This window comes from Adiantum capillus-veneris, chromosome 1 (genome assembly GCF_014529385.1).
Source record: "Adiantum capillus-veneris isolate H3 chromosome 1, ASM1452938v2, whole genome shotgun sequence".
In the NCBI taxonomy this organism is placed as follows: Eukaryota; Viridiplantae; Streptophyta; class Polypodiopsida; order Polypodiales; family Pteridaceae; genus Adiantum; species Adiantum capillus-veneris.
Genome location: NC_140931.1, coordinates 152632185 through 152776363, shown reverse-complemented (window position 1 = coordinate 152776363; position 144179 = coordinate 152632185). Strand labels below are relative to the sequence as shown.

General features: G+C 41.5%; 2 protein-coding genes and 3 pseudogenes across 6 annotated transcripts; 2 read left to right on the top strand and 3 right to left on the bottom strand.

Moving 5' to 3' along the window:
- Positions 1–57199: 57199 nt before the first annotated feature.
- Positions 57200–66375, bottom strand: LOC147465823 (uncharacterized). The gene is made up of 4 exons (XM_086512516.1): positions 66344–66375; positions 66168–66237; positions 57373–57430; positions 57200–57285 (listed from the first exon to the last, which is right to left on the bottom strand). The coding sequence occupies exons 1-4, from the start codon at positions 66373–66375 to the stop codon at positions 57200–57202; spliced, it is 246 nt and encodes an 81-aa protein (XP_086368642.1).
- Positions 66376–74179: 7804 nt separating this feature from the next.
- LOC147465822 (uncharacterized) lies at positions 74180–90532 on the top strand. 5 transcript variants are annotated; one of them, XM_086522215.1, is made up of 10 exons: positions 74180–74636; positions 74735–74781; positions 74859–74935; positions 76400–76516; positions 77823–77934; positions 78034–78095; positions 87899–88003; positions 88178–88250; positions 88330–89876; positions 89953–90532. In XM_086522215.1, exons 3-10 carry the CDS (start codon positions 74903–74905, stop codon positions 90394–90396), a joined length of 2493 nt encoding a protein of 830 aa, XP_086378341.1. In that variant the 5' UTR covers positions 74180–74636; positions 74735–74781; positions 74859–74902; the 3' UTR covers positions 90397–90532. The 5 variants fall into 5 exon arrangements, with proteins under 5 accessions (XP_086378341.1, XP_086378318.1, XP_086378349.1 ...); XM_086522192.1 differs by having other exon boundaries at positions 74735–74935; XM_086522208.1 differs by having other exon boundaries at positions 74181–74636; positions 74735–74935; positions 88330–89813.
- An 18362-nt stretch (positions 90533–108894) lies between these two features.
- Positions 108895–109685, bottom strand: LOC147465821 (brassinosteroid LRR receptor kinase BRL2-like; annotated as a pseudogene).
- On the bottom strand, positions 109685–121017 carry LOC147465820 (uncharacterized; annotated as a pseudogene).
- A 12578-nt stretch (positions 121018–133595) lies between these two features.
- LOC147465819 (uncharacterized) lies at positions 133596–134405 on the top strand (annotated as a pseudogene).
- The last annotated feature ends 9774 nt before the right edge of the window (positions 134406–144179 follow it).

The following is a 144179-nucleotide window of genomic DNA, read 5'->3' as shown; positions in this document are numbered from 1 at the left end:
TGTCATTACTTGGGTATACAGTTTAAGCAGTGTGATGGTGGTATTGCCTTGTGTCAGAAAAGTTACACAGAGATATTGCTATGTAAGTTTGAACTTGAGGATTGCAAACCTATTGCCACTCCCATGGAAACAAGTTTGAAATTGAGTCTTCATGACGCTAGTGATCCTGCTGATGTCACTCTTTACCAAACTGCTGTTGGATGCCTCATTTATGTATGCAACGCGTATTCAGTTTGCAGTCTCACAGGTCAGCAAATTTATGCATAGCCCAGGGTCTCAGCATTGGTAGGCTGCCAATAGGATGTTTTGCTACCTTAGTGGCACTTTACATCTTGTCTTGTTTTATCCCAAGGAGGGATCATTGCCGCCAGACTTACATGCTTTTTTGGACTCAAATCGGACTGGTTATTTTGACACACGAGTGTCCACAAGTGGTTTTTGTTTCATGCTTGGCAGTTCATGTATATCATGGTTGAGCAAGAATCAGCCTACTGTGGCCACTTTGAGTTGTGAGGCCGAGTAAAGGGCAGTCTTCACAGCTACGATTGAGTGTGTATGGCTTAGACACCTTATGGCTGATTTGGGTGTTGGGCAAGACACTGTCAACACTATCTACACTGACAGTCAGTGTCATAATAATCAATATCTAATTCTCCTACATGATTTTCTCATGCTAAACTGATCATTTAATATGGGGAAGTGCTAGGGGAGAAAAAGTAGAATATTGGTTAAGCTAGCAGACCGGCCACAGTAGGGATCCAAAGGAGGGAAAATAGGGATCCAAAGGGGGGGCCATTTGCAAAAGAGAAATGTGCAACAATGGGCTTAAAAGACCCTAAGTTTCAACCCATTAAGACTTCCAAAATGCTAAGGTTCCAAAATTCAAAGGTTGTGTCCAAAGGTCAAAGCTTAGGAAATATGGATGCTTTGTGTGTGTGTGTGTGTACAAAAGTCTTCACAAGTCCCTACATAGGAGGGGGAGAGGCCAAGAAGTAGGGGATGAGAGAGAAACACCCACACACACTCACAAGCTTCATTTGTACACAAGGGGAAAGAGGGACACATGTCAGCTCCCTAGGCCAGATGCCCACAAGGTGTACTCAAATCCTATTGGATGGCCATGGAGGTGGATCAATGAGAATTAGGCTAGAGTAAATCTAGTTTAATTAATTTAAAAACACTTAATAAAATAACCAATAGGAATTAAGCTCTCTAGAAGACTACAAGGGGACCAATGAGCATTTAACAGCCCAATCGCTTGCCTGATTCCTATTGGCCAGGAGGCAAAGGGGTCCAATGACAATTTAGTTGCATTTTTTAATTACCTAAAGCTCTCACAAAAGGGGAAAGGGAGACACATGTCAGAAGGCTATCACTTATGCTGCTTAATTTCCATTGACTAGGCCTGGGGAGGTCCAATAGGGTTGTAGCATGAGCAATTAGCAAGGGGGGTCGACCAAGAGAGAGAGAGGGCTGATTTTCTCAAGGCATTATTCACTTATGCACTGACACAATCAATGTGTGAAGCAAGAAGACTCTCTCTCTCTCTCTCCTTCTCAAGCTTTAATGGAAAGCTTATCACCTACTCCAAGCCTGTGAGAACGGAGGCCTACACCAACAACTCTTGGCTTTGTGATGCAAATCTAGCCAAGAGCCAAGCTTCAATGCATGCTCATCTCCTCTACCATGCTAATGACTAAGCTAAGCTATGATAAATATGAGTGATTATGTGAGGAGATGTACATCTTTCTCGTAAGACTACTCCTTCTTCCTCTCAACAATCTACTCTCATACCCCGCTAGCTCTCACCATCTTCAAAGGTGTGTGATGTCTTGGGTCTGAGTTCGTGAGGGAATTGATGTTGTGTTTGATAAGTGTTGTGCTTAGTTCTTGAAGTTTCCATCTTCATTGCACTACCTAGTATGGAAGGAACACAAAGAATTGTATTGTAACATGTCTTCTTGATGGAAGAAAACATAATAAAAAGCCTTTTGGAGGGGGGACCGGCTCCATGCAAATCCGATCCTCAACTGTTGTCAATTGCTTAATTTCTTTCTCTTTTGAAGTATTGTTCATGCTATCTAACTAGGTGTTATGCTTTTTGTTGCTCTCTCTACCCAAGCACGCTTGTTATTCTTATTAGGAATCTATTCTAATGAAATGCTCACTATGTTCATGCTATTTTCCACTACACACAAGTTACTAGGCCATTAAATGTTACGTTGGTATCAGAGTACACGATTTCTCTTTTATTGCTCAAGAAGGGAGGTCCTCAAGCTAGCTATAAATGGTTGGTATTATTAATTGCATGTGAGTAAGTAGAATAGGGATTTTTCAGCCTTGCAGTGCACCTGCTTTTGTGCAGTTAACGGGGCATCACCGACAAGAGCTATGGTCTTAATAGTGGAGTCCTACAGGGCGTGCCTACGGCTTAACCACTATTGAGCTATTAGAAGCTTGATAGGAGCCGGTGCTATTTTGGTGTTGAACGACCCTCTCTTCTATTCTTTGCAATTAATGGTATTCGAGCCACGGGTATAGTAGCTTGAGTGCTTTTTCTAAAGGGGTAAAGAGGAGTAGCAACTAGTGCTTGAAGTGCCAAAGTACACCTTAAAAAATTACACCTAAAATTTGTTAGAATGGCTGACAATAGTAAAGAGAGTGAAATTAATGTTGATAACCTTGATTTTTCTAATGAGCAAGCTGCTAATGATGCCCCGATGCTTGTTAACTATCTTGTTTCTAGGCTTCAACAAGCCATGGGCAATCCATCCCTCCAAAGTGAAGTGCAACGGCAGCTTCGTGCTCATGGGATTCTCCAAGCTCCCCACCATGACGAGATAGCACCTAGGAAGCCTCCTTGTGAGACTTCCAAAAGAGGTCTCTCTCCGATTCGGGAAGAAGAAGAGCATCCATATGAAGGGCTCATAAATTTGCTCCTTGATAACGCATCTCCTTCTCAAAGGAGAATTCAAGAGCCTCCACCGAAGGAACAAGAAAGAAGTGATTTCGTGATAGACGACTATCGATGAGCTATCATTGTCCATTTGTCCCCAAAATTCATATACATGATGTACAGGGTATGTAGATGGCTATCAATGCTTCCGCTTCGAAAAAATTGCATCTTTGGCTTGCTAGGGGTTATACCCCCTTTTTTTTTTGTGAAACCCTTAGCTTGTACTCTCTATGCATAGCCTCCTGACAAAGTTTAGCTTGATTATTGAGTACTTTTTGGACATCAGTCTCAAAATGACTGATAGGCATCTCTGGCACCTTCTATTCTTGTCAGTCTTGTTAGTCCCTTTTGTTTGTTAGGCTTCATTAAGACACATACAAGATAGAAAATTTATAGTATAAAGATCTACTTCTTGTATACTCCCTTGTAGTCACATGGAGTGTCTGATAGGCAACTTTACACTTGATGGGTGCTTTTATGCAATTGCATCACCAACTTCCTTTGTCCTTGTAGTCCATCCCGAATTTTTTATGATAATTCTCAATTATTTTTGGCCTCATGTTGTTGTTGAAAACTGATCAAGATTCTTCTTACCTCTAACATTCTAGCCTTGGGTAGATGACCTTCGAGGAATCTCGTGAAGTTTCATCATTTCTTGGTATCTCCTTCTTCCTTGTACAGCTTGACATCTCTTCATAATTTTCTTCATGTGGATTATGGATTTTCCTGCCTCTTTTTTTATGAAAATCTCAAAAATAACAAAATAAAACAAAAAATCAACTCAACCCAAAAAGAAAAATCATTCTAATAGAATTTTAAATGCTATTTACATTGTACACATGTCCTTAGGGACTCATATATGGCTTTTGTCCCCGTACTCTCCTGTAATGCTATTATGAGGGAATATACTCTGAATTTTGTCAAAAAATGTCACAATCAAACACAAAAATTCAATACAACTCACAAAACATTGCCCCTCTAATATTCATATATTACGTCCGCATTTAGAATGCCTCCCCCATCCTATTTGGAGTCCTCCTTGACAGGGTATCTTGAAAGGCTTACTTATTTGTAAGATATTTCTTTGAAATCCAATTTAGCCTTGTGGTTGGTTTTCGTATTTGGCATTGTTCCTCAAAGTGGGTTATCTTCTAACTGTACTGTAACTCTAGGAGGAATTGAAAGAATTCAAGCAATAGTGCAATGACAGTAGGTTTATTGGTTCCCTTTGAGACCCACTTCTTCCTGATTATTGTCTGTTTCATTGATGATGCTCATTTGGGAACCCATACTTGTCCGTGTTTTGTTTGTGTTTGAAGAGACTTCTTTGGGATCCACCTTGTCTTTATGGGAGTCTTCAGCAATCTTTGCTTAAGCTCTTGTACTCTTGTTTGAGGATGAGATTCAGAATTTGGTATTTGATACTTTAACCATTTTGGAATCCAAATGAACTCTTGACCTCTTTGTGCTTGATTCAACTTCTTGGGAACCCAAATCTGAGTTGCAAAAGCTTGTAACTTTTGTAGATGTTCTTGTTGCAGGCTTCAACTATTTTTCTTTTGGTTTTGGATCTTGTGATTTTTCATCAAAGATTTTTGTCTTCTTGATCCATACCTGCTTTGGGCCAAGCTGGGTCTTTGGTATCTAGATTTGTCAAACTTTTTGGTTCTGACTCGTTGTTTTTTTCTTTTGGCCTTCTTTGGTTGTTACTAAAGCTGCTAGTGATGGTGAAGACCTGAGTACCTGATAGGGGATGTCATAAGAATCATCACTATTGCTGCTATCCTTCGCAAGGTTTCATTCTAGCACTTTCCCTTTGTGGTTTGACTGGTTATGAAAATTTACTGTCTGTTTGCTCTTGGATTGTTGTTTTTGGGATGACTTTGGTATCCACTTGATTAGACAGTTGGTAGCTCGTTGACATGGATATGTTCTTCTTGGCTGAGTCTTTTCTTCATATATGGGAGCCACGTATAAGGATGCTTGTTGCAATTGCATTTTCATCGAGGATTTTGGAATCCACTTCTAATGCACTTTATGCTTGTAGCAGTGACACTGGTTCTTGGGTCTTTGATCTGGACAATCATAAAACCTTGCATTAGTTAAAGTTTTGTTCTTATCACTTGTTGAGCCGTCCGGATTTTTGTTGTTGGCATCTCCTTCAATCTCCAAGTGTTCTACAGAGTCGTAGAACTCGTCTTCTTCTTCGTCTTTGTTTTCCTGGATCACATTCATTGCAAAATAAGGAGCAACATGATAGCCATTTTCATCACAAAACTTTGTGGTTGGATCGTCTTGAAGCGCACACATCAAGAGTAGCCAAGATGTGTTCCCATTCAAGTGGCTCTAATTCTTCCTCAGAAAGGGTTCTGGGATGTAATCCATATCTTCAATTTCCCTTACTAGGATGACTTCCTCTCGCTTTAAGCTTCCGCATTGTGAAGCTCCACACATCCAGAGTTCTTTAGGCTTACCCAACCATGCTGCAAGTTCTGATCCTGCTACAGTAGCGAAATCAAACTTCTCCATAGGTGTTCTTGTCACATCCGTATAGCTATGGTCCTTCAAATTTATCCTTGTTGTGGTTTCCATATGTCTCAGGTAGATATAGTCATATCCCCAGTCTTGGACCATTTTTAGTTGTCACATGAATGGTCTTACTAGAATGATATCATAGTTGTTCTTCTTGCCAAAGTCAACAATAGCAAAGGTTTTCTCATATTCAATTCCACAAGAAGTAACAACTACTTTTTCTAGAAGTCCTATGGGCCTTTCCATGTGTCCATCTGAAACTGTTGGTTTTCCCCATGTTTTCCAGACCTCTTTTGTTGCGATAGAAACACCGGGTCCGCTGTCAAGGATTGCCATGGATTTTACACCTTGGAATTCCACAGGAAGAATGATGTTCCCATCTTCTCCCTCATAGTACTCACCTACCTTGTTTAATGGCAATAGCCGAGTGTTTAGCTGTGGCATTTCAAGCTCTTTTATCCCTTCCTCAATTTGAGTCATTGGTTTTTTAATACCAAATTTCTCTACGCATTTTCCTAAAGTAGCCCACATGTTTGGTTATATTCTGAGCAACTCGGCTAACGTTATTGTACAAGTGACTCGTGTAGATAGAATATCTATCAGTCCTTTTGAATCAATGACCTTGTTGGGAGACAATCTCTATGATAAGACTGAAACAACCTCTGACTTGGCCTCATACTCTCCCGTATAGGATGGTAATGTTCTTAGCGAATGGGGTTGACTATCCATAGACTGTACAAACCTTTGTCTCCCCAATATGATTCCACTTCTAGATTCATTTGAGATCCAGCCTCAAATTTCTCTATTGGTGGAAGAGACACTCCTCTTCCATCACGCATTTGGATTACTCATCTTCTTATCTCACTTGTTTCATTGGCCTCTCTGACTTATTTCCACAATTCGTCAAGACCATCTATTTCTTTATAGTTGTCAGGTATAGCTATGTGAAATCCCTCGAAAGAGTTATCCATGGTATTCAATACTATCCTTGGCTCTGATGCGGGGTCCTTGAGCTTTTGTCCGTGCTCATGACTAGAATCTTTGTTTTTGGTTTGGTGGAATTATTGGTGTAGGTGGGACAGGGATCACACCCTCAGATTTTTCAACTTGTGGTTCTAGTAAAGCTTGGGCTGTTCAAATCATTTTCTTACACATTTCAATCCAGTCCTTTTGTAGTTCCGCATATGGATATGTCATCCATCTTTTTTCTTGGGTTTGGTTGTATTTGAGCCATGTTTCATAGGCTTTTAGGAGGGTGTCTAAATCCTCTTGAACTAGCACTTCTTGGTTTCTCATCTGTAGATGGTTCTTCTAGAGGTTGAGACATCTGTGTAAGAGAATTTTAAACCATTTCTTCATGTTGTTTTATCTTCTCTTCAGCTTGGGTAAGCTTCTCAGCCAGGGATTTCTGCTCTCATTCCTTACGTGCTTTCATCCTAGCCTTTCTAGCTTTCCAACTGTTCCATTTGCTCTTCTTTTTTTTACTAGGTGCAGGCTCACCTATCTCTGGACTCGCTTCGGTTTTTGTTTTCTCTGTCTTGTGGTTCTCCTCAGCTTCCTTTTGATCTTGCACTCTTGTAAACTTTTAAATTGGTACAACATTTTCATTTTCTGAGCTACTGGGTAGCTGAAGGATTCTTGAAACATTTGTTGTGATCTTGATGACTTGGTTTGGGTTTTTTGGATAGTCAGGGATCAAGTGAATGACACCACAATCAAGACAATAAGCATTCACTTGGGTGATCTCCGTCTGAGGGCATTGTTTGACCAAGTGGTTGTCATGGCTCTTGTGACAATCTATCTCTAGTTGAGGAGCTTCTTCTTGCAATTCCTCTTGGCTATAAACATGCTTTGAACTTGCTAAGCCTCTATTAGCAATGAACCGCAATGTCCTTTCGTCCATTTCATACCTTCTTTCTTAAGGTTGAAACGCAAGAGCTGGAGGTTGTACCGGTCTCATCACTCCATTTGTTTCTCTCATCTTCTGTCGCTTCGAAGGGCAATACCCACTTTGGTTGTTATAATACATTATAGCTGGTACTAGCACTTGTTTGTTAGATTTTTCTATCATCGACGTGTATCTCATGTCTATAGGCATTCTAGCACCTGGCAGTAGAGGTTGTTGTCCGAAGACAAGCTGTGGCCTTACAACTACGATTGGTCCCGGCGCATTCTCCATAGCATATCTTGGTGGAATAGGTGCTACTAGAATAAGTTGTGCATACCTCTCCTTAGCATATTCCATGCCATTGTAACACTCTTCCTTCGTATGGTTTGTCCATTTCCTCTCAATTTTGCACCGTAGAGTTTCTTGGAGGTCACATTTGACTAGAGGAGCAAGTCTCTGAGCTAATCCTTCTATAAGCTTTAGTTTCTCGCTAGATAACTCTGGCTTTAATGTGGGTTGGATTCCTTGTGAATCACTCCTTTGAGAAGATGTGTCACTGTCACTCTCAGTATCATATCTTCTCAAGGTTCTGCCCTGATTTGGATAGGAGTAAGTTATAGGGGGTGGTGATGGTACATATGGTCCTGTTGTGACCGTATTTCCACCTCTATAAAAGTCATGTTCTATGGTTGCATCTGGGTACAGCCATGGTCCATTAGGCAGATTCACTTTAGGAGGCATGTCTACCATCTCTGTGATCATTTCATCTCTCATTATCGCTCTAGAAGGGAATCCAGGTGGCTCCATTTTTGAAATTCTCATAGGAATTCTCGTGCTTGGTGGAGATATTTGTGGTCCTTCATTGACCAAATATCCACCTCTGTAAAAGTCATGTTCTATGGTTGCATCTGGATACAGCCATGGTGGCAATGTAGTTGGGCTTGTGTCAAAATATGGATATATTGGCATTTCAACACTTCTAACTTGGCTTGCCATACCTCGGGTCATATCTACAAAAGAATTGGTATATTCTCTTTCCATATTGATGATCTTAGCTTTCTTAATGTCAGGCCCACTCAATACTCTCAAGATAGTCCTTAATAAGCACCTTTGGCTCTTTGTCAACTCCCTAAAAGTCAAGTTTGGGTGGTCTTTTGACCTCTAGATACTGGTTCCGGGTACCCTAAGAGTTTGGATCTAGGAAACGTGGGTCCTATTGCCCGCAAGATTTTCTCATGGCTATACCTGACTCAATTTGGAGTTTTCTATCAAAAGTTAGAGAAGTTTTGGTGAACTGCACTTGAAACAGCACTCAAAACAGTTTCAGTACCAAGGATTTTTGCTTGTATCTGGACCAAATGTGATCCAAATTTGTTGAAACTTGGTCACTAGGCTTATTTTATAGTGCTTACACTTCTAGAAGCTCAATGTGAGTTTTCACCTCCAAATTAGGGCTAGAGACATTATACACGTATGATGTCTACTATGGCCAAATCAAGTGATTTTTACTCCAAAGGAGCTTTATCACTTGGGCAACTCTTAGCAACTTTCAAAATTCAATTTGGATATTTTTTGGCAAGTTATGATGAATACAAGCATGAACATATCCATCTTCTAGCCTTTACAAGCTCAAATGAGCTCCAATTGCAATGAAATTTTGGCTAGGGACTTCTTTTATGTTCTAGGTGTTACCATATACATGTGGTACTGATGTGTGTGAACACACTAGGACCGTCGTGGCATTTTTTCCCTCTTTAGGAGGTTTTTTCCCCCGTGCATTATATATACGCCCATCACTCTAGGGCTATCTATCTTTCCATTGCACACTAAGTAACACACTCTCTATTGTGTGCCTAGAGCTTCCTTCGTCTTCTCCTTGCTGTGTACATTTCTCTGCAACCCTAATTCCCAACAATTGGTATCAGAGCAGGTTGCGTCCTCCCGGGCTTAGTCTCCAGCTGCTCCAGCACACGCTGTGAGCGGGAGGAAAACACACACAGCGTCTCTATAATGACCCGACACACACTCTTGGAATGATACACACACACACACACACACACACACACACACACACACACACACACTAGGGGGCACCACTTGGCTTACACAACACACCTGGCCGAGACAGGGAACACACCTCTGGAGTGAGAGGAGAGAGACTATCCACTTGCACACTCCACACAAACACACACACACACACACCCAAAAAACTCAGCTCAAAAGAGGAGAATTTCTAATGTTTAGATACAAATGAGCTTGGGCCAACACCAATGGGGAAAATAGCTCACACAATATGGGTAAAATAAGCCAGATACAATCACAAGCTTGAGCAGAAACTTCGCTCATAGGAGAAACTTACACAGTCAAAACAGCAGAAAAAGAGGGAGGAATTTGGCAAAATGGACAGCGTCATCGCGTCCGGAATGGCCCAAAACCCCAGTCTACAATGTCAAAGTGCTCAAATCCGACCTTGGATGAGCAGTTTACGGCCAAAACAGGCTCCAAAAACTCCAAAAACACACCTGCGGCTGTTCCTCCTCTCTTCTCCACGTTTTTTCTGGTCTTCTCTCTATTTTTTCAGTTCCCACACTTAGATATATTACTTGGGCACCCTTGGCCTTTTAGATGACCTCAAACGGACCCCGAACATGCCACAAACTGACCTCGCAGTGCATAGTTGTCACCTTTTTGCATCATCCGTACACCTGGCACTCAGATTTTTCCAATAATGCATCCCGCCACCACGTGAAGTGGCCCCAAAATATGGTCCTCATGATGACCTTTCTGCATAATTATCACAAGGAAACACCCACGTTGTGTCCGTACTCATCCACGTGCAAGTATTGACCCCATTCGGCCTCCTGACGCCACTAGATGCCATCTGACGCACCTGCTTACCTCATGTGGTCGGCTCGTCGATAGCTTCCTCAAGAAGTTTTACGCACTACCAACTCCTCATTATTGTAGAAAAAACACACTGGTACTGGTAATAGTGAAAATCGATGCACTATGTACATGTTGTCCTAACTGTACACATGTGGGCCCCACATAACCACCTGGCTCTGGAAAATAGGAAATCCTTTATTTGATACACCATGCATGTGTATGTACATATGCGCAATCCCTTGCTCCAAAAAACTTCTGACATAATTTGCCCACCCCCTAGCCTGCTAGAGCATTCATGCTCAGCAGCAGCACTAGTAGATGCTCATTCCACCTGGATCAAAAGGCCAAAGGCATATTGCCTGATTCACAAGAAGCATCATAACACCACACCTACATTTGTCAACAATCAACCAAAATGCACCATAGGCATATTCAACTAACACATCCGCCCTGTCTAGAGTTCCAAAAGCATAAATATTGCATGCCACATTCAACCCAACCGATAGAGACAACTCAAGTGACTCATCACCTGGCATCTTGGCTTCACAAGCCATAGCAACAACCTGCAAATCATGCACCCAAGTAGCTAAAAGCATTGTGTGAAGGTAAAGTTGTTGATATCCAAAGCACAAAAGTATCCCCGCATCACACATATCCCTAGCATAGGCATCCACATAGCTGAGATTGGACTCATATATGCCAAACCCCTTCTCCTCATCATAAGCATACTCATCATCACACATAACTTCATCCACATCATAATCATGGCTATCACCACTATCCATAGCTTCTAGCATGGGTTCATCGGTCTCCAAGAATACAGATCCCTGCTCTAAACCACAATCATGCTCACAAATCGGTTCAATCACTGCACATACATCAAAATATGGCTTCAAAAGAGGCTCCACATTCGACAAATCCACAAAATGGCTCTCAACCTTGCCCTCTTCCTTAATTTCCAAGGAACTAGTATCCAAAGATACGTGCTCATCATCAATAACCTCAACCTCACACTCACACCCAGAATCACAAGGTACACAAGTAGCCAATGCATCCTCTTCAAGACTTTTCAATCCTGTATCCAAAGCATTACTCACATCTTTAGGCTCTTCCATAAACCTGTCAACCTACAAGACCTCTTTATGCTTCACAATAGACCTTGGGAAGAAACGAGAAACATCATAGGATAGGCTACTTTTCACCTGCTTAGGCTTAACTTCATCTTCCATGCCAAATCCATCTTGCACATGCATACCTGTACTGATACCATGTTCCTCAAGACGCTTAAACTTCCATTCCTTGTGCTTTGCAATGCATACCGCATCTTCAAAAGACTCGGGCGTCTTCAACTCAACCTCGAACCGCAACCAAGGTGACAAACCATCAACAAAAAAACTTTTCTTCAATGAACAAGGGGGGGTCTCATCCTTAAGAGCAACACACCAACGAGTCCATAAATTTGTAAAACCTTGTACATATGCATCAACACCTTGACAAGAACCTTGCTTAAGAGCATTGAGCTCATTCCATACTGCATTTGCATCTTCAAAAACCTGGAAACGCTTTAAAAAAGCTTCTATAAACTTGTCAAGACTTAAACCATAAGAAGAAGCCACTGCTTCTTTAGCTTCCAAATCCATGAACCAAACACGGGCCTCATCTTTCAAAAGCAATCCAAATAGCCTCAAAATCTTCTCCTCATCACACATATTGTTGCTTATGCATGCCACCTCGACTTGCTCCAGAAAGTCTTCCGCATCTTCACCACTTCTTCCATGAAATTCCGGATAAGAGAAAGCCATGGCTACCCAAGTTTAATGTTTTGAGAACCCCTTCGAACACACGTGCAAGAACCCAAAACTTTTCACTACCCAATCCCCAGAAACTTCAATGGAGCTCGGATTTAGATAAGGACAAACACATGCACATCAAATGAGTTTTCATAGTTGATCATCGGAATTACAACAGGCAAAGGACATTCCAGGATCTCTCTTAATCTTCTTGGCCCGAACATAAAGACTATGCGCTGCTGGAAAAAAATCTTCCTGGACACATGAACATTTATTTGGATTCTTTGAGTTAAATGAAATGGAGTGAATTGAGGGCCATTTTGATCATCCATTAAAGCCAACCATGCAACTCCCAAGAAAGCACACTTGACTTATCCTCTGATTTTGCCAAAATTTCAGCAGCATAACAACATAAATGGCTTAAAAGACCAAAAGACCAGCCATCATAACTTGGAAAAAATTTGACAGAGTTTCCTCAGAAGTAGAGCAGTAGGAACCCAAAATATAGACTGTATATGTATGCATAAACTGTCAACAATAGGACCCGAGCATCAAATAGGACTCACTAGTATATAGCCTATGGCGAGGTCACCAAAAGGGTGCTCCAGCTACCTGTATCACCGAAAGGATCTCCACATTTGAGAATCCCCCAGCTCAATAAAAACCTCACGCTATCGACCCTCACACGAAGGCTAATGCAAATCGCATATAGTCAAGTCTCAGAAATGACTATCTTCCAGACCAAGTCTCAGAAATGGTTGGGACTGCCAAATAAAACCAAATATGGCTCCACAAAGGCGTACAATGGCAGTTTCCACAAGTAACGTACAATCCAACAGACAATGCGCTCAAACAGGCGCCAAATGATGCATACCCACAACAGCTGCAAGTGACACCACTGCTAGTATATCACTGTACTCGAGCTACCTCTACCTGTGTGAATCACCTGTACCTATCCCTGTAACCTGTAACCTGTAACCTGTAATCGCGAATCTCAAAGCTTGAAGCTCGAAGCAGAAGGTACTCGAAGAAGATCCTCCGTGGGGGCACCAAAACAATGTGAGCGGGATGGAAACACACATAACGCCTCTATAACGACCCGACACACACTCTTGGGAAGATACACACACACACACTATGGGGCACCACTCGGCTTACACAACACACCTGGCCGAGACACGGAACACACCTATGGAGTGAGAGGAGAGAGACTATCCACTTGCACACTCCACACAAAGAGATACACACACACACACACACCCCAAAAAACTCAGCTCAAAAGAGGATAATTTCTGATGTTTAGATACAAATGAGCTTGGGCCAACACCAATGGGGCAAATAGCTCACACAATATGGGTAAAATAAGCCAGATACAATCACAAACTGGAGCAGAAACTTCGCTCATAGGAGAAACTTACACAGTCAAAATAGTAGAAAAAGAGGGAGGAATTTGGCAAAATGGACAGGGCCATCGCGTCCGGAATGGCCCAAAACCCCAGTCTACAATGTCAAAGTGCTCAAATCCGACCTTGGATGAGCAGTTTACGGCCAAAACAGGCTCCAAAAACCCCAAAAACACACCTGCGGCTGTTCCTCCTCTCTTCTTCATGTTTTTTCTAGTCTTCTCTCTATTTTTTCAGTTTCCACACTTAGATATATTACTTGGGCACCCTTGGCCTTTTAGATGACCTCAAACGAACCCCGAACAGGCCAAAAACTGACCTCGCAGTGCATAGTTGTCACCTTTTTGCATCATCCGCACACCTGGCACTCAGCTTTTTCCAATAATGCATCCCGCCACCACGTGAAGTGGCCCCAAAATATGGTCCTCATGATGAACTTTCTGCATAATTATCACAAGGAAACACCCACATTGTGTCCGTACTCATCCACGTGCAAGTATTGACCCCATTCGGCCTCCTGACGCCACTAGATTCCATCTGACGCACCTGCTTACCTCATGTGGTCGGCCCGCCGATAGCTTCCTCAAGAAGTTTTACACGCTACCAACTCCTCATTATTGTAGAAAAAACACACTGGTACTGGTAATAGTGAAAATCGATGCACTATGTACATGTTGTCCTACTTGTACACATGTGGGCCCCACATAACCACCTGGCTCTGGAAAATAGGCAATCCTTTATTTGATGCACCATGCATGTGTATGTACATATGCGCAATTCCTTGCTCCAAAAAACTCCTGACAACGCCTGCTCACTTTCTCCGAGTACAGTGAGGTTTGGCGAGCGTTCGTAGGTCGACAAATATTTCGGGTGAGCTCGTAGAGCACAGTCTACTCAGATTTTTTATTCGGGCTCATTTCGGCCTCTGTTTCCACTACAAGCAGTGCAGCATAGGCTATTTCGTCATTTTGTGCAGAATTTTTGTCCGTACCGTTTTTTGCATAACAGGTGCCTCATAGTCTTCTACGGTTTGTGCTATATAGCATGTGTTGTTCCCGCTCCGTTTCTCCTATTTTTGGGCAGTTTTCACATCAGGTGCAGCATTTACCATGGCTGACAACAACAACACAGATGTGTTCAAGATTTTTGCTGCTGAGTACAGGTTGGATGGGGACAATTACCATATGTGGGCTTATATGATGCAACATGTTCTTGTGTCAAAAGGCATCTAGAATATTGTGTAGGGCATTGATGTACGTCCTGGTTCTGAGGATGTAGGCGATGTTGAGGATATTGCAGGTCTTGCTGCAAGGATTGCTGCTGTTAGAGTTGTTTTGCCTACGACAGAACAAGCTCGTTGGGATGTTAAGGATGTGCAGGCTCATGCATTGATTGCGTTGTCTGTAAAGCGCACCATTGTTCCTCACATCCGTTCAGCAAAATCTACACAACAGGCTTGGGATATTTTGGCTGTTCTTTATGCAAGTCGCAATGAGGCTAAACTTGATTTGCTGCGTAGAGTTGGAGTCAAAGATTATGCATGAGGAAGATGATATGGACACTTTCCTTGCTAGTGTCAAGGATATCAATGAGCAACTCATTTCTACAGGTGAAGTCATTTCAGACAGTTCCCTAGTGCAGACTGTTCTTGATGCCTTACCAGATTCTTACCAGACTTTTGCTAGTACTTGGAGACTTATTACCCAAGGAAATCCTGAAGTTGTCAAGTTTGATGGATTATGCACTTTCCAGAAAAAATAGGACTAGGCAGCGTGTAGTTGAACAGGCTTTTATTGCTTCTCAAAGAAAGGGTGGTAACAGCAATGCAGCCATTTCTTATGGTTCTGCTACGAGTGGAAAAAATTATGTTCCTAATGCTTCTACTGGCAGCACTTTGTCTGGCAATTTGGTGATAAGGGCAAAAAGAATATGCGTTGCCATTATTGTAAAGCTAATGATCACTTGATCAAGTCGTATCCTAAGTTGAAGGCCAAAGAGGCTAAGAAGAAAGAGGGTGGTTCCACTGCAAATGCTGGTTCCACTACAAATGCAACCATTGTTGAGTCTTCTGTGAAAGGAGATTGCGATGCTGATGTTGATGCAGAATGGGCTTTTAGCGCAGAGTGCACTTACAATCCTGCTGTCCATGATGCATGCTTGTCAGTTGCTGCAGATTCACATGTGTCGTATTTCGACAGTGGTGCTACAAAGCACATTACCTCACATCGTGAATTGTTTACCTCTCTCGAGTCTGTCCCTCATGGGAATTCAGTCACTTGTGCCAACAATGCCTCTTATCCGGTTCATGGAGTTGGAAAGATTGTGCTTACTACTGCAAATAGCAGTTCCTTCACACTTGTTGATACACTTTATGTACCTAGGATCAAGAAGAATCTCTTGTCTGTATCCGCACTTGCTAGACTTGTACTTGTAGTCATATCTGTGGATGACAGATGTACAGTTCATGATCTCATTTTGGTGATGAAATCGTTGCATCAGGCCTTTGTGCCGTGGGCTGTATAAGCTCACTTTGTATGACAAGTGTGGATAAAATTTTGCAAATGTTGTTGCAGATTCAAGGGGCTATTTCAAATGCAAAACTTTGGCATGCACGTTTTGGTCATCTAAATTTTGCCAGTTTGCTGCGTTTGCAGAACTCTGATATGGTTGCTTCTTTGCCGCCTCTTGAAGCACCTGTCAAACACATTTGTGAAGGCTGTATTTTGGGTAAGATGCAGCGTTCTAAGTTTCCAAAGGATGGTTTAGTTCGGGCCACATGCAGGTTGCAGCTTGTGCATAGTGATGTTTGTGGGCCCATGCAAACTCTGTCCTTGGGCAATTACCTGTACTTCGTGACTTTCATTGATGATTACTCCAAGCATGCATGGGTATTTCCACTTAAAGCGAAGTCCGAAGTTTTTATGTGCTTCAAACAGTTTCTGGCTATGGCTGAAAATGTCGCGAAATGTACTATGGGCACCCTCCGTTCCGATCGAGGGGGGGAGTATATGTCTCATGAATTCAATGCATTTCTGGCTAGTCGTGGGATAAAACACCAATGTACACTGCCTTATACACCTCAGGAAAATGGTGTTGCTGAGAGGAAAATAGGTCACTGACATAAATGGCACGATGTATGGTCAAAAGTCAAGCTTTATCGCATTCTTTTTTGCTTGAGGCCATCATCTGTGCCACTTATGTACTTAGCAAGTGTCCTACGAAAGCTTTGCAGTCTATTACTCCATATGAAGCATGGCATGATAGAAAGTCTTCTATTGAGCACATGCGTGTTTTTGGTTGTTTGGCATATGCTTTGGTGCCACAAACACAACGCAAAAAATTGGATGATAAGGCTGTCAAATGTATTTTTGTTGGTTATAGTGTTGAAAGCAAAGGTTAGAGGTTGTATCATCCGCAAACAAAACGTATTCTGGTTTCACGGGATGTAGTGTTTGTGGAAGATTCTGTTCAGCCCTTGCTGTCATGTACTAGAGACAGTAATGTAAGCTCACAGGACATTTATGACACTTTGTTGCCTCTTTTCAGTGGTGGAAATACGAATGTAATTTCCAATGAGGCAAATGTACAGCCTATGGGGGTTTCTGAAAATGTTATAGATCAGCCTATTACTGATGCCGATGTACATGATGTACTTGATGAGGAAAGGGCTGAAAATGAGCAGGCTAGAGGTATGCCAAAATGGTTGGTGCACACTTTGCGTGACAGTAAAGTGGATGCACCTTTGTCTAGTCGTACTCGTTCAGGCTCTCAACATGCATCTTATGCATGAGAATGTTATGCTTTGGCTGTGTCTAGCTTACATGATGTTGAGGAGCCTCTGTCTTTTGATGAAGCATAGAATTCAAAAAATTGGCTGGCTACCATGCAATCAGAATATGGTGCACTTATAGAAAATGACACATGGACTTTATGTGATTTGCCTCCTGGCAAAAAGGCCATTGGTACGAAGTGGGTTTACAAATTGAAACGCAAGCCGGATGGTGAGATCGCTCGCCATAAGGCTCGACTTGTTGCAAAGGGTTATGCACAACAAAAAGGCATAGATTATGAAGAGACCTTTTCTCCCACTTGTCGTATGACTATTGTGCGTTTTCTATGTGCATTGGCAGCTCATTTTGGTTGGGATGTACATCAATCAGACATTGTTACTGCTTTCTTGAATGGTGACATATTTGAGGAAGTTTATGTAACGCAGCCTCGCGGTTTTGTCATAAAAGGACAAGAGGACAAAGTGTGCAGATGTAAGAAGGCTTTGTATGGGTTGAAGCAATCTCTTCGTGCTTGGTATGAGAAAGATGACACTCGTTTGGTTAAACAAGGCTTTCATAACAATCCAACAGAAAGCACATTGTATGTAGAGCGTGAGGGTGATGTACTTCTCATTGTGGTTCTTTATGTAGATGATTTGCTGATCACTGGACCAAATGAGAGACATATTGCTGAATTTAAGTCTGATTTGAATGCTATTTTCAAGATGAAAGATTTGGGGATGCTGCATCATTACTTGGGTATACAATTTAAGCAGTGTGATAGTGGTATTGCCTTGTGTCAAAAAAGTTACATAGAGGCATTGCTATGTAAGTTTGGACTTGAGGATTGCAAACCTATTGCCACTCCCATGGAAATAGGTTTGAAGTTGAGTCTACATGATACTGGCGATCCTGTTGATGTCACTCTTTATCAAACTGCTGTTGGCTGCCTCATTTATGTATGCAACACGAGGCCGGATATTCAGTTTGCAGTCTCACAGGTCAGCAGATTTATGCATAGCCCAAGGTCTAAGCATTGGTAGGCTGTCAAGAGGATTTTTTGCTACCTTAGTGGCACTTTACATCTTGGCTTGTTTTATCCCAAGGGGGGATCATTGCCGCCAGACTTACATGCTTTTTTCGGACTCAGATTGGGCTGGTGGTTTTGACATGCGAGTGTCCACAAGTGGTTTTTTTTTCATGCTTGGCAATTCATGTATATCATGGTTGAGCAAGAAGCAACCTACTATGGCCACTTCGAGTTGTGAAGCTAAGTACAGGGCAGTCTTCACAGCAACAGTTGAGTGTGTATGGCTCAGACGCCTTATGGCTGATTTGGGTGTTGGACAGGACACTTCCAACACTATCTACACTGACAGTCAGAGCACATTGGCAGTTGTGAGGAACCCAATTTTTCATGCTCGCACAAAGCACATTGCTGTCATGTACTAGAGACAGTAATGCACGGGATGTGGTGCTTGTGGAAGATTCTGTTCAGCCCTTGCTGTCATGTACTAGAGACAGTAATGTAAGCTCACATGACATTTATGACACTTTGTTGCCTCTTTTCAGTTGTGGAAATACGAATGTAAGTTCCGATGAGGCAAATGTACAGCCTATGGGGGTTTCTGAAAATGTTATAGATCAGCCTATTAATGATGCCGATGTACATGATGTACTTGATGAGGAAAGGGCTGAAAATGAGCAGGCTAGAGGTATGCCAAAATGGCTGGTGCACACTTTGCGTGACAGTAAATTGGATGTACCTTTGTCTAGTCGTACTCGTTCAGGCTCTCAACATGCATCTTATGCATGAGAATGTTATGCTTTGGCTGTGTCTAGCTTACATGATGTTGAGGAGCCTCTGTCTTTTGATGAAGCACAAAATTCAAAAAATTGGATGGCTATCATGCAATCAAAATATGGTGCACTTATAGAAAATGACACATGGACTTTATGTGATTTGCCTCCTGGCAAAAAGGCCATTGGTACGAAGTGGGTTTACATATTGAAACGCAAGCCGGATGGTGAGATCGCTCGCCATAAGGCTCGACTTGTTGCAAAGGGTTATGCACAACAAAAAGACATAGATTATGAAGAGACCTTTTCTCCCACTTGTCGTATGACTATTGTGCGTTTTCTATGTGCATTGGCAGCTCATTTTGGTTGGGATGTACATCAATCAGACATTGTTACTGCTTTCTTGAATGGTGACATATTTGAGGAAGTTTATGTAACGCAGCCTCGCGGTTTTGTCATAAAAGGACAAGAGGACAAAGTGTGCAGATGTAAGAAGGCTTTGTATGGGTTGAAGCAATCTCTTCGTGCTTGGTATGAGAAAGCTGACACTCGTTTGGTTAAACAAGGCTTTCGTAACAATCCAACAGAAAGCACATTGTATGTATAGCGTGAGGGTGATGTACTTCTCATTGTGGTTCTTTATGTAGATGATTTGCTGATCACTGGACCAAATGAGAGACATATTGCTGAATTTAAGTCTGATTTGAATGCTACTTTCAAGATGAAAGATTTGGGGATGCTGCATCATTACTTGGGTATACAATTTAAGCAGTGTGATAGTGGTATTGCCTTGTGTCAAAAAAGTTACATAGAGACATTGCTATGTAAGTTTGGACTTGAGGATTGCAAACCTATTGCCACTCCCATGGAAACAGGTTGTCTACATGATACTGGTGATCCTGTTGATGTCACTCTTTATCAAAATGCTGTTGGCTGCCTCATTTATGTATGCAACACGAGGCCGGATATTCAGTTTGCAGTCTCACAGGTCAGCAGATTTATGCATAGCCCAAGGTCTAAGAATTGGTAGGCTGTCAAGAGGATTTTCTGCTACCTTAGTGGCACTTTACATCTTGGCTTGTTTTATCCCAAGGGGGGATCATTGCCGCCAGACTTACATGCTTTTTTCGGACTCAGATTGGGCTGGTGGTTTTGACATGCGAGTGTCCACAAGTGGTTTTTTTTCATGCTTGGCAATTCATGTATATCATGGTTGAGCAAGAAGCAACGTACTATGGCCACTTCGAGTTGTGAAGCTAAGTACAGGGCAGTCTTCACAGCAACAGTTGAGTGTGTATGGCTCAGACGCTTTATGGCTGATTTGGGTGTTGGACAGGACACTGCCAACACTATCTACACTGACAGTCAGAGCACATTGGCAGTTGTGAGGAACCCAATTTTTCATGCTCGCACAAAGCACATTGAGGTGCATTACCACTATGTTAGGGAGAGGCTCTCAGTAGGAGAGATCAGCTTGGCTTATGTGCCAACACAGGACAACCTTGCAGATCTTTTCACAAAGGCATTGTCTTGTGAGAAGCTTGAAGCTTTCCGCAAAGCTTTGGGCTTACTCCCCTTTGTGGACTGATCATGTCCTTAGGGCATGGCACTTCCCTTTACTCATGTGCTAGCTCTCGTTCACCGCATCACTCCAAGGGGGATTTGTTACCATATACATGTGGTAGTGATGTGTGTGAACACATCACTACCAGGGGGGATTTTTTACCATATACTTGTGGTAGTGATGTGTGTGAACACACTAGGACCGCCGCGGCATTTTTTCCCTCTTTAGGAGGTTTTTTCCCCTGTGCATTATATATACGCCCATCACTCTAGGGCTATCTATCTTTCCATTGCACACTAAGTAACCCACTCTCTATTGTGTGCCTTGAGCTTCCTTCATCTTCTTCAAGCTGTGTGCGTTTCTCTGCAACCCTAATTCCAACACTCTAGGGCTATCTATCTTTCCATTGCACACTAAGTAACCCACTCTCTATTGTGTGCCTTGAGCTTCCTTCGTCTTCTCCAAGCTGTGTGTGTTTCTCTACAACCCTAATTCCAACACTAGGACACTGAGGTATACTCAAATGTCTGTTTTGACTCAGTCTACTGGCTCATAAATTATTAGATTTCTACCCAAGGTACTTCTTGATGCATACAACAAGAATATGTGATCACAACAAATTTTGGATGTCAAAATTGCTTAAAATCAGCACTTTTTGACCTTTACCTTCCTGTATCTGCAAAATTCTCTTTAAATGAAAAAGTATGTGTCCAAATGAGTTGAAATTTTGCAAGCAATCTTAAAACATTATGTCCCAACCCCCTATGTGATCAAAAGTGAAATTTGACTTTCAGATCTGGCCTTGAGACATCATACGCGTATAAAGTTTATGTGCTCAGATTTTGACAAAATTTGGTCTATGAGCTTCTCTTGTGGTGCTTAACACCCTAGTAAGCTCAGATTTCAATTCTGGTCTCTAAAAAAGTGCCCTTTAGACATCATACGCGTATGATGTCTAACTGGTCAAAATGAAGTGAATTTCACTCCAGAGGTTCCTCAATATACTGGCAACTCACAACAAGTTTCAGAATTGAATTTCAACACTTTTTGTGCAAGTTATGGCCAATACAGGCATTCACTTGCCCTGATGCATCTTATGGTCTTTACAAGCCCAAAAATTCTTCAAATTTGATGAAATTTGGCCTATGTGCTTCCTAAATGCTGTAGATCACAAGGGTGCACTCATCTATAACTTTTGACCTCATCATAGGCATATGATGTCTTTTGCTCAGATTTTAGTTCTGTTTCTACCAGAGGTGTCCCTTAGTGTGTAGAACAAGAATATGTGCTCATAGCAAATTTTGGATGTCAAAATTTGCTCAAAATCATCACTTTTTATAAGGAAATCCCCTGAAAGAGTAAAATCCCCCCAGTTTTCAATCTATAAGCCCAAATGACATGAAATTTGGTGTATGTTCTCAACACAACATGTAGAAGATGGGTATAATGTCAAAACTTCATTTTGGCTGTCAGAATCACCCTTTAGACATCATACGTGTATGATGTCTACTGATGAATTTTTGGACAGAATTCAAGCACAGGCATCCCCAAGTCTCTAGCACTGGTTTTCAAGCACTTCTACCAATTTTCATACAAAAATATGCTCAAAATCACAAGTTTTTGTTTCAGACACTCCGTCTTTTGTCTTTTGGGTGTCAAGAGTTGGTCAAAACTCTAGTTTCAATGTGCACTTAGAGTAAAACCCCACTTTTGAACACACTGGTGCATTCAAATTTTTCAATTTTGGTCTCCAGATGCCCCTTGAGACATTATACACGTATAATGTCCAAGTTTACAGAATTATAGCTTTTGTACACAGAACTCTTGCACATGCCCTCTTATATTCTCAGCACCAACCAATCATGCAGAAATATCAACAGAACTCTTTTTATTGCATTCTTTCCTCAGAAGCAGACTTTTCAGAGATCATGAATGCAAATAAGCACTTTAGCAAATAAGTCAGTGATGAATAGCTCTAGATCAAAATCAAATTACTACCTAAAGCTACTCCTATAAATCATATGGGGTTTTGCATCTATGAGTAGAAAAACACTTCAATGCCACACACGGATTAGCAAATGCTTTTATCACCTCACAAATCACTAGACAACCAACAACTACTCTAATCTATAAATCTTAACTAAATCTACCTAGTCGCAGACCCTCAGCAAGACACACGCTTCCTGGCTATCCACTTGATCTTGGAATAACCTCTTCCGGATCCACTTAAGAAAAATGCTTTCTTTAGCCAAAACTAAAGCAAGAAACCATCACACGAGTGTTAGTAGGAATACCTACCTAAGTCCTTGTATCCTTGGCAGCGGTGCCAATGTTGTGGGAGCGTATCACACCACCCATAAAGTGCATGCAACACAACCTAGATCAACTTAATGTCAATCGAGGACATAGATGACACGATAGGCACACGGAGGAAATCTCTTTAGCTTGTCAGGCTGAGACCATCCTACACATACAACACTCTGGAAGGCCAACTAAACCACAACCTAGAATCTCACTGCTCTCAACTACACCACTCAAGCCACATACACACAAACAAAATGAAACTCACTAAACCATACCAGAATCGTATGAAACTTAAGGAACACCATCCCCTCACCAGAATACACCTATCCCAAGCCTCTATAGTCAAAATCCTAGCTCTAGACCCATTTGCGGAAAACGCATGACAGAGCCGAATTTTTAAAGTGTCTAAAACTGAATCTATGAGTACTTATGTGTAGCTTATGGTTCCAAAATTCTAATGACTACTTGCATGTAGAAAATAGACATCGTTTGATATACTTACAGCCGCAAATAGCTCGGAGATGCATGAGCGCGTTCGCTCCGTTCCGCGAGGAATGCTTGGCATTGTCGTGTAGCTCTTTCCAAGGCTAGCACAATGGTGTTGTCGGTTCTACAATGTGATGAACGAGTGGGGAGTAATGCCAAGATGAATCTTACTCTCTCTCTCTCTCTCTCTCTCTCTCTCTCTCTCTCTCTCACACACACACACACACACACACACACACACACACACACACACACACACACAGTCGACGACAGCTTAAAACTTAGATTATGATAAAAGTTGTCTACAAAATAACCTAGGTACCTTATATACTAAGGCTACCATAGGTTAAACCTAATATAGAGTTCAAGGGATCAAATGTCTTGGTATTTACAATCTGGAATTGCCATTGCACCTCGGCTTCTGCAACTAGACTAGCTACTTATTACAAATGATATTTATGACCATAATCCTCAGCATTCCATAACTCTCAAAAAATAAGGCTTTGTTGAGTTATGTCGTGTTGTTGACCGAGCCGTCAACACATGACTTTAGCGTTATTGGATGGCACTCCGCCCATACTAAAATCATGTAAGGGAAACACCCTTTATAAAAGTCTATGTTGTGAGTCAACAATGGAAGATGTTGAGATGCATATGGAGGATGATGTGATAATTGTGGTGGAGGGGTGGACTTAGTATTATACTAATTTGAGTTTTCTCTTTTTTATAAAATCCTTCTCATAGGAGGAGCTTGGAAGGCATATATCTTGAGGAGATTGAAGAGAAATTTGATGATAGATCAATGACCCTACTCTACCAAGTCAATCAGTTGTTAAACTTTTTTGCTAGGGAAATCTTGAATATTCCCTTCCAACTAGAGAGTTTCATTCAAGTAGTAATGATGATATCTCATACCTCAAATGGTGTACATTGAACTTACAATGGAGCATAAGGTTGGGAACTATGTACACTTTTTAGATATATTCAAAATAGGAACCTTAACAAAGAGCACAAGGCCCAAGAAATTAGCATTACTCTTAGATGAATGGAATATGGTTCATAACCCTTGTGAGTATAATGGAAAGTGTGGTTGTAATCTATGATTCAAGACATTACATTCTTTCTATTTTTAAGTTTTATTCCAGTAGAGGAGAGAGATTCCAAGCCCTTGCAAATAACAATAGCTATAAATGACATAGAGATTGAAGAGACACTTAAAGACTTCAATGAAGCAATGGAAAAAATTCAGAGCAAAGATATTTTGTATGTGGCAGAGTTCCTAGGAAGGAGCATCACACAGGTAGAGGAGTCCATTCATATCCCAAAGGAAGACCTTGACTTTTGCTATGCACAACAACCATGCCCACCTACAAGGGAAGATGTTTTGGATGTGGTAGAGTTCAAGGGAAGTAACATCACAAAGGTAGAGGAGACCATTCATATCCCAAAGGAAGACCTTGATCCTTTGCTATGCATAGTAGCCATGCCCACCTACAATACAAACACTAAGGAGCATGTACTGCTCCATAATATACGAACTTTCTTTGATCTAAGAGAGGACTATTGCCTTGCCATTCTTGTAGCATGGGTAGAGCATGATAAAGGCTTTGTGGACTACTAAACACCGTGTCCATTATTAACGCTTGATAAAAAAGCTAATAAATTCATTGATTAGTCTGTTATGAGAAAGCAAGTACTAGATCTAAAGGGAGAGAAAAGGGATCAAGGCCTTTGGATCTAAAGAGGGACCAGAGTTTGGGACATTACATTGGGAATTTGAACAAGAGACCAATGCTTCCTACCATAAGAAGCCCTCTCGATCACCTACTCTCCCCATACTTGTAGTTGTTGGCTCTATCAAAGGTGGTAGGATCACATCCAATATGCCTAGGAGTTGACAAAATCTTACTTCTTGAAAAGAAAGAGACTATTAGATTATTTAGATTTTCTCCAAGATTTATGGGATCCAAAAGTTAAAACTATGGCACTATGGTAGGCTATGTGTTTGCCACTACTAGTGATGTAGCAAAGAAATTGTAGGGTTATAGGAAGCAAAAGTATTTGAATTAAAGGGGAAGGATTCAAAAGAAGGATGTTGGCTCAAACAGTCAAAATTAATATTTAATATTTCCCACTTACTTCCATATCTCTACCTAGTGGCAAGCTATTATCATTATTACTAATTTTGAACATTTTATCAATTTTGCTTATTTCTTATTTACAAAAAACATTCAAAAGAATTAATGTGAATAAAACTCTTCTTTACCTACTATTCTTAGAGTCTAAGTGAAAAGCAGCCACTTCTAATTTTCAATGCATGCATGAAGAGAGAAAAAGAATCCCAGAATCGTGCCTTTGCGCACACCGTACTTTTTCAACAAGAATCAGCTTCTTGACTCTTCAAGAGGAAGATGAGCACTTTGAGAGCATCATGAGCACTTGACCTGTAGTTTTACCCCTATTTTGAATCCAACTAAGCCATTAGAATCTCCATCAAAGAAAAGATATAGAAGATATACGTTTGTCCTCTTTTATGCTGATTTTCTCTCTTAATCATGGTATACACTCTGGATTACATAGTTCATGCTCTCTTATCTTTCACACATTTATCATATTTAATTCATTCTCCATGAGATGATAAAGAGACAAAAGACAAATACTCAATCATATTGATTGAGGGGGATAGTTAGTACCCAGTATGGTGTCTTGTGTTTTGATTCTTGTATATTTTATTCTCTTTGTATGTTGTGATTATTCAATCAATTTTTTTGTTGAATTTATTTTGATTTAATCAATCAAAGTTGTGTTGAAAGAGTTGGGAAGATTTTAGGAGCAAATAGTGGTGTCAGAGCTTTGAAAACACTCAAGACAGTGTGTAGAAGCAAAGACAGTGCTTCTTGTGGGAAAATCAAATAAATTATGGTATGAAGACTCTCAAAAAGATTGCTTTTGGAAGGCTCTCTCTTTGCTAAAGATGCAAGAACAGCTTCCTCATCACAATAATTTCGATCACTGCTACGAGAAACGTATTTCAAAGAGAACGATGCAAGCAATTGAGAATAAAAGCAACGAAAACAATTTATGTATCCCCTTAAGCTCTCAAGGAACAATCACAAAGTGTTGAAAATTAGCCTCAAAGTCAATCAAAGTACCTACAATCATCAATAAAACTAGAAGACGCTCTCTCAACTGCTTCTATCCGTTCTCTTTCATTGTTAAAAGGCTTTACAGATTCACTGGAGGTCTACTAGAATTTTTTTGGCTCACTCAATATACATAGATACATATTATTCATTTTCTTATAATCTGTTCTCTTTTTGCAATTTAACTCTTGAATATATTTTTGATTTATATCTATATTTTAACTTTTCTTTTGCTTGAGTCAACCAACTATGACCACCCAAGATTGTCTTGTTATGGATCAAAATATTGATGTTCTTTTTGAAAAGGAATGCACCACTTGTACTCTCCTTCAATAAAATCTTGAAAAGTTACAAAAGCAAAGTTCCCACAAACGCAATCGTGAAGATGACAACAAAGACAAGCAGCGTATCAAAGTGATCAAGCATACTTTGGATGCTCAAGCCAAGAAAAAACAAAATAAGATCTCTAAAAAGGAATTTGCTTTTATAAAGTATAACGAAAGAAAGGATGCATGTATGCTTCTCTCTTGGTTATCATCCTTGGATGACTACTTTCAAGGAGAAAAGTTTAGCGAACGAGGCAAAACCAAGTGTGCAGCAAACCAAACGATAGAACGTGCTCCTCTTTGGTGGAATGTAACTCACAAATGACTATGAACTTGAAAGAAATTTCAAGGAATGGTAATGAAGTACTTTCTCCTTCTCAATGCAACGAGAAAGCTAGACATGCATGGGATACTCTTCAATCTAGGACATAGGAAATAGTTACACAATATTCATAAGCAAATCATATTTGCTCTTCAAAATGTAGAACAAGTTTCTCGCTCTACTTTCAAACGCAAATATATATTGTTGGCTTGGGAGTATACGTTGTGTGCTGAGGTTAATAATTTTTTCCCTTATACATTGGAAAGAGTATGCCTTTAGCTCATGATGTTGAAGCTACAAAAGGTAAAGATCCAACAACTCCAAAAGGGCGACCAATCAAAAAGAGTTATTCTTCTTTTCCACCACCACAAAATACAAGTCCTACTATGCCTCAACCAAGGGCCAATGGCTCCAATGAACAACAATGGACGCAACATTGCAATCAATTTTGACCACAATCAAGAAATTCCGCTCAAAATGGTTTTGGACAAAGGAAGAAACAAGAATGGTTCAAGTAATGCTTTAAAACCTTTATCTTTTCCTTTCTTGAAGTCACAGAACAAAGCTCCACATAGTCACAATAACAATAATAATGGCAACAAAAACAATGGAAAAATCAATTTGAAGGTTGTTATTTGCTACACTTATCACAAGTGGTACATACAGCTAATAAGTGTCATAAAAGCAATTCAACACTTTTCACACATTTTATTGAGGGAATTGAAGAAGATAATGACCATCAAAAGTGCACAACATGGATATGGATGTCAACATTGCCAAAACTTTTGAAGATAGCAATCAAGAATCTCAAATTAACTCGGACTACCAAGATCATACATGACTCCTACTTCTCAGCTACATGGTCTTTTACGTATGCAAGTTAAGATGGGTGATGATACTTCTAAGTTATTACATAATTATATGAGCACACATGATCTCATTCCTACATGTGTTGCATAAAAGTTGAAATTGTCTATGACTCCCACGAGTTATAAAGTAAAAGCAGCTTTTCAAGGAACCAAAATAAAGTGTGTGTTTATGAAAATGATTTGCAACACCAATTAGCAGACTTCATTGAATCACAAGACTTCTTAGAGCACCATTGCAAAACACAAATTTGATTTTGGGTAAGCCTTGGAGATATCATTTTAATCCAAAGATTGACTATGATAAGCATACACTCATTGTCACACATAATGAGCTAACCAAAAACTAGAACTAAAACCTCTTCTAGTCACATTCAGGCTAAAAGGTTAGCTCAAAAAGATAACAAACAATTTTTTATTCTAATCTATGGAATTGAAACACATGAAGACCAATTGTCTCCTTCTCAAGAATACTTTTTGATGAAATATAAAGAATTTCTTGCTAAAGATTTACCTTCAAAATTACCTCCTTCTAGAATGGAAGACCACACAATAGAGTTGATTCCAAGAAGTGTACCACCTTGTCGAGCACCATATGATCAAAATCAAATTGAGAAGAGAATTCAACATCAAATTGAGGAATTATAAAATTGTGGTTTAATTAAGCGAATTAGATCGCCTTTTGGTGCACTAGTTTTCTTAGTCAAAAAGAAAAATGGTACTTATCGTTTGTACATTGACTATAGAGAACTTAATAAAATCACGGTAGAGAATCGTTTTCCTATTCCTTGTATTGATGACTTACTTGATAAATTAACAGTGCATCTTAGTAAGATGGATCTTAAATTTGGATATCATCAAGTGCATTTGATGGAGTGATGTTCATAAAACTGCATTTCAAACACAATTTGGTCATTATGAATTTCTTATAATGTATTTTGGTTTAACAAATGAACCTGCTACATTTTCACGCAAGATGAATCGTATTTTTTTGAAGCATTAAGAATGTGTTGTGTTTCTCTTTGATGACATTTTGGTTTTTGATAAGAATAAAAAATACCATTATGCACATTTGGATTTGGTTTTCATATTGTTACATGAAAACCAACTTTATTTGAATCCTAAGAAAAGCTTCTTCTTCAAAACTGAGATTGAGTATTGTCTCTGGCAAAGAAATTGATGTGGATCCTTAAAAGACTCAATGCATAAAGGAATGGCTTAGAACTCAACTTATTCATGAGATTTGTTCTTTTCTTGGTTTATGTATTTATTATAGAAAATTTATTCAAAATTTTTCATACTTGGATTTACCACTCACAAACCTTTTGAAAAAGAATACATCTTTCACTTCGAGTGACCAACCTCAAAAATCTTTTGGAACACTCAAATATGCACTCATACATACCCTTATTTTACAACTTTCTGATTTTAAAAGAATCTTCTTTTTTGGTGCAACTGATGCTAGTGAGCATGGTATTGGTGTTGTATTAATGCAAGAAAATAATCTCATTGCATATGAAAGTAGAAAGTTGAAACCTAATGAGCTCAATTATAACACTTGTGACAAAACATTTCTAGTTGTTGTGCATGCTTTGAAATTGTGGAAACATTACTTGATAAGATCTATATTCTTGATTAAAATTGATCAACAAATCATTCATCATTTTCTTTCACAACCAACTATCTCTTATCATTATATTAAGTGGGCATCATTCATTCAAACTTTCATCCACTCATTCAATGTTAACCAGAACATGAAAATAAAGTTGCAGATACACTTAGTCACATTCCATTGATTAATAACCTTTCTGTTGTGTCTGCTAAAACTTTCTCAAAAATGATTGACACTCATGCTCATGGCTCTAACTTTGCTGACATTTATGCTTACTTTGTAACCATACATCTCTTGTTCGTGCGCACAATACTCTTATCATGATATGTAGTTGTCTTTGAAAATCAATTATATGTAACCATTTCATTTCCTCAACTTGTCTACCATGAACCACCTTACATAGGCCACCGTGGGATTGCCACAACTATTTACATAGTAGAATCTCAATTTTATTGGCCCTCCCCTCAAAAAGATGTTGTCATATATATTGAAAAATTTTTGTTTGTCAACAAAACAAGCGTCATCATGGTAAGCAATATTGTTTATTGATGCCTTACTATCCTTGACTCTCCTTGAAAACACATTTCTATGGATTTTATTTTTGGATTGCCACTCACTAGTGCAAAAATATATATCTCGGTCAGATATGATAGATTAAGGCATTCCTTGGAAAACAAAAAATATGCTTAAGAAACAATTGAGCCGCTTGCTTAGCTAAGAGGTTCTTCTTACAGTGTAGAAAGTAGTCCTGCTTGCCTTTACCTATCCTTGACTCTCCTTGGCAACACATTTCCATGGATTTTATTACTGGATTTCCACTCAGTCATGCACAAAGTGATATGATTTAGACCATTGTATATAGATTTACCAAGTAGGCTTACTTTCTTCATTGTAAGAAGAACCTCTCAACTAAGAAAGCAGCTCAATTATTTCTTAAGCTTTTTTTTGTTTTGCATGGAATGCCTAAATCTATCATATTTGATCAAGATAAAAAAAGTTGCAATGATTTCTGGGTGAAACTTTTCACAAATTTAGGCACCCAAATAGACTTCACTTCTACATTTCATCCAAAATCTAATGGACAAACCAAAGCGACCTATAACACCATTCTAGATCTTTGATAAGCATACACTCATGAGAGGCCATTAACTTGGGACACGTAAATTCACTTGCTTCAATTTTTATACAAAAACACTCCTCATTTATCCACAAAAAAATCACCATTTCAAATTGTATATGGGTACTCATTGCCTGCTTCTTTGTCTCGCATTTCTCATACGGTACCACATGTTGATGAAATCGCTCGACAACACACCCAAATCTTGGAGCAAGAAAACCAAGAAATTCACAAAGCACAACACGTATACATGAAACAAACAAATAAAAAGCGACAACCCATGGAATTCAAAGAGGAAAATTTTGTGATGCTTCACATTGAAAAGAAACATCTTAAGAGCATAGAGACCAGTCTTGTTGTCAAGCTAGCACCACGGTATTATAGTCCCTGAGACTCCAACTCCCTGTAAAATCATTAATCGTATTAATGCTGACTCCTTTTGATGAGCTATCCGTGACTCTTGGAAAATTCACAACACAATTCACATGTCTTCTTCATCCTTTCGAAGGTTCTCTACTATCACTCCCTATCATTGTATGATCCATCTTTTTTAGAAGAAGATTCTTAAATCCTTGTACATGAGACCATCATAGACCATCAAGACACTTTGACACGTAGTGGTATGTTGCATCGCAATTATTTGCTTAAGTATAAGAATGATGGCCTTGAAAGCATCAAGTGGGTGCCAGAGAGGTTTTTTTGCTCATCCTAGTATCTTGGAAGCATATCAAACTTCTAGAACCTGAAAATTTTAATTCTTTACATGAGGTTTTCCCTTTGGCTCATGGCTATGGTACTTCATACCTGAGGTTCACCCTTTGACAGTTTACTTAGTGGTAATTTGATGTTGAGGTTTGCCCTTTGATTGTTACTATGTGGTATTTGATACCTGAGGTTTTTCCTTTGGGCAGGTATTCAATGCATCACTTAGAGCAATACTTGATTGAGGTTTTTTCCTTTGAACAATATATTGGGTGACTGCTTCTCATTGTTGTCATGCTCTTTTTGTCTTTATTAAAGGGCCCGCTAAAAAATATCTTTTTCATTTTTGTAGATATTTGGATATGTGAATTGCACTTACCTTTTTAGTTTCCTCTTTCAGGATATTATGATGAGCAGTGGAAAGTTCCCTCTGAGTACTTTACTTGATCCGACATATAGTGTGTGGAGATCTGCCTTGTTTCCACACAAATTTTGAAGATTCCTAATTTTTTCTATTTTTTGCAACTCGGGGTAGTTGCTTCCTTATCGAGGAGAATTGTTATCACTATTACTATTTTTTTACATTTTATCAAATTTGCTCATGTTTTATACTCAAGAAGACATTCAAAAGAAACAATGTAGATAGAACTCTTCTTTACCTACTATTCTTAGAGTTTGAGTGAAGAGCAACCACTTCTAGATTTGGGTGCATGCATGAAGAGAGAAAGAGAATCCCAAATCATGTCTTTGTGTGCACTGCGCTTTTTCAGTAATAGGAATTAGCTTCTTGACTCTTCACGAAGCAAACGAGCACTCCGAGATCATTCTGTTGGCTTGCTATTTTTTTGCATGCTTTGCCCGTTTTGAGACATCTTCTATGGTTTCTCCACATTCTTTATCCACATCACTTTGTATCTCAGGTGCTAACCCATTGTCAAGTGACCCTTTGACTAAAGACACTACTCTCTTGCCTGAAGATGCTACCAAATACAATACAGAGAATTTCACAACAGTTAGCTAACTTAAAAAATAGCACAACAAAAAATTTAGTAACATGCAGGCAGCACATAGCTAATAATTCTCAACATGAAGAACCCAAAAACATTCTAATGTTTCTTACCTATGCTAACAAGACCCACATTTTGACTGGTAGAGCAATCCACAACAATGTTGGAAGAATTTTCTTTTTCCAATGTTGGTATCTGCAATTTCTCAAATGGGCTACAAGAAAATCTATCTGGGGATTCCCCCCAGCATTTAGATCCAATGGTATGATGCAAGAACAATCTTGATTGTACTCCTACTGCACTTGATTTCTTCTAGGGGCTATAAATAGACATGCTTGGCCCACTATCAGGTGATATTGGTAGACATGAAGCTGCAATAGAAAACAAAGTGAACATTTTGCAAATGATGGCTTATGGCACCCAAATACTAAATATGCATATCATAAATGTATCTATCAAATCCAAGCATATGAGTTAGCAGTTAGTGGATGGCTACATGTAGATTTTATTTTATTTAAAATTTTTGTGCGCGTCTGTTGCACGTGTCAATGCAAGGAACTTGCCAATACACTATGTGGGAGCCACAAATGGCTCCAAACATGCAACTAGCCTAAACTAGTAAGCACAAAGATGACGATGGTGTGTCACTCATCGCTTTACGCTTGCTGTCGTGGAGGATTCCTCACCGCGAAGAAGAAGGAGCTGTCGCTTCGTCGTGCTCAACCTCTTCGCCGCCGTCGTGCCGTTGTCGCAATGCTCGATCACTCTCTCTCTCTCTCTCTCTCTCTCTCTCTCTCTCTCTCTCTCTCTCTCATGGATACACACACACACAAGGAGATGATGAAGAAGAAGATGCAGATGGAGCAAGAGCACTCTTCAATTGCACAAATGAGAGAATCCCCAAATTTTAGGTTTAGTTGACTTTTATATGAGCTCGCCCCATTCACACTTGAGTGCCCATGCTTGGCCAACTAATCCCTTGAATGTTCCAGTTAGAGTATGCCTCTCATCGGCGATCACACTTACCCTTTTCCTATTGGACCGACAAGCCCGGCCCATGACTCAAAACAATGTAATGTCCGTGGATGTCGATGCCTATTTGCCAAGGTCAGCACCAAGCGATAGGTGGCGTTGGACAGTCCCCAAGCCTCATATTCGCCTGGTGTTGACTTCACCTCCGCTTGTCATGTCTTCGTCACCAAGGTCAACACCAAGCGATAGGTGGCATTGGGCACTCCCAAAGCCTCCTATCGCCTAGTATGGACTCTATTGCCTCTTATAATGTCTTTAACCCCAAGGTCAACACCAAGCGATAGGTGGCATTGGGCACTCCCAAAGCCTCCTATTCGCCTAGTATTGACTCCTCTGCATGAATTGTAATCACCTCACCAAAAGGGTCTCCATCTTCTGTTACACCAAGGTCAACACCAAGTGATAGGTGGTGTTGGGCAGTCCCCAAGCCTCCTATTCGCCCAGTATTGACTCAATGTCTGACTTTTTCGTCAAAAGGGTCTCCATCCTCTATTACACCCAAGTCAACACCAAGCGATAGGTGGTGTTGGGCAGTCCCCAAGCCTCCTATTTGCCTAGTGTTGACTCGCTGTCTGACTTGTCGGTTAAGATTTCCCCCCTTCCTGATGTAGATTTTGTCCTCGGAATCTATTGAGTTGAATCTCGTTTTCAAGGTGGAAGAGCATTTGAGATGAATCTCCTTAATTTTCTTCAGTCACTGCAAAATCAAACAAAAGTGGCACAGTAAGTGTATCCTTATAATCAATTAAAAAGAATATGCAGTTGTAGGCAGACAAATTGATTGGTAACAAAATTTTAATCCATTTTTCAGCAAAACATTAAATTGTAATATAATCAAAGGCATAAACAGTTGTAAAGGTAAAAAATTAAACAAGTCTGGGGTCGCTAATTTAACGATCAAAAGGCACTAAAGATCGACTATTAATACCATGGGAAAGCTTCTCAATTTTCTTCGGTCAATTAAGTTGTTTAATCGCGAGAGCCAAGTGTTTCATGTCTGAGGTCTGACTAGAGGCTATACCTGGAAGACCTTGTAGTTAAGCTACGATAAAAGGAATTTCTCATGAGATCATCGCCTGACTGATTACCTTTTCTTTGACCCCCCAAAGTCTTTTCACAGTGATTCAATTTTGATGTGTGTGCTTATTTTGTATGCCTTGGGTTTTTTGCTTTTCAAGGAAAAGCACCCACATTGGGAACCTCTAGGGCTCTAGTACCATAGGCGATACATGTGAGTGGATTACCAAATCAAGCTGAGGTTTTAAGATTTTACATTGTGGCACTTTGATTTTTTGTTTGTTCATTTTCAGCATTTTAATATTGTAACTTTGGGGGGTTATATAACACTATTACCCTCCCCAGGCTCATCACACTAGTAAACCCCCTTTATAATACTTAAGCTAAAGGTCAATAGGGACTAAGCCGACTAGAAAGCCCTAGTACATTTCACACAATGTTGCCTAAATGGATTAAGAATCTAAGTAACCATTGAAAATTATGAAAGCATTCTCCATGGTATTAAGAGAAGATCTCTAACGCCTAGCTTGGTCAAACTAGCTTAGCCAGACTGCTTGATTTTTAAACCTAAACAAGTGATTATGACAAAATTATATTGAATCTAATGTTTGATACTAAGCAAATGTGCTGGATATTATGCTATCAATCACAATTAAAGCAGACAAACATGGATGAAAAAAGATAAGGGGCAATGCTAATGGACAAGAACACCTGTTTGTGTTGATGGTCGCGCTTGATTTGAAGTGTGAACGAGAGAAAGATTCCATGAAGGTCCAAATCCTAACAACAACAACACGTTCTTGTACACACTAGGAAAAACAAAGAATACCTCTAGGAGGCACATCAGTGGAAAAAGGTACCAACACTTATTGAACATAATTAAAAAACATAAGGAACCCTAACCTAATTATTTGCACTCCCCCTAGAGAGTCAAGGGAATAGGATATTGTAGAGATTGGGGGGAAACCCTAAGGCTACACCCCTATCCTCATCGTCGAGAAAAACAAAGTCATCATTCGTGAGACCATATGTGCCATCCGTATAATCATGTAAATCTTCTTCATCATCAGTGGCACCAATGTTTACTAAGAAGGTCACTAGACGCCTATAATCATCTTGGTCAAAAGGATAGACTTGTGCAATGGGAGATACACTCTCTACTAAGTATGGATCTCAATCGTGGTCGAGAGACGTATCAGCCATTCTAACTCCTCAAAATTCCTCTCACATCCTAGCGTACCTACCAAATCCCATTCACAGGCAAGCATCGGAAATACCATGTGAAACCTTTGTGAAAAGTAACGAGGGTACCTCTCACCCAAGGCAGGAGTGGATGACTCTAGCGTACTAGCCATATTTGTACACACAAATAGATGATGGTTAGAGTGCAAATATTACAAGGGTCGTGTTCTTGTGCATAATGTGTTTTTATGATTTTGTGTTATGGCTCTTTCTCTTTTACTTTTTTATCTTGTTTTCATGAGTATGAGGCATTATATATACATTCCCTAAGATTGGAGATTGAGAAGTCAGGGAGGAAGGTTGAGAGGGAAGCAAGTGAATGATGGATGTCAGCAAACACTCCCCCCCCTTCCTTGGGTAGATCATACCGTTTGAAATGTACTCGTCACTTTTTGAAACCAATTGTTCCAAGTGTTATGGGTGAAGGCTTTAATGAATAGTTTTTGACCACCCTATGCGTTTCATCTAGTTGCAAGGCCCTGGTAAGGACTCTCCCATGATTTTATTTGCAACATTGTTGTAGGTGGTGAACTTACAACGGGAGGTGCAAACTCTTTCTTGCTTGTATGGATATGTACAGTGGTAGGTGGAGGTTGTGTCGAAGCTTCTATTTCCGTATAGGAACTACACGAAGAGAAAGAAGCTTCATTTGATTTCCCTGTTCCTGAGCTAGGTGGAACAAATCGTTCTTTCTTCGGTACCCAAACTAGCTCTGGAGAAAGTGTGTAGCATTCCGTGATTTTTTCCTTTCCGCGACCTTCAATTTGTTTGGTAGCCACAGGATTGAGCTCACATGGGCCTGGTGACAAGTAAGAGCACAATTTACGTTTTGGCACCCAGATTTGATCATTTCCTTTATAGTAGCCTTGGGATTCCAATAGTTTTTTAGGAATCCAAAGCAACGTTTCTTTATATTTCTTGGGGCTAATGGGACGTCTCTTACCAGGCTCCTGTCTTTTAGCACTGGCTATGGTCGTTAAAGAAGCTTTAGGGACCCACTTGTATGTTTTCGTTGTTATATTGGGGTGGGTCTTGTGTGTCTCAAGCTTTATGTCAACTACGTCAGTTGAAGCTCTAGAGAGTTGGGCTTTGGGGACATATGGTTCAACCTCTTGGACATGCAATGTTTTGGGTTTTATTTCCTTAAGAGGCAATATCTCAGGGACTATGGCTTGAGTGGCAGGGCTAAGAGTTGGTCTCTATGTTGTGACACCCCCTGTCCCCCAATCAATAGTGCATTTGGTCGCTATCATCCACGTGCATCCTAGGTTTATATTACCCTCCATAGTTCCAACAAGCATGACCAAAAAGTCTTGAGCTACAACCCCATTGTCATAACTGACAGAAGTGTGCCAGATTCCAAAAACCGCTGTTTTTTTCTTGTTGACATCCCTGACTTGGATAATACTCCCAGATAGAGGTGGCTTCCCTAACTGACACCACACCCCATATGATAGTAGATTATATTTAGCACCCATGTCCAATAAGGCGTTATATAGCACTTTTCCATAGGTGTTGTTTAGCTCAATAGGGTATCGTAGAGGTGTGTCAGAGTCCAACCAATCCTCGCCGGTTTCCACGTGGAATGCATGTGTAACTCCAAGGTTAGCCTCACATTTTCTTCTTATGCATTGTCGTCGCTCCTTAGCCTCAGCTTAAGCTTGTATCTTCTTCAATTTTGTTTGTGCCTTGGCTGCCTTTTTTGTATGGATGGCAGGTAGCTCCTCTTGGCTTAAAGGATCATAGTGTCTTTTAAATTTGCTACCATTGAGGAATCCAACGGTTTCAACTCCATCAAGAGTCTCCACAGGAATGGTTCCTTGTGGGGTGATCTCATATACTCTATATGGTCCTTTTCCCGCATATTTCAACTTTTTTTCTTTCGTTATGCACTCCATACATAAGGACTTTATCACCAACATTGATATATTTGTTCTTTAGATGACGGTCAAACCATTTCTTCCTCCTATCTTTCTCCACAGTTGCATTTTGCACAACTAATTGCCTCGCTTCATCTAGCCTTTCAAGGATGTATTCTCGCTCAACTAAGGGGTTACCATCCTGACTTTCTTGAGAAGCTACTCGAAGACTAGGAACGACAAACTCCCATGGCATAACCGCTTCTTGGCCATACACCATCTTAAATGGTGTGGAGTTAATGGCAACTTTGTACGCAGTACGATAAGCCCATAGAGCTAATGTAAGCTTTAAATCCCAATCTGTGCGATGAGCTTCCACCGTTTTGGTCAAGATAGAGATTAAGGTCTTGTTGGTGCTCTCAGCTTGGCCATTTTCTTGTGGATAATAAGGTGTGGACTTATGGTGAGCTATCATAAAGTTGGTAGTGAGTTCTTTTATTAATCCATTTATAAAATGAGTACCATTGTCACTCACAATTTCAAAGGGACAACCAAATCTTGTAGTAATGTTCTCAAAGAGAAACTTGGCAGTTAACCTTGCATCGGCCTTACGTGTCGCCCTGGCTTCCGCCCACTTTGTCACATATTCAGTGACAACGATAATATATCGAGATTGAGTGCTACAAGCTGCCGGACTAATTGGACCTACAAAGTCCAAACCCCATTTTTCAAATGGTTGAGTCACTTTAACAGGATGTAAGGGAACCCTATCCTTTTGTTGTGTGATCTTGTAATGTTGGCATTCATCACATCCTTTTGCAAAAAGTGATGCATCCTTGAATAAGGTAGGCCACCAATAGCATGATTGCAACACCTTTCTAGCTGTTAGTTCCTCTAAGAAATGTCCTCCGGCTATAGCCATGTGGGCTTCTTGCAGTATGTATAAATACTCATCCTCACGGGCACAACGTCTAAGAATATCATCCTTCCCTAGCCTGTAGAGAGTTTCTCCAAAAAGAGAGTAAGGTTCACATTCTTTTAACAGTTTTCGAGCTATGTCCTTACGAAGCTCTTTGGGTGGAAAACCATTAACTAAAAAGTTCACAATCCTCTCACTCCATTCAGGTATGGTTTTGACTAGGAATAGAGAAGTATCGGGCAACTCATCATCGACTCTAGTAGGGGCTTCACCATTGGGTATACGAGACAAATGATCTGCCATGACATGTCTTTTACCAGGTCTCACCACAACGATAAAATCAAACTCAAGGAGAATTAACAACCATCTTGTAATTCTTCCCGTGGAACAAGGTTTATTTACTAGATACAACAATGCTTGATGATCAACATAGAAAACAAACTTGTTGGTCAGAAGGTAGTAGCAAAATTTCTTCACTACATAAATCATACCTGAACTTTCTCGCTCTGTAGTGGTGTAGTTTCTCTCGGCATCATTCAATTGACGACTTGCAAAGCTAATGGGGTAGTCTAGTTTATGTTCTCTTGGTTGATCTAGAACACATCCAATAGCAAAGTTGGATGCATCAATATGCACGTGGAAAATTACATTCCAATCGGGTACTCGTAGAATAGGAGCACTAGTCAATGTCTTTTTCAATGACTCATAAGCATGGTCACACTCTACGGTCCATTGGAACTCAATAAGACGCTTGTACAAAGGACGAGCTATCTCGGCAAAGTTTAAAATAAATTGTCGGTAGTAACCAACATGGCCCATGAACCATTGAACTCCTTTATAGTTTGTAGGTGGTGGCAATTCAGCAATGGCTTTAATTTTGATCTCATCTGTGGAAATCCCATTTTTGGACACTATATGCCCTAAAATGACTCCATGTTTAATCCAAAATTGGCATTTGAAAGGGTTTAAGGAGATGCAATACAATCTACACTTCTCAAAAACTTTTCGTAAGCATGATAGATATTCTTTCCAAGAGGAATAAACACAAAGGTCATCTAAGAAAGCTTCACAAAAATCTCTCAAATATTCTCTAAAAGCAGTCTTTATTAATCTTTGAAAGGTAGCAGGGGCATTGGTTAACCTAAAAGCCATAACATGAAATCCAAACACTCCAAATTCGGTTATAAAGGTTGTTTTAGCTTGGTCCTCTAGCGCAATTGTGATTTGATTGTAGCCAGAGTACCCATCTAAAAAGCTATAAGCTTCCTTCCCTACAACTCTTTCAAGCACATGTTCTGAATATGGCAAGGGGTAATGGTCCCTCCTAGTGGCGGCATTGAACTTCTTGAGATTCATGCACACTCTGAGTTTCCCATTCTTTTTTGGCACAATCACTATTGGAGACACCCATTCTGAGTGCTCAATAGGGTTTATGAATCCGCATTTCACAAGCTTTTCAATCCCTTCTTGAACGATTTTTGCATAGTAGGATTCATTGGGTAGGGTCATCGCTGAACTGGTTTAGCCATGCTATTCATGGGGATTGTATGTTGCACCACGGAAGGTGGAACACCTTTCATATCATGATATGTCCAGGAAAATATATCCCTGAATTCCTTGAGAAATTCTTTAAGTACACACTCCTCAGTCTCTGTCAGATTTTGGGCAATGAAAACAGGTTTAGACTCTTCTCCTTGGTCTTCTAACTCTATTTCCTTAACTATCATTGGACCGTCATAGACTCCATACTCCCATCGATAGGTTTTCTTTGAGCCTTTTTATACACAACCTTACGTTCCTCTGTGGTATAGGATTTGAAATGTTCAGGTGCAAGCTATAAGTTTCTGGGGTCCTGTTGTTCTGTGGACTGTGATTTCACTTCTGATTCCTTTTGTTGTTGAGTTAACTCTCGATTTTGTCATCTCCTTACAGTATGGCCCAACTTTGGCTTCTCTATAGCCTCTAGTTGTGCGATGTCAATGGGTTGTGGACTACACCACATAACACTTTGAAGGTATTCACCCCAGCTATCTACCAACTTCCGATGAGCATCACATGCCCCTATATAATTAAGCCATTCTGCGGTAGATTTCTTTTCATTTATTCTAGCATGCACATTTGCTCGATACCGTTGCCTCTTACATCTCTTACTCTTCTTGTCTAATTTTTGATAACAACCGATCTCTAGTGAAGAGTCACTAGATGAATCGCTTCTTGTGTCTTCTGCTCCCTTAGATAGATTGTCATCTAGGGTACCACTGGGCCCTGAAGATTTTGTCCCCACATTTGCGCTAAGATTTAACTCAGATCCTTCATCCTCAGAGTCAATTTCAATTGATGATTTTGACCCCAAATCGTGTGGGCTATAGTCTTGTGAGGCGCTACTGGTTCCAATGCCAGTCAAACCTTCATCTTATAGGTCATCAGAAGCTATATGCATTGCTTCTAGCATATTCAAGGGTACAAGTGGTGGCATTTCATCCCCCTCAGGTGTTACCCAGGTCGTCCTCCTATTTCCCCAAGTGTCTATGGTTGCTGCTAGGTGGGCCCAACCCACATTGTCCGACTCACTCATCCCAGGTAGTACATCCATATAAGGAGAATCTTCCCCAACATCAGTGTCCGCTTTACACGTGTAACAATATTGCAATGGGGCCGAGTGAACTGTGGTGTCAGATCTATGATCACTTATAAACCTGTTTCCAAGAGGATGTGCTCGACTAGTCACAAGATCCACTCGAATGACAGAATCTTGGAACTGCAAGTAGACATTGTTTTTAGACCAGTCATGCACCATTTTTGCTTCCCTCATGAAAGGACGTCCTAAGATCATCTCCGATGCCATAGTGTGCTTGGAGAAATCCATAACAATGAAGGTAATCCTTATTTTATGTTCAAAGACCTTGATCTTGAGATCTTCTAGCATCCCAATAGGTTTAACAATTGACCCATTGGCCATCTTCACTACTATGGTTGTGGTCACAAGGTGAGGTCTTCCCATAGTTTCCCAGCAATTTTTAGTCACAATGCTAACCCCAGCGTCACCATCAAGGATTCCCTTCATAGCTAATCCCTTAGTAGTGATTGGTATGGTTGCATTGGATTCATCACCCTCAAAGTATTGTCCCAACTTGTTAACAGGTATTTCTATAACAAGATTCTCATCTAGGTTGGGTTGTGGATCTAAGTGTTCCTCCTCTATTGGCATCTCCCCAGCTCCATCCATCTGTGCAAATTGTGGTAGCCCAAACTTTAGTTCTCCATTGAGGAAGGCTGGAAGAGCTGAGACTAGCTCGGGGTCTTTATATAGTTTGTACATGATGGTGGTTCTAACTTCTGAAGACATGAAATCCATCAATTTGGCAATGTTTAACAGCACCTTTTGGGCTTCAGCCCCTTGACGTGGGGAAGATCGGATCTCCATTTCTTTGATAGGATCAGGTAGTCCCTCTGTAAACATTCTTTCCATCAAGAAGTGAGTATGCCCACTTTCCCATGACTTTAAGTCACTTACTTCTTGGATGACACTAGATATAGCTAAGGGTCTATTGACTTGGTGAGGCTGCTGTTGCATAGGGAACACGGTGTCTGTAATCTGGATCTACCTAGGTGCTGGTTCTAGATCCCTTTGGGTATCTTCTACCACAAACTCCTTAATTGCCTGACTCTCGATCTCCTCTGTAGGGTTTGGATAAGTTCTTATCTTCTTCTTGGATCTTGGCCATTGTGGCTCATGAAGATCTTCCTTGTTGGTTTCTATCTTAGTGGTCGTTTTGGTCTCCATGGTTTCACCTGAATCAAAATCCTCTTCAGCGTCGTTCATATAAACGGGGTTGTCACTAGTCCCTATGTTGGTCTTTGAATTGGGGTCTGACTTCGTTGATTTTTGCGATCTCTTCCTTCGTGTTTTCTTCTTTTTTTGAGATTGGGCAATTGATGTCGTGTCTCTTCTCTCAAGAATATAATTTTGTTTTTGGAGCATTGATCATGTGAGTACATTTACTGGTACCACAGGTGTACTTTGTGAGGGCTCCTCGGTAACCTCAATCAAGTTTAATGGCGTGATCTTCGGTGCATTTGGATTATTTGGGCATTGGGCAATCAAATGATCTATGCCATATCAATTACACATGAGTATCGGCATTGTAGACGTGCTCGCTTGATTGGTTTGCATTAGTGTGGCATTCTTTTGTAGCCTAATAGGACACTCGGCTACACGATGTAGACCTCCACACTCATAGCATTGAAGAGGTGGTCTCTTAGCAGTGTAATTGATATTTTTGCCTCTTGCCGCAAGAGTAGCTACTTGATAGACAGGTTTGACTTGTCACCAATAGTCCTCCATGTAGTATTGTGGACTTTCTTCAAGCACATCCATCCCATAGGCAATATTAGGGTCTATATCTTCCTTACAGCCTTCCAAACAAGCAATAGATGACTCACAACCCACTTGATTCATAGAAGTGATTCTCGGATGTGGTGGTTGCGGTCCTAGCACTAGAGGTGGTAAGGGTGTTGTTTGAACAACATTTTGGGCCCTAGGGACCATGTGTTGTGTTGTTTGTTCAAGAGGTGGGGCCGGCATCAATGCCGGCACTCGAGGTGTGTTTGTCCATGCTAAGGTTGGTCTGTTGGCCATCGCGTGCTTAAATACTATGCAATCCTTAGCTTGATGACCATACCTCCCACACAGGCATTGCAGTTCCCATTGAATTTTACTCTAAAAGTAGGGCATTCACTAGTACTACGCGGTCCATAGCATACTAAGCACCATTGTTGCTCCCTTCTTGGATACATATGATTGTTTTGCGGAGCATGATTATCTCTAAAACTCTCTTGAATAGCCTTGGTGAGATATTCTAAAGTCATCTCAGATATCTTTGGCTGCTTCGCAATAGGCTTTAGGGTCATTGGATGATGCCCCGATGCTTGCGAGCTAATAGATTTAGGTTCAACAGACACTCTTTCTCCTTGAATCATTAAATTATCCTCCAATTGGATCGCATTGGTGGTGACTGCTTCCCAAGTGGTGATACCTCTAATGACTAGGCCATTGTAGATATCCTCATGTCGTAATCCCCTAATGAATCTATCAAGCAATTGATCATTGTTGAAGCGCTCATTTGGATTAAAACGAGAATTCAAATGCTTCAAGCGACTAATAAAGTCTCTCACCGACTCTCCTTCCTCTTGTTGCCAGGATTTTTGGAGCTGAGAGGCTATACCCCAAAGCACTCCCTCTCATATGTATTCTTTCAAGAACAATTTCCTAAGAGTAGGGTAAATCGTTTTTTCTTCCACCCTTAGGGTCTATACCAATCCCTTGCCTTCCCACTTAAGATTAGGCTTAAAGCATTACTCTTATGCAGGTCATTGTGTTCTCCTAGAGAATCGCATATTTGTTCAAACACTTCGATATGCTTTCTCACATCCCCATCTCCACTAAATTTTTGTGTGAGCTTGGCTATTTGTACTACCTTACTTCTAGGTTCTCTAAGGCATGTTACGCATATTCTCAGTAATAGATCGGCCGATAGCTTAAGAAAATGTTGCCAAGTCACCTAAGTAAGTAGGCACCGCGGGTGGAGGTGCTCCAAAGACTACATGTGGAGTAGGTATTAGCATTGGGCTTGGCGTATAGGAAGCCCTTGAGTTCCACGTTGGGTACGATGTTGTGCCATGTGGTGGCCCAAGGTTCATATGGGTGGCCCTAGGCATAGCAGACGTCGGATGTGACATGCTAATGCTATCCGGTATAGTCCCATGGAAATAAGAGCTTGGGTGTTGTGGTTGTGGAGCATAGGTTTTTGAAACAATGGGAGGGGTAGCGACTACGTGAGTATGAGGACCCATGGGTGTATACGATTGGTACCACTTGTAGGTATTGTTGCAGGCATTGAGCTACCATGTAGCGGTGCTTTACTAACAAATGAGGTCCATGGCGTGTTTCTCGGCATGCCCATAATTGGGGTAGGCATGGTAGCCGTGGTGTCATCAAGGGAAAGATGAGCTAGACTTGGAAAGGTAAAGCTATCACTTGTGGGCTCAGATTGCACTGAGACCCCTAGCGAAACAACATATGGAGGATCTATCGGACTTATCGAGGGAGTCTCCATTTACGATAAGGTCGGATGTTTAGCCTTTCCTGTATCCAAGAATCTTATGAGACCCATTGAAGGCATGTTGATCCCCTTGTTCTGTCTCTCTAACTCAATGACCCTATGGATGACCTCACAAACTCTTTGTTGTTGATCCTCCACACTAGTAGCACCCATTGTGGATTGTAGGACATCTAACCAACCCATGTGATAGGTGTGACCTATTAGGTGTGACCTATGTATAGGTCGGTTAGAGTTTTTCTTTGTAGTTCGTACTCCCAGTTCTCATTTAAGAACGCTCCATCTAGGATTGAGGTGTTAGGGGTGTCCTTTGAGCTAGATGCAATGTTGCTTTCTAGGGGTTGGCCCTTATCGGTGGTTGCTAAGTTAGGAGCACTCGATTGCTCTCCTAGCAAGGATATTGACATAGGGGATTTCATTTTTAACTCTCTTTGTTGCTCCCCTAGCAAGGATATTGACATAGGGGCTTTCGTTTTTAACTCTCTTCATTGCTCCGCCTTGCGTAAGCTCTCGATTTCCTTTTCCCTAGCCGAAATGATATATCGCTCAACCTCTTGCACTTCGGCAAGGCTTCTACCATCGGGTAATATGACCTCAGAGAGGAATAGCTCTGAAGAGTCAGGGGGTGCAGTGAATGGAGTATTCACGTGCAGATTCTCTAAGGGCATAGGGTCTACGTTGGTCATGAATGGTGAATTTACTTCCCCACCCCCCTCATTTACATCATTAGCTCCATGTTCGGAGCGAGTGGCTCTACTAAAGGTTTTCTTCAAGCGGCTAAGCACACTTGGCCCAGACCGTGGGCCCATGGCATGCATGTCTTGGCTTGAGCTATCGTGATTAGGCATTGGGAAACCCTCCATGACATTGTAGTCAGAGGAAGAGTCACAAGCCGCTATGGTTGGGTTTTGGTTTGTACTACCTTGGGTCCCCGTCGAGGGCTCGGAACCTATGGTAGGTGGATAATAAGAACTCACGTAAGTTGAAACGCTCTCTAGTTTCTTGGCCTCTAGCACATGACCAAAGCGCAGATGCATGTGCCTTTGGCACCCTACAAGCGTCGGTGAATAACCTCGAAGGTTAACCGCTTACTTTTTTAGGCGTCCGTTTTTACTCGTATTTTATGTTTTTTAATTTTTTTTTAATGATCAGTTTTTTGATTAAAGTGTGTAATAGCTCAAAACTAGCCTATCACTCAGAGGGTCGCGGTGTGCTTTACAGCACAACGTTCGGTCACTTGAAGTTCCGTTGGTCCTCAAAAAAGTCGATGTTTAGCTACGTGTGAAGCTAAAATACGTAATTTTAAAGGGCGACTAAGACCTGAGCCCGAGTGTGAGCTTGGGCTTGGGTCTGGGAGATATTCCCGATCCCAGTCCTACCTTTAAAATTTTTATTTTATTTTTTTATTTTTTTTGGATAAGGTCGCCACGGCCACACTGTGCGCGTGAGCACACACACACTCTACCTACCTACTTACAACTAATACACCTACTGTCACACGCTAACACACTTCATTATCTCTAACAGATCTACTTACTACTTACTGTACTTTACACAGAACTAACATTATGGATCTACAACCTTAATACTAACACCTTATGACATAGAAAACAAAACACAATACCTTTCAAAACCTCATTAACAAAGAAATACACAGCAACAAAAAAAAATCCTTCTTCTCAACACACACACCTTCCTTCTCTACCTTTTTTACAATTCAAAATGCACCACAAAGAAGCACAGAGTGCCATTCAAGCTTAGTGTATGGCATTTCCCCGGCAACGGCGCCAAAAATGTGAGCGTCTATCGCACGTGTCAATGCAAAGAACTTGCCAATACACTATGTGCGAGCCACAAATGGCTCCAAGCACTCAACTAGCCTAAACTAGTAAGCTCAAAGATGATGATAGTGTGTCACTCACCGCTCTATGCTTGCTGTCGTGGAGGATTCCTCGCCACGAAGAAGAAGGAGCCGCCGCTTCCCCGCGTTCAACCGCTTCGCCGCCGTCGTAATCCTCGATCGCTCTCTCTCTCTCTCTCTCTCTCTCTCTCTCTCTCTCTCTCTCTCTCTCTCTCTCTCTCTCTCTCTCTCTCTCTCTCTCTCTCTCTCTCTCTCACGCATACACACACACAAGGAGATGAAGAAGAACAAGATGGAGATGGAGCAAGAGCACTCTTCAGTTGCTCAAATGAGAGAATCCCTGAATTTTAGGTTTAGTTGACTTTTATATGAGCTCACCCCATTCACACTTGACGCCCATGCTTAGCCAACTAATCCCTTGAGTGTTCCAGTTAGAGTGCGCCTCTCATCGGCGATCACTCTTACCCTTTTCCTATTGGACCGATAAGCCCGGCCCATGACTCAAAACAATTTAATGTCCGTGGATGCCGACGCCTATTTTCCAAGGTCAGCACCAAGCGATAGGTGGCATTGGGCAGTCCCCAAGCCTCATATTCGCCTGGAGTTGACTTCACCTCTGCCTGTCATGTCTCCGTCACCAAGGTCAACACCAAGCGATAGGTGGCATTGGGCACTCCCAAAGCCTCCTATCGCCTAGTATTGACTCTACTGCCTCTTGTAATGTCTTTAACCCCAAGGTCAACACCAAGCGATAGGTGGCATTGGGCACTCCCAAAGCCTCCTATCAAAACACAATTTGTGCATGATCGTACGACACATTCTATACAACAACACAGACAAGGCCCAATCATCCCATACAGCTCAATTTGTTGGAGCTATATATGGCTCACTCTACTGAACTTGGTCTCATCTATATATTTGTATCTTGTCCTCAATATGAATCGGTCTTTGAGAGGGTACATGGTGTGTCTCTTGTCTCATCTCTCTCTCTCTCTCTCTCTCTCTCTCTCTCTCTCTCTCTCTCTCTCTCTCTCTCCATCTCAACATGGTATCAGAGAAGGAACTATCACGCAACGATTCAATTCATGGTGACAAAACAGAGTATGTGTATGCGATTTGCATGTAAGATTTAGAATTGCTACAAATTTTATTTTTGAGGATTGATTCTTGTTAATTGTGGTTTTTTTGTGTTAAGAAGAATATGATTATTGTTTTGTGTGGCGTTTATTGCTAATCAATATAGTGAATCGTTGATTACGTTTTTTTTGTTGATTTGTCTTTTGACACCCTCAACTTCGTCTCGATTGTTGGGGGTCTTCTGCTCAATATTTGGAGAAATGAGAAAAGAGCATTGACAAGTTTTATCCAAAACTTGTTCATCTCCTCGCGCTCTTCGATTTGAGTTCTAGGTTTTCATCAATTGAAGTTTGCAGCAAAAAGCTATGTTGTTTTTACTGCAATCAAGCTTGATGCAAGTTTCATCCTCCTGCGTCTTCGTGAAGTGTCCGCGATCTTTTTTCTAATTTTGGAGTCAACGTTTTTTAGCAAATTTAGCTTTTTGCTATTGTTATTGATTGCTAATAGTTATCTAAAAACTATCAAGTAGCTATCACATAGCTTCCCTCCCCGGGGGGGGGTGTCACCTAACAATTATGTGACTATCACGTGAGTGCAACATAAGAAAAAATTAAGTTTAATTTTTTCTCACATTTTCACATATAGAAGGGTACCATAAAATGAAAATGGAAAAAAAATTATTAATTGATCAATAGAAAAAGAATATAAATGATTTCTCAAAAATTCATAAACAAGGAGTTTTAGAAATAGTCCTTCAATGCACATGATATACATAATTTATACATAGTGAACCCCCCCCCCCCCCCCCACCCCCCCCCCCCCCCGGCCCGAGTCACATAGCTACCATATTTAGGTCCTAGAAGCAAGTTGTTCTAAATAACTAGTCTTGGAAGTTATTTGATGACTAATACCTATTAAAAATGCTATTAGTGAATCAAATTGTTTGTAGATAGCTATATGGTAGCTTTTGAAAAGGTATTACAAGCTATTAGCTCTCTAATAACTGTCATAGTTATGTCTTAAAAGCAAATTGCTATAAATAACTAGTATTTTTAGCAATTTGACAGTCATTAATAGCTAACATCTATTTGAAAATTGACAAGTAGTTATGACATAGTTTACATATTTAAGTACTAGAAGCTAGTAGCTAGTAAAACCTAGTATATGTAGCTATTGTTGTTACCATATACATGTGGTAGTGATGTGTGTGAACACACTAGGACCGCCGGGGCATTTTTTTCCTCTTTAGGAGATTTTTTCCCCCGAGCATTGTATATACTCCCATCACTCTAGGGCTATCTATCTTTCCATTGCACACTAAGTAATACACTCTCAATTGTGTGCCTTGAGCTTCCTTCATCTTCTCCAAGCTATGTGTGTTTCTCTACAATCCTAATTCCAACAATTGGTATCAGAGCAGGTTACGTCCTCCCGGGCTTAGTCGCCAGCTGCTCCAGCACACGCCGGTTCACTTACTCCGATTACAATGAGGTTTGGCGAGTGATGCAGGTCGACAAAGATTTTTTATTCGGACTCATTTCGGCCTCCGTTTCCACTACAGGCAGGTCTACACAGGCAATTTTGTCATTTTGTGCAGAATTTCTGTCAGTGTCGATTTCTGCATAGCAGGTGCCTTATAGTCTTCTATAGTTTGTGCTATATAGCACGTGTTGTTCCCGCTCTGTTTCTCCTATTTTCGGGCAGTTTTCACATCAGGTGCAGCATTTACCATGGCTGACAACAACACAGATGTCTTCAAGATGGTTGCTATTGAGGATAGGTTGGATGGGGACAATTACCCTATGTGGGCTTATATGATGCAACACGTTCTTGTGTCAAAGGGCGTCTGGAATATAGTGCAGGGCATTGATGTACCTGCTTATGAGGATGTAGGCGATGTTGAGTGATGTTGCAAGTCTTGCTGCAAGGATTGATGCTATTAGAGTTGTTTTGCCTACGACAAAACAAGCTCATTGGGATATAAAGGATGCGCAAGCTTATGCATTGATTGTGCTGTCTATGAAGCGCACCATTGTTACTCACATCCGTTTAGCAAAATTTGCAAAACAGCCTTGGGATATTCTAGCAGGTCTTTATGCAAGCCACAATGAGGCTAAAATTTCTTTGCTGCGTAAAGAGCTGGAGTCCAAGATTATGCATGAGGAAGATGATATGGACACTTTTCTTGCTGGTGTCAAGGATATCAATAAGCAACTTATTTCTGCAGGTGAAGTAATTTTAGACAGTCCCCTTGTGTAGACTATTCTTGATGCCTTACCAGATTCTTACCAAACTTTTGCTAGTACTTGGAGACTTATGACCCAAGGACATCTAGAAGTTTCCGAGTATGATGCATTATGCACATTGCTATTGCAAGAGTCACTTTCCAAAAAAAACAGGACTAGGCAGCGTGCAGTTGAACAGGCTTTTATTGCTTCTCAAACAAAGGGTGGTAACAGCAATGCAGCCACTTCTTATGGTTCTGCTGCGAGTGGAAAAACTTCTATTCCTAATGCTTCTGCTGGCAGCAAATCGTCTGCAAATTTTCGTGATAAGGGCAAAAAGAAAATGCGTTGCCATTATTGTAAAGCTAATGATCACTTGATCAAGTCGTGTCCTAAGTTGAAGGCTAAAGAGGCTAAGAAGAAAGAGGGTGGTAACCACTATAAATGCTGGTTCCACTACAAATGTAGCCATTGTTGAGTCTTCAATGAAAGGAGACTGTGTTGCTGATATTGATGCAGAATGGGCTTTTAGCGCAGACTGCACTTACAATCCTGTTGTTCATGATGCATGCTTGTCAGTGGCTGCAGATTCACATGTGTGGTATTTCAACAGTGGTGCTACAAAGAACATTACCTCACATCGTGAATTGTTCACCTCTCTCGAGTCTGTCCCTCATGGGAATTCAGTAACTTGTGCCAACAATGCCTCTTATCCGGTTCAGGGAGTTGGAAATATTGTGCTTACTGCTGCAAATGGCAGTTCTTTCACACTGGTTGATGCACTTTATGTACCTAGGATAAAAAAGAATCTTTTGTCTGTATCTGCACTTGTTAGAATTGAAGTTGTAGTCAAATTTGTGGATGAGAGATGTACAGTTCATGATCTTAGTTTTGGTGATGAAATCGTTGCATCTGGGCTTTTGTGCCGTGGGTTGTATAAGCTCACTTTGTATGACAAGTGTGGACAAAATTTTGCAAATGCTGTTGCAGATTCAAGGGCTATTTCACATGCAAAACTTTGGCATGCACGTTTGGTCCTTTGAATTTTGCCAGTTTGCTGCGTTTGCAGAAATCTGATATGGTTGCTTGAATGGCATGCACGTTTGGTCCTTTGAATTTTGCCAGTTTGCAGAAACATGTTTGTGAAGGCTATATTTTGGGTAAGATGCAGTGTTCTAAATTTCCAAAGGATGTTCAGTTCGGGCCACATGCAGGTTGCAGCTTGTGCATAGTGATGTTTGTGGGCCCATGCAAACTCCGTCCTTGGGAAATTACCTTTACTTCATGACTTTCATTGATGATTTCTCCAGGCATGCATGGGTATTTTCGCTTAAAGCGAAGTCCGAAGTTTTTATGTGTTTCAAACAATTTTTGGCTATGGCTGAAAATGTCTCGAAATGTACTATGGGCACCCTCCATTCCGATCGAGGGGAGGAGTATATGTCTCATGAATTCAATGCATTTCTGGCAAGTCGTGGGATAAAACACCAATGTACATTGCCTTATACACCTCTGCAAAATGGTGTTGCTGAGAGGAAAAATGGGTCACTTAAGTAAATGGCACGATGTATGGTCAAAAGTCAAGCTTTGCCGCATTCTTTTTGGCTTGAAGCCATCATGTGTGCACTTATGTACTAAACAGGTGTCCTACAAAAGCTTTGCAGTCTATTACACCATATGAAGCATGGCATGATAGAAAGCCTTCTATTGAGCACATGCTTGTTTTTGGTTGTTTGGCATATGCTTTGGTGCCACAAACACAACGAAAAAAATTGGATGATAAGGCTGTCAAATGTATTTTTGTTGGTTATAGTGCTGAAAGCAAAGGTTACAAGTTGTATTATCTGCAAACAAAATGAACTCTGGTTTCACAAGATGTAGTGTTTGTGGAAAATTCTCTTCAGCCCTTGATGTCATGTACTAGAGACAGTAATGTAAGCTCACAGAACATTTATGACACTTTGTTGCCTCTTTTCAGTGGTGGAAATACGAATGTAAGTTCCAATGAGGCAAATGTACAGCCTATGGGGGTTTCTGAAAATATTTTAGATCAGCCTATTACTGATGCAAATGTACATGATGTACTTGATGAGGAAAGGGCTGAAAATGAGCAGGCTAGAGGTATGCCAAAATGGCGGGTGCACACTTTGCGTGACAGTAAATTGGATGCACCTTTGTCTAGTGGTACTGGTTCAGGCTCTCGCCATGCATCTTATGCATCAGATTATTATGCTTTGACTGTGACTAGCTTACATGATGTTGAGGAACCGCTGTCTTTTGATGAAGCACAGAATTCAAAAAATTGGATGGCTACCATGCAATCAGAATTTGGTGCACTTATAGAAAATGACACATGGACTTTATGTGATTTGCCTCCTGGAAAAAAGGCCATTGGTACGAAGTGGGTTTACAAATTGAAACGCAAGCCGGATGGTGAGATCGCTCGCCATAAGGCTCGACTTGTTGCAAAGGGTTATGCACAACAAAAAGGCATAGATTATGAAGAGACCTTTTCTCCCACTTGTCGTATGACTATTGTGCGTTTTCTATGTGCATTGGCAGCTCATTTTGGTTGGGATGTACATCAATCAGACATTGTTACTGCTTTCTTGAATGGTGACATATTTGAGGAAGTTTATGTAACGCAGCCTCGCGGTTTTGTCATAAAAGGACAAGAGGACAAAGTGTGCAGATGTAAGAAGGCTTTGTATGGGTTGAAGCAATCTCTTCGTGCTTGGTATGAGAAAGCTGACACTCGTTTGGTTAAACAAGGCTTTCGTAACAGTCCAACAGAAAGCACATTGTATGTAAAGCGTGAGGGTGAAGTACTTCTCATTGTGGTTCTTTATGTAGATGATTTGCTGATCACTGGACCAAATGAGAGACATATTGCTGAATTTAAGGCTGATTTGAATTCTACTTTCAAGATGAAAGATTTGGGGATGCTGCATCATTACTTGGGTATACAATTTAAGCAGTGTGATAGTGGTATTGCCTTGTGTCAAAAAAGTTACATAGAGACATTGCTATGTAAGTTTGGACTTGAGGATTGCAAACCTATTGCCACTCCCATGGAAATAGGTTTGAAGTTGAGTCTACATGATACTGGTGATCCTGTTGATGTCACTCTTTATCAAAATGCTGTTGGCTGCCTCATTTATGTATGCAACACGAGGCCGGATATTCAGTTTGCAGTCTCACAGGTCAGCAGATTTATGCATAGCCCAAGGTCTAAGCATTGGTAGGCTGTCAAGAGGATTTTCTGCTACCTTAGTGGCACTTTACATCTTGGCTTGTTTTATCCCAAGGGGGGATCATTGCCGCCAGACTTACATGCTTTTTTCGGACTCAGATTGGGCTAGTGGTTTTGACATGCGAGTGTCCACAAGTGGTTTTTTTTTCATGCTTGGCAATTCATGTATATCATGGTTGAGCAAGAAGCAACCTACTATGGCCACTTCGAGTTGTGAAGCTAAGTACAGGGCAGTCTTCACAGCAACCTACTATGGCCACTTCGAGTTGTGAAGCTAAGTACAGGGCAGTCTTCACAGCAACAGTTGAGTGTGTATGGCTCAGACGCCTTATGGCTGATTTGGGTGTTGGACAAGACACTGTCAGAGCACATTGGCAGTTGTGAGGAACCCAATTTTTCATGCTCGCACAAAGCACATTGAGGTGCATTACCACTATGTTAGGGAGAGGCTCTCAGTAGGAGAGATCAGCTTGGCTTATGTGCCAACACAGGACAACGTTGCAGATCTTTTCACAAAGGCATTGTCTTGTGAGAAGCTTGAAGCTTTTCACAAAGCTTTGGGCTTACTCCCCTTTGTGGACTGATCATGTCCTCAGGGCATGGCACTTCCCTTTACTCATGTGCCAGCTCTCGTTCACCGCATCACTCTAGGGGGGATTTGTTACCATAGACATGTAGTAGTGATGTGTGTGAACACACTAGGACGGCCGGGGCATTTTTTCCCTCTTTAGGAGGTTTTTTCCCCCGAGCATTGTATATACGCCCATCACTCTAGGGCTATCTATCTTTCCATTGCACACTAAGTAATACACTCTCAATTGTGTGCCTTGAGCTTCCTTCGTCTTCTCCAAGCTATGTGTGTTTCTTTGCAACCCTAATTTCAACAATTGTACAGCTATCAATGTCCAATAGTTGCTTGATAGCTAGCAAAAATCTCATCAAATATTCATATGTTGAGAAGCTAGTAGCTATCAGTCTAGTAATAGCTGGTAATATCTTGTAATATTCATATGTTAAGAAGTTAGTAGCTATCAATAGCTAATAACTATTTAATATGTGGTAATAGCTATCAGATAGCTATTAGGCTCTTATCTAACACGAATAACTATGGTAACATGCAAACATCCACAACCATTTCATCTTGTAAACCCAAGCTGCAAGCTGTACAGGGTTGCACAATGGTAATTTCTTCATGAGATACCATGGTCATAGGAGGTGCTAGTGAGAACACGGGTCCATTACCTTGTTGCAACTGAGAAAGAGCATTGCTAACAAAAGCCTCCTACTCTTTAAGTCACCCCAAAAGCATATTCATCTTTTCTTGCTTCTCCTAGATGTAAAAATAGGCATAAAATTAGTAAATTTCAAAATCAACTTAGATCAAGTATGAAAAGCTCATAAGAGTAGTGATGATAACCTGTAAAGCTAAAACAACATCCTTGTTTACTATTCCAAACTCACTAGCACCAAGAACACTAAGAGCTTGTGCATTTGTAGTGATGACATCTTGCAAGTCCATCTGCCTCTCCTTCCACAGACACATTTTTCCACCAGCCTCAAGTGTATGCAATTCTTGGCGTCCATCTCGTAACTGGTGCAAAAAAGTTTCAGTCATTGAATAAACCTTCATATCCACTTGTGCTTGCTGCATGTCCTTGAAAATACTTTCTATTTCACTCTCGATATCCCTAATTCTAGCTTGTACATCAAAAAGCATAGCTGCTACCAAATCAACATGCTGACTATTCAACCTATCTGTATTTGGCTTAGATAAAGCACCCAAAAACTTTGACTTGCTAACTAAATCACCTTCATTTATGTGTGTCAAAACTCTTGTCACTTTATTGGAAATATGTTGCTTATGCGCTCCCACACTATTTACTGAGTTCTTAGCCATCAGTGCCCAAGCAACCTCGTATTTTGACTTGTCAAGTGCCAAAACGTGTTGATAGTTCTCAAATGAAAAGGCTGTTGCAAACCATGCATCACATTCACCATTTACAAATGTAAAGGTTGTTGCAAACCATGGATCACACTCACCATTTACAAATAACTCTTGGTAGACCATCTAATACAACATCATAGATTTGTTGTAAAACTCTGACCGAATGGTTTGAAGCTTTACCTTCTGCCTTTTTTTGCAATGTCGTGAACACTGACAACCAGTCTTTTTCTGTAACATCCATTAGTTGTGGATTGTCAACCCCAACCAAGCTGAGGTTGTATAGTTCATGAAACTCTTGTCTTTTCATAAACACTTTCTCATGCTTAACTTTTTTTGCATGGAGGTGGGATCCACCTGAAATAACCGTCAAGAGTGAAATGGTTAACTTGTTGAAGAACTTTTCAATGAAAAGGTTCAAAAAATTTGCTTCACTAATAGCACTTTCAATAGATCTTAGACATCAAATAGCAACCAAGAGTAGCTATTTGTAACAACTTACTTCTAGGACATAAATATGATAGATATGTGATACTTACTTGATAGCTATTAGCAAGTCATAGCTTTTCAATAGCTACCATATATCTATGTCCAAACAATTTGGTTTCACGACTGGCATTTATAACATCTAGTATACAACTATTAGATAGTTGTCATATATTAAAAGCTATTAGATAACAATCAAATAACTACTGATAGCTTTTGGAGAGCTATCAAAAGATAATAAATTTAAGTAGATTCCTAATAGGTATCATATACCTATCTCTAGACAACCTGCTTAGTTCATCGGTATTAGGTAAGCTATTAAATACCTTCTAGACACCTTACAATGAGACCTACTCTAGTGCTTACAGGCTCATTGATCATGCATATGCAAATAATTTTATGCGTATGAAGAAAGCTATTTATAGATGAAAAGAACCGGGCAAATTGATATTTCATTGTGAGTAGTTCAAAAGAATTGTAGACAGAAAAGAACTGATTTTTAAAACTCTTCAATGCTTTCTATAACTTTAAAATCGAAACAAGCTTCTTTAACTTGAAAATGAAAGCACATTAAAACTCTTCAATGCTTTCTTTAACTTTAAAATCAAATCAAGTTTCTCTAACTTGAAAATTAGAGCGGGTCATCCTAAAGAAATTATCCAAACAGCTAGAATTTGCATTGATTCTCCCAAAGTTGTCTTTAACTTTCAAGAAAAGAAAACTACACAACAACATATATTCCATTTAATTGAAAAGCCCAATGGGACATTGAAAGAGAAAAGGTGTGTGTATGTGTGTGTGTGTGTGAGAGAGAGAGAGAGTGAGAGAGAGAGAGAGAGAGAGAGACAAAGAGAGAGATTACTAAAAAAGTGAGTGAGTGTGTGTGTGTGTGTGTGTGTGTGTGTGTGTGTGTGTGTTTAAGTATGAAAATCCCCTCGTAATTGAACCATACTTAGACAATTGTATTAAATAACAATATTTTAAAACAAGACTAGCTTGCGCGACCCGCCTACCGGCGGGTCTCGCTCACTCTTACTATGACACAAATTAAATTGATGACACACATAGTATTCATATAAGTTGTGCTTGTATGATCTTAATTAGTTTTTTTCATGGTACACACACACACGCGCGCGCGCGCAAAGAGTGCAACATGGTTTTCATTCCAAATACGAGCCAATAGTTTTGTTACATAAAAGAGGCTTCTTGATAAGAGAGTAATCATCAGAAACATAAGGGATAAAACATAAGGAATCCCAACCCCAAAAAGGGATCACCATCAAACCAAACCCATTGTAGAAGGCATCATTTAGGTTGAAAGAGAAGCTTGCGATAGACACGGTTTCACACCCGTAACACCCAGGGCCCAATGTATCGCACACTTCGTCCAAGCCGCCTTGGAGTATCATCGACAACATACATTCTCACTTTCCAATTCTCTGCTTCAAATCCAAAGGAAGGTAGTGCATTTATGGGCCATTGATACCCTATCTCTCTAAGAGAGACATGACCCCGTCCTGCTGCCTCGTCTAGCTCTAAGGCAACATGATAGTATCCTATGAGTCCTAAATAGCACGTGGACTCATATAGACCTACCAATAGATGGGCTGGATAATAGTGTTTTCTACAAAAAAGAAAGAGTATATTAAGAAAAACCCAAGCCTATTGCAAGACATAAATAAATAATAATAATTCAAAAGCCATACCTTATGACATCAAAGTCTTCTAAGATATGGACAACATCATTTGCAGGTATGGGTCCCCTCCAAAAAAGTGGATCTATGCATCATACAACACGATTATTATGCTTTAATTATTCAAACTTCAAAGTGGGACTCATTTTTTTGTAAAGTTTCAACAAATTACCTCGAATATATTCAGACACCCTATCCATTGTGTATTTGACTGTAGATCGGCTGGCCATCTATAAACAACAACAAAAATTAGGATTAATATAAAACTTCATTTAACAAAAAGTTAATGACAAAGAGTAATGCATGGATGAAAGATAGTATGATACCTTAAACATTTCTGACCTCTAGCACTTCTTTGTAGACAATGTTTGGGCTGCAAGCCATTGGATTTGCATTTGAATTTACCATCGATGTTTGACTACCATCTATCAAAATCTTTATGGCAGTAGAAGAACGCACGCGAGACATTGCTACATAGAGCTAACCGTGAGTAAAAACAGGTGTAGCAAGGTACAAACCTAAGAATCCAAGTGTTTGACCTTGTGCCTTGTTGATGGTCATTCCGAATGCAAGTCTCACAGGAAATTGTCTGCGCTTCATTTCAAAAGGTAATCCTTGAGAACCTCCTATGATAAAGTCGATCCTTGGTATGAACACATTGTCTCCAACATGAGAACCTGTGATTACTTCCGCCTCAATGACCTTGTGATAAAAATGCTTACATATCAATCTTGTCCCATTGCATAAACCACGCCTTGGATCCAGGTTGCGAAGGAGCATGATTGGAGCATTCTCTTTCAGGTGCAAGCAGTGTGGTGGGAAACCACCACCAAGATCCAATGAGTTTAAAAACTCTATTGGATATAACCCACCATTACAATCTGATGTACAAAGAGAATCTGCACTCAAGTATTTTTTGTCAAGTCCTCTCATTTTATGCATAGCCAAGTCATTGATTAGGGAAACATCCTTATTGCGTGGGGCAAGAATACCTCTGTCCCTAAAGAAGCTTGCATGTCTTTGGACATTTTGTAAGTCACCATATATACTGTGAATTAGGCCTTGAACATTGGTATCTTCGAGTATCATACTACTTGGAAATGCTACAGTATCAAGTAAATCCCCATGACATACATTCCCATTGCCAATGTCTAGTACCCATTTTGCAAAGTCTCTCTCAACCAAGTCATTGGAACAATGAAGTACACGCATATTCTCTATTAGCTTCAGAGTCTTCACATGTTTCCATACATAAGATCGGCACAAAGAGGCATCAACAATATCTGCTCGACTTCCTTTGGGCACAACTGGTAAAATTTGTCTAAAATCACCCCCAAGGAGAAACACCTTTCCCCCAAACAATGTATCACTTTGCATAACATCTCTCAATGTCTTGTCCAAGGCCTCAAAAGCATAACGATGGACCATGGGAGCCTCATCCCAGATTATCAATGATGCTAATCTCAAAAGCTCTGCAAGTTGACTATTTACTTTGATGTTGCATGTCGATTCAAAATGCACTTCTATTGGTATCTTAAATCTCGAATGTGCTGTACGCCCATTGCTAAGAAGTAAAGCTGCAATTCCCAAGGATGCACATGCTAAAGCAACATTCGGTTGACCACGTACACGACAAAGTAGTGCATTATAGAGATAAGTCTTCCCAGTCCCACCGGGTCCATCCAAGAAAAAAACTGTCCCATTTGATGAGTCAACTGCTTGCATGATTTCGTTATAAGCAGCTCTTTGTCCACAATTCAAAGATGCTTCCATACAAATGGCTAAAGTCATTTGCTCATTTGCATTGAACATCCTCTCTTCTGCTATCAAACCACTCCCACATCCAGATAATACAGAACGGTCTACTTCGGGCATCCCAGAGTAGTCACAAAGTCGTTTCCCATCTGATTGAAGTAGAGACTTCAAGCTACATAATGCTTGATTCTTAGCTATCTCATGACATACATCCTCATCACTTGTACATTCATGCAAATCATAAACATAATCCTCAGAAAGCTCCAAGGAGAATCGGTGCCACATTGTACCTGGACATAATGGCTCACAAAATACTAAGATCATAACAAATAGTTGTCGTAATTGCAAGCCGGTACTTGTACATGATGCCTCTTGCAAACACATAAACCATTCATCATCATTTTGTAGCAAACCCCTGTCACTGCAAGCTTGAAAGTGGCATAGGTTTGTCCGTTGAAAGTGCGAAGCTCCTCAAATGATTTACAACCCTTGCATATGGTAAGCAGCATACGCAAATAATAAAGATCGCCTGCATTGGGAACAACATTGTACATTCTCCCTATATTATCACCTCTTTGCCTATGTGACCACACTTTATTAGTGGGGTTCCAAACCCATTCGGAGGGAAAATCTATATATAATAAATCATTTGCTTCTGGATATTGTTGATTCGCTACAAACCAATCTGTAAGTGTTGTCTTTCTATTATCATCATTTTTCACCAAATTGGATATGTCAGTAGAGTCTCCAAAAGCAACCATATTCTGTTGTGGAAGATGCACTTGTAAACGCAATATATCAGGCTTTTCCTCATGCAATGAGAATCCAAAAATTCTCCAAATTGCCTCCGATGCGGATACACAGCGTGCATCTAAATAACTCTTGATTTCATCAAGAACACCTTCTCCATCTTGGAGCACAACTGTGGCCCTATCATGTCCTTTGTACACATACTTATAGAGATACTTCAATGCTGATATGGTTGAGCATATCTCTACATTGATGTGAGCTTTATATCTTAGAGACAACAATGGATTATAGGGAACAATCCATCTGTATAGCCTCTCTTGATTTTGAACCACATATTGACCATCATTTCGCCGCATATACCTTGGATATCCATCACCATCAATAGAAGTAGATTCACAAAACTCACGTGGGTATTTGAATCTACATCTTTGATCTACCATGCATGGTGCATTTGGATCCAATGAGCCACACGGATCATGAACATTGCAACGACTCACAACATCATACAAATCAGGAAATAATTTTTTATTTAGAAGTTCAGCACAAACCATTCTGTCATAATGCCACATCTCTGTCGGCTTATATTCGGATGCAAGAATCAGTAAGATATGAGCATGGGGAAGACCTCTTTTCTGAAATTCTATCACACAAACATGTCCAACAACCTTTCCAAAGATAGCCCTTTTAAGAAGAAAGTCCATCAAATCTTTGAATTTATGATAAAAGACACGTGTAGTCAAGTCAAGACGATCAGAAGCAGTTTGTCCTGGCAATAACGCATCTTCTATTTCCTTCCACCTTGGGTTGCATGTGAAAGTTATGAATAGATCAGGCTTTCCTCTCTTACGTACAATTGCCATAGAATCTTGATAGAGTTGCTGCATGTACCGAGGTCCCCCCACAAAAGATGAAGGCAATACAATTCTTCTTCCAACATTAACACCCATGACCCTATGCGCATTGTCACTGGAAGCAAGCATGTCTGCAAGGCCTTGATACACTTCTGCACGAATTGATCTTTGATTTTTTCTAAACCATAATAACCTTGACTCCTCCATAGTACTGTAGGCATCAACAATGTACTGCTGCAACAATCATCCTCCACGTAAAAGGCATTCTGTGGTGTCACTCCTAATCTGCAACCTAAAAGTGTAGTATTGTTTTTGTGTAACAAATTGCTGCTCCTTGGGAGTTTGCGGTATATATGGATGCCACCCATCCTCTCCATTAGGAAACAATAGAACATATAGTAAAGGCATATATGATCGATGTAGGTTGGAGATCCTTTTAAGCCCCCCATCACTATACTGCAATACAATATCATGATGGCCGATGTTGCTCTCATCTCCTTGCCCTGGCATAATTGCTGCAACCTCAAATCCACGCAGAGCTAAATATTGCCAACCATTTGTACGTTTTTCAGTAATGACCATCTTCATGTTTGGGATTCCTTCATTCCCGATTGTTGTAGCAGCAAACCGAAAGGCATTTGCATATGGATTAACACGATGCATCATAGCCTGCAAACTATGCAAGGAATCTCTATTTAAATCTGGCACATGATGCAATCTATTGTTGAGCTCATTCTCTGTATCAAAAAAGTACAATTGTGCAAAGCGAGGGATATGATCCACTCTTTCGCACGGTGTCATGGGCCCAATATTATGGTAGATGGCACCGTGAACTTTAAAAGTGTACACACCTCTCCCTCGCGTAAGTTGCTCATCAACATGAGCACCCAAAGAAGCAAAAGCCAATACATTATTATATGCTCTGATGTGTTTAAGAAATTTTTTGCTCTTGGTAGTACCACCTTGCATCAATTCTTTGAGCTCCATTGGCGGATCACTCAAAGGAAGTAATTTGACTTTTCCTGATAAGCAACATTACTTACCTACAAATGTGCAGATAGACCTACCTTCAACCTTCCAAGCACATGCACCACAAAAGGAGCACACAAAATTTAAGCCACCCAAGTTGTGGACCAAGCATTTTCCATGGTAGAGAGCAAGCATAGAGTCATGCTTCAAGATTGTTGCATTTGGATAAATGCAACGAATAGATAGACAATAATGCTCAATTTTAGAGAATCCCCCTTCTTCAAAAACAATGCAAGGATGTTGTTGTTGACCCTCCCAATTGTTGGTAGCTCCAATAACGGAAGGTACTTCTAAAGGTCTAGTGCTTTGAGCATTTGTAGTACAATTTTCAATATGCATAGCCATTGCATCCATTTGTTGACCGCCATGATTTAAATGCATGATATTCACACAATCTCCTAAAATACCCAATGGGATTCGCTGCAAAGATTGTTGAGCCCTAGCCCGTGCTGTTTCTCGCCTAGCTTTTCTAGAAATCTTGCATAATCTAGCTCAATGTGTGTGTCCTGGGGACAAAACCCGTGGTCCGGACACCATCTGTGTTAAATAAATTTTTTTAAAGGTTGTCAATAAATTTGAGTCTTCTAATTAGGAAGATTTTCATCTATCTAATATGAGCCACCAATCTACTTGTCCCTGACTATTTGTGTCACATAAGTTTGGGATGAATTACTTTTCATTCCATATCTCCTTTCCTCCCCCTTTCGCTACCTCTCCGTTTGTCTTTCTACCCCTCCCTATATCTTTTTATGTTTTCCTTTTTGTTCATTCCCTACCCCTAAAACCTTCTTTCGTCCCCTCCTCTCTCTCTCTCTCTCTCTCTCTCTCTCTCACACACACACACACACACACACACACACACACACACACACCTTTTCATGCATGTGTTCCTGTGAGAGAGAGAGAGAGAGATAGAGAGAGAGAGAGAGAGATAGATAGAGAGAGAGAGAGAGAGAGAGAGAGATAGAGAAAGAGAGAGAGAGAGAGATACTACAATGATAATTTGAAGTTTTTCAACATCAATAGATAAAAAAAAATTACATTTTAGGATAGGATGCAGTAACACCCCCTTGTGCATTAGGCGTGGCAATGATAATTTGAAGTTTTGCTACAACATTAGATTAAAAAAAATTACATTTTAGGATAGGATGTAGTAACACCTCCCTGTGTGTTAGGCATGACAACACGACTAAGTCTCCTATCGATGGCATTCAAGCGATTAATTGCAATTTTTAAGGTCTTCATCTCAGACCCTAAATCTGCTACATGCGCTTTCAAGGCTTCGACTTGGTCCTTGTGTTCCTTGAAGCACAAAGACAATTGTTGCACAACCTCATTCTAGAAATTTTCCATGAATGTATAGATTTCATGTTGATTGATTTCCAAACGTGCAGTTTCGTCCTTGATACCCTGCAATGCCAAAATCACCTCCTCTCGAAAGGTGATGTGGTCTTCTTCACCTTGAACTTGTTTGCAAACCTTTTGTAAGTAGTTTTTGCACTCTTGTTGGACAGCTTCGTTGCGTTCACAAAGTCCATGAATGATTTGTAAACGCTTTGAAGGACCCTCGCAATTCAATTGCCCCCCTGATCTGGCCAACTGCTTTGCGGCTCGCACGCTATTGCACTCTGGAGGTGTAGGCATGATGACTTCATTTACATCATGATCTCCTTGAGAAACATTCCCAGAGTTGGAAGAAGGGCTATCCATCACTGAAAGAGAATAGATGCATCAATTAATTGCAAGTGATCATGAAAATGTATGTTGGTAACAACATGTATGGGTAAGTAGAAACAAATTATGATGAAGCGGAACAACTTAGGTCTAAAAAGAGAGAGACACTTGTCACTGCTTAGTCATGTAGGTGCATATAGAATGAATATATATACATAGGGAGATAGATAGATAGACATCTCGGCCATGCTCTCTGGCAACAGCTACACCTAAAAGATGGCTGGGGGGAAGCCCGTCATGTGGCAAATTATAATTAATTATAAACCTAGTCATGAGATTCATATAACATATAACATGGATATATATAGAGAGGGAGAAAGAAAGATAGATAGAGGGGGGGGGGGGGGGGGAAGAGGGGTGGAGACCACATTCGGCCAAGCATCACGCTTTCATCTAAAGAGACGTCTCCACTTCACATCCACTAAAAATGTTTGCAAAAACGGTCCCCAACAATGCTCACTGCATACAATTTTGGCGTGAAAAGCCTCAAAAAATTAAAACCCTACAAAAAGTAAAAACGTACAAAACTTTGAAAAAACAAAAAAATATTGTTGAGTGCATAATGCGGCTGGCGCAACCTCTATTGCTGCCCTCACTCGCGGTCTCCTGTAGCTGTCGCATGACAGTTTAGTTGGGAGCTCACGGAACACCTCTGGATGTAGCAACCTACAACGCAGTTCCTCTCTGCAGGGAACTGGAGCGTCTGAGCAACAACATCTTGCAAGGCACTTCGTACTGGAGGTCATTGGCCAGCGCAGTGGCTGCTCCGCTTCTACACCGCCTCACATAGAAGCTCACCATCATAATCTGCAGGGTGTATTGGCAAGGGAAAACCGAGAATACAGATTGTCTCCAGCTACCCTATGTCTTCACTTGGGGTTGTTGCCGTGCAGCTAGGAAGCTTGTCAAAGACCCATTGCACTCTTCCTCTCCATGTTTTCTTGTGTAGCGGATGTTGTTGCTTTCTAGGTGTTCCTTTGTTGATTGCATCTGGACAGCTCTGATCTTCCTGACCAAGTTGGGCATATCCCACATTCAGTACATTCCAAGAGACGACCTCTCGGATAGGAACCTCCTCAAGTACTTTTTGTTCTTTATGAAGTGCACCTCTCTCTCTCTTTCTCTCTCTACTTAGCAATTTTGTCATGCTACACTGCATCACCTAAGACTTTCACTCGATAGGTTAAAGTATACTACACTTAGGTGTGATGCGATCATAGAGATTCATGGAATATGTTTCAAAGCATTACTTGAAAACTGGATAGGGACCTTCTCCTAGGGGGAGGTGAGGCGACTTAGAAGAATGAGCGGAAGATGGAGTTGACGGAGAAGGTACCAATTCAAATTGTGAGAGTTGTTGAGCTTTGGCCAACAATGTTGTAGTACGTCGCAGAAGGATGAAGAAAAAAGGAGACAAAGCGTGCAGCCTTTGGACCAAACTCATCATCTACTTTCACGACTTGCTAACTAAATGCATGGGCTCATTGGGTTGGCAATGTTGTAGTACGCAGAAGGATGAAGAAAAAAGGAGACAAAGTGTGCAGACTTTGGACCAAACTCATCATCTACTTTCACGACTTGCTAACTAAATGTATGGGTTGCAGTGTTCCGGAAAAATGTGTCTCAGCTTAATATCGTGCCGTTTTCAATTTCAAAAGTGCAGATGAAGGCAAGGGAAAACAGAGAAATTCCGCCCCAAAATAGAGACAATTAGTGTAAAAACCCAAAAATAAACCTAATTTTCTAGATTTCCTCTTGGGCAATGAAAAAACCGTAAAAATTCCCCCCACTACCAATGCCTACAACATATAACTCACCTTCTCGGTTTTTACATTAATTTTCTCTATTTTGCGGTTCCTTTTCCTCTTGCCCTCCGCTAGCCATACACGTTTTACCATAAACACTTTTTAAAAAAAATTAAAACTAAAAATTATTGGCATTTTTAAAACTAAAAATTATTGGCATTTTTAAAACTAAAAATTATAGCAGCGCTAGCAGCAATGTTGGCTGCATGAAGTTATTGGCATTTTTAAAACTAAAATATATTGGCAGAATTATAGCAGCGCTGGTTGCATGGCATTTTTTAAACTAAAAATTATTGGCAGCGCTGCATGGCAGCGGCGTCGGCGTCAGCGTCGGTAGGTATGGCTGCAGCCGTGCTGCAAGGTGCTGGCAGATACGGTTGCTTCTCCTGCACGCCTCCCAAGTTGCACATCGTTTGCAAGCAGTGACGACGACTGCATGGTGCTGGCTGGTTATACGTCGACGGGCCAGAGGCAAGTGCAGCTCGTGCTCCAGTTCTACACCTACATCCCCTCACACAGCAAAGCATCTCGCTCTGAGAGAGAGAGAGAGAGAGAGAGAGAGAGAGAGAGAGAGAGAGAGAGAGAGAGAGAGAGAGAGAGAGAGAGAGAGAGAGAGAGAGAGAGAGAGCACCACCACCATTGGCTGTGTGTGTGGTTCGAGGACAGCTTGAAGCCTCATCTGTGTACACCTTGCGCCGTTTGTATCCTCAGAGAGAGAGAGAGAGAGAGAGAGAGAGAGAGAGAGAGAGAGAGAGAGAGAGAGAGAGAGAGAGCACCACCACCATTGGCTGTGTGTGTGTGTGGTTGGAGGACAGCTCGAAGCTCAAGGGAAGCGCCATCCTAACCTCCTGCACAACTTGCTTAGGGGGTGCAGTTGAGTCATTTCTCTCTCTCTCTCTCTCAATTCCGTCGCACGAGATGAGGCAAGACATGCAAAAATTCCGCCGGAAAGGCGCACTCGCAAATCACATGAGAGAGAGAGAGAGAGAGAGAGAGAGAGAGAGAGAGAGAGAGAGAGAGAGAGAGAGAGAGAGAGAGAGAACCTGGTGAATGAAAGAGTGCCTGGCAGCAAGCTCAAGGTTGATGGCTGGATCGGCTCTCGGTCGACAGTACCTTCAAACGATTCAAACGGAAAAAAGAATAGATTAGCTCTCTGTGGCAACGTAGAGAGAGAGGGAGCCAAATCGTAGAGACAACCAACTCAATCTCTACAACTCACCTTGCAATACGGTCGTCGGCTAGCAGCAGCATCTATTTCACTGATATGTGATTTTATAGCACACAAAGGTGAGTCGAAGGGTCGCTTGCAACGTTTTCTTGTTTTCTTGCAATGGACTTGCAACGCTGGCCGGAGTTGAGAGTGAGGCTCCTTTTGAAGACACGTGGCGGCCTGAATCCTTCATAGAGTTGAGAGTGAAGCTCCTTTTGAATACACGTGGCGGCCTGAATGTGAGGCTCCTTCATAAAGAGTATAGATGTCATAAACCTCAATTATCATTTCATATACACCAATACAACATTCTGTATCTAATGGATAATACAGTCATTTAGATCAAAATTTTGATCTTTGATCACTACAATGTAATATCTTAGTGTTGTATCTCTATGTGCCCACCGTTTGGGATGAGCTTCCACTACATGTACATGGAGAAGGATCCAGCTGGTACATTGGATGATCTTCTGTTATTGTTGCAGTTTTTGTTGTAATCCCAAGGAAAGAATCTCTTACCTGTCACCATCCAAGAAACACAAGCCTGTCAGAATTGGCATTACTTGGGAAGATAGGTGTCAACAACTCCCTCCCCTTGTTATTGGTGTCAAAAATTACAACAAAAACTAACACCATAACATAGATCAAATATTAAGTTTAAAGAATGAGTCCTTAATTTATGATAATGTTTTCATCTTTTAATTCCAGAGAAGATCGAATAGCATCTCCTTTGTATTTTGAACTCATTTTCAAAAGTCCAATCCATTGCCATCTCATCCGAGACCCTCACGTGAGGATTAAGGCTCTATTTAAAAACACGTTCAAAGTAAAGCACTAACACTAAATTCAAAAGTTATGCATCTATTCAATCAAGGAGAAAATGTTTTCATAACAATCAATCTATCAAGCTCAAAGGTTTACGGCATACATTTGTAACAAGCCTGATTAGCTCGGGGAGATAACACATCAGTAATAACCATTAAAAAACCAAAATTTACAGAGTAGGTTTCTCTCGGCAACATAGCTAGATTAACCATCCAAGGTCAATCTTTTGAAACCATTTCGATTGTAAATGAAGAACTATAGTTTGACATTTACTGATCAAAGTAGAGATCATTAAAGAGCTCAAAATGTCTATCTATAGTTCAATGTACCATTTATACTATTATGCCCACAGTTCCTACAACATATCTATGTCCAAGATTACATGTAGTAATCCTCCTACTGAGCCTAAAAAATAGTTATAAGCTAAACTTATGTACGAAAGTTTTTTTGCAACATTTCCTTTGCATATGCTCAGTTATTAAAAAATTAGTCAATGTCCAAAGCTAGTACTGACAAAACAAGTAATGATAAACATCTCATATTCTGTATGTCTCTCAAAGATTCGAAAACAATTACGCAACCATTTATTTGTATTCTTACAGTCAACCAAAAGATACCATAGGCTTCCATCCATGATAGTTTAGAGACTCATCCAAATATGAGAATTTGAAAAAAGTTCCAACCCGTAATCCAACAATATGCAACAAAAGCCTATATAAATGTATCCCATCAGAAAGTCTAATGTATATTATGTATAATAGGGAATCAACCCCAATTTCATAACTCCCCATACTATGTTAATTGTCATCATTCCCTATACTATGTTCATTTTAAAGTTACATATTGTATGTCTTTTCGATTTTTGTAGGAATTTCAACAGCATTTCCTTTGTATCTGCTCAATACTTTCAAAAAATCCAGTCCCATCCATCATCTATGATACCCTCACATGAGGTTACTAAAGAAATAGTGACAAATCATTTCCAAAAACCACATCCGAACTATATCAAGTTAATTTATGTAGACTTTTTCCTACAAGTCTAAAAGTGAGCAAACCAAAATGGTATGAAATTGTTGCGATAGGATATGAGTGCGAACGATTGAGAGGCGGGCACGAGGGTGCAAGGGGTGGTTTGGGACAAGGAAAGACACAACATCGTGTGTGTGTGTGTGTGTGTGTGTGTGTGTGTGTGTGCGTGTGTGTGTGTGTGTGTGTGTGTGTGTGTGTGTGTGTGCGCGCCTTAGCAAAGCCAAAAAAAGCAATATATCCTCATGATCAATAAACTGTTGAGATTACAAGCACATAAAAGTTGTCAAAAGTGACTGTCCTATTCCCAAAGTAACAATCTCATCATTAAAATTTATCTTTAGATTCTATTCAGCAGATTAAGAACATCTTGTCACAATGTATTTTTTCTTTTGAAAAACCACTAGAATATATACTTTCTGCCGGATTGAGTAGGTGCAGATGCACCTACCTGGATGATGTTGCTTTCTTGATTGTTGAAGCAGGTGTTGTGTATCAGAGCATATGCAGTAGTAGCCCGAAGATACTCCACATCAGCTATTGCAAGGAATACCATATTGTTTGCCAATATAATTTGATGTATGCTCTGAGACACAAAATAAGTTGAGAAGGTTACTTCCAAGGTAATGTTGTCCTACTCGATAACAGAGTCTAGACGGTGCTCCGAGTATTGGAGGAGGCGTAAGGATGGGGACTACTCCAATCCCTGTGTGTGGAACCTGGTAGAGCCGATCCTTGTGTGTGTGTGTGTGAGTGTGTGCGTACACGATAGAGAAAGAGAGAGATAGAGAATGCGTGCTCGTGTGTGTGTGTGTGTGTGTGTGTGTGTGTATGAGCGCGAGAGAGATAAAGAGAGAACGGAGGAGCTACAACATGTGTGTGTGCGTGTGTGTGTGAATGTGGAGCGCAAACATGCAACAGCATGTTTCTTGTGTGTGTAGCAGACATGACACTGCGTTTACTAAGAAACGACAGATTATATGAGAGGAGATAGGTCCGAAATCTGCAAGAACCAGCCTGCGAGGGAGATGCAGTTATGTACTCCCAATTGCATGTGTGTGTGTGTGTGTGTGTGTGTGTGTGTGTGTGTGTGTGTGTTGACCTACCACGTAAAGTGGTTAGAATTGTAAGGCAACGAAAGTGGTTAGAATTGTATTAATATCCACTTGGTGAATGATCAATGTAATGCAAAATGGGTTTTTAGTTAAAAATAGAACATGCAAACTATACCGCTAGCTATAGGATGTAATCACCAGATACATATGAGAGAATGGGCATTAATTTTTTTCGTAGATCCCATCATTCAAAATCTGGCCACTGTCTGTTAACCCGATAATGTGTGTGTGTGTGTGTGTGTGTGTGTGTGTGTGTGTGTCATGGGTCATTATTTTCCAAACTGAATAGATTATGGATAAAGTATACCAATGCATTCAAGCTTTATCTATATCCAACCAAGGTTTAACAAAGTTACTGCCGTCCAGATAGTGAGAGCGAGATCACCAAAGAGGGAAGCAGTCAGCCAAGGGTTAGCCAAAGAATTGTCAGCTAGATAAGTGTGTGTGTGTGTGTGTGTGTGAGAGAGAGAGAGAGAGAGAGAGAGAGAGAGAGAGAGAGAGAGAGAATATAAATAGCAAGTGTGTGTGTGTGTGTGTGTGTGTGAGAGAGAGAGAGAGAGAGAGAGAGAAAGAGAGAGAGGTACCTCAGGGCCATGGTGCAGTAGGTACCTGTTGAGAAAGACTTCATCGTGCCGTCTCATGCAAATCAACCCTCCCACATCTTTTCTTAATTGTTTGTTATTGTACTTGACTATAGATTTTTAACTCTTTTTATGTTGTAAATTTGTTATTCCATGAGATATTTTGTGGCTATCGAAAAACAGCCTTTGATGACTGTTTTAGACCATAAAGAGTCTTCTCTAGTTGACACACCAAGTCTTCATTGCCTATCACAACAAAACCTTCTGGTTGCTACATAAAAACTTCTTCTTGAAGATCACCATGCAAGAACATTGTCTTGACATCCATCTGGTCAAGTTCCATGTCCTCTTTAGCAACCAACGCAAGTACACACTACAAAGTATCATCTTGAAAACCAAAGAAAAGATCTCATCAAAGGAAATACTTTGTTGTTGCTTAAATCATTTAGCATCAAGTCGTACCTTGTACTTGGGTTTACTATCATGAGGTGTAATTTTTTGCTTGTACACCCATTTGCATGGTAATGCCTTTTTACCTTTAGGTAACCGAACCAACTTCCAAGTTTGATTCTTATGCAATGAGTCCATTCCTGATTGCATAGCTTTCTTCCACTTCCCCTTGTCATCCATTAACATGGCTTCCTTACAGCAAGAGGTCTCTCTATTTCATGATCCCATAACAAAAGTCCCATCTCGCCAGGATTTTCATAGCCAAGAAATATGCATTTCTTCGACTTAGGAGACAACTTGCTTCAAAACTCCTTTGGAACATGGGAATATGCTTCACAGCCAAAGACTATAAGATGCTTGTAAGAAGGTGGCTTCCCAAACCAAAGCTCTTCAGGTACCTTCTCATGTAAAGCCTTGTTAGGAGATCTATCAATAAGATGGACATTAGTTGCTAACCCTTCTACCCAAAATCCATTAGGTAACTCTGCATTAGACAACATGCTACGTAACTTCTCTTGTATGGTATGATTCATCCTCTAAGCAACAACATTTTATGGAGGGTTATATGCAGCAGTCAACTCTCTTTTAATGCCTTTGGAATCAAAAAAAAATTGAAAGGCTTTAGTGACATACTCACCACCATTGTCTAACCTTAAGCACTTGACTTTCTTGCCATATTGATTTTTCATTAATGCCACAAAATTTTGAATTTTGAAAAAACTTCATCCTTCTTCCTGAGAGCATATACCCACACTTTCCTTGAGAAGTCATCTATGAATGTAACAAAGTACAATGAACCTCCCATGGATATGTTAGGCATAGGTCCACACACATCATTATGCACTAACTCTAACGGCTCACTTTTTCGAGTGCTGGCCCTTTTGTGTGGTGACTGTGTTTGTTTACCATAAAGACAATGTTCACAAACTGAGAAGTCTGAGAAATTGAAGCCAAGAACATAACCAAAATGAGACAAGATTTTCATTCCCTTTGGAGACCTATGTCCTAATTGGTGCCACAAAAAAACACTTGGCTGCTCGGTTACACAAATTATATGGCTTTTAACATTAGATACATGCCCGGGGCGGTCACTTATCAAAAGCTTCCTATATCACGTGCGTTCAAGAGGTTATTAATAATACCTCAATATACATACTATATTTACACTACGTGCCTATTTAAAAAACCCCCACCCCCCTCTGTATGTATACATTTTGATCTAATAATAATCCTCTCCGGTTAACTCACGTGATAGCATGCACACATTCTAAAAAGTGACCGCCCCAGGGATACATGTAGCATATACAAAGTCCCATACTTTGAACCACGTGCTACCACTAAAGAACCTTTGGTAATCTTCCACGAACTATCATCAAATGTGCAATAATATCATGCATCATCCAATTGTCCTTTACTAATCAAGCTTTTGGTAAGCTTCGGCACATCATTCTTGAGCATGCATGAAGAACCATTCTAAAATTTCAGTTGCACATCACCGACACCAACTATGTCACAAGCAAAATCGTTTCCAAGACAAACACAACCTTTACGGGCTGCATCATATGTTCTAGACCCTATGAGGAGTCACATGAAAAGATGCACCTAAGTCAAGAACCCAATCATGTAAAGCATAGTCATCAGTGGAAACCAAAAATAATGAATTCATGGCAGATGTGAGATAAATATCTCCATCAAAATCTTCAACAAAAACAATTTTGATCTCTTCAATCTTCACGCTGCTTTCTTTAGTCTTGCCTTATTCCTGCTTCTTGTCTTTACCTTTCTCTTGTTTCCACTTTCGACAGTCTTTCTTTATGTGGCCTTGTGACAATGATAGCACTCAATTTCTTTTTGGCCACTGTTACCATATACATATGGTAGTGATGTGTGTGAACACACTAGGACCGCCGGGGCATTTTTTCCCTCTTTAGGAGGTTTTTCCCCCATGCATGATATATACGCCCATCGATCTAGGGCTATCTATCTTTCCATTGCACACTAAGTAATACACTCTCTATTGTGTGCCTTGAGCTTCCTTCGTCTTCTCCAACTGTGTGCGTTTCTCTGCAACCCTAATTCCAACAATTGGTATCAGAGCAGGTTGCATCCTCCCGGGCTTAGTCACCAGCTGCTCCAGTACACGCCTGCTCACTTTCTCCGATTTCAGTGAGCTTTGGCGAGCGTTCGCAGGTCGACAAATATTTAGGGTAAGCTCGTAGAGCTTGGTCTGCTCAGATTCTTGCTTTGGGCTCATTTCGGCCTCCATTTCCACTACAGGCAGTACTGCACAGGCTATTTCGTCATTTTGTGCAGAATTTCTGTCAATGCCGTTTTTTGCATAACAGGTGCCTTATAGTCTTCTACGGTTTGTGCTATATAGCACGTGTTGTTCCTGCTCCATTTCTCCTATTTTCGGGCAGTTTTCACATCAGGTGCAGCATTTACCATGGCTGACAACAACAACACAGATGTGTTCAAGATGTTTGCTGCTGAGGACAGGTTGGATGGGGACAACTACCCTATGTGGGCTTATATGATGCAACATTTTCTTGTGTCAAAGGGCGTCTGGAACATTGTGCAGGGCATTGATGTACGTCCTAGTTCTGAGGATGTAGGCAATGTTGAGGATGTTGCAGGTCTTGCTGCAAGGATTGTTGCTGTTAGAGTTGTTTTGCCTACAGCAAAACAAGCTCGTTGGGATGTAAAGGATGCGTAGGCTCATGCATTGATTGCGTTGTCCGTGAAGCGCACCATTGCTCCTCACATCCGTTCAACAAAATCTGCAAGACAGGCTTGGGATATTCTAGCAAGTCTTTATGCAAGCCGCAATGAGGCTAAAATTGCTTTGCTGCGTAAAGAGCTGGAGTCCAAGATTATGCATGAGGAAGATGATATGGACACTTTCCTTGCTAGTGTCAAGGATATCAATGAGCAACTTATTTCTGCAGGTGCAGTCATAGCTTTATCCGTGTGCATGTGCAATGAGCAACTTATTTCTGCAGGTGCAGTCATAGCTTAATAATAGCATAGCTTTATCCGTGTGCATGTGACACCCAAGATTAGAATCGAAAAAATAATCCAACGATCTAAATTGCTTTCCACATGTCTGCCATACTGTAATTAAATACCATTACACCTAAAACTCTAATTTATCCATCCTTAGTTTACCCGACGATTTGATGGTGGAGATCAAGCCTACGTCGCATTGCCTAATTTGGGCCCTAGATCCATCTTGAGGGGCCCCTTGTAAAATAGTGATGAGGCTTTAGCTTTGTATTTTACGGACTGTGTCTCAGCTTACACTCATGTCGCTTTGAAATTAAAAAATGATGATTGAGACCTGAGAGCAAGAGGAAAAGGAAAAACCTCATTTAGATTTTGAAAAAAATGGTGTAAAATTTTAAAAATCAGCTCAATTTTTTAATTTTGCCTCGTGGAAGACTGACCAAAATCAATTGTGTAAGGTTTTGAAAATGATTTTCAGGTTTCAAGAAGAGAATCCGTAAAGTGAAAGAGAGAGAGGAAAAAGGCTCTATGTGGCTGTGGGTGTCCAGCCCATAAAAACAGGCCACGTGGCAGACAGCAGAAATGGATAAACCAAAAGTCAAAGTGCAATATATGACCACGTGGCATATCCAACGGTGATGCGTACTGCACTTTATCAAAGTGCAGATGAATTCCAGGGGCCATTGCCGGTCATTTGAATGCCTGCGGTGACCGGCAGACTAAGCATGCCACGCAAGCGCTGCATAACAGCCACAAGCTTTGGCGACGCCGCCAAATTTAGTGGGGTGGCTAAATTTGGCATTCATGGGAGCCTGCGCTTTTTGTGCTTTGCCCTTTCCCATTATTTCTCCATCACCTGCAATCGCAATCGCCAGGAGTTTTGCATACCTTCATCTTCTCTGCACCCAAGTCGTATAAGTACTAAGTAGCTTTCCCATAGCTTACTTTTCATCTGCAGAAATTCTGCCTTGATTGCGCAGGTGATGTATTTCTGCTGCATCATCGCCATAGCCACTGTGAGAAATTAGCTTCTGCTGGCTCCTGATATATTCTGTTTGTCGAGCAAAGCATAGAACAGTGAGTTTTGGCATATCTCCTTCTTGAAAAAGAGAACCACCGTCTCATCATCATAGTGATGATCATCGTAGCGTCATTTTGGCCGATTTCAAGAGTTCTAATAGCCATAGCTAGGGAGAGGAGGAGCTGCTTTTTTTTGTTTCTACCTTACTTGACCTCTGAGTTCTTCTCTAAAGAGGAAGATCCACACACATTGGACTTGCGGTCGTGTAACTTACGCAGGTCGTTTCCTGCTCTTAGTATATGTCAGCAGGAAAGCAAAGTGAGAAAGTGAGTTGCATCTCAATGGCAGTGCTAGACTTGACAATGTCTTGTTGCAGGGGTTTTGCAGTTGTATAGCAAATGGAATGCTTCTGCATCGATTAAGGTGTGGTGCACATGGACGTTGGTGTGGTGGATTCCTGTCGGAGATCTCTGCTGAAGTGAGCGCACATGTGTATGCAGATGGGCTTCTCAAACATCGATTTATACAAAAAGCATGTACAATTATGAGTGCTTCACCGGCCGTCGTTGTGCCCCAGGTGCAACTCTTGCCCAGCACACATCTTCAAATCTGCAGTAGTCTTTCGTGGCAAAAGCATGAAATGACATGTTTATCTCAATTAATTAGCAACGCGGTACTAGCTGTGACTAGTCGGAATTTACGTCGGAAATTGTGGAATTGATTCTCATCTAATGAAGATATTGTTAAAAGTTTGTGACTAATAAGTCTTTGGATGATAAGGTAACACGATTCATGTTGAAAGCTGTTGAATTCCAAATAACAGATCGAGCAGGGATCTTTGGATAAGGGAACAAAGCTTTTATTAACATTGAATTGAAATTGGCAATATTGAATTGTATTAATATTGGGTTAATGGCCATGGCTGATCAAGGCAGACTAGGCGGCAAAGTAGGCTCACATATCTTCTATATCTCTAGTGCTCTCTTTTCATGTTTCATGTGCTGATCTAGGTGAAGCTCTTTACACAATCGAGTAGAAATTTAAAGAAAGAAATCGCTTATATATTAACATTATAGAAAGTTGAAGCTCTATAGCCATGGTGAGAGGCCTGTTCTCTTCATAGCCTGCCAAGGATCAATTGCCTATACACTTAAGCAACTCAATATTGGACACTCACTTGTATGGTTGAGCACTGAGCTATATCCTTTTCTTTTAAATATGGATGAATTCAGACGTTGTAAACCTGGATTCCCAAGCATTCAATGTTTGAGCTCTTTTATTATTTTCGTGGTGCTGTGATACTTTTGAGTCTTCACTAAAGATGGCTGTGAAGATTGTACATGGCAAGATTTGCATCGTGTGCCAAGACACTTGCAAGAGAGAGACCAGCCCAGCAGCATGGTTGGTGAGAATGTTACAGATGAGGTGGGTGGGGGGTGGGTGGGGGTTGTACCGCTTCCGGCAGGGAGATGCAAGCCTCTTATCTTCATTTTTTCTATCATGCTGTCCTCTACGTTTGGGAGCTGACCATGACCTCCTTACCCGTCCTCGCCCGGGCTATGGTGTAGTCAATGGTGGCATCGGTCGATGACCATGACCTTTCACGCGGGCTATGGTCTAGGCAATGGTGGCGTCAATAACGGTCGATGACCATGACCTTCCACGCGGGCTATGGTGTAGGCAATGGTGGCATGGATAACGGTCAATGACCATGACCTTTCACGCGTGCTATGGTGTAGGCAATGGTGGCATCAATAACGATGTGACATTGGTCTTAGAGCATGATTCAATGTGACATTGTTAGAGTGTGCATATACAGTGAAGCTCAAGGAGAAAAATTCCATTTCTTCTGTATTTTCGCCCATAGTTCCATTTATTAACTATGCGATGTCCTCACAACTTGATTAATGGATTTTAAAAATAAAAACCACAAAAACCTGTATAAAAGTGTCCTTAACTATAAGAGTTCTGTATGCTACTCAAAATTGTACCACCTTAAGGCATCCTTGGGGAGCTCAGGCAAAGACTTTTATTTTTTCAGGATGGAGAGAACCAGTTGACAAACTGGAGCAAATCTTCAGAGCTTTGTGACAACCTCCCTAGTTTAAGCAAGCTGGAGAAAGAGACGTTGAGACTTGGAGATGACAACAAAACAAAGGTAGCAACACAAGACTTTCAAGAAGTATTGTGTGTGCGTCCGCTTCATACATGCATGCCATGGAGTGTTCTTCATCACTGAAGATCGTAGATGAAATGCATGATAATAATGAAAAGCTAAGTCAGTTGACTGTCAACTATGCACTTCGTAGCAAAAGTATAACCAGCTGGTTGGAGCTGAATCTAATTCAAGCATGGCTGTGCGCACTAGAAAAGTTTTGCTAATTTCTTGAATAATGTTAAAAAGAGTGTCAGTTGTGACCATAGGTTGTCCATTATAGCTATTATGACATGCACATCTTCTAAGAAATGAATTGCAGAAGATCTCTTTCTAGATAGAATATGTGGGTTATGGGTATCTTTGTCTTCTAAACAGGGGCAGCAAGAATGGTGTGAGCCCCTCACTATATTCTTTTAGGAATTTACGTGACAGAATAAGTGAGGACATAGAATCATAAGGACTGTTTGTAATACCACACTTCATTCAAACTTTGGAAAACGTTGATTGTGCCATATTGATGCCTGGGGCAATTACTCAATAAAAGCTCTCTATAATAATATCACTTGTGTTCAAGAAACTCCAATATACATGTTATATTTGCACTGTGGATCTATTTAAAAAACCTTGCCCCCTCTAATGTATACATAAAAGTATACAGTTTGTTAAGTGTAAGTAATTATATTCGGTTAACTCACGTGACATGATACACGTTTTGAAAAGTGACGGCCCCGAGTATTGATGGGGAAGCTATTAATGTTTAACAGTGGCCGTTGGTTCGATACAATTTAGTTGTCCGGTTTGTGTGCCTCAAGTTCAAATGAGTTACAGTATTGAACATACAAATGGAAAGATGCTGGAAGACAATGGGATTTGAAGTCTTGCATGTTGTAAGACCACTGATTGAGAGAACCTAGGTTTATGGAAGGTGATTTAGGCCCTGTAACTGTGGTGGCTTATTTGCTATGTCCAATAGTAGTATCTGTCGTGGCTATGCCCAAGAGTGTTTAGTGACATCCTGCCGATAATATATCACAATGCATAGTTTGCAAATGTCATGCTCCCTTCAGAAATCATGATGCATTTGGACAGTCTACTATCATCATCATCAGTGCATAGTTTGCAAATGTCATGCTCCCTTCAGCAATCATCAATGTCTAATAATGCATCATCAATGGCATGATGCATTTGGACAGTCTACTATCATCATCATCACTGCATGCCTCTCAGATGTTATCTATCCTCTTCTGCATTGGGAAAGTAAACTATTGTATGGCGCCTGTTTTTAAGGTCTTTCTGCACTGAACAGGTCAGAAAACCTTACACTATAACAAAACAAAGGGAACGATGGACAGAGGAAGAACATGAAAGGTTTTTAGAGGCCTTGAAACTATATGGTAGAGCGTGGCGCCAAATTGAAGGTCATTCCACGTTTGGTTTTTTGAAGGAAGAAACTATCTCATTGCTATTGTCAGGTACTACCCTTCTGCTTCATTAACGGTGCTATCCTTGTGTTGTAGAGCATGTTGGAACCAAGACTGCTGTCCAGATTCGCAGTCATGCACAGAAGTTCTTCTCAAAGGTTAAGATCTAACTTCCTGTTGTTTTTCAACAGCTTAAGAAAGTTTCCACGGGAGATGTAGCAATTCAATTCTGCTATACTTTTTTTTTCTAAGCATTGAGGCTGTTCACATCTGCACACCTACATGTTTATGGTGGTTTCTTGTTTTTTTTAATGGTTGGTGGTGGGTAGGGAAATTTGGATTTTTTTCTCACGTTCACGTTTTGGATAGGAGAAATCTGTACCCATTGGTCTAGCTCCATTCGGGCTTGCTGGATACAAGGTGGTCTTGCATAAAGCAAGTTTTGCCAACTAAAGTAATATCCGGAGGCATGTAGTTCCCATCAAGGATGATTGCTAATAGGCCTTCTCTTGAATTACAGACAGGCTTTGTTCAGGATGGCTATCTTCACTTTTCAGAGACAGTCCATGGGCTACAACGTCACAGCACATATGTTCGACAGGTTTCTATGCAAGGCTTCCCACCCATTTGAATGTAGTGGCACCGATTATCACATGGGCTCACCGATATCACACAACTATGGTTGGCTATGCATTGGCTAAGTGATTCTTGAGTAGGACCGTACTTATAGGTGGGCAAAAACAAACGCTATGTGCACTTATGTTCATCGTTGACGAGGGTAGAGCCCATGGTGGGAGGAGGATTTTTTGTTGCTTTGAGGACTTTTGCAGGAATTTTGACACTGCCAAAGGCACGGCTTATGCATAGACTCAACACAGTGCGAGGATGGGTTTATATGGGCGAGTGTGACCTTATATGCACGCAAGGTATGGATTTCATAGGGGGTTTTGATGTTGATATATAACACCATTGGTGCTGAAGCAAGGATGCGTATCACTGTCTATTAATAATACCCCAGAGCATATTGACGTCGTGGGTGGCAAAGGAGCCTTGCTTGCTGTGTAGAATCTTCCCTGTACTTAGATGACTTGTCATGTAGATGAGGACGTGCTCACAAATGCAATTTAAAGAGTCACATGCTAGTTTTCCATATGTTTGTAAATATGGGGCACCCGTACAGGCATCATACTTGTATCATATGAGAGGTTGGTGGCTGAAAATCCTATCCTGCAATTTGGCAATTGTGATGGTTGTGTACAACTTTTTGGATGCAAAGACAAAACTGGCATGGTAGTGAGAACTGAGGAGTGCCCCTGGCTAGTGTGAACGAGGCCCTTAGGTTAGGGTGTTGATGAAGTCCTATAAATAGGGCCATGATTCATTTGTGAGCTAGCTTGTGTGATCACCACTCTTGGACTATAGACCTTTTGCAGTGTCTGCCTTGTTGACATCCAGCCTAGAGTGTGGTATGGAAGTTGGGACGCTAGTCCTAGATGTATGGTGCTAGGCAGGACTAGCTGCAGTCTCCCATGCTAAGGGATGAGTTAGATATCTATCCCTTATGTCGTTTTATGTGCGTTTTCGGCCTGTGTCATATTATGTGTGCAGGATGGATCCTTGCAGAGCAGCAACATTGTTTTCAACAAAACTTCCTGCTAGTTCAGATGGCGACGTGCACAAAACCACTAGGGCTCATGGTACCTTTATGGTCCAGCTTGATGGGTTCACTTCACTCATGAATAGGGTGGTTGGATAATGGGACCATAGTTACCCGGAACGGGAACGGGGAACGGGAACGGGAGGGTCCGGAACGGGACGGGAAAGGGGAGGAGGAGGGGGGGCGGAACAGGAACGGGGCCGGAACGGTCCACCTAAAGTAAAACTTGAATTACCTCCATTCAGCTTAGTCCCAAATAAACTCCTAAACAACTCCAAAACTGCCCCCTAACCTGTCCTCAAAGTGCACCAAATACGTTCCCCTAACAACCCCAAATCTGCCCCCAAAAGCCCACTTTTTTCCCCCCAAATGCCTACTTTTGTCCGTTCCGTCACGCGTTTCGCCGTTCCGCCTCATGTTCCACCTCGTTCCCCCCATTCCGGAACACCACCGGAACACCGTTCCGGTTACATCCCGTTTCGGAACTGCGTTCCGTTCCCATCTCCGTTTCGGGAACGGGACTCGTTCGGAACGCCGTTTCGGAACGTTTGGGCGGTGTTCCCTCCATTCCCTGTTACACTGAATGGGACGCTACTAGTTGGAGAAGTGGACATGGAGGGCACATGCAAGCCAGTGGTGGGAGGCTATGGTATGTAAGGTTTCCTTTCACGTACATGAATTTTGTGTGTGGACAGGAGTCACATGGGCCAAATCGTAGTTGCTTTGGGGACTGCCTTTAGGGGTACGCGAGCACCTCCCATCGACAAATGTTTGGGCAATATGAGGTTGAGTGTTTGCTCTTTCCTTACAGGTTTGAGATTCATGTTGAGTGCAGCTAGGTGGTGCTGAGGATGATGAATGCATGGTATGTCACAAAATGATCACGTGGCGATGCTACCTGGACACACACACACATGCGTGGCAGGCTGATGACGTGGTGATGCTACCCGGACACACGCATGGCAGGCTGATGATGTGGCGGACAGATGATGACGTGGCTGAACAATACGGACTGTTCACAAATTGCGCTGACAAGCTGATGACGTGGAAGCTCATGTACGGAATTCCACTTTTTGTGATGGTGTTTTTTTCTGACAGCTTTTGAAGCCAATTGCTTTTGGGCTCTGCTTTTTGGGCATCCCTTGTAAGAATAAAAGGACCCTTAGGGGCCTGAGTCTTGAGAGTGTTTGGACGCAGAGTCTGAGAGCAGAGGACCTCTTCGGGAGTTGTACTTTATTCAAGCATTAATATAATAAAGAAACACCGAAAGGGGCGCCAGGTTTTGGGGCCAATACCTCTAGGCATGGAACTATGCCGGGCCGTGTCGACTCAAGTTGTAAAGTTGTGAATTATTTTAAGTGATTCTCTTGTGTGTCGTGTCGGATTCTCGACTTGGGGTGCCCAAGCCTGTGACAGTGGTATGAGAGCACGGCCGATTTCTCTTCTATCGGGAAATCTGATCCTCTTACCGTGACACACATGGATTCAAACGACGAATCTTGCAAGAATCAGACGAACCCTCCTGATGCTTCTGAAACAAGAGGCGGTACGGAAAATTTGAATGGATTAGCAGATCACGAATACGGGCCACCTCGGCCTACGCAGTATTAGCTAATGAAGATGCAACGTCAGCAAGCAGGTTGATGAGTGTGCAAAGCAGATGCTCAAGTTTGCAAAGGATCCACAATATGCAAATTTTTTGACCAAGCATCTGATTGACAAGGTGCATACCCATTGGCAGCAAGCCATTGATACCCCAATCAAGTAAGCCCTCAAGCAACCTCATGTTCTACGGATGTCTACTGAAGATGAACTCGAGGACGTTGTTGAAAAACGAGTCAACCAACTAATGAGGTCAAAAGAAAAGCAACTGAAGAAATGTAACAAGGGAACTGATTAATTTTTTGCATGAGGCGTTTCGTGAGATGATTCATGATGCTATTCCCCCACTGGTTGCTCAAATGCATCTTGATATTGATATTGCTTGGTATCGTTTCATCATGCACGCGCAATGTGTGATTCAAGATTATGGAAAACACTTCTTGCTTCAGTTATGAGGGGATGTTGAGGATGCCAAGCATGTTTAGCAAGAGCTCCAACTTTTGGCTGAGACTTATCTGAATGTGAATCGACAACGCTTTGTGAGGCTTGAGTGTGTCTGCAACATAATGATAAACGCAAACTAGATAAATGGAAAACCCATGCTCGACATCGAGTGTTTGTGGATAAGGGAAGTTCCTCGAAATAGTTTTTTAATCACCTACATTATTCAAGGGGCTCTCAAACCATCAAGAGGGTTTTGCTTCAATCGGACTATTGGACAGCCTCAAAGCGTGAGCTTGCTGATGCCTTGGCTTCACACTTTGAGAATGTTTTTGCTATTCCTCTTCCAGCTTCTACTGAAAGTCAACATGCACGCCAACTTTTGTTATCTACGGTGCATCCAATCCTCTCGCCTCCGTTCTTCAATGGCTTGACATGTCACCAGTTTGTGACATCCCCCTTCTTGAAAGAAAGTAATCGTCCTGCGATTACAGCATATCTGCAAAACAACTAAAGTCAGCTCAAAAATTTCAGAGGGACATCAATTTTCGCATTCCAGATTGGAGCTCTTGATATCCTGGGTCGTTGGATTCCCCGACACATCTCATCCAATTAGGAGTCTCATTCCAGATTGGAGCTCTTGATATCCTGGGTCGTTGGCTTCTCAGAAAAATCTCATCCAATAAGGAATATTCAATGATTGACACATCACAATGCAATACAAATGCTCACATATGCATGTTACAAGACACAACGAACGGTGTCGTTGAGCACTCCCCCGAGACAGACGGTCTGCTATATGAAGCTACTCAACGACTACCTCATCACTCCCCTCGCAAATAACCTAAAAAGGTCCGGTCCATGAGTTCAGAGGACTAGTACAACCAAACACTCCCCAGACGCAACCTGCGTCGCTTGGAGGTTCAAGCATACAACCAAACGCTCCCCAGACATCTCGTCTACATCATTCGGAGGTTTTTCAACATACAACGAAACGCTCCCCAGACATCCCGTCTACGTCGTTCCAAGGTTTTCAAGCATACAACGAAACGCTCCCTAGACATCTTGTTTGCATCGTTTCGAGGTTCAAACAATACCAAAACAACATTTCTCGCTACTTTACCTGGGAATAAATCACCAAGCATTGAAACTATTATTGAAAACAAAGTCAAACAGTTTACATTGTACCAAGGAAGGTTTAAAACAGATACAAACAGATACCATCCATTTCAAACAAATTTCAAACAATACTTCCTCAAACAGAGTTCAAAAGTATCTAACTACAAAACAACTAGAAAATTCATTCAGGTTTTTGATTGGACAGCCAAACTTTGAGAACGACTGGCTTGTCCTTCAACATCAGGGTAATGGTTCGGCTCCGGATATGGAGAGTTGCATCATTCTTGTCGTGCCAAGGCGTGCCCAAGAGAATGTCGCGATTGTCCAACTTCATAATGTGGAAATCGGCTTTTTTATTATAATCTTGGATAGTCACTGGAAGAGCCACTTTCTGAGTTTGCCCCGTGGCTAGCTTGGTTTCAACTTCTCCACCCTCTGCATCATAATCAAAGTGCATCTGCTTCAAGAATTCTGGATGGATGAAGTTCTCTGTAGCTCGAGGGTCAAAGAAAATAAGGGCTTTCAAGTCGTTGACTTTTCCCTTTGCTCGACACACTTCATTTGTACTTTCAAGGCGTATGCCATAGATATCAGGGACTATCTAATAGCGGGTCTAGCTCTCTTAGTTGGAGGTGGCCTTGGGGATCTTTCTGTCGTGGGAGCAGAAGGTTTCTATAAAGACGTCGAGGCTCGATCAGGACATGTAGTGAATGTATTCCCTATTTGAAAACATTCGAAGTATCGGCCTTCTTGTAAAAGGGTTTCTCGTTGACGCTGTGTCAGACGAGGCCTTTGGGGTTGGGTTTCATGAGACTCCTGAGAATTTGTTCGTTGTTGCCGAGAGTTTTGGTTGGTGGTCATAGTTGGTTCTGTGGTAAACTCAACTGGTTGAGACTTGCTTGGATAGACAATATTCCTACAACGATCATGGTAAACCAATGGTGTATTGCTCGCATTGTTCCTCCAAGGAAATGAACTTAAAGAAAGACACCGGAAGATAGACATCAAGAAACCTTTGGTTATAATTGTCCATGGTCTCTGTGGCAAGCATTTTCAAGTTGCCCCATTTTGCCAAGATCCGGACTTCAAAGAGAGAAGTCGTATAACTGCGTGCGAATATTGTCTTGAAAGCTTGCCAGGTCCTTGGAGCATGTGGTTGCTTCGCGATTGAACTCCACCTTTGCATGGAATTATCTTTAAGAAATCCCGCTGCTCAAGAAATCTTGGATTTTTCTGTATAGTTTCCCAAAGCATAGATATTGTTGAATTGGCGTAGGAACTGCAATGCTTTCTTTCGATCTTTCATCCGGGAAAAGGTGAAAAATTTGACCGTCGAGCCGCCATCCTTGAAATCTTTCGGTTGGTTAGGCGTGTGTCCAGGTATGGATAGTAAGGGTATCCATACGGCTCCCAACCATTGTAACCCGATGGCGATGGTGGTGGGGGAGGTGGGGCAACGGCGGTGGCAAAGGCAGTTGCACTGGATTAGGGTTAGATGGTTGCATCATATTCTTGACGACTCTCCCGATCGGAACAGACGCTGGGATGGTTGCCTGCTTGAAACTTTTGTACTTCCTAGTACCAGAGGAGGTACCACCTGGGGCATCAAAGGGGGTAACATACAGAAACTGTTGAAAACTTTGCAGCATCGGGAGATTATGTTGAGGATGCACCATATTCCTAACGACTCCCCCGATCAGAACAGACGCTGGGATGGTTGCCGGCTTGAAACTTTGTACTTTCTAGTACCAGAGGAGGAGGTACCACCTGGGGCATCAAAGGGGGTAACATACAGAAACTGTTGAAAACTTTGCAGCATCGGGAGATTATGTTGAGGATGCCGCGAAAGAATGTCACGAAGCTCGTCGAGGAAAAATTTAAGTATTATGTCGAATCCATGAACACCATGTCTTGGGTTCCTAATGGCTTATGCCATGTAAGACAGAGCGGTGAAGACGGGAGCGCGCTTGATACGCGATGAAGTGGGGTTGGCTAACAAGTCCGGTGTCGAGACATGAAGATTCTTTAATAAAATTCCCTGTGAAACTTGAAAGCGCGATCTTGCTCTTTGATAGGACCAGTATGCTTTCAGAAAAGCACACGCGTGAAGCTCTAATACCACTGTCACGGGGACGGGCACCATGTGCTAACGTAAAAACACAGAGTGAACAACTTTAAGCACTTGAAATAATAACTGAATTGAAAGAGACGCACAACACGAGACAGGGAGTGTTGGAGTTCCATCCCGAGAGAGCACTGACCCCAAACCTTGACACCCCTTTCGGTATTTCTTTATATTGCTTGAACTCAGTACAATGCTGGTACTCGTGCTCTGCACCTTCACTCGGAAGAGTGCCAAAGACTGAGCCCTTTGCACATATTTAAAGGCCCTTGGCCTATGAAAAGCAGTTTACATGACAAGCTTCAAACTCAAACCCAAAAACTGGCCCTAAAAGCTGCCCAACGTAAATCACGGAAATCCGTACAGGCTACCACGTCAGCATAGTCAGTGTGAAATGCGGAATTCTGTGCAGGCTGCTACGTGGCACTGCCATCGCAAATCACGGGCATCTGTATAGCTGCCACGTCATCATCTTCTACACAAGTGAATTGGAGCATGTGTGTGCTGGTCCTGCCCCATAGGATGGGGTCCCACAAGTTGGTGGGAACTCTTCTTTGGAAATAGGCCACTCGGCAAGACTTTCCAAGTTGGTAAAACTTCTTCTGCTGCTTTTGCTTCTTCTACTGCTTCTAGGGTTTAGGCCTCTCGGCCAGGATCTGCATGTTGGCTCCGTTCTTCAGTGGCTTGACACGGAAGCAGTTTGTGACAGATGATCTATGTGTGCGTAATAGACAAAGAGGGTGCATCCAAAGAGTACTGGAAAGGAGGCAATCTATCCATACCGAAACCATGTAACTAAAACCATGATGTCATCTGTCTATACCCATAAGTAGTATCCCCATGCAATGCTAGTTGTCAAGAAGACTCAAGAGCTAAGCGAGCATATTTGTGTCTTGGGAGGTCCCATAAGCTGTGCATAAAGGAGACTGACTTGGTGAGTGCCTTGACCACAGGTGGAGATGCAACCAGCTCTACTCTCACAATCTCATGTGGTACTGAAGCCTTAGCTCTAATCATTCGAGAGATCATAGTCCATACATCACCCATCAATGCTACCAAATTTGCTATGGTGGTCCACTGAAGGTCCCCATATCTAGACTCCATAAAGCATAGCTGATGTCACTAAAGTATCAAAGAGCCATAGCTCTGTTCGTGGTTCCTAGAACTGAACCTGCAAACACATCCTCTCTAATCTGCCTAGGGCAGCATAAGCTCTGGTCAATTTAGTCTCAGCTGCTCTCCTCAATGAAAACTCTTGCCCACCGAAGACTCTCCCAAGTGTATGCATCTGTATACTCCATTGACTCTTGGCCATAAGAAAATGTGGGGTGTTGATCTCCTTACCCAATGTGGTGTGGTATTGAATACCATCACCTTGGTTTTGCACAGAGAGAGAGAGAGAGAGAGAGAGAGAGAGAGAGAGAGAGAGGAGAATAGAATGAAATGAAATGTTATATTAAACGTTATCAAAAGGCCAAAATGACCTATGAGACCAAACTGATACAATCCTTGTGGATCTAATCCAATGTGTGGGTATAAAAATAAAATGAAGTAAAGTGAAAGACTAAACTAAAAGGATAAAATCGTCATCCCCGAGGATGCCTGGCATCAGGCGTTGTCCTAGAAAGTAGTGCTTCGGTCGCTGAAGAGCTTCGTCAATGTCCACCTCTGTAAATAGTCGTATTGGACTTCTCGCATTTCGTGCTAGAATAGTCTTGATTCTCTGGTCACTAATATACCTCTAGTAGAAGTGGGCTCTGAAGTCTGCTGTGAAGCATGCTCATCTGGCTTCTGAGTCCCTGCTCTAAAGAAGTCAGTGATCTCCCTCTGTGAATGTCTCCCACTGCTTGGTCTCCTCAAGAGACTCTCCCTGTGTCTGCGCAGCTCTAGCAAAAACAACCCGAGGCATCTCTGATCCTGATATCTCATGAATCTAGCCAACGGTCCAAAGCCCTCTCTGGATAGACAGTGAAAGCGGCCTCGTATCTCATAGTATACCGGACAATGACAAATGTGATGTAAGTCTGTCTCTGGCTCTATATGACACAACTGGCATATCCTGACTTCTGCCCGTACTCTCCTAAATCTGCCAGTCTCAATCTTTAGCTGATGCAATGGTGTGCGCATCTAACCAATAGCACATCATATCCCATAGGTTAAATGAGTGTCCATATAGGCCGGTCTGATCACAATCCATCCTCTGTTAATTGGAGGAGATTCTCTCTATAGAAAGCCATCTGTACCAGCTGTATCCATGTGCTTCCGGTATCTAGTTAAATCAAATCCTGACGTATGAGTCTAGCGACCTCTGTTTGTGTGAGAGAAAGGGAGGGTACATCCAAAGAGTATTGGAATGGAGTCAGTCTATCCATGCTGAAGCCACGTGACTGAAACCATGATGTCATCTGCCCATACCAACATGCTGTGTCCCCTTATAGCGCTAGCTGTCGGGATGACTCAAGGGCACTATAGACAGAAAATGAGCAAAACTCTGCTAACTCAAAACCACAGATAGTCTACCCACCCACATATAAAGTGATTATAGGACCCAATAAAAATACAGACATGGGAAAAACCTGAAACCTCATAAATATGGGGAAAAATGAGAAACCCTAATATCTGTCTCAAAATGACCAGACAGAACTGCATAGAAGGTTCCATCCATGCAATCTATATGGAATGCAGTGGGATGACCACTAGCCATACAAGAAGCCTTAGCTGATTAAATTCTTCCACTGGTTGAAGCTGGCAATGGCGCTCATGCTCCATTTGAGGCCTGTTAGGATACTCAAGGCTTCATGTTGATTGGGATAATCAAGTTTCTTTGTTTTGAGTTGCTTTATACTTTTTGAATTCAAACCATGCAAGTTGGTTTTTTACCTTGTCAAAAAGATACTTCTCGGTTGCCCAATACTTTGTATAATCTGTAAGTTAGTTTTTCTTCTGCAGTAGAAAAGTTACCTTTAGAGTTATCACCTAGATGTTATGAGTAGTTATAGGTTCTTTTTATCATGCTGCAGTTGGAAAGAGAAGGATCTTCTGGCTCCTCAAAGGGCCTGATTTCAGAGATTGATATTCCACCTCCGAGGCCAAAACGAAAGCCTGCCCATCCTTATCCTCGAAAAGTGAGTTCCAACTGTTTCAAGTAGTAATTCAAAAAATGTGCTAATATCCTTCATTTTTTTGACACCACATCATGTTTATGGCCAAAATAATTAGCCCTCAGGAGAAAAAAGATACCTGTCTGATGTATATAAAGAACTGGAGATCAGACGATTCTTTTGAAACATTCCTTGCAGGGTATTTCACTCAGCTCTTATAGCACCCGTAGGCAGTTAAGGTCGCCGCAAACATCAGCAAGGAAGTCGTCTGGTCAGTGTAACAATCTTGAGATTTATGGTGTTCTTAGAAGTTAATAGGAATGAACGTGCTCTCTTGCTGTCTCTACCAGGCTGTGATGTCTCACTGCAGATTGACGATGCCATCATGGAAGCCAACAAATCACCTCTATCCAGCACTCCTGAAACAAACGATCAGCATCCGTTATGCACTGTTTCAGAGAAGATACTGTCGCCAGGATTTTGTCAACAGCCTCATAAACAAGGCACTGAAGAAGTTGAGAGCGATTCCTTTCGGAATGAGTCGCAAGAGACAACAAAGCTGTCCAGGACAACTTGTGCCGAATCAGAGCTTAACTCAGCGCAAAAGGTAGCAGCAAATCAACCAAATTCTTCAATGCCATGCCACAACAATATTTTACCATTTGGAATGTATGGGCCTCATATGGCTCTGCCTTACTTTCACCCCATGCATTCTTTGGCAGCTTTCCCAAATGCTGCATTATTACTGAATACAGTTTTGAAAAGTACATGTCAATCACAAAAGCAGGAGGATGCCCCTGACTTAGCAAGCCTTGCAGCAGCACATGCACAATTAGGCAACTCTCTGATGCCATGGTTAAACCAGAATCCAATAGCCATTGCAGCTGCTACTGCTACGACCCCTTGGACAGGCCTTGGACCACCGCCACAACCACCACTGCATCTTCCATTGAGGCCACCCTTAGATGGGCTTAACGCTGAGAGCCCAAGTGCACTAGCAGCAGCTATAACAGCTGCCGCAGCTGCATCTTTTGCTGATATGTCTGCATGGATAGCATTTCATAGAGCCTACAAGCACCCTCCCAATGCTCCAGAGGTGAGGTCCTTGTTCAAGCCAAACCCGGTAGTGCATTCAGATATAGCTGAGGACCAGCAACAGCAGGGTTTGACTAATTCATCTGAGGGATCAAAGAATGGGGTAACTGTGAATGGGCAAACATCTTCTGAGGAACATGATGCCAGCACAGCAGCTGGAATGCAAGAAACTACTCCTTACCCAATAGCAGACAATCATTCTTTGCCTTCTGGGGGACATTCCCAGAGCAACTTGTGTCGGTATGAAGAAGAGACCTCGAAGAACCAGGAGAATAAAGGACATAGCAGCACCGATAATAGTTGCAATGTGAAGAAAGAGAAAAGAAGGAATGGCTTTAGCAGTGTGTCGGGCAATGGCCTATTGGTCCAGTCAACAAATGGCCTGCAGAAATCAACATATATAACTATGAATGGTAAAATGCTTGAGCGACTGAGGACTGCCGACATGAATAGTGATCAAGTGGAGTTTTCTCCGAGTATGTACCAGGGTAACTCTCCCAAGTCCGGCAAATCCGTGAAGGAAAACAAGGGAAATGGAGAGGGTTGTGCATATAAGGGTAGCTTAGACAGAGAAGAGTGTGCATACAAGGAAAAGATCAATGGTAGCTTAGATGCTTTTACCACCTCTGTACATGTGATAGATTGTACTGTAGAAGAACAAAGTGGCTCTAGCGCTGGCAAGAACAAGGATTGCGTGGCTTCAGAGAGCATCACAAACACGGCTAACATGGAAATTCAGGTAGAGATAGACGTATCTATGCAGCATGAAAATGGTTGGTCTTACAAAAGGCATAAAGATATGGTAATCAGTCTCTTACAAGAAGCTAAGAAAATATTGTCTGTGTACTTAATAGAGGTCATTCTTTCTGTTGTTTCAGGTCCCCAGGCCGAGGGAATGCATCTCAAGCTGTGGCAGTACAGAAGATGACAAAGACAAGGAAAACAATGGTCACATGAAAAGCTCGAAAACTCCAAATGAAGGGGTGCAAGAGTGTGGAGCCAGTCGATACATTGATGACTCTGGCTCGGAAATTATCCCTTGTGAGAAGGGAGGAAAGTTTCTGGTTCAAACATGCTTGAAGAGGTGGCAAGGGGGTAAAATTATGCTGACACATACTCGCACAAATGAGAAAAGCGCATCCAAAGCAGTGTGCGGGGATCCTATGGACGATGATTCAGAATCAATGGACATAAGCTTGATTAATGGGAACAAGCAAGGCGTTTCTCTCATCAAGGCTGATAATCTAAAAGGGTTAAAGGCTTCCAGGTCAGGGAGCAGCAAGTATAGTGGGCATGGCTTTGTGCCGTATAGGCGAGACTAACATGGTGTATGTACTGTACTAGTAGAGATTTACATTGGGTGGTATCATTTTTTAACCATTGATTATCGCCTCTGAGCCACAAAAAATATAATTTTTTTTCTAGGATGGATGCCCCATTCTGGTGTTAGCGACATAAGTGCCTGGCAATGTTTTACTTCTCATATTCGAATTATCCGGGATGAACTCCGCACCAAATGCCCCTCTATATGGGACTATGCCTTGTAAAATATACCTCCTCTGCCCTTTATAACTGCCATCCCTCCCTTATACTCACATGATACCATACAATAACACTTAGAGAAACCCCGGGGAGGTGACATAACAGGTCGCGGTTCTTTTACCACCTGCAAACTTAGGTTTGGTCCACCCACAATTGATGTGATTTTTCTTCACACTCGACAGCATGCACAAAATATTATTTCTGAGTCGGTTGGCATCAAGAGAGTTGACGTCTCAAAGCTACCATTTCTTGGATGCTAGCTGTCCTTTGGTGTCCGCACATCTGTGGAATTGTTGTGCAGCTTTACCAGGCACATGGTGGCCAAGCTAATTAGGGAAAACATTTGAGGTTTTAGGAAAAATTTGCATATTTCAACACCTCCTTTAAGCCATTTTGCACTGCATGGTATTTGTTACTCAAAGGCTCCTTATCCCACATGCATGTGAGCTCTGCACTAGTCGGGACTCTATAGTTTGCAAACATTTGCTTGCAACTTATGGAGCCTGCATTATTAAATAAAGGAAAGCCCAAACCAGGACCAATTTAACATCCATTTCTTGGTTAATCTCTTTAGCATAGCATACTGCACGAATCAATGCAAATCTTCTGAATACAATCTTGCCTGCATTTATCCTCTTTAGTACCAAATGAGCTGAAAGGGTACGGGGGGAGATCCCCAGCGAAATCAGATTCTATGTGAGCCAAGACCTTCATAGCCCGCATGGTCCTGCCAAGCACTTTGTTATACCACACCCATTACATTTGTGAGAGACTTGATGAAAATCACATCGGAAAAAGGATTAAAGATTTGGTTGAACCAAACATTTCTGACTACCCATGTTCTCAAGTCAAGTCATACTGCTTTTTTGCTACAAACAACTGCTCCACAGCTTGCAAATGACTAAAGAACCCCTACGGGAATGCTTTGCCTGCCCTTGTTTAGGACTAGCAGGTTTTCTCTTCTTACTGAACCTACATCATGCTTTGGTTATTTTTCGCTAGAGTGGTATGTGGGGTCACTTGCCTTTCCTTCACTTCACTTAAATCCCCACCAATATATTGCAAAGCAACGAGTCGATCCAATCACACCAAGATCAGCTCCCTTCAATGGAAAGCAAGGCTTAAGAAATGCATTGCAAATGGGCGGTTTTATTCAATTTAATCGAAGTAGAGCTTCATTCAATCTAATAGGAGCTCCCTTGAGTCCAAAGTAAGGCTTTAAGTCTCCTTTGGCATCCTATAAAGAAGAACTAGAAGGAGAAGAAGATTGTTTTAATGTCGTAGGAAACTATCCGAGAGACCTTAAAGATCTATCCGCAACGAGGAGAGTTGAACTCAAAGCAGTATATTTGGGCAAAAAAATCAGCATAAGAGAACACAAACTCATGAACTGAGAAGCTTTGGCCGGATTTTGCAAGACTTTGGACAAAAAGAGCTACCTTTCGTCTTACCAGCAAGACCCAGAAGTTCTTAGACTGCATGGCTTCATTATTCTCTTGGTAGCTAGTCTCCTAGACATGCTCCCAATATCCATCAACTCAATAGCTTGTACAAATATCAACTGCAGCCTTTGGCAATGAAGACTTTGTAACCCCATGCTCTTTGGGCCTTGTATAAATATCCCAAATGGCTAAGTATCCAGACCTTTGAATCCCTATGAGACTCCATCTAAGAATGTGGTCACACGAGCACTAGTAATATATATAACTAGTGCAAGCATGCCAAAATCAGCATAGTTACAAGAGGATTTGCATAGCTGCATATAAGATAAACAACTTGTGCACTTGTGATCATCCAAGAGACACAGTTATTTCAAAAGTAACAGATAACTATGCATTGCCTTACCACTGCCTAACTAGTTTTTTGTTTAAGGAGTCGGGTTGGGCACTCCCGGCCGATCCCCTCATACACCAAAAAAGTGCACAAGAGGAACGACCAGGACTATGCACCCAGGCTCCTAGGGCAGACGCTTTTGCCTAACTAGTGGAAATGGGAAATGGGAGTAAGCTTATAAACTGGCAAAGAGTGCAACATTCTTTGTCCTCAAGAGCCCACGTCCTCAACCACTATATTATGTCCTCCATTGTATATCCTTTGGCTTGCTAGCAACCATCCACGAGCTTGGCGCTTTCTTCTATTCAGATCCTAGCAGTAATGGAGGGCCCAAACCAGAGAAGACTCCTAGAGTTTGGACGGGCTCCCATTTGAGTTTTATCAACATTCAAATCCCTCTTGTGTCCTTTCATTCTCAGAGTTTGGGAAGAAGACAGTCAGACATCTTCTCAATCAACACTACGGTCATTAAGCTTCTGCAGAAACAGGAGCCTAGGAAGACCTTGCTAATTGGCGACCTTTGACCATGCTCAATACGGTGTACAAAATCTTGGTATGGTCTATAGGCAAACAAAATTTCAATGCATCTTATTAAATGTATATCAATAGACAAAAGGGGTTGCATGCTTGTTGAAGCAATCATCTCGATATGGAAGGCATAGAGCATGCTCAAGTCTCTTACTAGGAATTTCTCTTCTTCAAAATTGACTTCGACAAAGCCTATGACTGATTAGAATGGTCCTTTTTATTGGACAGTTTGGAGAAAATGGGAGATGAAAATTTCATAGTGAAGACCACAAGTACTATTAATGGCAAGTAATTGTCCTAATAAAGGGAAAAATCCCAATGCCATAAACAATTGGCCTTTTGAGTTGTATGTAATCAAGTTTGGTATTGTTTACACAAGGGAAACTAAGAGCTAAGTCGCACCATGGGTTAGCAGGGTTAACACTTACTATAAAATAACAAGTCCATGTTTTCCTCCTCAAATATCTAAGCTTTATTTTAAACCCACTAGTACTTTCAAAATGGAAGGGTTTAAGCTATCTTTTAGGAAGTGAGACGTTTTCCTCTTTTCTAGGCCTTTCCTCTCCATGTTTCTTTCTAAAACTCTATACTAGAGTGAGAAAGCACAAGAAACCACATGTCAAAGGAATATGAGGCATGCAAAGAAGTGCAATCTGCTTGAATTTCTTAGCAACCTATCTAGCCTTGTACTTAGGCTTAGGATTATCATATGGAAACTTCTTCTTCTAAACCCATTTGCAGCTTGCTTGTCTTCTAACAATTCAACCAAGGCCCGTGTCCCATTGTTGACAATCAAGTTGTGCTTAGATTGCATGGCTTGATTCCACTAGATCTTGTCATCCATTTGCATGGCTTCTTTGTAACAAAATGGCTCACCACAGTCTGTCAACATGACATACTAGCCTGGTTGAAATCGTTCAGGTGGATGTGAGGATCTAGTAGATTGTCTCAAAGCCTAAATACTGCTCTCCACCTTGTCATTTGGAGCATTGCTAGTGGAAGGTATATCACTAGTCTTCTAAGTTTTTGCAGATTTTGAGCCAATGTCCTCGAATGTGACTTTTCTATACTTAACCTCTTTTCTTGTGCATCTTCAATTCGTTGAAAATAACATGTGAATTGTGAATGACTTTGTGAGATTCCTTCTCTAGAGACGATCTCCCATCTCTCCATCTGCACCATAATCAAGAAAAATGTACTTGTGTGACTAAGTTGGGAATATGTCTTACATTCTTGACTACGAATTCCATGCCATTATGCACAAGTAGTTTGATGTCTCCAACAGCATGTATCTCAAGCTCACAGGCATCACCGAGATTCACTTTTCCATGAGTATGTAGAGAACCATTCTCTATGAGGTGTCACATGGAAACTGGATCCAAAATCTAGGACCCAATTCTGATCAAAGCTAGCATCTTGTGCAATAAGTGCATCTAAAGTAAGATTTGTGGTAAAGACTAGAATATCTAAGGAATTTTGTGCCTCAGGCACATCTATAGTCTTAGGAGATTGTAACACATTGAGCTCCTAAATCTTAGCTTTGCCCTTGCCGTCATTGTCAGAATTCTTGCTATCTTGAAAATTCTTCTTATCTCTTTGCCATGCACGATAGTCTTTCTTTGAAAGTCCTTTCTTGTGGCAATGATATCACTCAACATTGTGTAAACAACCTCTAGATTTGCTTTGAGAATTCCCACAATCCTTACTTTTGGCACGGTTATGAGTGTGACCTCTCTGACCTTTGCCATTGGCAACATATGCATCACCTTGCTTTGTAGGCTTCATAGACTTCTTGTGTATCTCTTCATTGAGTAGAGTGGAAACTACAACATTGTAGGCCAATTTTCCATCTGGTGCAAAGTTGTTGAAATCTGTGCAAAATATGTCCCATGAAGAGGGTAAAGAGCACATTGAGAAGATGGACCGCGCTTCTTCATCAAACTCCAGTCCCTGTGATGTCAATTGATAGAAAAATACATCGAATCAAGTTCTCAAAAACTATCTCACCTTCTTTCATGTAAAGCTTGAAAAGCTTCTTCATCAAATAGACTTTGTTACTTGCACTTTTGCTCTCATATGTGGTGCATAGCTTGTCCCGTTAGGATTTAGCGGTAGCTTTATCCACTATGGTGAAATATAAAGCTTTCTCTAAGTGTAAGCGAATATTGGACCTAGCTTTTGCATCTAACATCTTCCATTGCAAGTTTTCATATAGTCATCTCCCTCCTGCACGCTAAAAGATTAGCTCTAATTAACTTTTTGGGTTAGCACGTCTTGGATTTTCTCTTTTCACATGAAAAATTTGGCCATCAAACTATCTAATATTGTAAATGTCCTTCTCAGCAAAAAAAAGGCATTTTTGCAAGACTCGAGTACTATGATGAGAATGCTAAAAGTTATGACGAGAGAACCTAGCAAGATTTTTACAAAACCCCCTTTGTAGTGAGAGCAAAATCTCAAGCCAAATGGTGCTCAAAGTATCATAAAACACATAGGTAGACTTGCAGGAAAAATTGCACAGAGTCTCCTTTGTACAGGGAGTGAGAACTCGATCCATATGATGCATAAAATGCATAAGATCAATGCAAAAAGAATAAATCTTGGCATAAATTGTCAAATATCACTGACAAAACGATTGTCATCAAACGACTGCCATACGTGGCATCAAGCAAAATATCCCATAAGATACATGACCTATGGCAAGGATACCATAATAGGAAACTCCAACAACATGTATCATCGAAGATATCTCAACATTTGAGAATACCCAGCTCCAAAAAACCTCATGTAGGACCCTCCAAAAGGCTAAGCAGACACAAGACACTCACTAGCCACAGTTTCAAAAAGGGCTCTTTTAGTTCGAGTCTTAGAAATAGCTGGAACTACCAAAAAACGCCAAAAAATGGCTCCATACAAAGTATAGTGGGTAGTATTTATAGCTCAATATATATGAGTAATAAATGCACACAAACAGGTGCCAGAAACTGATGCAAGTAGACAAGATCCCTGTGAGGATGCCTGCTCTCAAAAGAGTTCAATGGCACTTTAAGTGCTAAAAAATATTTTGTTGGGAAACTACTCCCAAAAACATTGCCAAAAGTTTCTATGAAAGAGTTGTACCTGTATGCAACAAACCTATAATCCACGTGTTCAAAGTAGTTGATAAATTGGAGGAAATCAAGATCTATGTCTCAAAAACAATCACAAGTGGCATGCATGCTACCAATACGCATATGCCAAGCCATAACCTCTCTAAAAAACATAAAGTTTGAAAACACCTCTAGACTACACTGAAGGGATGTGTGCTCAAGGTGCCCTCCAGTAAGCTTGTTGTGAGGCTATGAGAGACTTGTATGTCGGTGTAGATCCGAATCTGATGTCGTCTTTTGTCGTTGGACGAAAGTGCCAAAAGCACCGATGCTTGAAGACCAAGACTCTAAAGCCAATGCACTCATTAAATGAGTGCCAAAAGCACCCAAAAAAAGGTGTTGAACATTGTCTGTTAGAATCTAGATGCCGGAGAGAAAACATCCCTCTTTTTCATTGAGGAGAAACCAAGACCGCATGTCAATGATAGACCGAGAAAGGCCATCGATGTTGAAGGCACTAAGGGAGACCGAGGTTGAGATGGTGCTAAGAAACAAGGTATGCAAAAGAAGAGCCAACTCTCTCTCTCTCTCTCTCTCTCTCTCTCTCTCTCTCTCTCTCTCTCTCTCTCTCTCTCTCTCTCTCTCTCTCTCTCTCTCTCTCTCTCTCTCTCTCTCTCTCTCTCTCTCTGGAGAAGACCTGACATTTTCTCAATGACAAGCCAACTGTGGTTTCTGGTCTCACCTTTTCAACGGCATGGCACAATTCTACCCACCTTGGCAAACTGCAGCCTAGAGTAGCTCGTTCTCCTCACAAGCAACCTCTTCAATTCACAGGTAGCATAGCATTCCTTCAGTGGTCTCATGCTGGCGAATCAATTACTTGCATTTGGGCCCATGTCCGACACAATCATGCCCACATTGGATTGGGTATTGCAAGTTTCTCGTCTGGTTAGATGCTAGTGGCAATCAGCTTGTGATGGAGCTTAGTCAGGAAAGTCAAAAGCTATCTTCTTTTGGCACAACCAAGCCAAGGGTTTGCTATTCTTACAGAATTGTTTCTCCACATTTTCTATCAGAACCTTAAAACATCAAATGTGAAATGACAAGCTATCCATAGAGGTACAGGATGTAATACGACATAATGACTGCATAGAAACACATACAATTGCACCTTTGCTTTGGAATTTTGGAATTTTTCTTAGATTTGAGGGGTGAACTTTGTTCATGGTAAGCATTAAAGACAAGCCATACTATGCGAATGCATTTCTACTAAGGTCTTTGACCTTTAAGCTACTAGAATTGGCATGCACCTGCTCTTTTATATACATTCCACTCGTTCTCCCTCAAGCATTGTGAAGTGGTTTTCTTGTATCTAGCATTTCTACCGCCCTGCCTTCTACTACATGACTCTTCACACATCCAACTAAATCCACTCCCTCTTCCCCTCATATCGCATGTTAGCACTACTATTATTAGTTTCTCTTATCGACCATGTAGCCTGCCCTTCCGTCACCAGCTTCAAGAAGACCACCCCAAAGTTGAAGACGTCACCTGGCCTTGTACAGTGGAGGGTCTAGCAGTACTCTAGCAGCACATACCCATGTGTCCCACTGTTGGACGGAGAGCAACTCACACACCCATGAAGTGCATGCAAACACTACCTAGATCAACATAATGTCAATCGAGGACACAGATGACATGATAGGCACATGGAGGAAATCTCTTAAGCTTGTCAGGCTGAGACCATCCTTCACATACAACACTCTGGAAGGCCAACTAAACCACAATCAAGAACCTCACTGCTCTCAACTACACCACCTAGCCACATACACACATACGGAAGGTAACTCACCTAATCATGCCAGATTCATACGAAACTTAAGGAACACCATCCCCTCACTAGGATACACCTGTCCCTAAGCTTCTACACTCAAAACCCTCACTCTAAACCCGTCTGCGGAAAACGCATAGGATGACAGAGCCGAATTTTGAAAGTGCCCGAAACTAAAATTTATGAGTACCTATGCGTAGCTTATGTCGCCACGATTCTATAGACTACTAGCACACAAAAAACAGACATCGTTTGATACACTTACGGCCACAAATAGCTCATAGATGCGTCGGCGTGTGCGCTTTGTCTCGCGTGGAATGCTTGGCGTTGTCGCGTAGCTCTCCCCGAGCTTACAGCAATGGTGCAGTCGGATCTCCAATGTGTTGAGCGAGCCGGGTGTAGCGAGAGGATGAAGCTCATGCTCACTCTCTTTCTCTCTCACACACAGTAGACGGCAGCGCTAAGTTTTGATTATGATTTAAGTCTTTTTTACAAAATGACCTAGGTACCTTATATACTAAGGCTACCTTAGGTTTAACCAAAAATGGGGTTGAAAGGGTCAAATGGCTTTGTATTTACAATCTGGAAGTGCCATTGCACCCCGGCTTCTGAAACTAGAATAACTACTCATTACAAATGACGTTTATAGCCATAATCCGCAGCATTTCATAACTCGCAAAAGATGAGACTTTGGTACAAAACTTGAGTTATGTTGTGTTGTTGACCCAGCGGTCAACATTCCCCCCTTTCGCGTGCATGTCGTCCTCGACATGACCTGATTGTCGATGGCGATGTGGTATTTGCTGTCGTTTTGGCTTCATCTGTTGCACTGCTTGTAATTTTGTCCAACCACAACAAGAACTATGATCCATTAGAGCGTATCAGCATAACCATTCATCTTTTGAGATCCTCTGATTACTTTTATGTCTGCTCTTCTTCATTGAGGACTTCTTTGTTCTTGAGTTATCATGTTGTTAGTGTTGTCTGCAGCTTTGTCATTATAGGCCATTCTTCGACTCGCCATTGAGGAGAAGTATGCTATGATATGAAATTGGTGCTCCAATTCATTTGTCAATTGATTTGAGTAGCATTTCCTTATTGTTGATGTAGAAGGAATATGTACAAGAGGATGGTGATAGGTGTCTTTAGATTAGGGTCTAAAACCTTGATGACCAAAGGGAAAAAACCCGGTGGGAAAAAAATGGCTTTGGTATACGCTCTTATTGGAGTTGAGCAGTTGAACGTGAAGTACATTTTCATGAAAGGTGAGTGCTTGGGTGAAACACGGAAAGAGTGCCTGATGCAAGTGCCAATTATGGGACACTCTATATGCATATGAGGAATTTGTCAACAAAAGCATGCAATGTGAAAGAAGGAGATGATGGGTGTTTCGAGGAATAAATGTAGCACATGTGACATCAAAAGATGTCTCAATAGCTTCCACCTTTCCAAGAAGGGTTTTCGATGTAGAAGTTTCTCCACTCGTATCTCACTGTGCTCAGTACGTGAGTGTCTTTTGGACCTTCTCCTTCACTTCACCAGACTTAAGTACTTAGACTTCGACTCTTTTGCTCACCTATACCAGCATGAGCAACACAACGTAAATATGCTCAACTCTTCCAGCTTGAGCAGTACCTAGAATAGCTAAGACGCTTAGACCACAGAGAATATTACTTGAAGTTTTGGGACTAACACCTCACTCATTTTGTGGCATAGCTACTCGACTCTGACTTGTATGACTTGTCGGTTGCATGTTGACAGTGCTTTGTGACAAGTTCTTCGGCTGTTGTAGTGGCTGCTGAGACATACTTCGTGAAGTTTCATCCTTTCCCTGTACCTTCTTCTCTTTGTAGTGCTCAGGCCTCTCGTCAGTCTTTTCTTCATGTTGATTATGGATTTTTTTTCTCTTAATAATAAACAAAGAAACTCTTAAAACAACTCAACAAAAGAAAAATCATTCAAATAGAAACCTAAATGCTATGTACACTATACACATGTCCCTAGGGGCTCATATATGGATTTTGTCCCCATACTCCTCTGTAACACTATTATGAGGGCATATACTCTAAATTTCGTCAAAAGATTATCACAATAAAACGCAAAAATTCAATGCATCTCACAAAACATTGCCCCCTAATAGTCATAATGTTAGGTCCGCATTCAGAATGCCTCCCCCCTTCCTATTTGGAGTCATCCTTTACGACAGGGTATCGTAAAGGGTATGTGTTGTGCTTGGGCAATTAAAAGTTGTGCCTATGCAGGCCTTGTAATGTAGCCCTATTATGTATACACAGTCAATGCATGGAAAAGATTTATGTTGTGCAAGATGTGGGTATAAGCAATTTGCTTATTGACATTTGTTAGCGAGGCTTCCTATTCTAAGCAATGTAATGGTCTTTGAAGCTCCTGTATCGTTGCTTGATTGAAGCGACTTGCTCTCTTCTAACTGTACTGTAATCGTAGGAAGAATTGTAAGAATTCAAGAGGCGATGCACTGACAACAGTTTTGTTGTTCTTCTTTGGGACCCATTTCTTTGTGATTATTGGCTATTTTGTTGCTGACGCTCATTTGGGAACCCATACTTGCCCGTGCTTCATTTTTGTTTGAAGAGACTTCTTTGGGATGCACCTTTTTGTTGTGTGAGTTAACAGTGGTCTTTGCTTCAGCCCTTATATGCTTGGTTGGTGATGGGATTCAGGCTTTGAAAGTTGATACTGTGGTTGTTTTGGAATCCAAATGAATTCCTGACTTTTTTCGTGTTTGAATCAAATTCTTTGGAGCCCAAACCTGAGTTGTGACAGCTTGAGACTTTGTGATATTCTTACCCATTCATGCACGCTTTCCTTGTTTTTGTTTTGGTGTTGGATCTTGTGATTTGTCATTAGAGATCTTTGTCTTCTTGATCCATATCTGTTTTTGGCCGATCTGGCTTTTTGGTATCCAGATTTGTCGAGCTTTTTGGCTTTGACTTGTTGTCGTGTTCTTTTGACCTATCATGGTTGTTGTTGAAGGGGTTGGTGATGGTGATGGCCTGAGTTGATGATAGGGGATATCGTATGATTCATCACTATCGCTACTATCCTCAGCAAGGTTGACTTCTTGTACTTTCCCTTGATTTTTTGGCTGGTAGTGGAAAGTTACTGTCTGTTTGCTCGTGGGTGGTAGTTTCTTGGAGGACTTTTCTAGCCCATTGATTAGAGCATTGTTAGCTCGCTACTCTGGTCGTATTCCTCATAGCTGAGTCTTTGCATCCTTATTAGGAGCCATGTATGAGGATGCTTGTGGTGGCTGTGTCTTCACGGAGGACTTTGGAATCCACTTTTGATGCACTTTATTCGTGTAGCGATGACATTGATTCCCGGGTCGTTGATCTTCTTGAAGCTCAAAGTGTTCTACAGAGTCATAGAACTCGTCGTCTTCTTCATCTTTTGATTCTCCACATTTCTTTGTTTGCTCCTTATTTCGAGAGATTGTTGATGTCTGGATCTCTTCGTTTTCTTGGATTACGCTCACTACAAAATAAGGAACGATATCATAGCCATTTTCATCACAAAACTTTGTTGTGGGAGCATCCTCCACGGCGCACACGTCCAGAGTAGCCAAGATGTGTTCCCATCCAAAAGGCTCTAACTCTTCTACAGGAAATGGTTCTGGGATATAGTCCTTATCCTCTATAACCTGCTCTAAGATACATTCCTCACGTTTCAAGCTATCACATTGTGAAGCTCCACACATCCATAGTTCTTTAGGCTTACCTAACCAAGCTAGAAGTTCTGATCCTGCTACTGTGGCGGAATCAAACTCCTCCACCGGTGTTCTCGTCACATCCCTATAGCTATGGTCCCTCAAGTTTACCTTTGTTATGGTTTCCATATGTCTCAGGTATATATGGTCAAAACCCCAATCTTGGACCATTTTCAATTGTCGCATGAATGGTCTTCCCAGAATGATTTCATAGTTGTTCTTCTTTCCAAAGTCAACAACAGCAAAAGTGTGTTCATATTCAATGCCACAAGAAGTAACAAGTACTTTTTCTAGCAGTCCTAGGGGCTTTTCCTTGTGTCCGTCTGCAAGCTGCAGGGTCATTCGTGTGGATCTCAAGGAAGGTTTTCCCCATTTTTCCCAAACCTCTTTGGTTGCAATGGCCACACCAGCTCCACTGTCAAGGATTTCCATGGTTTTTACACCATTGAATTCCAAAGGAAGGGTGGTGTTTCCATCTTCTCCCTCGTAATACTCGCCTACCTTGTTTAATGGCACTCGCCTAGTATTTAGTTGAGGCATTTCAAGCTCTTTGATGCTTTCCTCGATTCGAGTCATTGGGGTTTTTACACCAAATTTCTCTAGACACTTACCCACATTAGCCCACATGTTTGGTCTTATTCTGAGAAACTCAGCTAACATTATTGTACAGGTGACTGGGGTAGATAGAATATCTACTAGCCCCTTTGAATCGATGGCCTTGTTGGGAGTCAGTCTCTGTGATGGGATTGCAACCACATCTGACTTGGTCTCGTACTCTCCCATGTAGGACGGTAGTGTTCTTAGAGAATGGGGTTGACTATCCATAGATTGTATAGATCCTTTGTCGCCCCAATACGATCGCACTTCTAGATTCATTTGAGATCCAGTCTCAAATTCCTCTATTGGTGGTAGAAACACTCCTCGTTCATCACCAGTCTTGTCTACTCGTCTTCTTAGGTCATCGGCTTCATTGGCCTCTCTGACTTGTTTCCACAACTCGTCAAGACCATATATCTCTTTACAATCCTCAGGTATAGCTTGGTGAAATCCCTCGGAAGAGTTATCCGTGGTATTCAGTACTATCCTTGGTTCTAATGCTGGGTCTTTGAGGTTTGGTATGTGCTCATTACTAGAATCTGGCTCTTTTAGTTCCTGGTTTGGTGGGATTACTTGTGTAGGCATGACATGGATCACGTCCTCACGTTTTGCAACTGGTGGTTCTAGTAAAGCTTGGGCTGTTTGAATCATTTTATGGCACATTTCAAACCTTTGATTTTCTAGCTCCGCATAGGGATATGTCATCCACCTTTGTTCTTGGGTTTGATTGTTTTTGAGCCTCGCATCATAGGCTTTCAAGAGGGCATCTAATGTCTCATTAACCTTCTCTGTCAACACAGATCCTCCTAAACTAGCACTTCTCGGTTTCTCATCCGTGGATGGTTCTTCTAGAGGTTTAATCATTTGTGTAAGAGAAGGTGCCTCCTTTTCCTCATGTTGTTTTATCTTCTCCTGAGCTTCGGTAAGCTTCTCAGCTAGGGATTTTTTCTCTCGTTCCCTGCGTGCTTTCATCCTAGTCTTTCTAGATTTCCAACTATTTCGTTTGCTCTTGGTTTTCTGACTAGGTGCGTCTGTCTTTGGTCCATCATCTGTCTTTGGACTCATGTCACTTTCCGTGTTCTTTGTCTCTGGATTCTCATAAACTTTCTTTTGAGTTTGTGCTCCCGTAACTACTTGAACTGGTACAGCATTTTCATTTTCTAAGCTACTAGGGAGCTGAACAATCCCTAATACATTTGTCGTGATTTTCCTGATTTGGTTTGGTTTTTTCGGGCAATCGGGGATCAAGTGAGTGATGCCACACTCAAGAAAATAGGCATTTACTTCAGTGATCTCCGTATGAGGACATTGTTTGACCAAGTGGTTGTCACGACTTTTGTGACAATTTGTCTCTGGTTGAGGAGATTCTTTTAGCATTTCCTCTTGGCTATAAGCAAGCTTTGACCTAGTTAAGCCACTATTTGCTATGAAACGCAATGTCCTTTCGTCCATTTCATACCTTGTTTCTTTCGACTGAAACCCAGGAGGTGGAGGTTGTACCGGCCTCACTACTCCATGTGTTTCTCTCACATTTTGTTGCTCCGAAGGGTAGTACTCATTTTGGTTGCTATACCACATTGTAGCTGGTACTGGCGTTGGTTTATTTTATGCTTCCATCATTGGCATGTATCTCATGTCTACCGGCATTCTAGCACCTGGCAGCAGCGGAGGTTGTTGTCCTAAGACAAGATGTGGCCTTAAAACTCCTACTGGTCCTGGCGCATTCCCCGTAATGTATCTAGGTGGAGTAGGTGCTTCTGGAACAGGTTGCACATACCTCTCCCTAGCATTTTCCATGCTATAATAGCACTCTTCCCCCACATGGTTCAGCCATTTTCTCTCAATTTCACACCACTTCGGCTCTCCTGAATCAAACCTTACAAGAGGAATCAACCTCTTGACCAAGTCGTCGATAAGCTTTTCTTGATCAATAGGTACCGTTGGCTTGGCAATGGACTCACTTATCTGTGAAACACTGTGCTGAGAGGATGTGTCATCTCCTTGACTCTTTAAGTCCTTTTCTTTGTATGCCTCACAATTATCCACTAGATAAAGAGCTTCTTTGATCAACTCGTTTAGCGTCATCCTCCTTATCATATGCAGATCCTTCTGAAGGCCCGCATGTCTCATTCCCTGGATAAAGATCAGCATCAGTCGTTCTTGCGTAGGTAATTCCGCTCTCGGACAGAGCTTAACATATCTCTTGAGCCGTAATGATGCTTTGCGTACTGATTCATCCTCTTTCTGTTTGAATCTATGGATTTGCGAGACCGTGTTGTGATCAATGCCTTTTGGCGAGAATTCTTCAATAAACTCCTCAAACAGCTCATCTAGGGTCTCAAAATCCCATTTTTCCACCGAATCGAACCATGTAGTTGCATCATCTTCTAGAGTCAATCCAAATCCCGCAAACTGTGTCGCAAAATCTGAAACTTCCTCTGCTCTAATCACTCTTCTAGAAGCCGCTACGTGATCTCTCGGATCTTTATCTCCGGAGTATTTTCTGTTTACCCATTTCTAGACTTGGGATGATCTAACTCGTCGATTGTCTACAAGTCTAACCAGAGACTCTCCCAATCCTTCTCTCGTTATCGCTCTTGAAGGGAATCCTGGTGGCTCTCTTCTTGGAATTCCTATAGGAATTCTCGTGTTTGGTGGAGGCATTTGTGGTCCTTCATTGACCAAATATCCACCTCTTTCTAGTCCTATCTGTGGATTTGTGCTTTCTACAACTCTGTATTCTCGTCCATACTTGTCGACAACTATAGATCTCCATTGACAGTCGACTCCGTAGGTGTAGACATATAAGAGCTTGTAATCCGTTATCTCTTCTAGGTATGGATATGAGCACCTATAAAGATTGACCTCATTGTCGTCAATGTATCTATATAGTCCTTCACTCTCATGACCAATCATCCAAACTCTCTCAACAAGATGGGTCTTTATCAATTGCAAGTTTGGAAGATCCATTGTGGGAGGATATTCCTCTATCGTCGGGATCTCCAAGCTTGTGTAAGCTGCGTTTGAATCTAGGGTAGACATGATTTCTATTCTTAAGAGCTTTTGCTTGGTTCAAGTAGACTTAGTCCACTATGTTCAAGTGCTTTGGTTAGGGAAAAGTCGAAACTATGTCCAAAACCGCAACCGTTTCGTCACAATTCTCGCAAATTGTCGCTTTCAGACACCCCTGACTTCCGAATGCATTTTGAGGCCTTAAACGACGTTTTTTTTCAAAATCAAACTAAATGGTTGCTATAGGCACCATTTAGTTCATGTTTTGCTCTAAGATCTGTAGTGTCGCTCTCAGGCTACGTTTTGATATAAAAACTTTTCCAATCTGATATCGTTTGTGAAAGTTATGGCCAAAACCATGAAATGCAATTTCCAATTTCAATTTTAAAATAAGATTTGGGATCTCTGTGACACTGTGAACACTTCTGTATGGTCAAAAGTACAGTTGGACCCTAAAACTGGCCTAGAGACATCCTACGCGTAGGATGTCTATATGCTCATAATTTAACAAAATTTGGTCCAGAGACTCCCCTTAAGTCCAACAACACAATGGTATGCTCGGAATTTCATTTGGACCTAAAAATGGCCTTGAGACATCCTACGCGTAGGATGTCTTTTTGCTCAGAATGACTTGAAATTTTCACCCCAGCTTCTCCTTGATGTGATGATCACAGTGGTGTGCTCATAAGTTGTTTTGGAGTCCTAAATCAAGCTGAAGACATCCTATGCGTAGGATGTCTAACTGCTCAGATTTTGTCCATACTTGCACTGTGGCTTCCCCTTGATGTGCTAATCACTGTGGTATGCTTAAAATTAAGTTTGGAGTGCAAAATCACACATATGACATCCTACGCGTAGGATGTCTTTTTGGCCTGTTTGACCCCAGACTTGACCCAAAGCTTCCCCTTGATGTCAGCAACCCAGTGGTATGCTCAGATTTTGGTTTGGATGTCAAAAGTCCCAAATTTTAGCTATTCTTGCCTTTTTCAGTAAAAAATGCTAAAGTCTGTTCAATCTTCCCTTTCACTGACCCAAATGAGATGAAATTTATCACATGCACTCAATACAACATTTAGAACATGCACATGAAGTCACCCTATGGTTTGGTCTCAAAAATTATGCCTTGGGCACAATTTGGGTAGGATGTCTGGCAATTCTCGTCTTTTGGCTTTGATCTGTCAAAATTTGGTCAAATTTTCCACTTTCCAGGTGAAATAGGGTAAAACCTACCTTCTAAACACACTGGTCAATTCAGAATTTCAAAATTTCCACCAGATCACCCTGTAGACATCCTACGCGTAGGATGTCTACTGCTGATTTTTTGAGACTGAAGTGTCCCTGATGCTTCCTTATGCTCTCAGCAAGTGCAAGTATGCTTCAAATTGCAAAAACATGCAAAAATCACTCAATTTAAGCCTTTTCTGAAATTTTACGTTTTCTGACTCCGCCTTTTGGATTTTGGTCAACAAAAATAGGGAAAAACACCCAAGTCAATATGTTACTAGGGTAAAACCTACCCTCTGAACCCACTGGTGCAGTCAGACTTTTCAAATTTGTTTACAGAATTACAGGTTTTCTTCACAGAACCCTTTCAAATGCTGTTTTATATGCCCAGCATCAGTCAGTCATACAAAAACATCCACAAAAGCTTGTTTAATGCATTTTTATCCTCAAAAGCACACTTTTCCGTGATTTCAAATGCAATCAAGCACTTTAGCAAATAATTCAATGCTGGATAGCTCTAGATCAGAATCGGATCACTTACCTAAAGCTACTCCTACAAATCATATGGGGTTTTGCATCTATGAGTAGAAAAACGCTTCACTGCCACACACAGACTAGTAAACGCGTTTATCACCTCACAAATCACTCGACCACCAACAACTACTCTAATCCACAGATCCTAACTAAACATATCTAGTCGCAGACCCTCGGCAAGACACACGCTTCCTGGCTATCCACTTGATCACGGAATATCCTCTTCCGGATCCACTTAAGAAAAACTCTTTCTTTAGCCGAAACTAAATCAAGCAACCATCACACGAGTGTTAGTAGGAAACCTACTTAGGTCCTTGTGTCCCCGGCAGCGGCGCCAATGTTGGACGGAGAGCGACTCACACACCCATGAAGTGCATGCAAACACTACCTAGATCAACATAATGTCAATCGAGGACACGGATGACACGATAGGCACACGAAGGAAATCTCTTAAGCTTGTCAGGCTGAGACCATCCTACACATACAACACTCTAGAAGGCCAACTCAACCACAATCAAGAACCTCACTGTTCTCAACTACACCACCTAGCCACATACACACATACGGAAGGTAACTCACCTAATCGTGCCAGATTCATACAAAACTTAAGGAACACCATCCCCTCACTAGGATACACCTGTCCCTAAGCTTCTACACTCAAAACCCTCACTCTAAACCCGTCAGCGGAAAACGCGTAGGATGACAGAGCCGAATTTTGAAAGTGCCCGAAACTGAAATTTATGAGTACCTATGCGTAGCTTATGTCGCCACGATTCTATAGACTACTAGCACGTAGAAAACAGACATCGTTTGATACACTTACGGCCACAAATAGCTCGTAGATGCGTCGGCGTGTGCGCTTCGTCTCGCGTGGAATGCTTGGCGTTGTCGCGTAGCTCTCCCCGAGCTTACAGCAATGGTGCAGTCGGATCTCCAATGTGTTGAGCGAGACGGGCGTAGCGAGAGGATGAAGCTCACGCTCACTCTCTTTCTCTCTCACACACAGTAGACGTCAGCGCTAAGTTTTGATTATGATTTAAGTCTTTTTTACAAAATGACCTAGGTACCTTATATACTAAGGCTACCTTAGGTTTAACCAAAAATGGGGTTGAAAGGGTCAAATGGCTTTGTATTTACAATCTGGAAGTGCCATTGCACCCCGGCTTCTGAAACTAGAATAACTACTCATTACAAATGACGTTTATAGCCATAATCCGCAGCATTTCATAACTCGCAAAAGATGAGACTTTGGTACAAAACTTGAGTTATGTTGTGTTGTTGACCCAGCGGTCAACACCCACCAATGTGCTCACAGTAAGATGTGTGTCATATACACATACTAACTACACCATCTTGAAGTCGGCAACACCTCTAGCGCCTCGTCAAGAAGCACATTTTTTGTCTTGAGGTCTCAGTGTAGGATGTTTAGATGGCAATCAATACGTAAGAATAACAAACCTTTAGTTGTGCCCAGAGAGATCCTCTTCTTACTCTCCCGGCTAAGACCCATTGCAGCAGCGGCCTACCCATTGGAATGATCTTGCTTCTTATTGTTTCCATGAAGCCACTTGTCCAAGCTACCATTTTCCATATATTCATGGATAAGCAACCTTCCATTTTGGTCAGGAAAGTCAAAAGCTATCTGCTTTTGGCACAACCAAGCCAAGGGTTTGCCATTCTTACGGAATTGTTTCTCCACATTTTCTATCAGAACCTTAAAACATCAAATGTGAAATGACAAGCTATCCATAGAGGTACATGATGTAATACGGCATAATGCCTGCATAGAAACACGTACAATTGCACCTTTGCTTTGGAATTTTGGAATTTTTCTTAGATTTGAGGGGTGAACTTTGTTCATGGTAAGCATTAAAGACAAGCCATACTATGTGAATGCATTTCTACTAAGGTCTTTGACCTTTAAGCTACTAGAATTGGCATGCACCTGCTCTTTTATATACATTCCACTCATTCTCCCTCCAATATTGTGAAGTGGTTTTCTTGTATCTAGCATTTCTCCCGCCCTGCCTTCTACTACATGAATCTTCACCCATCCAACTAAATCCACTCCCTCTTCCCCTCATATCGCATGTTAGCACTACCATTATTGGTTTCTCTTATCGACCATGTAGCCTGCCCTTCCGTCACCATCTTCAAGAAGACCACCCCAAAGTTGAAGACGTCACCTGGCCTTGTACAGTGGAGGGTCTAGCAGTACTCTAGCAGCACATACCCAGGTGTCCCACCAATGTGCTCAGAGTAAGATGTGTGTCATATAAACTTACTAACTACACCATCTTGAAGTCGGAAACACCTCTAGCGCCTCGTCAAGAAGCACATTTTTTGTCTTGAGGTCTCAGTGTAGGATGTTTAGATGGCAATCAATACGTAAGAATAACAAACCTTTAGTTGTGCCCAGAGAGATCCTCTTCTGACTCTCCCGGCTAAGCCCCATTGCAGCAACGGCCTACCCATTGGAATGATCTTGCTTCTTATTGTTGCCATGAAGCCACTTGTCCAAGCTGCCATTTTCCATATATTCATGGATAAGCAACCTCCCATTTTCTGTCTTACAGTAACCCAACAACGAGACAAGGTTATATTGCTGAGTGGCATGATCTTGTATGTTACCTCAGCTGAAAGAGATAGTGAATGTAAGCTTGTTTTGGCCAACATCAAAGAATTTTGCTTAGCCTTTAGGGGTGAACTCTTCTCATGGTAAGCACTGCACCCAATCCATCCTCTATGCATAGATCTCCGTACAGATACTTAAAATACTCAAACCCCAAAACAGGATGAGCGTTCCTTTTATCACCTCCCTGCTTGCTTGGTTAGTTCACCAAATATGATGCCCTCTAGCTCATTATTGCTAAGATCCAACCACACCAGATACCTGCAGTTTCCAAGTGTGAGTGGAATTGTGTCTAATAACAAATTGTTGCTAAGGTGCAAAAAATTGATTCTTGGCATAAGCCCCAGCTTTGGCAATATGTCACTTGTGAGACGGTTGTTTGAAATAGTTGGCCACTCTAGGCTGTTGCAGTTTGAGAGCATGTGCTAGATGGTGCCGTTGATAAGGCTGAGGTTGAGCATCAGTAGCTATAATTGCCTTGTTGCATTGGGGATGTCAATGGGATTTCCTACTCAATAAAGTTGCCCCACATAACCATCTCTTTCATGTTAGGCATAGCCAGTAGCCGTGTCGAGAAAGCACAAGTCATGAAGTTGCAATTGACATCTATTGTAGCAAGAATGGTGTAGCTCTCTAAGGGAGGGCACCACATCAGACAAATCATTCATTGTTTGCCAATAGAAATCTGCACAGTGAAGGACCATGGATCTTGCCAGGATTATTTCGTGTGAAGGCATTTGCACTAAGGTAAAGTACCTTAAACCTACTTGCCAGGAATACTTCATGTGAAGGCATTTGCACTAAGATAAAGTACCTTTAACCTACTAGAGTTGGGGAGGGATGCAGGAAGAGGCCCCATGAACTTGCTGAATCTCAATACAAGCTTATGCAAAGCCGGCGATTGGGATCATGTTGTTTCTTCTTGTTGTAAAAAGGTCCAGCTCTTTAAGTTGGTGTAAAGAATCCCCAAAATCGCGTGGTATTGCACCTGTGAGATTGTTTTTGGAGACGGAAAGCACCTCTAAACTTACTAGCTGGTTGAGGATGGTGGGAATATTTCCAAAGAAGGAGTTCAAGGAGGCGTTGACATGGTGCAAGATTCAACAAGAGCTAAGGGATGTGGGAATTGGGCCTATTATAAAAAAAATAGAGAGACCTAACAAAGTTAGGTCTGAGAAACTACCAATTATGGCAGTTGTGAAGTTCGAGGTAGATAATGAAATGAGAAGACTTCAAAAGGGATTTCACTAGACATAAGATTAAAGGAAATGTTAAGATGTTTAAGTGTCCTGCATTGGTCGATACCCATCGGGAGGCTACCTAAAAGGTTGTTATTTAAGACGTCAAGCCGTGAGAAGGCGTAGCAATGGAGGAAGACATTAGAGGAGAGAGCGTCAGAGAAGTTGTTGTGTGAAAGGCACGATAAGGGAGTCAATGGCGTTGAGGAGGTGTGGTCTGTCTTTGAAATTGCGATAAAGGTTAAAGTGGGTAAGGGTCTTGCAATAAAGAAAAGAACTAAAGCTAGGGAAGCTATCGAAATGGTCATTTTGGAGGAGAGATCAAGGGTAGAGGGCGAGGTGCTACAGGCAAAAGCAAAGACCCAACGCTTAACAATACCAAAGAAGGCATTGCCAGCAGCAAAGTGCAACTCGTGCAGCTGGTCCAAAGCAGCGAGCTCTACGAATGGGAAGCGGCACTACCCAACTGAGATAGAATGGAGAATTATTCCTGAAGATGTGGTGGAAAGGAAACGGTTTAAGTTAGCAGCCAAAGAAAAAAGTGTTTAAGCGGTCAATTATTGTCTTTATCGACAATTATTTATGCCTACCCGCTGATTCTATATGCAAAAGAGTCAATAGAATGTAGATAGAATGTTACTCTTATTCTTTGCCAATTTCAAAATGTAGTTAGCACACAAGACCAAGATCACAAAAAAAACCAACAGGATCATGATACAAACCAAGCTGAGTGACAAAACAGGCGATTCTTCGACAAATTATTTGCACATTCAAAAATATAGGGAAGCCAAATCTTAAGTAAAAATAGACCAGCAGACGATTTTCCAATACGAGGGTTAGGCTTCATGCCTCTAGGTCCACTATATACAAGGCATTAAAATGCAGGTGCTTTCCCACTATTGAAGTAAAGTTAGATATGCATAAACTTTATAAAATATGCCCATACATCTAGGCTGCATTTATGGCAGTAAATGGTGCAATTTCTGAAGCATTTAGAGAGGAACCCATGGTTCATGTCTTTGATTTCTAAATTGATCAAAGAACACAGTGGCTCTTTCTTATACAGGCTTTAGCGGAGTAGGCCTAGAGGTCCCCCATGTATGCATACTAGTACAAAGGGAGGCATGGGTGTTGGCTATTAAAACGAGGTTGGCGAGCGAACAGCCTTGTTGTTTTGAGTTCACCACTATTTATTCAAAGCGATTTGCAAGCCTCCATGATCAAGAGAAAGGTTGCAAAGGCCCTTGCCATAAATTTTGCTCTACAACTATATCACATGCCAGATGAAAGAAATGTGCAAGACTCTGAATCCGAAGGTGCTTTTTTGGTTTTCCAAGCCTTCTAACCATAACACAACTGACAAATCCAAAAAATACTTTTCCATGTTATGGAAGCAATTGGTTTTATATTGTTGAATGCCTTTTATCTACAAATAGCTTTTTACAACTTTTTTGTCTTATACAGCAGAGCCATTTAATTTTCAAAATTCCTTGTAATACTATGCTAATAACTTTTACTAATTCACATTTTCTATTGTCAAATTCTTTGAAATCATCGCTTTATGGAATGCAAATGCGATGATATCTATAGTCTCCAAACAAAAAAGATCCTTTTCAAATTTCATAAAGACTCTATTATAATATTGAAATCTTTTGATATAGTTTGCTATCATTTTTTATAGAATCAAACTATCTAACTCAAACTAGGTTTTACAAAAGTAAACCATTAGAAAAAATATGGATTTTGCATGGGTCTTGTAAGGAATCCTAATTTTTAGAGATTAAGGCTAATATTGTGTAGGGTTAAGGGGACAAGGACATTCAAGAAGCTAGTTTTGAGTAGGTTTTTTTAACCCTTTTTTTAGACACATGCAGGATGTGGAACTAAGAGGTCGCTTTCTCTCTCTAGCTTTTTGAAAGTGAAGGGAGTAAAGGGTGTGGCCACATCAGCAAAAACGTAGGTCACTAAGAACTAAAATTTGACTTTTAAAAAAAAATAAAATATTTTTACTTATTTTTGACTTAAAACTCTCCCTCAACATATATACATATCAAAAAATCATTTTTTGACCTTTTTTTAACCTACAAGCACTGAAAGTCCACTTTTTTGAAAAAAAATCCCCACCCCCAAAAAAAAACCTTTGTTCTCTCCTCCTCCTCCCTCCTCTCCCCCTCTCCTTTCCCTCACTGCCCCCTTCTCTCCTCCTCCTCCTCCTCCTCCCTTCTCTCTCCCTCTCCCCCCCGTCCCCTTCTCTCCTCCCATGTTCCTTCCTCTCCCTCCCCCCTCTCTCTTTTCATCCTTTGCTTCCTCATGCAACAGCTGCCATGGTGCTCACGAACATCACAAATTGTATGCCTCCACCACCATGTATTCCGCACAACAAATGCCTATATATTCGCTTGTTTGAGACGTTTGCACCGAAGGCCGCACGTGAGGGTGAGTAGAGGTTATCCCAAGAATGTCGTACTATCGGTGAGACGAATGGTGCTGGTTCTTCAATATCTTGGGAGGGGAGAAGTAGGATTGTTAGGCTATTGCAATTGGTTGTGTATGGGTGCAAGTGCTTCTTTGCATTCGTGGATGCATGAATGTCAGCTCTTCAGCTCAAAATAGTGGTATTACAAGAAAGTATTGCCTCTTCAAAGAGGGAGGTTGAAACTCTCCAACAACAATTACAGGAAAAGGATATGTACATTATGAAGCTTGCCAATACCATCAATATTTGAAAGAAACACCCCTTGGTGCAAGGTAACAATATACTTCTTACTTTTGGTTGTGTTCTTCTTATCATAGACTTTGAAGTCTAAGTTGTTCCTCTAAAACAACCTTCTTTGTTACATCTTGCAGGGTGCTTCAAATTCATGCTTATTAGAGGTGGGTAATCTCATCCTAATGTATATTTTAGGATTGTTTATTCCCAATTGAATGAAAATACTTGAAAATTTGTACAACATATACTTAACAAGTGTCTTTATTATACAGCTTGCAAATGTTAAATTCATACACGTTTTTTTTTTAAAGAACGTGTCTCTAACGCGTCATGATGCAAGGTGACCTCTTACTATGCTAGTTGAGTGGCGTTTGCAAGAATGGATCAAGGAACTGGCATAACAAGAAGATTTTACGGTGGCACAAAGCTCTCCTCAAGCAATGTGGCTCCCACTACACCAAAAATCATTATGCTAACATGGAGAGATCCCTAGTAGGACAATACAACATCTTTTCATCAGCAACACACCCTTTTCTAACATGAGAACACCCCCACCAAAGATATTTTTATGTGATAGGTCACCCCATGAGCATACCATGTCATGGAATGGATGTAAAAACTATGACCGCACTATCCCTTGGAAGTTGTTCATGAATGTATGTTTATCAAAGTTAATGAGAAGAAATTTGGACTTTTTTGTTTGTTGATGTATAAGAGCACTCTAGGTCTACCATATTTTAGATTGTTTGATAAGTTAAATAAGATTTGTAGTCATTTAAAGTGTGAATTCGTTTTTGTTTGGTAAGATTATACATGAGAAGACATGATAAAGTACAAGAGATCTTGACGGAATAAACCTCAATGAGATTCCTACCATGCACTTGTGACACCATGCCTTTCCTTAAACCCTTTGATTTTTATCATTGTGGGAAGTCTAATGGGGACCTATTTTCAAATTTTTAACAATAACTTCTTTTTGAAGAAAATTTTGGTTATTTTAAAGTTTCTACACAATTTAGGAGTTCATTCTGATTGTTTTCCTTCAATTTCAAATTTTGACTGAGGGCACTCCTTGGAAGCCGCTTTTAAAGGTGTTAGGGAAGATTTTGAGAAAGTTTTGTATGTAGGAATTACAATCCTTAACACAATGAAAAACATTGGTTCTTTGAGTATTTTCAGATTCCATGGTTTTCATGCTCGTTGGAGCCCGTAGATTAAGAAAAAAGTAAGAAATGTCTGTTTTACATCATTGTTTTAGAAATTACCAACGTGCACGTTAATGTTTGGAGAATCCGAACAAGATATGACTTTTTTGCATCACACAATGGTTGAAGAGGGCGACGAGATTTAAAAATTCATGTGAGACAAGCCCGGACAGATTCGAAGCTGATTGGAAGGCATTTCACGCGTCAATGTGGCTACTCTTGTTGAGGGCCCTGAGGGCCTTTACATGGCAAAAAATTACAAAATTAAGGTAATGGTCATGAGATAAATATGTGGTGTTAGATGTACAGAGAGCAAGAGCTCCCCCCCCGCCCCCCCCCCCCCCATTTTTTAATGTGTTCAAAGGCCTCACAAATCTCCCTAGAAATCAACCAAACAAGGTGCCATATTTTACTTCCTTGTGTCCACCCCCTGTTCTTGGGAATTTCTTGGTAAAGGCATGGGAAAACAACTAAAATATGCCCCTATTTGTCATTTTAAAGCCCTAGGGACCCTCAACAAGAGGGGCCACAAGGGCGCACAAAATGGCCAAACAGGGACTGACAAATATGGGCTTTTTTTAATGCTGGCCATGAGATAGAGGTGTAGTGTTTGATGTACTCAGAGCAAACCCCCCCCCCCCCCCCCCCCCCCCCCCTTTTTTTGCTTTATGTTCAAAGGTCTAGAGCATTCACTATGTAAAATTTTCCTATATCATGTGTGTTCACCAGAATGGATTAAAAGTACCCCTTATAGGCCTTATCTACACATGTTTTTGTAACTTTACAAGAATATAAAATCCCTTCTACTGAAAACATGTGCTATATTACGTATACTTTAGTAAAATCCCCATCTCAAATGCCTCACAAATCCTGTGCACTTAACATTCAGCACTAGAAATCAACCAAACAAGGAGCCAATTTTTACTTCCTTGTGTCGACCTCGTGTTCTTGAAAATGTTTTGGTTAAGCCATTTCTTTGGTATTTGAAACCACATGTGACCCTATTGTTATAGTATCCAACCAAAGGTTTCTTGATTAGCAGTTTACATAGGCTCGACTGGTACATATCTTCTATGTTAACAATGCATGTATCTATAATTTATGTTTACGCTTTCTCTATCCAAATGAGCTAGATAGTAAAAATCAAATCCGCAATTTAACAGTTAAGTTCACAAGGTGATAGCTATTGGTATCATCTTTAGCAATACCAAAGAAATAGCTACCAATAGCTAATGAATAGGGATATTTAAGAAGATTTGATAACAAAAACTTGTCAACACTACTCAAAAAGGTGGAAACTCAAAGGCTTTACAATAAATGTATGCTAAAATACGAATCAATAATAAGTCACCCTTATACATTGACACCTCCATCTCAAGTTGTCATTTCTCTAAGTCAAGCTTGGCATATGAATAGTATGGAAACAATAACACGTTGGAAAGCAAGAATTTAGCTTTCTCAACTTGTGAAACGATAATGATATATATTCAACATTCCCAAATGAGGACATCTTGACAAAGGTTATGATCCACTTTAATAAGAATAATCATTAATGATTATACTAAAATCAAAATATTGGTTGAATTTCTTCATGGTGGAGTGATTAAGACTTGAGACTTGAAACATCTTACAGGCAAATCAAAATATCCATAAAGGTCAACAATATTTCTTAAATCTGTATGAAACTCAAGTAATCTAAATTAGATACTCTCACTCAATGCGACACCATTTAACAAAAAAACATATTTATAGTGCAATTATAGAGGAATCCAATCTCATGAAAATAATTACAAACGAAGACAATATTGGTGATGTAATAGTGAAAGGTTTCTCACAGACAAAAAATAGAGTGATTTCCATCTCTCCACATGGTTGCTTGCTCATGTCCTCTCAAAACAAGTTGACTCTATAAGTAAATAACTAATTCTATGAGCACAAAGTTATAAAGTACAAAATGATATCATTCTAATAATCTAATGATGACAACTATACAAAAAATAAGTTAGAAGGAAAATCTTTGATGACTCTCCATAGATAACACAACTTACTTGCATTGTGAGACTCAATCACATGCTACACAACTAGAGATGGCGCACCAAAGCCATCAACAAAAGAGCACCACCCAGTGTTATGAGGTTTGAAGCCTAAACATTTAAAGCCATAAAGAGGTTAATTATCTCCATCATGATAAACTTAAAGATGGAGATGATGTTAAGTTTTGAATGTAAGCTATAAGGGTAGTTTTCTTACCATTCTATCTTTATGTTGGAGATGAACCCTTGCAATGTCCACACACTATTCACACCTCCTGTTGTTGTGGTATGCAAGTCATATGAGCTCATACTTTTGCCACCTTCGGGAGTAGAGGTTTCCATGTAGTGTGAGTGAATGAAAGTAGAAGGAGAAGAATCTTGTTTCATGCTATAATAGAGGTGAGACAAGGGAGAGGAGCTAGCTTGGTGTGAAACTATGTGGTGGGTAAGGGGAAGAGATGGGGGAGGAGCTTGCTTGGTGCTACAATGGAGGTGGGAGAAAGCTAGCAGAGAGATAATGCTAAACTATAGGGGGTGCATGTGGTTGTTGCAGCAATGGAGAGCTTGGAAAAAGATGTGTAGAGAGAGAAAATCACTTTTTAGCTGTAGAATAGGTTTGGAAAGACTTTGGACGGTGAAAAATGATGTTTTGAATTTTTTTGAGAAATTTAACTTTTTGGATTTTTTAGTGCATGGTTTTTACTTTTGGAGGTCAAAAATGCTATTTTGACCATGAAATTATAGGTTTGGGGACCTTTTAAGGAGGGAAAACTTGAAATTTGAAAGTTTTAATGTATTTTTAAATTCGGACCAAAAAGTGGGAGAAAAGATGTCAAAGTGGTCCGCCCCCCCTCCCCCCATCCCTTTCCCCTAGCCACCTCCCTTACCTTCTCACTAGGTAAGAGGCCATTAAGAGGTGTAAGGCTACCTTGTCCCCCTACTTTTTTGAGGGTATAGAGTGTGTCCACCCTCTTCCTATTGGTTGGCCTCTAATTAACCTTAATCCCAAAGAGTATTCATACTTTTCCTAATGCATGTAGATCATAATGTGTGGGATTCTTAAGAATTACAAAAAAAAACTTTGTTAATAACATCAGTTAGATGTTTATTCTTCTTATTCGTTCGACGTGATAGTATAGTTTCTTCAAATTGTTTAATATCTTTCATTTCATCCATTAATTTCAAGGATTTGGTCCAATAAATGGGATAATCGTATTCAAGGTTTTTAGCGCTAATCATTTGTCTTAAAGAATAAACAGGGACTTTGTAATCGAAATTTAACTCGTAATTAGAACCCCAAAAAACAGTCGAAAGGAATCAGTTGATGTTATAGAACCTAATTCAAATAGCGTGGAAAAAATAGTCGAAAGGAGTCAATTGATGTTACAAAACATAAGAAAGAGGAATAAAAATCTTGCGTTTGTGTTTAAGTTAAACATGGTGTTTTTAATTCTTTTTTTGTTTTTGTTTTTTCATTTATTTAATAAGAAAATCCATAAATATCAAGAAAAAACCTTGTGTTGGTGTTAGCAAAGCGGGGTTTAGAAGGAATAAATTAAGATAACATGAGGTACTAGCACCAACCCAAAAGTTTAATAATCTTGTGCAAAGAGATTTGAAATTGGAGCAACAAGCTAAGAAAGAAAAGGGCTGAAAAGAAAAAAAGAGTTCCAATTTTAGTGAGTCGTCTACTAAAGGATTGTCGACCAGCTTCAACTCTTTTGATAGTGATTTAGAAGACACATCCAAGAGTAAGAATAAGGGAGCTAGAACTAAGAAGATTGATATTTTTGAGATCTCTAACACTAGACCTTCAGTAGAGAAGGTAGAGACCTGGTATACAAAATGCAAATCAAAAGACCATTGATCTGGTGAATGTTTCCATTGCACTTATTACAAAGCTTTTGGGCACTTATGGAATTATTGTAAAATTAGAATACACCATTTCAAGGAAGAAAAAGATGTTTCCATGATAGCACTAAAAAACTTGGAAACAGTTTGACAAGAGAAGCTACTTGAGAACATTCACAATGAAGCTAGTACCATCAATTTGGTTGGAAGAGGATGATATTAGAATTTTTTCTAGTAGAGGTAGAGGTAGATCTGACTTTACCATACTTAATTTTAGTTGTTACACCTATGGAAAGTACGAACATATTGCACCACAATGTCTAGATAATTTAAAAGATGAAGTGGCCAAGGAAAGTTAGAAGATCTAGCTCCAATGCATGTGATCACACTAGGAGTGTTGTCCTTGGAAAGAACTATCAGATGATCCAACCACTTAAACGAATCAAAACAAAGAGGCTCAAAAGTGGGAGAAACAGAGGGATGTCTGGAAGGATAAGGATAAGGCCAAGGAAGTGGATGAGTGGCAGGAGCAGAGGGCACTCTCGTGGCTCAGATCACTCAGGATCCAAAGTGAAGAAATTCTGAGAGATCAGAATTCTTAGAGGCTAAAACAATTCAAAGGCTTTCATTGATAACTTCAGAAGCTCTAAAAATGGAAATCCTAGCTTTTGAATATGGTAAGAGGAGTGATGAGGGAAAAATTGAGAAACCGGCAAAAAGATCTATGGAGCATCTTGAGAAAGAGGTATGGTAAGTCAAGGTAGACTTAGCCAAAGGTGATAGAAAAAATTTGGAGATAGAAAATATTTAGCAAAAGCAATCTAAATTTCCACAAAAGGATCCATCATCTAACATAGAGGAGGCCAACAGAGGCATGGCTTTGTGAAGACAGTTTTCCACAGGGAAGGTCGCTCAATTCATATAGTAGTTCTAAAAACGAACAAGATGATATCTATCTCAAAGTATGTGAAAGAATCCAGAAGATAACTATTGAGCTGACATCAAAAGGATGTTACCTGAAGCGACAAATTTCATTGAAAAAGGTAGAGGAAGAGATATTCAAATGCAATGATAGTTGGACACATCTAAAATTAAGGATGACAAGTAGCATCCATTCCCTGACTGCAAATCTATCTTTGTAAAGACACAACCATGGGTGAGTTTATCAAATAGCTCATCCACTCAAGGCAACATATACTTGTTCTTAGTAGTAACCGCATTTATGCCACAATAATATATGCACATGCGCATATTACCATCCTTTTTCTTCACCAGCAAAATGGGAGAGGCCTGTGGTGAAGAATTGGTTCAATGAACCCTCTACTAAGGTAATGTCTATGCCTTGTTGCATAGAACGTGTCGATGGTAGCCCTGTTGGTAAATCATCTAGAAACACATCCTTGTATTCCATTAATGTTTCCTTTAATTTACTAGCAACATGTGCTTGTTTTAGTGATAGAGGAGTAGCCAAAGGTAGAAGACAAGAGAGAGAAGGATGTAAGGTTGAGGAATTGTCATTTATTAAACCATTATAAACATCTGTCAAAAAATGACACAGCGAGCAACACATAAAGAGTTCTTCTATTTCATATTGAGAAGAGAGCTTCATAAGATTGGATGTACATATAAGTGGCAAGGAAGGAACATCCTTTTTCCCCAACAGCAACACGTGCACACCATTGGATTCAAACATCACATTTTTATGCTCATAGCTACGCTTTAATGAGGACCCTAACCTGTATAACCACTCTTGACTTAGTACCACATCTACCCTATCCATGTTCATGACTTGGAAATTCAAGAATATATGATACCCTTGAATCTCCAATAGTACATCCTTTACTTGTGTATCCCACACCATGGCATCATGGGCGTTAATCATAGCTACCTTGTAGCGGTGGGAACTAAGAATTTGGGGCAAATTGAGCCGTTTCACTAACTTATAGTTAATGAAATTGTGTGAAGCACCATCGTCTACCAAGATTCTCACCTTGTGACCTTGGATAAACCATGCATGCACACAGCTCATGTGGACTAAAGGTTGGTTGCCACATGGAGGTCGTAATATAGCACTTGTGCACTGCTTCGGTGTGCGTTACTTCCACATAGAAAAAGCGAGAAGAGGAATTGAGAGGAAGCAATTACACCATGTGCACCACTTTTTCTTTACCTTGGACAACATATTTCTCCTTGAAACAATCCTTTTTTCCATGTCTACTTCCTAAATAGTTAAAACATAGCTTCTCCTTCTTTGCTCCCTCAAACTCTTCACTAGACAAATGGCCTCGAGGGCTCTTGGGCTTTACCTTCTTTTCTTTCTCAAACTCTTCACTAGACATATGGTCTCTAGGCCCCTTGGGCTTCTTGGGTACATTGGATGCAAGTACAACAAAATTTCTCATGAGATGCTCGTGTAGTTGTATGTGAAGTGTCAGGCATGTGTGTGTCATGCAATCTTTTTCATCAGGATCATCATGTATATACACCTGCACTATAGCTTCCTCAAGCATTTTGGGGTCTTGGGTTTTAATATGATTCTTAAGCTCTGATGTTAACCCACGGATGTAACCACGCACCTACTAGAAGGCATCTAGACCCTCCATCTTGAGAATCATATCAAGATAGTGCATGATATACTCTAACATTGTCTTATGCTAATGCATAGAGTACTTGTCCCATGGAGTTCAATTTCTATTCGCTTCATTGGTGGGAAAAAATTCTTTTGTGAACACATCCTCGAAGGCCGTCCATATCTGTGTTATGATGCCCTTCTCCTCCTTGAAGGACGTCCACCATTTATAGGCCCTTACCGGCCTCTAGTGTTAGACTTGTTTGCAGTGCCTTGGCTACATCTGGAGGTCATCTAAGATCGTGGATACCATCCCATTTTTTGAGGAGTATGTTCACAATATCCTTGTTGGGCTCCTTTTTCTCTCCTCAAAAAATCGGTGGCTTGGAATTTTTCAACAAGTCAGCCACCTCTTTTTGAGAGAGAAGGGGCAACCCCTCCAGATTGGAGCCTTTCTCCTACATACCAGGAGTGTTTATTCTAGGCACGGGGGCTGAAGAAACCCTAGTCTACTTAGTAACTAGGCCCTTGGATGTCTATTGCACAAATTGCACAAGATTATCAGACATTTTGCTCACATTCGTATTCAACTGTGAAAATTTGCTCCAAAAAAGACATGCGTATTTGCACAACCCTAAATTCTTGCATATCAAGCAGTTCTATGCTTTCTTTTGGGCCAATTGCTGCATGGGCACCCTCTATGAGAGTGGCCAACTATAAGGCAACAGGAGGCAAAATTAGTATGGGCTTTTCAAAATCAAAACTATGATGCATGTCAATATCTGAATCCATGGTGTAACGTGCTATGTGAGCAAGAAAAGAGGAGTACCTTGTTTCAAAAATTGTGAGGCAAAACTTAAGAGTGACCACAAGTAAGCAACCATAATAGAAAATCAATTAGCCTTGCTAGATAAAAACCGTTACGTCAAAATATTTTGTTGATGTCGATTTTGAATGTTGAAAATCACTGTCCACCAAAAAAACTTGTCGAATTTGTTGTTTACTTCAAGTATGACTTTTGAAAGTCGCCAGCTTCCCAAATAAGGTGTGGGAGTTGCTGGATACATTGCATGATAATTTGAACTGTGCAAAAATATATAGCAAGTTTTTAATAAATACTTGAAAAAAAATCGAGATAAAAGAATTCACAAGCCTTGTTGGAGGATCTGCAGATTTTATAAAAACTGTACTCCAACTACCATTGTGATGGCCGATACCTTGCAACCAAAGAATCTTTTGCACTCAAACCCACTTGGCGAGATTCCCAATGTGCATGCGCCCTTAAGATTAAACAGGTTAAGGTGACCAATCCTTGGGGCCTCGAAATTCGGACGATCTACAAAAATTATAAAAACGGTACTCCAGTTACCATTCTGATGGCCGATACCTTGCAACCAAAGAATCTTCTGCACTCAAACGCACTTCACGAGATTCCCAGTGTGCATGCACCCTTAAGATTAAAAAGGGTAAGGTGACCAATCCTTGGGGCCTCGTAGTGTAACCAAAGCTTCTCAAGTGATGGCGGGCGGCGAGGTCTCGCATGGAAAAGAGAAGAGAGAGCGAGCACTGATTACCGCGATTGGTGTGGTCATGCAGTGATGGGATCTACTCTACGTAGCCACACGGAGAGTGACATCACGCATTTTGCTGTAGGTCAAAGTCGACCCCCCCACAAGCGGTGGTGCAGCCAAAGTTGGTCCGTGCTATAAAATGTGCTATGCAGTGCAAAGGGTGCTAACAGGTGCAAGCTGGAGAGCTAAAGCAGGTGTGAAGGCCTTGGGGAGACGGGTGGTAGCGAAAATGTATGCTTAAAGTGGTTTTTTAGGCCAGGGGGGCCTCCAAAGTGAGATAATGATGACGGCAAGTCACGGTGTTCGAGATCTGGAAAATGTGCCCCGAAATGTGGTATTCATGATTCTCTAGAAGCTCGTCCAGACAGCTCGTCAAACGGATGTTCAAGATATGGTAGGTTGAAGGGGATGCATTTGCATATCCTCGCCGGATGGGGCGGGCACATGTGGTTGGTCAAGGCGGGTGTGATATCATACACGGGAAGTGCTCGAGTTGTGGAGCACACCGGTCTTTTCGGATTGAGAATCGGGCTTCTCGATGGAAAGTTATGGACAATCAAGGTTTGACAGGGACCAATTTCGAGGCGGTTGGGGGGCGCATTGGGAAACGCATCAATTGGTATTTTCTCGAGCTCGCCAAGTGTTTGGTGGGTAGCATGCAACATGTGATGCTAATCGGAATCAGGGGCATTGGGGTGCGCCCACTTCAAGTTGACAACCAATCGTTGCAGGGGGCGAACTCGATTTTTCCCCACTTTGGTGACTTGCCAGTCGAAGGGTGTGAAGTGTTTGGAATGCGACAAATCTCTCCAGGTTTAAAGCTGGTAGGAAGTAACTTGATGAGACAAGTGCTGGGCAAACTTGAGCACACGGAGCATTGACGGCGTGCGATCAAATTAATAAATCCTCTTGCTTATAAATGGAAAGGGAGAGGTGTAAGCTCCAAAGTTAAGGGGAGTGGAAAAAAAAGTCTTTGAAGACTAAGCGCTACTGCCCAAAAAAAGAAGCTTTTTTTCTTGGCTTTGAAAAGAGAAGGGGAAGAAAAAGAAAGGCAGCGGTTTCGAGATTTGGAGGGTTCCTTGGTTTTTTTCAATGAGAGAAGGAGGAAGAGAAAGAAGGGAGAGGGTTTTCGTGTGCTCGACAGTCGAAATTGGCATGCAAAGTGTTATCCGTGAAGCTCCCGAAAGGGCGAGGGCCTGGCAGAGGAAGTAGCCAGCGAAGGCTACCTAAAGGAGGAGTTGCCGCCGATGCGAAGCGAGTGGTGAATTTCCCCGTCGAGGTGTGTGCCGACGGGTTTCGGTTTTATCGAGGGAGGTATGTGCCCCTCTGTATGAAGCGGCAATGGCCATGCTGTAGCCTTGACACGGTTCATGGAGTTTGTACATGGTGTTTTCTTTTAAAGGAGAAGCTTTCACTACTGTTTTGGCATCGTTTTCTCCCCCCTTCCCCCTTTCTTCTTTGCTCGTCTCCAGGGTGTGTGGTGCCGGTGTGTGTGAGCGTGTGCGTCCCCCGGGCCCCCTGTGTGTGTGAGAGAGAGAAAGAGAAAGAGATGTTGAGTTGTGGAAGAGTTGGAAGCGGGCAAGATCGGTGTGATCGCACTCTAGCAACTGTGCAGGTTGTGTGTGCGTTGGGCGAAGTGCAGGCGAGGCCCTACTAGTGTGAGTTACTTGTTTTGAAGGTGTTTTCGAGAGGACAGGGGTGTTGTGTATACCCTGAGCTATATAGGGGCAGTTGCGTGTGTGTCGGGTTCCCCATTCCCCCTCTCCATTTTTTGGTGCCCCCACGGAGGAGCACACTGATGGTCCTGTTTGAAGACAAAGCGATGATTTTGGTGATGCCAAAGGTGTGGCCTTTGAAGAGCAGGTGTTGCTAGAGAAGTAATGGCTTGGACGGGATTTCCCATTTTCACTGGGGTCGAAGATGCAGAAACCTGGCTCCAAGACTATGGGTTGTTCATGCTGGAAAGCGGTTTGTCGAGGGAAGAAGGTGCGGTACAAGTGTTTCCTCTCCTGGTTCGTGGTAAAGCGAGGATATGGTTCGATGGCCTACACAATGAAGAAAAGGCAGATTCTGAAGCCCTAGAGGCGGCTTTTCGAAGCAGATATGTTGCGGATGCGCAGCTAGATGAAGTAAAGAGAAAGCTGGACAGGTTAAACATAGCTTGGAAGGGGATTTTCAAGCATTTTTATGGGAATTCGAGGCCCTTTGGGGAAAGATGATAAAGGTAACTGCTCCTGAGAATGTTGGGTTTTTAAAGTTGAGCAAATTCATGGATTGCCTGCATGAGGAAGTAAGAGACAAGGTGGAGATTGATGGCCCGGTGTCATACGAAGAGGCTGTAGCTCTAGCAAGAGGGCGGACCAAAAAGATGTTGAAGAAGCGCGAAGCTAGGCAGGGTTTGCAAGGCGCTGTGATGCCAAGACGGGTTGATGCGGTGGTAGCCGAGCCAAGGATGGTGCAAAGAGAAGTGCATGTGCGAGAGGAACCGAGGGTTATGTGGCTACAGAAAGACAGGGTGGTTCCAATGCCGAGAATGCTAGTTAGGGCGGCTCCAATTGTGGAGGATGCACATGTGATTCCAAATCGGGCAAAGGATGTGATGCCATGCTCAAGTGTGACTATAGAAGCTCCATCATAGGGTAATAAAGGTCAAAGGGTGCGGTTTGTAGATGAGATCGAAGCGGTGAAGCTAGAGGAGCTACCCGAGCTTGAGACAGAGGACGAGGTTGAGCCAAGTGAAAGTAGCTCTATAGATGCTGACACGAGTTGGGAGACTGATTCGTCTCAGTCAAGGTATGATGAGTTTGATCTCTTGCAAGTGGGTGGAGATGCAGTGAATGTGTGCGTGGAGCAAGGAGCACTGCATACCGTTATGCTTGATGGAGACCAAGTGGAGGAGCCCGAGCCTACAGGTGATGATATGCAAGTGAAGGTGATGTGTAGTGCCATGTTAATGGCCATGCTAATGAAAGTGGCAGTGGAGTGTGCGATACTGGTGCAACAAGTGCAGAGCTTTGCTAGGAGGGATGGAGCAACCTTTCCTATGGGAGAAGATGAGGATAATGCGATAGAGAATGAGTTTCTCTCTTCCTTGATGGAGCATGATGTAGCATTAGAAGAGATGCTTGAAGAGCAGGTGATGGAAGCCGACAAGCAAGTGGTGCTTATCGACCTTGAAGAGCCAATTGATGAGGGAGATCTTGATGATGTTGGAGTTGAGTGCATGGCAGGTGTGAAGGCGAGTGTGGAGCCAAAGATAGAGGTGCTTCCTATGCAGCAAGAACGTTCTGTGGTGGCAGAGAATATGGATTCCCAGATTGTGTCCGAGCTTTCTAAAGGGCTTTGTGAATGGTGGTTGAAAGGGATGCTGATAAAAGCGGCTGTGCAATGGGTTGTCGAGTAGGTACAGGATTTCCTAGATGAGGATCTAGCTTTACATGGTTGGGAGGGTGGGTCAAGTATGTTAGGTCTGTTCGGTACAAGTGATGGTGCAGGTATGTCTTTGGATGGTGAGCACGGTGGTGCTCTATTTGGTGTTCTTGGAGGTGCTTTATTGCAAGCGGGAAGTATGCCATAGGGTGCTTGGAGTGGTAGAATCATGTGGATGGCAGTTTGGTTATGCAGTTGGGTGTGTGCCTTGGTGTGGCACTATACGAGATTGTTGCAGGTGGATGGAAAGGACCAATCCAAGGTGTTTGACCCTGGAGGGTGAATACAAGTAAAGCAGGGGGTTGGGCAACCTGCATGAACAAAGGCAGCGGGTAGCAGGTGCCAGGTTTTGTAGATATGTTAGGTGGTTTTGTGATGTGCAGAGAGTTTGTTTTGGTGTGGCAGTTTTTTAGTGCAATAAGCCTGTTTGTGGTTGAACATGAATGTTCAACAAGGGGGTGGGCAATGATGGTGCAGCCAAAGTTGGTCCGTGCTATAAAATGTGCCATGCAGTGCAAAGGGTGCTAACAGGTGCAAGCTGGAGAGCTAAAGCAGGTGTGAAGGCCCTAGGCAGACGGGTGGTAGCGGAAATGTATGCTTAAAGTGGTTTTTTAGGCCAGGGGGGCCTCCAAAGTGAGATAATGATGATGGAAAGTCACGGTGTTCGAGATGTGGGAAATGTGCCCCGAAATGTGGTATTCATGATGCTCTAGAAGCTCGTCCAGACAACTCGTCAAACGGAGCCTGGATGTGCAAGATATGGCAGGTTGAAGGGGGATGCGTTTGCAGATCCTCGCCGGATTGGGCGGGCACAGGTGGTTGGTCAAGGCAGGTGTGATATCATACACGGGAAGTGCTCGAGTTGTGGAGCACACCGGTCTTTTCGGATTGAGAATCGGGCTTCTGGATGGAAAGTTATGGACAATCAAGGTTTGACAGGGGCCAATTTCAAGGCGGTTGGGGGCTGCATCGGGAAATGCACCAATTGGTATTTTCTCGAGCTCGCCAGGTATCTGGTGGGTAGCATGCAGCATGTGATGCTAATCGGAATGAGGGGCATTGGGGTGCGCCCACTTCAAGTTGACAGCCAATCGTTGCAAGGGAGCGAACTCGATTTTTTCCCACTTTGGTGACTTGCCAGTCGAAGGGTGTGAAGTATTTGGAATGCGACAAATCTCTCCAGGTTTAAAGCTGGCAGGGAGTAACTTGATGAGACAAGTGTTGGGCAAACCTGAGCACACGGAGCATCGACGGCGTGCGAACAAATTAATAAATCCTCTTGCTTATAAATGGAAAGGGAGAGGTGTAAGCTCAAAAGTTAAGGGGAGTGGAAAAAAAAGTCTTTGAAGAGTAAGCCTAAGAGGCAAAAAAAGAAGCTTTTTTCTTGGCTTTGAAAAGAGAAGGGGAAGAAAAAGAAAGGCAGCCGTTTCGAGATTTGGAGGGTTCCTTGGTTTTTTTCAACGAGAGAAGGAGGAAGAGAAAGAAGGGAGAGGGTTTTCGTGTGCTCGACAGTCGAAGTCGGCACACAAAGTGTTGTCTGTGAAGCTTCCGAAAGGGCGAGGGCCTGGCAGAGGAAGTAGCCAACGAAGGCTACTTAGAGGAGGAGTTGCCGTCGATGCAAAGCGAGTGGTGAATTTTTCCATCGAAGCGTGTGCCGATGGGTTTCGGTTTTGTCGAGGGAGGTATGTGCCCCTCTGTATGAAGCGGCAATGGCCATGGTGTAGCCTTGACACGGTTCATGGAGTTTGTACATGGTGTTTTCTTTTAAAGGAGAAGCTTTCACTACTGTTTTGGCGTCGTTTTCTCCCCCCTTCCCCCTTTCTTCTTTGCTCGTCTCTAGGGTGTGTGGTGCCGGTGTGTGTGAGCGTGTGCGTCCCCCAGGCCCCCTGTGTGTGTGAAAGAGAGAAAGAGAAAGAGATGTTGAGTTGTGGAAGAGCTGGAAGCGGGCCAGATCGGTGTGATCGCTCTCTAGCAACTGTGCAGGTTGTGTGTGCGTTGGGTGAAGTGCAGGCGAGGCCCTGCTAGTGTGAGTTACTTGTTTTGAAGGTGTTTTTGAGAGCACAGGGGTGTTGTGTATACCCTGCGCTATATAGGGGTAGTTGCGTGTGTGTCGGGTGTGTTCCCCATTCCCCCTCTCCAGTGGCCATGCCCACATGCTCCTCAACCGAGTTCTCCATTGTCTCCCCCTTCGTCTTCTCTACGGCTCATGCACATGTAAGCTCCCCAAAAATAGATAATGCCCTTGTCTCTCAAAAAATAGCTTTGATACCAATGTACTGAGGCCTTAGGCTCTAAAAGAACTCCTCTCCTCCCAAGCTCTTTTCCCTTTTATAGGCAACCCTCGAGCTTGGTTTTCAGACTAGACCCTTGCCCCTACACCAATTGACTGAGATGAGGATTCAGCCAATACAAATAACCGTTACAATGAGTATGCAGCAAGAATCTGTACAAAAAAAGAAGTTGAATACCTGGCCACAAAAAAAGTGGTGGAATGCCAAAGCGGTTGTTACTAGAAGAATGGAATTTGGGCTTGGAGTCAGATCCTAAGTTAATAAAGATAAATAAGCATCTGAAAACTCAGATCAAAGGAAAAAAAATTAAAAATATTGAGATGCTTTTGCTTGGGAACCTACGGAATTGAAAGGTGTCAACCCAAAATTTTGACAGCATTGGATATTATTGAAACCAGATGCACAACCAATACAACTTTAGAGGTACATGATGAATCCAAATTATGCAAAAAAAGTTAAGGAAGAGATTGACAACCTATCGGAGGTCAATTTCATGTAGCAAGCAATGAGACTGGACATTTCCCATTGTGGTAGTTACAAAGAAGAGTGGAAAGCCTAGGGTATGTGTTGACTATAAAAAAATTGAACGCTCAAACAATCAAAGACCCATTTTAACCTTCATAGATATGGTGCTAGATGAGATAGTTGGACATGAAATTTTATGGATGGGTACAATAGGTATAATTAGTTTAAGATAGCATGAGAAGATCGAGTAAAAACAACATTCATTAATGAATGGGGAGATTTCATGTATCTGGTTATGCCATTCGGTCTATGTAATGCTCTAGCAACCTTTCAACGATGTATGATGGAGATCTTTAGCAGGTTTTTGCATAAGTTTCTAGAAATTTTGTGGATGACTTCACAATCTTGTCGTCTGAATACATGTATCTCCTGTTACTAGAGATGGAATTTGACGAAAGACGCAAAGAGAAGAGGATATATATGAACCCCTTTAAGTCAATATTTATGGTTTGGAAGGGACAGCTACTACTGGGACATGTCGTGTCCATAAATGGTATTGAGATGATTCAAGATAAGATCCAAAGTGTCCAGCAGGCCAGAGCACCAATGAATGTGTTCGAACTTAGTTCATGTTCATTTTTGGGATACATATATCAATTTCTATCTCAGTTTTATTCATATGTTCACAACAAAGGCCATTCTTTTATATGAATTAACCTAAAAAGGATTTAACTTTATCTAGACTCCTTAATGGAAGTCATAAGCATGAAGATGAAGCTTTGCTATCCAAACTAGGATATCATTGTTCATGTTTATGTAGATGCTTTTGGCATGGAAATGGGAGCAATTCTATCTCAACCCGATGGAAAAGTTGATTATCCAATATACTTTGCTAATCATAGGTTCAGGAAGGTAGAGTAGGGGTATTCAACCACAAAAAGAGAGGCACTGGGAATGATATTCAACACCACAAAGTTTAAACATTATTTCTTGGGAAAGTTATTTTATTTCTATGTGGATCATCAAGCTTTACTTTATCTGCTTAATAAGGTCATCATCCAATGAAGGTTAATCAGATGAATTATGTTCCTTCTGGAATTTGATTCATATCCCAAAGTATGGATGGTATCTCATTGACGTCCTTGAGAGATGAAACAGTGGATCTCGAATTATTTTAAACGATGACACTTGAGGAACCAAATGTGGCAGGACGTGTATGCTTTCCTGCAATATGGTGGAATACCAAATGATTGGATTCAATCTCGTAAGAAGGCCCTTGATGCGCGCTTTTCAACACCCCCCATAAACTGCCCCTTTGTCCATAGCTAGACTAGTAGACACCTCTGTTTACCCCTTTGATCCGTGCAGATTGAAGCATGCTTTCGGACACGGACATCACCACACCTTGGGGCAATACATGGATGTCGGTACGGTGCACCCACCACAGTGAGCTCGGTCGTGTTCCTGATTCGGAGGTCACCTCAAACACAATCCGACATTGGGAAGTTGTCCATGGATGAGGGGGTTTGCTTGACCTTCGGCCATGGGTACTACCCCAAAGGGGGAGCTTTATAAGTAAATAAATCTAAAAGAAAACAAATTCTTACAGGAAGGTGGCCGCCACCACCCCCCTCCTTGCTCTCGTGCTGAGAAGGGGCCGCCACCCTAGGCCTTACCCTCTCTCTCTCCCTCATGCTTGGCGCCACCACCCTCCTTCTCTCTCTCATCCATTATCAGTTCAAGCATCTCTCTCTCTCTCTCTCTCTCTCTCTCTCTCTCTCTCTCTCTCTCTCTCTCTCACACACACACACACACACACACACACACACACACACACACACACACACACACACACACACACACACACACACACACACACACATCATCAACCAACTCGCAACTTTCTCTCCCTTCTTGGATAGCTGGGTAAGCATCTACACACACACACACGCGCGCGCCCCATCACCTTCTTCTCAGCACCCCTCAATCTCCCTCTTTCGTTCCCTCAGGCCTCATACTCTCTCTCTCTCTCTCTCTCTCTCTCTCTCTCTCTGTCGGCAATAAAACAAATGACTCTCTCTCTCTCTCTCCCCCCTTCGGCGTCATGATCTACACACACGTACACACCCTCAGCCCCTTCCCCGCTCTCTCATGCGATATTGCCAAACTCCTACCCTCTCTCTCTCTCTCATCCTTATCAGCATGGCGTTCTTGTTCCCTCCCTATCTCTCTCTCTCTCTCTCTCTCTCTCTCTCTCTCTCTCTCTCTCTCTCTCTCTCTCATCCATTATTGGCTCCAGTCCTCCCTGACCAACCATTAGGAAAAGTTTGGACTCAAAAATGGGCCTTGTAAGAATTGTTGATGTGGCATAGCTTTCAAAAAGTGGGGATCGGTAAATTTTTTGCAAATAAGATCCAAACTTTTCGGAGGTTGGATATTTAGAATCTACTCTTCAAATGCTATCTATTGATATATAGTATGCATGTATCGGACATTGCCTTCATGTAGATATAGAAAAAGGTGATTTTAGATTACCGTAATGGTAACAAAACCTGGCTGATTGAAAAAAAATGGCATAACTTTCATAGAAGTCATCCAAACTTTTCGGACCTTGGCTCTTTAGAATCCATTTTTCAAGAAGTTTCCAATGATAGGTCATATCATGGGGTTCTAAGCAATATTTAGAGGGGTCTACCAGGTTGCTTTCTTTTGTACAACTTTGATGATGTGGCACTCTTAAAAGGCCCAAAAAATGAGTTCAAATTTTTCCTAATGCCTTGCGTGGGCAGCCAAAAATCCTTGAGCAAGGATCGAACTTGGCTTGACGCAACCAGAAATCATCACGGTAACAAACTCACCCAAGGGAACTCGCTGTTGAGCGGGTGTTCACGGTATATCTAAAAAAATCTTTTACAGTTCCCTTTTATAGCAGCTGCGCACACAGCCGGTTGCCTGCACCTCAACCAACTACAAGCCTCGTTTGTGTTCCCCAAGGCTCCACCGTCCCTCTGCAGTCCTTGCCCGTCCGTTCAATAGCTGCTGCCTTCCCTTCACGCGCGATGTTGCCTTCCCTTCCCACGCAGAGAGAGAGAGAGAGAGAGAGAGAGAGAGAGAGAGAGAGAGAGAGAGAGAGAGAGAGAGAGAGAGAGAGAGAGAGAGAGAGAGAGAGAGAGAGAGAGAGAGAGAGAGAGAGGGTGCGCCTACCCGACCTGCTTTCCCTGCGTTTCAGCTGTGCGCTGCTCTCCACCTCTCCGCCTTCATTTGCATCAATCGATTGTTTTCTTGAATTTTTTTCTCGACAATTTTACCGGCATCTCCTGAAGATTCGCCTTTATTCAGAATTTCTTGAAATCGTTAGGACATACTCAGCAAACAACAATTCTCTCTCTCTCTCTCTCTCTCTCTCTTCCTCTGTCAACAACCATACTCTAGCCCCCTCTCTCCCTCTTAACACACACACCTCATCCTCACAACCCCCTCTCGTTCAGCTCTCTCTCTCTCTCTCTCTCTCTCTCTCTCTCTCTCTCTCTCTCTCTCAGGCTGGTTCACATCAAGGCAGTGGAAGAGAGCCTCCAAAAGTATCTTTTCCGGGTGGTAGAGTTACATAATGCACACTTCCACCACCCATTTGTTCACATAGAGGGTGGAAGAAAAAGTCACTCGAATTTCTTCTGCCGGCTTATGTGAAGGGTGAAAGCATGTATAGGTGGCTTGGAAAGTAATGTCAAGGACATTGCTTTTTTGCGCTTAAAAGTGGGTGTTTTAAAAGTGCTTCAAATCTCAAAAAGAATATCACTCTCCTAAGGTACGTCAATTAAGTCTCCTAACGTACCACAATTAATGAGACTAAATGTAATTTACTGCTGAACACTGGGCCTCTTCTTTCCCGCTACAACCTGTCTGAGCTTTCTTTGTCTCTGAGATCTCTCTTGGAGCTCTATCTAGCTCCTCTCCCTCTCCCCCCCCCCCCCCCCCCCCCCCCCCCCCCCCCCCCTCTCTCTCTCTCTCTCTCTCTCTCTCTCTCTAAGCATGGCTCCTCTTGTGTCTGAGCTCACGCTCATCTCTCTCTCTCTCTCTTAGCACTCTTTCTCTCTCTCTCTCTCTCTCTCTCTCTCTCTCACGAACTCTATCTCTATAGGTTCCTCTTCTACTTGATGATTCTTGAGGTATATAAACACTTATTATGCTTTGTTAGTATCTTGCTAATTAGTGCAAGAAGTGCCATGTATTAATTAAAAGTATAGCGTGTAGTTATGATTTGTATTGTATTTCTTGTAGAGAAATCCTTTGAAAGTACTGCAACAATGGATCATAGTGAAGAATTGTCTATCAGCTCATCGTCATTGAGTAGAGAAGCTCAACTTCAGCGCAGAAAATTAATGAGGGAATATTGGGCTGCTCAGAAACGAAAGCAACGTAAGGCAACGGTCAACTTTGTGACGGAAAGCAATACAGGGGAGATGGATGAAAGAAAGAAGCGAAGGATATGTCAATCTATGGTACAACACTTTGATACATTAACCGTGGGAATGGATGCAAGTGGTAGGAAGGAAATCTTTGATGAACTTCTTCAACATCCTTGCTTCCTTACTATGCAGAGTAAATCCAAAGAGTTGGAAGCAATTATGCTGAGAAACATCCGCAACACTTTGAATCATGTGAAGGTCCCAAGATCTTCAGACGAGTTTTTTGTGAAGAAATCAGCAATGATGATTTTGGTGAATGGTGGAAGCAAGGAGCAAAACACTAACATGAGCATACCGCAAGCTGCCAAGCTTATGGGGATCCACAAAAGAAACTTATATTCAGCCAAACATCACTTAATAGTGTCAAGTGAATCCGATGGTTCGTTCCCTGCATCTACGTGTCATAGACATGATGCACGAAGAACTCACATCACTCAAACTGTTAAAGACATAGTCTTTCAGACGGATGAGACGAGGGTGTCCCCCAACAAGAAAGATGTTTGCAGTAAGAGACTAGCTAGATGATCATATGTAAAGCATCCAATCCACCTTCTTGAGGAGCCTCAGGTAATTGATATATTTTTTTAGCACTTTTTATTGGTACTACAACTCATATTCCTGCACAACATTATGTTTCTATACCACTTTTTATTGGTGCTACAACTCATTACTGCCACAACATTATGTTTCTATACTTCTTTTTATTAGTGCTATAGCTTGTTTTGGTGTTTTGCACCACTTTCTAGTGCTGCTGCAACATTAAAAAGTGGTGAAACATTACTATACTGGTCTCTAATTGTATCTGAACCACTTCTAAAATTTGATCGATAGTTCTAAATGTTTTTGAAGCACTTTTACTTGTTTTCCACACCACTTTTTAGTGTGTTTGAACCAGTTTTTAATGTTTTGCAGCAGGTTTTAATGTTTAAGAAATAGTTCTTACTAGAACTGCACCAACGCTTCACCGTAAACCCTACAAAGTGGTGTTCACCCACTAAAAAGTCTTGTTTACCCAATGCTAACAAACGTGTTTTACAAACTCGTAGGGGTGTTACAGGTGCAAACGTTTTTGGTGGTGCAACTCACTTTTTCCAAGTGATGTAGCAGCTTTTAGTCATGGTGCAACAGTTATAGTAGTGCCACAGACTTTTTACTGCTGCTGCATGAATGGTGCCCACCACCTTATGATGGTAACCAAAACCATATTAGTGAAGTTTGAACACATTTTGTTAGTAAACACTTACAAGTGCTGTCACACCACAATGAAGCGGTGCACACAACACTTACACGTATAAAAACCACTTTCACGTGGTGTCTACTTTCATGTGCTAAGTCACTACGTCAGTCCATCACTCCATGCAAGTGGTGAGGCACCACTCCCAAGTGGTGTGACACCACTTTCAAGTAGTAACTAAAACCTTATCACTGCAATCAAGCGGAAAGTTCCCGCTTTCAAGTGGCCAGACACCGCATTCAAGTGACAAGAAAACGCGTTAAAGTGGTGACTGCCCACTTTGAACAAGTTTCTCACCACTCTCAAGTGGTCATCAAGTGGTGAGACACCACTTTCATGTGCAAAGTACTACGTTATTCATCACTCCATGCAAGTGGTGAGACACCACTCCCAAGTGGTGAGACACCACTTTGAAGTGGCCGAACACCGCATTCCAATGACTTGAATCCGCGTTCAAGTGGTGACTCTCCACTTTGAACTAGTTTCTCACCATTCTCAAGTGGTCATCAAGTGGTGAGATACCACTTTCAAGTGATAGCTTAAACCTGGTCACTGCAATCAAGCGGCAAGCTCCCGCTTTCAAGTGGCCAGACACCTTATTCAAGTGACCAGAATCAGGGTTCAAGTGGTGACTGCCCCCTTTGAAGTAGTTGCTCACTAATTTCAAGTGGTCATCAAGTGTTGAGACACCACTTTCATGTGCTAAGTCACTACGTCAGTCATCACTCCATGCAATTGATGAGGCACCACTCCCAAGTGGCAATACACCACTTTCAAGTGGTAGCTAAAACCTTGTCACTGCAATCAAGCGGCAAGTTCCCGCTTTCAAGTGGCCAGAAACCGCATTCAAGTGACCAGAAACCGCGTTCAAGTGGTTACTGCCCACTTTGAAGTAGTTTCTCACCACTCTCAAGTGGTCATGAAGCACTTTTCATAAGAGCTCCTCCACTTCCAAGTTGTGTTGGACCACTATCTAGTTCTGATGTTGGTCTGTCGCCTAGTATTTTGTCCCTCCCAGCTACTTTTTAAGTGCTAGATTTTAATTGGTGACTGGCCACTTTGAACTAGTTGCTCACCACTCTAAAGTGGTCATCAAACACTTTTCACAAGAGCTCCTCCACTTTCAAGTTGTGTTGGACTTCTATCTAGTGCTAATGCTGGTCTGTCGCCTAGTATTTTGTCCCCCCCAGCTACTTTTTAAGTGCTAGTTCTGAACTTCCCCTGCACTTTCATGTCCTTACTCACCACTTTTTAATCGTTGCCTACCATATTCAAGCAGTGCACACCATTTTTTATTGGCGGTTCATCACCATCAAGTGGTTTGAATTCACTTTTAAGTCATGCCAAACCACTTTTTAGTTACGCTGAATGCGGTTTCTCACCACTATTAAGTTGTCCTCACACAACCTCTTAATATTCCACCTTTTTGTATGGTTACTAGTTTCTACACTAATTTGTATTTGTGGTGCATTATTTTCACAGGTAAAACAATACTACTGAATGTATCATTACTAGTTTTTAGTGGTGCACACCAATTTTTAGTGATATAGAATCACTTTTTAATGTTTTGAAACAATTTAACCAGTTTTGAATGCTAAGTTTATTTTTAACATTTGTATACATGTATATTGCAGGTGGAGCTTTATTCAAGATTCAAGACAAAGTTTGCAGATATTCAGATTTCGCAACGTTGCTTCGAGTCTATGAAACCGTTCTTTGTCCGAAAATTGAGGGATCGCTACACCTGCCGTTGTATTGTGCATGTACCAATGATTTTCCTTAAAGAGACAGTAAATCACATGCGGACTCAAAGTTTTGATCTTCATGGTTCTTGCTGCACGTGCAGCTGCCCTATATGCCTTCATCATGATGAAGTTGTCAACCATGGATGTCTTGCATACAAAAATGCAAGTATGAGTATCACTTCACTGTTGGAGTCTATACTCTGCCCTATAGTTTCAGAACATAGTTTCCATAGCTACCAATGCTTAATGGGAACATGCAATGCATGCGGTGTAGGTAATATTCAGATCTGTCCAAGAGAAGAAGTTGAGCAGAGTAAGCAAGTATCTGTGAAGTGTTTTGAAAATATAGTGGGTGCTACTGGATTAAACAATGAAGCTAGAAAGAGCACTGTGAAAGACATTGTCCACAAGAAAATGCTGCCTAGAGAACTTTTGCGAGTGTACCAAGACCACTTGAAGAAGTATGTCACTCACAATTTTATATTTAGGTGGCAAGCACAACAGTTCAAGGACTGCATTTCTTTGTTTCCAGATGATGTGGTTGTCTCCGTCGTTGACTTTGCAGAGAACTACTCCTTCAAGGAGCAAAATGAGATCCAGTCAATGCATTGGTACACTAAGCAGGTCACTATCTTTGTCCTGATTACTTATTTCCGCATCGCATCAGGTGCAATAAAGAAGACCATGCACTTTTTTGTCTCAGATGATAAACAACATGACACCTTATTTGTGCAACATGCTTTTCTCTTACATGCTCAATGGTTGAGAGATCAAGGGCTAAGCTTTTAAAAACATTGGGTTTGGTCAGATGGCGCAGCTTCACAATTTAAAGCAAAGCGACCATTTTACTTTGTTGCTAGATATTGGAGCCTTACTGGCATGAAAATGAATTGGAATTTTTTTAACTCAGGACATGGAAAGGGGGAACATGATGGGGCTGGGGCTGTCATTAAAAGGGCTCTAACTCATGAGCAATTGAAGCAAAATAGAGTGCGGTTGACTTGTGCGGTTGACTTGTGCAGTTGAAGTTGTCTCTTTTTTGAGAATGCATCTCAGTACTGGAGCAACTACTATGTATGACAAGCAAAAGAGGGAGGTCAGTAGGGTGTTCTGGGAGGTCAAGCTAGGCGATGTTCAGCGATCCCATCAATGGGACTGCAAACCATTGAAGGGCTCAAGAGCAATGCACTGTGTGAATAGGTATTCTGAGAACAACACTTGTGCATTGCGATCAAAACGGTTGTCATGCTTTTGTTTTCCTTGCAGGCTTGGCCATTGGAGAAAGTGTATGAACAGATCACATGTGGAGACGTGGCAATGTCACACTTTGGAGCCACTTGCTAATGATTCCCAGTCATACGGAGACTCAGACAATGAGGAGTTCCATGGTGCCACTTATGCAGGTCATTATGACTCCTTAAGCGATGCTCTCACACCTGGAGACAATTTTGTTGTCACTTCTGAAGAGAATAATGAGGAGGCTTTTGACTTCTACATTTTGAAGTGTGTAGTAGCTAAGGGCCTAACAACTAACGAGCAAATTGATGCATGGGGCAACAAGATAGAGAAGCATACTTATATGGTCACGGGCCATTGGTATAAATCCCTACAAGAAAACTTGTATGAGCTGTGGGATAACAAGCCAGTAGTTTTCATATATTCCCACTTGATAAGGGCAATAAAGTTCCCTATGGAGCCTGTAGTGCTCGATGGCATAGGAGAAGTGTTCTAACTTTCCAATGAAAACCATGAGACAATATACAATAGCATGCCCTTTGAATTGTAAATCAAATCTGATTTTATATAATCTAGTGAAAGATTGAACAAGATGGAATTGGTGTAAACGTACGATGGAATTGACATGTTGGTTTTTGAGAATGCTTCACCACCCCCCCTCCCCCCCAAACATCACCACTAAAAAGTGTTGCAGTTTCAGAAAAACTCAATAAAAATTTACCACTTTATAGTGGTACTAAAGTGGTTTAGCCCCACTAAAAAGTGGTTAAGAATGCTTCGCCACTCCCCCCAAACATCACCATTAAATGGTGTTGCAGTTCCAGAAAAACTGTTGCAATAACATAATAAAAATTTAACCACGTTTTAGGGGTTTAGCACCACTAAAAAGTGGTTTTGAGACATTCAGAAGTGTAGAGACATGTATAGTGCAGAGACAGTAAAGTGCAAGAACTTCTGTATATTACAAAAAGTATATTACAACAATTACCCTGAAACATCTACATATCCACCAAGAATGTACAATATATAACGTTTCTGGCACTTCCGGATGTACAATCTCATTCATCTCCATTTATAACAAAGTGCTCAAAGACTAGACTCGAAAGTTCATCTTTGGGATTGCTGATGGGGTTTGCCTTTGTATACTCCAGGGTATTGGGGGTTAGTGCCCATCTGCATAGCCATGGCAACAGTGTGCACGTGAGGTAATCAGGGTCTTGTTCTTCATCAAGACGATCAAAGGTGGGTGGACATATACAGTTGTCCCAGACATTGCGCAGATTTTTATATCTGGAGTCATCTACCAGCAATGTCCGAGAGGAGTCGTATTCTGGAAACTTGTTCCAAACATGGTAAAGGGGCTTGAAAGACACAGGTTCACTTGCAAGGTCTCTTGGAGCTCCAACAATCTCTTCAAAATACGACCACTCTGAGGTCCCCACCCCGTCATATCGGACAACGGATCTGATGGTAAACCTGGTGGCCACTAGATCTATAGCGGAAGCAAACAAAATGGTTCAAGGTTCAACTAGCGGACGATCTCTCATCACAAAGTGAGTCGAGTTCGAGCCTACTAGCAACGAGATCTAGCTCCACCTCGCAGGGGAAGCGTACTTAACTATCTAGCGATCCTAAGACCCACCTTCCAAGAGGAGAGAAAACCCGAGTGCCTTTTTCCCCATGTTTCAGAGGCACGTACACTCGAGATTTCACCACTCTAGGGGCAATGAGTATTACTAATATCGAAGTAAGCACAATGGGGACAGAGAGTTCCCGACCAATCGGGACCACCCATCTCGTAGGCATTGGCAACCTGAGCCAAGCCCCCACTTTCCACCCCCACACTCACACTTCCTTGTGTGACCTAATTACTACCACAAAGGTTGTTCAACATAAAGATTCCTTGTTTAATTCCGAATCACATTGTTCGTTAATACAGCCCTTCAACCAGTATTGCAAACAACACAAAGACAGAATTCTAGTAAAAATTCTACTCAAACTTATTCATAAAAATTCCAATGTTCTGGAGGTACAACATCCCCCCCTCCAACGAGTGTTTACTCCTCCCGTTGTCGCCTAGCTGCCCATACAACTAGGTATGTCCACCGCATAGAAAGCACGACATGGACATTCCCACCGCTTAACCAGCAGACGTGGGTATCCACCGCTTAACCAGCAGTCGTGGATTCAAGAGCCCTTAACCAGGAACTCTGCCCCCTGTGATCAGTAGGGGGTTCATGACTAATTCAACATTGGAAATAGAATGAACATGCCGAGCTAAATTTTCCCTAGCAGACATTCTTTCCTATTGCAAACAGCAATCCCATCAATCATTTCCTTCCTACTTTAGAACTTAATGTACAATGCTTTCAATGCCGAGGTTTCCGTCGGATTTCTCCAACATGTTCGGGGATATGTTCATTCCTAACTAATCGTATGCAATGTTAATTAAACAACTTGAATAGAAAGTGGGACCTACCTCTTCCATTTCTTCGTCAATAGCCCGTGAGATGGCCGGTATTTGCTCGTCCATGGGAGCCTTTCCTTTTCCATTGACATTGCTTGTTCCCGCCTCGCGGTCGTGGGCTCCACCGAAGCGAGTTCTCTTAACCGGGGCCATTTTTCTCACTACTTAAATGATAGACTTGAAAAAAAAAAGAGCTAAGGTCCGAGAGTAACATGATAAACCAATCGGCAGATTAGATTTATTAAAGACTCCTCCTTATGCACGAGGTTAGATTTTTTCCTTTTTTGCCCTAGCAAATTTTAAGGGTAATTCTGTATCCACCCTATGGGAAACGACTCTAAGGTTAATTACTTGGCTTAGATGGTTAAGAAATTCAGAGTTTTTCTAATTGATTCACGAAAGATATGAAGTAAGCAAGCTCATTCATTTTCCTAGAGCAATATGAAGGTGCAGAGTGACCGCAGGCATGTGTGATGGAAAAACCTTCTTCTTATTGGACTAATGACGGATTAATTTTCAACCTTAATCGCATCTAAATGTGGAAGAAGATTAAGTATAATTTAATTACAACTCTATTGAGTAGTGAAAGATTGAATTATGACAAATCTACACTATTACTAGCTGACAATTTATTGACTATACTGCCTAGAGAGAGAATCTTTCCTAATCATGCATTAATCCTTGATTAAGGATGATGAATGGCTGAATAAATTAACTAAATGAATGATAATTATGTAATGAAGTATAGCTATGAAAACTTAGAGAGCAGCTATAGAGAATTATAGCTAAAAGTAGGCATAGTAGACAAGAATTATGAGTGGGTAATGATGAGATTAAGAAGAGCAGTAATTAAACCATAATTACCGTGATTAGGGGCTGAGAATCCTCTTAAATTTCTGATGCAATGAATCCTCAAGATGGGAATTTCGGCAGCACCTCCCTCCTTGCTTCTCCTTCAAAAGCTGTGTGTGTGCCGGCAGCACCTTCCCAGTGTGTAGGTGTGTGTGTGTGAGCATGTGTGTGTGTGTGTGTGTGTGTGTGTGCAGGTCTTTAAATAGGCCTCTTCAAGCTGAAAATCGATCTGGGTTGCTAAATGCATCTGGGAGCTTCTCCAGTTAAGCATGGCAAGTCCAGTTCCCTGCCCACCAAGTGTCCAGTTGGCTCAGTAAACTGACTCTCACACTGAGTTGCAGGCTTGGCAGCTTCCCCAAGACTCCCACAAAGCAAGAGGGCGCCCCCTAGCTGCTAAAGCAGGTCTGGAGTGGGCTGGGACCTGTTCCCACATAGCCTCGGGCCCCCGGTGCTTCCCGGACAATTTTGTGAAAAATTGGTTTTAGGCTAAAACGGGTCATACGAGTCGGATTTTGATGCCGAAAATTGCTATACGAAGCTCTAACTAAGACGTAGTGGCCCAAGTACCTGCCATATTTAGCAGCCCCCGGGGTCCGAAAATGCATTTTTTTCAAATTCGAGGTACATGTGCAGATTTTCGAGACGGTCAAAACTAGACGGGTCGGGTGACCAAAAACTTACTATGTTTGGAAAATTTTCACAAAAATTATTTTAATTCACATTTCGAAGCTTTATGACATTTTAAACATCATGGCACTGACAGAATTCGGAAAACTGCTAAAAATAGTAACTTTTTCCATTATGATCATTTCATGGTACAAGGGTGCTCTTTTTGGTTGGGGTCAGAGACCTTACAACCACTTTTCACATTGCCAATTTGAGAAGCGATCCCTAAAGTAATAAGTCCTATGTTCCCATATGTCTGGCCAACATGTACTGAGGATATGCTCAATGTTAGCAGCAATACAAGTGCTTCAAATCATTGCATCTGCTATTTGCCTCAAATCCCAAACAAATTGCTCAACATCTCTACGGTAGTAGATCCACAACTTCTCGTCCACTCTTTTTAGTTTAACTCTGTTGGAAGCTGGACGTGGAGGGTGTTTAAGTTGTCCTGTCTTTGTTTGGTTACATCTCGTTTCACGAATAGTCCATGGAGATCAAGGATGATGAGCTTTTTGATCTTGCAGAAATTCGAAACAAGATATCCCCATCCAGGGCAGTTTGGCAAAATCTCCTCAATTTCGGGGCGAACTGCTGGTTCTTGGTCTTCCTCTACTTTATGTGGTGTTACATCTGCATCCTGCTTAGCTGCTATGTCTTCAACCTTCTCATCTGGTTCTTGAACATCTCCAATCCAGCTAAGTTCTGCCATAGACAAGTACCATGCCTTAAAAACCTCAATCAGACTGACATATTAACCTTTTCAAAATACACTTGAAAAGTATACCTTCCAGGCTATTGATTTCCATTTCATTAATTTCCTGAACTTCTATGGCAATAGTCCACTTGGCAGGAGATACTGGAGAAAAAATAAGCTCTACTTGAAGATGCTCATGATGATGTCGGAAAGAGCAATACGAGTACAATAAATAGACATTCAATGAACAATATGAGTACAATAAATAGACAATCAATGAGCAATAAACAACTAGTGAACGAAAAATAAAGCCGTCGTTTCATTATCATCAAAATGAGGGTACAAAGACAAAATTACAAAGAGGCCACAAAGCACAAAAGGTTAATAGGGGCTACATAAGTTTCTTGCGGGACTTTGGTTTGGGAGGTTTAAGGTTGGGTGCTTGGAGGTTAGTCTTTTTCTGAGCAGATGAAGGCTCCTTGGATTTTTTACCTCCTGGAGTAGGCTCTGGAGGCTTGGATGCAACCTTAGCTTTTTTCTTTGGTGTGGCGCGCTCTTCAGTGTTGCTCCTCTTTTCCTACGTCCCAAAATCTGTGCACAAACATCTGAAATAAGAAGATCCGAGTCCTCATCAGACAAGTTCACTGTTGTATCCTTTTCAATTGGCTTCTCAGATGATTTTTCAGCGTCCTCTACGTCCTTGTTCATTGCAGGTTCTGGCTTCAGAGGCACCTCGGCTGACTCCTTGGATGCGTCACCTTGAGCTCCCACTACATCTGCTCTTTTTTCAGTCCTTTTTTCTGCCTTTTGTTGGTCCGGAGTGTCTTCACCTACTTGTTTCTGGGATGCATTCTTATCCCCGCACCCACCACACATGCTATCAATATTGGGCTTGCGTGATGACTCAGCTTGGGAGTGTGCTACATAAAAGACAATGTAATAATACTCAATATTAAGTTATGTGAACATTCAAAGAGAAGAATGTTCCATCGAATATTACCAATTCCATCAACAGGAGATCCAAAGATGCCTTCCATTGGATCTTTCTCTCCAATTACATGGAGAAAAGAAACAAAATTGTCAAGAAATGAATCTACAATCAACTTCATATCATAAGGTATAAAAACATCGATTACCTATACCAACATGCTCATCCATGTTTGCCTCTCCAGGTGCCAGCAGCTTCGAAGCATCTTTTAAAGGTTCCTCACATCCATGAAATAGACACTGGCCGGCAGACTTACAGGCAGTTACAAAACAAAGTGGGTGATATAGATGTTGACACAGGAGCATGGAGACACTGGTAACAACAGTCTGCATGATAGACATCCCACAAGCAACACAATCACCTACCTGCACACAACTATTGTCCGGTCCCAAATGAACAGGCGGCCTGACAGGAAGGATAGGCATTCTTGACTTGAACAAATTAATAATCGTTTCCACAAATCGAAGATGCCCTGTCACCACTTCTACTTCCCATAACAAAGTGTCATGCTGACCCTGTAAAAAAATAGCACTGCGTACTTTATAAAACAGTAAAAGTGTTTGTGCATTACTTTCAAGAGTCTTCATCACTTTATGTGGTACCACTTAAGAGTGTTATATAAACACATTTAAGTGGTCTTTTACCATATAAAATGGTCTCTAACCATTTTTTCCTAATTAGAGTTTAACCACTTTTAAGTAATATCAACTACTACTAGGTGACTCAATCAAGCTTACATACATGTAATAACTGTGCTGCCTCTTCACCTAGGTTATCGAGATTGTGCACTTCAATATCAAGTCCCATGTCTTTGAGAGCCTCCTTTCT

Coding starts and splice junctions, on each gene's coding strand:
- LOC147465823 (XM_086512516.1), bottom strand. CDS start 66,375: ATGCTGCTGCTAGCCGACGACCGTATTGCAAG. Junction 57,431..66,167: donor GGCACTCTTTCATTCACCAG/GTTCTCTCTCTC, acceptor TGTTGTTTATAG/ATGGCCAGCCGATCTACAGT. Junction 57,286..57,372: donor GGTGTCTGAATATATTCGAG/GTAATTTGTTGA, acceptor TATGATGCATAG/ATCCACTTTTTTGGAGGGGA.
- LOC147465822 (XM_086522192.1), top strand. CDS start 74,762: ATGCTTCTGCATCGATTAAGGTGTGGTGCACATGGACGTTGGTGTGGT. Junction 76,517..77,822: donor GAGATGACAACAAAACAAAG/GTAGCAACACAA, acceptor TGCACTGAACAG/GTCAGAAAACCTTACACTAT. Junction 88,251..88,329: donor ATCAGCAAGGAAGTCGTCTG/GTCAGTGTAACA, acceptor TGTCTCTACCAG/GCTGTGATGTCTCACTGCAG.